Below are 144,179 nucleotides of genomic sequence, written 5' to 3'. Positions count from 1 at the left end.
ACTCAATCTCTACCATGGTTGATCTAATCCAACCATTTGATTCAAGCCAATTTAATATAATGAATCTAATTCATTAAATTAAATTGATTTAATAAGTCATAATCTAAATTAGACTCATTAAATACATGAATCAACTTGAGTCGAACTCAAGTTAGCCCAATTAGGATTACTCTTAATCAAATTTGATTTATCAAATAAATCTAATCCTCTTGGTTCATCATATGAACCTAATCTCCATCTATTTGTCCTAAGTGTGTGACCCTATATGTTCTTGTAACGTTGGCAATGCCCTAAACCCATTTAGGAGCATAAGTAATGAGCGGTATCTAGCAACACATCATTACTACCCAAGTTACAAGAATGTCGAGATCCGACATCACCTTGTGACTACCAATTGTGACTCCTCACAAAATAATGACAAGTGTCCTTCTATCCTAGACATCTAGATTGATCAATATGAGGCATAGACCGTGTCATCCTCTAATCAATCTAAATCTTGAACTCCAAATAGACTCACTCGATCAAATGAGCTCAACATCTAATGTTGACTCATTTGGGCATGACCATGCACTTAGTGGTCTCACTCTATCAAGAATACCGATGTCGCTCCCGTCATATGGGAGGGATAGATCTCATCTACATCACTCACATCCCTCTACATAATTCGTTATATACCCAGTAATCGCCTTTATAGTCCACCCAGTTACGGGTGACGTTTGACGAAACCAAAGCACATAACTCCTTATGTAGGGATCCATGGTGACTTCAGGTCTAAGGACTAATAGTCATACTAATAGCCACATGAGAAAGTATATGACACTCATATAACGATCCATGATACTTTCTTATGGCGGGTCATTCAGTATACATTCTCTAATGCATACCCATGTGTTAGCTTGATATCTCTATATCCATGACTTGTGAGATCAAGTCATCGAGCTGACCTACATGCTAGTCTTATTGTATTAACATTGTCCCTGAATGCTAATACTCGACTAGGAATGATTTAGAGTAGTGTTCCCTATATCATCTAACCATCGATTCAACTAATCGATTGATATAGGTATGAACCTTCTACTCAAGGTCGCTATTATACTTAGTCTATTTGGCACTAATATAAATAAGTATAATAACCAAACAAATGTCTTTATTAATATAAAAGAATATGATATACATGAGTCCATACAATCATCAAATGATTGGCTCTAGGGCTCTAACTAACAATCTCCCACTAGCACTAGTGCCAATCAGTATAGGCTCTAAGGCCTAAAGACATAGTGTGACCATCATGCTTCCTCCGTGCCAAAGCCTTGGTCAAGGGATCTGCAATGTTAGCCTCTGTAGGTACTCTGCAAATCTTCACATCTCCTCTATCGATAATCTCTCGAATGAGATGGAAGCACCGTAGTATGTGCTTGGTCCGCTGGTGTGAGCGAGGTTCCTTCGCCTGTGCTATAGCTCCATTGTTGTCACAATAGAGCTCAACTGGGTCAGCGATGCTAGGAACCACCCCAAGTTCAGTGATGAACTTGCGGATCCAAGCGCCTCGCCTCCGATGCAAGAATATACTCATTGTAGAATCACCATCGATCCCGCTTGAACTCTTCCGGTGACAGACCACCATTAATGCAAAATACGAACCACGATTGCGATCGGTAATCATCCCGATCGGTCCGGAAGATGGCATCACCCTTTACAGTTAGCTCATCATTGCCTCCATATATCAAGAAATATTCTTTAGTCCTTCGTAAGTACTTAAGAATATTATTGACCGCTATCCAGTGACTTTCAACTGGATCAGACTGGTATCTACTCGTCATGCTCAAAGCATACTAGACATCAGGTCGAGTACATAGCATGGCGTACATGATCGATCATATGGCTGAGGCATAAGAGATCTGATCCATGCGGTCTCTCTCCTCTCTAGAAGAGGGACTTTGAGTCTTCGAAAGACTCACGCCATGTGACATCGGCAGAAATCCCTTCTTGGAGTTCTGCATGGCAAACCGAAGGAGTACCTTGTCAATGTATGTACTCTGACTTAGGCCAAGCAATCTCTTAGATCTATCTCTATAGATCTGTATCCCTAGAATGCGGGATGCCTCACCTAAGTCCTTCATTGTGAAGCAACTCCCTAGCCAGGTCTTGATAGACTGAAGCATAGGGATGTCTTTCCCAATGAGTAGTATGTCATCCACATACAATATGAGGAAGACAACTATGTCCCCTACAACCTTCTTGTAGACACAAGGTTCATCTTCGTTCTTGATGAAACCAAACTATTTGATTGCATCATCGAATCGAAGATTCCAGCTCCGAGAAGCTTGCTTTAGTCCATAAATGGACCTATGCAGCTTGCATACTCTACTAGTATGCTGTGGATCTACAAAACCCTCAGGTTGTGTCATGTACACATCCTCGAGTAGGTTTCCATTCAGAAGCGCGGTTTTGACATCCATCTGCCATATCTCATAGTCATGGTAGGCTGCAATAGCAAGCATGATTCGAATGGACTTAAACATCGCTACTGGAGAAAAGGTTTCATCATAGTCAATACCATGAATCTGCTTGAAACCTTTAGCTACCAAGCGACCATTATAAATAAGTCCATCCATGTCAGTCTTTCTCTTAAAGACCCACTTACACCCAATGGGTTTTACCCCTTCAGGTGGATTAACCAAAGTCTATACTTGGTTGGTGTACATGGATTCCATTTCGGATCTCATGGCTTCAAGCCATTTCTCGAAATCTGGTCTCATCACAGCTTCCTGATGGGTGGTAGGCTCATCCTCTATGAGCATAACGTCATCATGGTCAGACAAGAGAAATGAGTATCTCTCAGGCTGACGACGTACCCTATCAGACCTGCGAAGAGGTATGTCTACTTGAACCGGTTGTTGTTCCTCAACTCCTTGTGGAACAACATCATCCACAACACTTTGTGGTTCCAGTTCAATTTCCATCGAGGCATTAGTGCTATTGTTCGCATCTTGAACTTCTTCAAGATCGAACGCGCTCCCACTAGTCTTTCTAGAAACAAAGTCCCTTTCTAGAAAGACCCCAGTCTTTGCCACAACTACCTTGTGCTGACTGGGAATGTAGAAGTAATATCCCTTAGTTTCCTTGGGATATCCGATGAAATAGCACTTGTCGGATTTGGGTCCTAATTTGTCTGAGACTTGACGTCGTACGTAAGCCTCACAACCCCACATTCGCATGAAATACACTGGCATCTCCCAAACCATATCCTATATGGTGTCTTTATCACGGTCTTTGATGGAACTCGGTTGAGTATGAAAAGCTGTGTCTAGAGCATATCCCCATAGATATGTCGGAAGATCTATGTGACTCATCATAGATCGTACCATATCTAATAAGGTACGATTCCTTCTTTCGGATACACCATTCCACCGTGGTGTTCCGGAGGAGTGAGTTGAGATAAAATCCCACACTCAACTAAGTAGTCACGAAACTCATGGCTTAAGTATTCACCACCTCGATCTGATCAAGTACCTTAATACTCTTGCCAAGTCGGTTCACTTTATTCTTGAATTCTTTGAACTTTTCAAAGGATTCGGACTTATGTCATTAAGTACACATAACCGTATCTAAATCATCGATAAATGTGATGAAGTACCTATAACCGCCTCTAGCAGAACATTGAAAGGGCCACATACATCACTATGTATGAGTCCTAACAATCGATTGCTCTCTCGCTATGCCCACTAAAGGGCGTCTTGGTCATCTTGCCTCGTAGGCATGACTCGCATATCTCATATGATTCAAAATCAAATGAGTCCAGCAAACCATCCTTATGGAGCTGGGATAAGCGCTTGTCATTTATATGACCTAAGCGACAGTGCTAGAGGTAGGTTTGGTTCATGTCATTTGACTTGAACCTCTTGGTACTAATGTTATAGATAGGGCTCTCAAGGTCTAGAATATAGAGTCCGTTTATTAGTGGTGCACTACAATAGAACATATCTTTTAAATAAACAGAACAACATTTGTCTTTTATTATAAAAGAGTATCCTTTCTTGTCTAAACAAGAAACTGAAACTATGTTCTTAGTAAGGGCAGGCACATAACAACAATCATCTAAATCTAGTACAAGCCCAGAGGGCAGAGATAGCTGATAAGTTCCTACAGCAACAGCAGCAACCCGTGCTCCATTGCCTACTCGTAGGTCCACCTCGCCCTTTGCCAATGCTCTGCTATTTCTCAGCACATCAGTACAAATGTGAGAAGCACATCCAGTATCTAATACCCATGATGTAGAAATAGATAGATTGACTTCTATAACATATATACCTGAAGTGGAAGTCTCACTTCGCTTCTTCTTAAGATCCTCCAAGTATACCTTGCAGTTCCTCTTCCAGTGCCCGGTCTGACCGCAGTGGAAGCAGGTAGCATCCTTGGCGACTCCTCCTTTAGGCTTCAGTGCCTTGCCTTTGCCCTTGGTTTGGGACTTTCCCTTACCTTTGGGCTTGCCCTTGCCCTTGTGCTTCTGGACCATCAGAATGGGCTTAACCTTCTTAAGGTTAATCTCAGCAGTTCGTAACATACTAAGTAGCTCGGGCAGTGGCTTGTCAATCTCGTTCATGTTATAGTTGAGAACGAATTGACTATAGCTATCCGGCAAGGACTGCAAGATCAAGTCAGTGGCCAGCTCTTGGCCAAGTGGGAACCCCAGTCTTTGTAGGTTCTCTATGTACCCAATCATCTTGAGTACATAAGGACCTACAGGAGCCCCGTCTGACATCTTGCACTGAAACAGTGCCTTCGAGATCTCAAATCTCTCATGCCTCGCTTGTCCCTGATATAGTTGGCGAAGATGCTCAACCATATCGAAAGCGCCCATCAACTCATGTTGCTTCTGAAGCTCTGAGTTCATGGTCGCGAGCATTAGACAGGACACATCTAATGCGTCGTCTTGATGCTTCTTGTAAGCATCTTTGTCGGCTCGCGGGGCATTGGCAGGAGGAGCCTCCGGAATGGGCTGCTCCAGAACGTACAGCTTACGCTCCTGGGTGAGAACTATTCTCAAGTTCTTGTACCAGTCCAGGAAATTCGCTCCGTTGAGCTTGTCCTTCTCAAGGGCAGATCGCAGGGAGAAGGAATTCGTGTTCGACGTCATGGTTATCTACAACAGAAAATTTGCAGAAATAAATATCATATTCCTTAAAAATCTTTTAATTAGGCCTTTAATTAAAAGATGCTCCCACTGAATACTATAATTCATGTGGGACAAGATCCACATCATACTAACCCTTGAGTTAGCTTTGGCTAATACGCCCAAGGCTTAGTATGATCGGTAGGTAACGATTACCAATTACATCTCTATGCAACTCTTGTTTATAGAATCAATATCCGCATTTATATTAAAACTCGAGCCAGCTTTCAGACCGATAAGGATGATTACCGATCGCAGTCAGGGTTCGTATTTTGCATTAATGGTGGTGCTGTCAGCTGGAAGAGTTCGAAGCAGGATACAGTAGCTGATTCTACAACAGAAGCCAAGTATATTGCTGCATCAGAGGCAGCAAAGGAGGCAGTTTGGATCCGCAAGTTCATCACTGAACTTGGGGTGGTTCCTAGCATCGCTGACCCAGTTGAGCTCTATTGTGACAACAATGGAGCTATAGCACAGGCGAAGGAACCTCGCTCACACCAGCGGACCAAGCACATACTACGGCGCTTCCATCTCATTCGAGAGATTATCGATAGAGGAGATGTGAAGATTTGCAGAGTACCTACAGAGGCTAACATTGCAGATCCCTTGACCAAGGCTTTGGCACAGAGGAAGCATGATGGTCACACTAGGTCTTTAGGCCTTAGAGCCTATACTGATTGGCACTAGTGCTAGTGGGAGATTGTTAGTTAGAGCCCTAGAGCCAATCATTTGATGATTGTATGGACTTATTGTATCATATTCTTGTATATTAATAAAGGTATTTGTTTGGTTATTATACTTATTTATATTAGTGCCAAATAGACTAAGTATAATAGCGTCATTGAGTAGAAGGTTCATACCTATATCAATCGATTAGTTGAATCGATAGTGAGATGATATAGGGAACACTACTCTAAATCATTCCTAGTCGAGTATTAGCATTCAGGGATAATGTTAATACAATAAGACTAGCATGTAGGTCAGCTCGATGACTTGATCTCACAAGTCATGGATATAGAGATATCAAGCTGACACATGGGTATGCATTAGAGAATGTATACTGAATGACCCGCCATGAGAAAGTATCATGGATCGTTATATGAGTGTCATATACTTTCTCATGTGGCTATTAGTATAACTATTAGTCCTTAGACCTGAAGTCACCATGGATCCCTACATAAGGAGTTATGTGCTTTGGTTTCGTCAAACGTCACCCGTAACTGGGTGGACTATAAAGGAGATTACTGGGTATATAACGAATTATGTAGAGGGATGTGAGTGATGTAGATGGGATCTATCCCTCCCATATGACGGGAGCGACATCGGTATTCTTGATAGAGTGAGACCACTAAGTGCATGGCCATGCCCAAATGAGTCAACATTAGATGTTGAGCTCATTTGATCGAGTGAGTCTACTTGGAGTTCAAGATTTAGATGGATTAGAGGATGACACGGTCTATACCTCATATTGATCAATCTAGATGTCTAGGATAGAAGGACACTTGTCATTATTTTGTGAGGAGTCACAATTGGTAGTTACAAGGTGATGTCGGATCTCGACATTCTTGTAACTTAGGTAGTAATGATGTGTTGCTAGATACCGCTCATTACTTATGCTCCTAAATGAGTTTAGGGCATTGCCAACGTTACAAGAAACCATTAAGAGAGTGGCTTTGTAACTTCCATGAGGTGGCACCCATGATGATGTGGAACATCATTATTGGTCCACCTAATGCCAACTCACCAATGAGGTGGCAAAAGGTCAAGTCAAAATTGACCTTTGGTCTTCCTTCTCTAGTCAAGTCAAACTTGACTCAATCTCTACCATGGTTGATCTAATCCAACCATTTGATTCAAGCCAATTTAATATAATGAATCTAATTCATTAAATTAAATTGATTTAATAAGTCATAATCTAAATTAGACTCATTAAATACATGAATCAACTTGAGTCGAACTCAAGTTAGCCCAATTAGGATTACTCTTAATCCAACCCAACAGTCGTAGATCCGTGCAAAGATTCGTAAACAAAATTTTTTCGAAAAACTTTTTCTTGTACGAGTTTGTAAAACTTTAGATCTACACTAGATGAAAGTTATACCTTCGAAGCGAAGCCCTTCGCTTATCCCGCTCGTCCAAGGGGTTGCCGGATCTCTAGACCGTCAAGCGCCGGTCCTCTAGAAGTATCCACACGGACACGTAGGTGGAGAAAACCTCACACAAAGGTGTGCTAGCACCTTGGTGAGATTCGGCCAAGCAAGGAGGAGAGGGAGAGGGAGAGCTTGAGAGGAAGAAGGAGGAAGATTCACCACACTTGAATGAAAATGAATTCACACCAAGAAACAAAGTGGCCGGCCACTTCTCAAAAACTCACAAAATTAATTGCATTAATTGCAATTAATATGAAACCATTAAGAGAGTGACTTTGTAACTTCCATGAGGTGGCACCCATGATGATGTGGAACATCATTATTGGTCCACCTAATGCCAATTCACCAATGAGGTGGCAAAAGGTCAAGTCAAAATTGACCTTTGGTCTTCCTTCTCTAGTCAAGTCAAACTTGACTCAATCTCTACCATGGTTGATCTAATCCAACCATTTGATTCAAGCCAATTTATTATAATGAATCTAATTCATTAAATTAAATTGATTTAATAAGTCATAATCTAAATTAGACCCATTAAATACATGAATCAACTTGAGTCGAACTCAAGTTAGCCCAATTAGGATTACTCTTAATCAAATTTGATTTATCAAATAAATCTAATCCTCTTGGTTCATCATATGAACCTAATCTCCATCTATTTGTCCTAAGTGTGTGACCCTATAGGTTCTTGTAACGTTGGCAATGCCCTAAACCCATTTAGGAGCATAAGTAATGAGCGGTATCTAGCAACACATCATTACTACCCATGTTACAAGAATGTCGAGATCCGACATCACCTTGTGACTACCAATTGTGACTCCTCACAAAATAATCACAAGTGTCATTCTATCCTAGACATCTAGATTGATCAATATGAGGCATAGACCGTGTCATCCTTTAATCAATCTAAATCTTGAACTCTAAGTAGACTCACTCGATCAAATGAGCTCAACATCTAATGTTGACTCATTTGGGCATGACCATGCACTTAGTGGTCTCACTCTATCAAGAATACCGATGTCGCTCCCGTCATATGGGAGGGATAGATCCCATCTACATCACTCACATCCCTCTACATAATTCGTTATATACCCAGTAATCGCCTTTATAGTCTACCCAGTTACGGGTGACGTTTGACGAAACCAAAGCACATAACTCCTTATGTAGGGATCCATGGTGACTTCAGGTCTAAGGACTAATAGTCATACTAATAGCCACATGAGAAAGTATATGACACTCATATAACGATCCTTGATACTTTCTCATGGCGGGTCATTCAGTATACATTCTCTAATGCATACCCATGTGTTAGCTTGATATCTCTATATCCATGACTTGTGAGATCAAGTCATCGAGCTGACCTACATGCTAGTCTTATTGTATTAACATTGTCCCTGAATGCTAATACTCGACTAGGAATGATTTAGAGTAGTGTTCCCTATATCATCTCACTATCGATTCAACTAATCGATTGATATAGGTATGAACCTTCTACTCAAGGACGCTATTATACTTAGTCTATTTGGATCTAATATAAATAAGTATAATAACCAAACAAATGCCTTTATTAATATAAAAGAATATGATATACATGAGTCCATACAATCATCAAATGATTGGCTCTAGGACTCTAACTAACACAGAGCTGGAGTGGGAATGGAAGACATGTTGACTGGTTTGGCGGACGGACTGGTAGCACTTAGGTCTGGTGCTGTATACCTTTGGCGAAATCTGTGAGTCAAGGTTTGGTCGTCTGAGTCTGAATTTTCAGAAGAAGGTTGAGGTCGCTGAGCCGAAGGAGGCGCAGCAGGTCTGCTGGTGGGATCAATAGCGAGACTCGCCTGTCAGGCCGCCCGAGATGCCGCTCGGAAAGAAGGACTGGCAGGGGGAATGTCCATTGACCCTGAAGGAGGTCGAGGGGATGGTCGGACAGAAGGTTCCGGAAATGTTCGTGGGGCAGACAAGGGAGTTGATTGAGGGACTGACTGAGGAGTGGCGGTGGTAGTTGTTCCTAACTGGGTAGGGACAGAATGGGGGAGAGGTCTCCTATCCAATATGATTTTGCTTCTCTGCATTATTTCTTGTTCGCTAAAGGGGTGAGGCTGGACGTCTGATGCGTGGAGCAGGGTGTTAGCTGCATGGGGAAACCAGAGTTATAGTCACCACACCAAACAATAGTGAAGTAATTCAAGGTCAGGCAAAACTCACCCAGAGAGCAAGGCAGCTCGGTAGAAGAGATACAGCTCAGTCTAAAGAAGGACAACACGTCCTCAGATAGCAGTCTTGTCAAATCCAGTCGCCAGCATCTTAGCTGAGTCAGAGCGTCTGTGAAGAGGGGGTCATTACTGAAATCCCCCACATAAGGCATTACGGAGGGTTCGCTGCCATCGAGTAGGCCACTCCACCGCAGAAGGAAATTTAAGGAAAAGATACTTATCCTTCAAAGCAGGTTCAGATGAGGGAATAAGACAAAAGAAGGTAGTCCGGGTGCGAGCCTGGAAGCAAAACAAGCCCTCATTGTGCTGACGAGGGGTGAAGAAATAGTGGAATAGACGAGTAGATCAGGATATGTCGCAAACTTCACATAAGACCACAAAGCCGCACAGAATCCTTATAGAATTGGGAGTTAGCTGGCCCAGAGAAATTCTGAAATAATGGCTTACGTCGGAGAACAGAGGATGAATGGGAAAACGAAGCCCCGCCATGAATTGCTCCTTGTAGAAGGTGACGTAGCCTATTGGAGGGGAAGGGGCCTGGTGCAGTATGTTGGGAATGATGATATGCATGTCATCGGAGATTTCATAGGTGAAGCGAAGATCATCCAGATCCACGCCAACAAAGGTAGAGACCCCAAGGGGGTAAACGATATTAGGAAAGACCATAGGAAAGACTAAGAGGAAGCCGGGAACAAGAAGATGAGGCAGAGGGCACAAGGAAGCGAGGGATAGGAGAGAGCAGAGAGCGATAACAGAGGAAGCAGTTGAAAAAGTTCCTTGGGGATAGCGGAGGCGACCTATTTATAGCCGATATTCTCGAGGGTATAATGGTCAAAGTGTCATCCAACGGCTCACAGTAAAAGCAGTTTAGGATATCTAAGCAAAAGGAGTCGAACGATCAGCACAAAAAATGAAGCAGGAGGAGAGGGTTCGAAGAGAGTACATGGCGCGACGTACGAGAGTCATCATGAGTTACCTCGGGAAAGAGCGATATTGTGTTACGAGTGTTACGAAGTGTGGGAAGTCTTCGCGAGCTTTTTCCCTCTATGTATTTCGCCCTGGCCTGCTAAGTTTAAGGGGCAAACCTAGTTCGAGAGCCAGCTCGGGACACTAAGCGAGCAGAGTTCCAGGGCAGGGGCACTAGTCAGAACATCATCGAAATCAAAACAGATCCCAGGTCGAGGAACAATCAGATCTAGGGTCAGGGAACACGCAACCAAGAATTCTCAAGATCGAGATGATCGTCGAGGAATTTCCTAAGTTTACACAATTTCATATAATAATAGATCGATGCATTTCCTAAGTTTTAACACCTTCGAACACAAGTAGGTCTGGAATATTTAGGCATTAAAAGTTTTACATCAGGGCTGCGGGCCTGGTGGGGGTACATCACACGGGGGAGGAACAGGAAGAGCCAGAAAATCGTCATATGCAATAAAGGACGGGAAGACTTCATCAGGAAGTTCTTGCATTAGGTGATCCCTGTCCAGGAAGTCATCTGAGGGGGCAGAGCGAAGAAGTCCTTGCTCAAACAACTAGCGCACAACACCCACGCCCCCGTAGTAGAGCATCCTGTCGGTGAAATCACATATCTTCTTCTGGAAGAGTGGAGACTTGACATAAGAAATTCGATAGGCTCTGAGGCGATCATTTTCGCCTGATCTGTACTCCACCTGTTCTACCTTCACTTTATCTGCAGCAGCCAGAGCCAGTGCATTCTCCTTCTTAAGGGTAGAAGCCTCCGCCTAGACTTTGAGAAGATCTTCCTGAAAAGACTTGATAGTTGCTTGGTCCAGATCGCGTTGAGCCTGGAGAGCTTTTTCCCGGTCAGCACTAGCGGCCAGGTCTGCTCGGGCAACTCCTAGGTCTTTCTGCAAGGCTTTCTTAGACTCCTGGAGTGCCTTCAGATCCGCCGAGCAGGCGGCCAGCTCTGACTCCTTCTCCTCCAGCTCGGTCACCAACTGGCGACGACGCTGCCCCTCCGAGTTCAGTTTTGAGTCGCTGGTCTTCAGGGCCATTTGCAGTTCTTTTATCTTTTCAGAAGACTCCTAAGCCAGATCCCGGGCAGACTGAGCGGACTCCCCGACCGCGTGCAGATAAGAATCCAGAGGGTCAAGCGGATCGCGGGGAGTAAGTGGCAACTCCAGCTCTCTCAGACGAGCCTTCAGTGACTCGTTTTCTCGTAGTAGGTCAGCGGCAAACTGGGTCAAGCTCAGGCCACTGGAGCAGGCCTGCCCGGTAAAATGGAGAGGGTCAGAAATAATGTCAAAGTTGGGCCAAGAAAAGGAAAACTCACCGATATAGTATGTTGGTAAACCAGATCCAGACTTTCCCACTGAGAGCCTCCCCAGAACTATACGTTGGTTGATCGCTAAAAGGTGGCTAGGGCACCGTGTAGTTGAATTTTGCCGCAGACAGAGATGACACCAGCCTCTGCTGAAGCCCCTACTGGGTCTGGTTCGGCCATGGAGGGCAGGCGCCAGGAAGCTGTGAAATCCTGTTCACTCCTTTGAGACTGAGTCCTGGTGCGAGCAGCAGATGGGGAGGGGGCGGCCGGAAGAGTAGAAGGGGTCGCAGAGTTCTCGGGCTGGTCTCCAGTAGAAGGACCAGCCTGCTCAGGAGCTAAGACTCGGACAGGAGTAGGGGCCGGGACTTCCGCCACCCACGGAGACTCCTAAGCAGGGATTTTAGCTGTTTGCACCCGGACTTTGGGGACCTTGGAGGAACGTTGCCCGAGTGAAAGAAGCGAAGGGGAAGATTGGACGGCCAGAATGACTCTTTTGCGTTTTCGCTGGAGGCGCAGGCGTTTATCTGGAGGCGAAGAAAGAGATCGCTCCTCCGTGATGGGCTCTAGGGCTGCAGAGCTAGCTTCCGGGAGGACAGCTTCCAGAAGAAGTTGGCTAGAGGACTCTGCTGGCTCCGATGCTGTTTCCTGGGAGGAAGTAGTCGAGGGAACAGCAAGACCTCTCGCGATTTCTTCGCCCACAACCTTCAAAACATTACTGGGCATTCTGCTGGATTCACGCGAATAGGCTCGGAACATGGCAACCTCTGCAAAGCAAGAAGGAGATACCTCAGTTAGCGAAGACTAGCAGAAGGAAAAGCGAAGTCTCACTGAATGGAGCTCCTATATCTGCGGGGATCGGGCTGAGTCCAAAAAAAATGCAAAAAGCCCTCTCGCAATATTATAGACAGGAGAAGGCGGACTCCCTTTATTTTCTCTGAAGCTGTGTGGCAACCTGGTTGATGTTGGTGCTCTAGTAACTCAAAAGGGGTAGGAATATTGGAGCACCATTGGGTCGACCAAGTCACCAACCCAGGCAGCCTGATAAAGAAGAGAGACTTCCAACCCTTATTGGAGGAAGGTATGTCAGAGAAGAATTTACACCTGACCCTGGATTCCACCATGAATACGCCAGACTCTGATCATTTCAAAGAATAGAAGTGGTGAAAGAGTTGTGCGGTTAAGGGAATCTGGTATACCTTACAGAGGAAGACCATGCCAGAGATAGCACGAATAACATTGGGAGCAAACTGTGAAAGTGGAATACGAAAATATTGACTCAAGGAAGAAAAAATTGGATGAAGAGGAAAGTAGAGACCTCCTAAAAGTTGGTCCTTAAAGAAAGTTACAAAGACTTGGGGAGGAGAAGAAGGGCGTTCATTCGGTCGGGGAGCTCGCAGTTGATAGTCTTCGGTAAGGTGCAAGTTATTACGGATCTGGAATAAGTCGCTATCATCCAAGTCAAAAATATAATACGAATACCAGAGTGCTTCATTATCTTCAGCCATGAGGGAACTGAGGAAGATGAAGAGAAGAAGCGTTCACGAGAAATAAACATAGAAGGAAGACTTAGCAGGAAGAGCAAAAAGAAGCGGAAGAGTCGAAAGCAGCATGAGTGAAGCGGAAGAGTCGAAAGCAGCACGAGTGATGTGAAGAAGACGGTGGACAACCTTGGTTTATAAAGCCAAAACCTTTAGGAAACATCGAAAGGAGGGAAGGTATAATAATTTGAGTCATCGGATCTAGGGTCCCATGCCAAAAGGTGCTGATCAACCACAGTAGCGAGAAAGGTTAGTGGGACACGCGTCACTCTCTTATGAAAGGTATTAAAAAGGTATTAATGATGAACGTGACAAGTAAATCATGTAAAGAGATTTTCGTATGACATCATTCCGGCGCAAGAAGGACATACGTCAGAGGGAAAGATGGTCATGCTGTTATCTCGGGAAAAACAAAGAGCCATACGTCAAGGTTATACAATCACCTCGGGAAAGAGAAAGGAAATTGAAGAAAAGCAAGAATTCAAATTTGGCGCTCCCTGAGATTTAAAATAAACAAATAACTGAGTTGATTAAAGTTTGTATGAGATATTTGCAGAACATATCCTAAGTCGCGCACAATTGGTTGGACACCCAAGATGCGACACCCGGGCAGAAATTTTGGGGATAATCCCCAAGCCATTCCTCAAATATCATAGCCAATTGCTGGATCATCCCTAAAGAGCTTCTTACCCGACCTTCTCGGGTCGGGTCCCAAACTCTCACCTCAGTGCAAGTTATAAGTGAGCATACTCTCACGTCCAACGACCGTCCAGATCGGTGTCCCAGACTCTCACCTCAGTGCGAGTTATAAGTGAACATGCTCTCACGCCTAATGACCGTCTAGGTTGGTGTCCCAGACTCTCGCCTCAGTGCGAGTTATAAGTGAGCATGCTCTCACGCTCAACGACCATCCAGGTCGGTGTCCCAGACTCCTGCCTCAGTGTGAGTTATAAATGAGCATGCTCTCACGTCCAACGACCGTCCAAGTCGGGGTCCCAGACTCTCGCCTCAGTGCGAGTTATAAGTGAGCATGCTCTCACGCCCAACGACCGTTCAGGTCGGTGTTCAACGACCTCTCCAAGTCGGGTCATAGACTCTCGCCCCAGTGCGAGTTATAAGTGAGCTTGCTCTCATGACCAACGACTTTCTCGGTCAGTATTTCCTACTCTTGCCTTAATATGAAGCCGCAAGGCATACTTTCATGCTCAACAGATCTGCAGTCATGCCTCTATTGTCGATATGAGATGCAAACAGGCGAGTTCGTATGAACCATGACTTCTCACCCCTTATGGTAAGAAAAAGGTATGGAAATTAGATGGTCCTTTCTAAATTATCTTTTCTAGCAAATTCTCTTGAGAACAGGCGCATGGAACATGATAATAGGAAAGACAAAGTCATAACTTAATAAACAAATGATGCAGAGAACAAGGTTTATTTAATAAGAGTTGGGCAACATTTATCAAGGGTTCACACTATTACAAGAACAAGACGCCTGGTTCCTCCTCATCAGATGAGCCTGCGCTTGGGCTAGCTCTTCCTTGATACATTGGATATTGCTTTGCAGACGGGCAATGGTTTCATCTTTTATCCGACCTTCCTCTTGTAGAAGGGCTACAGTGTTCTCGTGTTTCAACTTCAGGTAGGCAATGAAATGGACCTGACTCCTCATGTCTACATGTGCCTTATACTTTAGGGCTACCTCAACTCGAGTCTTGGACTTAGCTGCCAGCCAGAGTTCTTCCATTTCACGAGTAAGGGATGCTTGAAGATCTCTGCTTTGAGTCATCTCCAGTAAGGCCTTATCTTTCTGGGCCAGTAATTCAGTCAGATGAGTAATCTGTTGATGCAAAGAAGAGAGTTTGCTAGATCCGTTGTAAGTTCCATGAAGGTTTGAGTATGAGAAGATAGTTGATTCTCTATTGAGGAGGGGTGGCTCTATTTAAAGAGACGTGTATAGGGCATTCTCCTTGGGAAAGGTGAACACCTTTAGGAAATCAAGGCTCATTTAAGGAGGCACTACATTTCCCCAGATATGCTAGTGGGTGCAATAACTCAAAACTCCTGGGAAGAGATGAGACACTCTGGCGCATGATGAGATTCCCAAGGACTCGGGAAAAATAAAAGGGCTTAAAGTCTCAATAAGGGGAACTAGTGAACTAGGACTTGGGTCTAGTCAGTCGGACTGGAGTCTCCTTCAACTAGACTTGAGGGAGAGGCTTGTGATACGGTGCATGATAGTGGGGTCAGATAGCGGACGTGGTCGGAAGTCAAGACCACGGGGCGGTTAGCAGTCAAGCCCACGAGGCAGTCAAAAGTCAAGCTCACATGACGGTCAAAAGTCAAAAGTCCAGCCTACGTGGTGGTCAAAAGTCCAGCCTACGTGGAGGTCAAAAGTCCGACCTACGTGGAGTTTAGAGGGCCAGGTTATGGGATGGTCCTGGTCGGGCACAAGTGGCATTACAAAGTTAGGCCTATGTGTCGAGTCGGAACTCGGAAGCCAAGGATTACAGGGCAAGATTTATAAACTCGTGGTGCACGATACACGAGCCAAAGCGTATAGGTCAGGATATGCAAGCCAAGGATTACAGGACATAACTTATAGACTTGCGGAACAGGATAGCCGGACCAAAGCGTACAGGTCGGGATCTATAGGATAAGACTCGCCGAGCAAGATAAGCGGACCAAAGACGTACAGGTTGGGAGACATGGTTAGGATGGACAGGTTAGGATAGGCGACTTAAGGTTTCTAGGTCAGGAACTAGCAGGATAAGATAGGTAAAACAGGACATAGATCAAGACGAACAAGGCAGGACGTACAGATATGGATTTGGGGGACAATAAACACAAGCCGAGGATTGGGCCAGAGAATGCAGGTCTGGGCTCTCAGGTCAAGATTTACAGGTACAAAGAAATAGTCTAAGGTTAACAGACCAGAGCAAACAGGCATTACACGACAATCAAGCCAGAGAATCGTAACAATCCGTCAGAGAATAATCAGCACATGTCAGGGAATATGCTAACGGTCTGTGGCTCGTTGCCTCCTGATCCATTCTCAGACCTATAGAAAGATGTCACATGTCATTCATTGCCAGACAAAGCTTGACACCCGACATTCCCTGACACTCGTCAGATTCCAGAAGCATCCATTGTCGTATAAAAAGGGAGGCTTTGTCTCTACGCAGGTACACTCACTCGTCATTTTCACTCTCGTCTTTTACTTTTCGTCCTTTCACTATACTTCTGGGGAAAAAGTACCTGACTTGAGCGTCGGAGGGCCTGACCCGGGGACTTTTTCCTGGTTCTTGGTCTCTAACACAGAGGGGTCTTGTCTGAGTGTGCGTAGGGCCCTCGCGTCATCATCCTCGTCATCACCCCCCATCATCCGCCCGTGTAAGTCCTTCTAGCAGGTGCCAGATTGACCAGGCTTCGCAACGACTTTCCGTCAACCGCGGGTACAGCGCAGCCAGCCTTCATCCGACTCAACTTCCGGATGGAATCAATAATATTGAACACAAAATGAAATTACCTACTTAGTTTTTGACTCAACAAAAAATACATATTTAGTTATCATTAATGGAGAACAACAATCAGAGATCGCTCGTTACACTACCTCTGAGGGAGTGTTTGGAACATCCAATAATTGCTCTACAACAACGTGAACTTTTGGATCATCTTGCTCAAAGTATAAATTGTAAGCCAATAAGTGTAAAATAATAGCAAAGACCAATCTACAATAGAAAGGAAAGCAATGACAATAGGTAAACAACCAAAATTCGTACCACTAATCTCATACCTTTGCTAAATGTTTCGCAAGAGCTTCATTGAAGATCACAACACCTTCCCTCACAATATTCTAAAACCTTTAGCTACACCAGCAAGACCAAAGGCTACACCACGATGCTCTCCATATCTATCACTTTTCATCATTCGATCTATGAGTCTAGACACAAGTGTCTCGCAATCTTTCTAATAAATAATAATGCAGAGGAAGATTAGAAAATGAAAGTACACGTCGAACAAGAAAAATAAGGATAAGAATTACCGAGCAATTATAAAAATATTACCAACAAAGTGGCGAAATACATCTTAAATAGAAAAAAAACAATAAGAAACAAAGGATTTAATATTTCAAAGGGAAAAATAATAATATTGCACAAAATTACCTACTTAGCTTTTGACTTGACAAAAAATTCTTGTTTAGATGCCATTAATGGAGATAAACAATCTGAGAGTGCAGTCTTTGGGGGAGTGTTTAGAATATCCAATGATTGCTCTTCAACAATGTGGACTTTTGGATCATCTTGCTCAAAGTATAAATTGTAAGCCAATAAAAGTAATGTATTAGAAAATACCAATCTACAATAGATAGGAAAGCAATCACAATAGGTAAACCACCAAAATTCCTATCATTAATCTCATACCTTTGCTAAATGTTTTGCAAGAGATCAAGTGACAACACCTTCCCTCACAATATCATACTTAGTCTTCATCAGATGCCTAATGGCAAAGAAGCAACACATAGTTAGTGGCTCTTGATGACAAACATTCGTATTATTAGGTTTAAAATAAAGAGATCGTGAATTTAACAAATGATCAATTAGTTAAAATGAGAGCACCAAAGGTTATTATTGTACAGCCTTGGCAATAGACTTAGTCAATCAAGGGTAAGCTACATAAACATTACATATCTCATCTAATGATTTAGATTTCTGGCAAGTGAACAATTAATAACTGATGCAAAAGCTATAAGCATAGTTTTTGTGTACATTAAATTGCAAGGAAAAAAGATTCACTCACGTTCTCTGGATCATGCAAAGCAATTCAAATAGCTGTTGTGATCAAAGCATCAATCCGAAGCACATGGCCAGGGATAGAAGGAATGCATTTTATAGAGGTCAAGCAGGCAAATCGCACATGCAGATCATTAGTATAAACTCCAGAAAGGGCCTAAATTACATAGAAAAATTAGTAACAAAAGGAATTAAAAAAACAATGTATAAGTGAAATTTTAAGTAACAAAAGAACAATTTACTTTGTTGGCCAATCGATCAGCTTGGATACCTAGGCATAACTCATTCAACAATAGCACAATTGGTGACTGATAAGTCTGAAATAACACCAAGGACATGAAAAAGAACCTGGAAAATCCATGAAGAGTCAACAAGAGACAAGAAAATTAGAATATAAAATGGTTGATCATCACTACAAAACCAAGGTATCATACACGACCAAGGATCCATGGCCTAGGGAGTGCAATATATGATCCAAATTCATAGATAGTATGTGAAGTCATCGTGAAGTGCAATCAAATCTTCTTAGGATAAAGTAGAATATGCTCAATTAGGTAGCAGAAATGGAGCAATTAAAAAGAATAACTAGCAACTAGTAAAGTTGGATGATAATTAAATTTAGATAGAAATATAACAGAAATATATAGGTAAATGTATCTACTGACGGTCCAACTTTACATCACATTGACAGACCATTAACTATTTGCTAAAAATACCCAATGAAGGACCTTTGGGAACTTGACCTTCAGTAAACTCCAAGACTACATGTACATCTTTTGCATAAATTAAATACAAAATGACAGCTATCTCGTGTGCCCAGCAAAAAAGAGTTGGGGCTAGACAATGAGCAAGATTTAGCATAGCCTCAAATGCTGCATCTCCAACGATTGAGTGCTGTAATGGATCAACGTATTTCACCAACAACACATTGTTTGAGGATGAGAAATAAAATGACCAAACTAATAAATCTCTATTGCAACAATGTTTAATAAGTATCCAAAAAAGGCAAAATCTCTATTGACCAATAATTCAATTGATAGATTATGAAAAAAGTAACACTTTCACAGCACCTATAAGTAATCTTGAAATAGGAAGGGAAACAAATATATACAATGGCTTATCATTGTAGGTAGTTGTCTATGAGTAAATATTAGATTAGTAATAACCATCTGACCAAGAGTTCTAAGCATAACTGAGAGATTTTTCTGAATAAGCTCCTATGACGAATAGTTGTTTCCTCCTTCAGCAACAATTCCCTCACTTCCTCTGGGCAGTCTTTGTCTTCTCCACATAAACTATAAAAACATACATTTTAGAATTCAACATTTGTCGCAAAACAATCATGAAAAGGATTTACTATTCTTCTTACTACCCTTTCTTGCACCCAACATAAGGAGTAACACAGCTAAGCCATCTTAGAATGGAAGAAATGCCTTCACAATCATCTGATACAGTGGATGGACAACTATGTTCGTTGCTATTTTCTTAGGTCCACCTAACTTTATGTGACAGTTGTAGACATCACGTCCAAGAAGCTTGTTCAATGTGGAGTGTTGGACCCCGTGCTTGTTTTGATGTGATCAACCAAGTTAATTAGATCCTGCTTGTTATTTGATCCTTGTGTCTAAGTGTGCAGGAGCTTAGGAGCGCAGGAAGTCGAGCGGAAGATGGGTGAGAAGAACATGCGTGACGTTCGAGGGGCGTAAAGCTGGGACGGAAGCTTGCTCGAGGAGAAGGTCGGAAATTGGATTCGGGTGAGCCATATTTCTGTTGGCCGGAATCACCAAAAAGAACGGAACTTCGGAAGTTGGAGCAAAGAAGCAAGTGTGCTGGAAATACTGCTCAAGGCGCCTTCATCATAGCTTGAAGGCGCCTTCACCTTGAAGGCGCCTTCAAGACTTGATGAAGGCGCCTTCATCTGGTCAAAAGTAACCATTTGAGCGCGGATAAAGTTTTATCCGGTGACTTGGTTAGAGGCGCCCTGAACCTTGTTCGAGGCGCCTTGGACCCTTGGGATAGACTTTTCAGGAGCTATATAAAGGCCCCTGGAGCTAGGAAATATTAAGAAATTGAAGCATCCAACTCTGTATTCATTCCTATCAATAGTTCTGAGCTGTTAGTGTGTAAAAGACTTCTCCGCCTTCAGAGAAGGAGACTCTCTTACTGCGCTTTTTATCCCCTTGGATTAACAATCTTCTTGGTTTTAACCAAGTCAATTCCTGGTCTTTTCTTTCTAAGTCTTTTTGTTTTATCATTTTATTACTATTGCATTATTTGAGTTGAAATCGTTGAGGAGGGTATACTTTATATTTTTAGGCAATTCACCCCCCTCTTGCCGGCCCCACTGCACCAACAAGTGGTATCAGAGCCAAACCGCCTCAGAAGTACTAACTGCCAACTGAAGCACGAAGATCAAGACGATGGTCGGAACAAGGATTCATCCCCTGAAGTTCGACGGAGACTTCGCGACGTGAAAACGCCGGATGGAGGTATTCTTTAAAAACGGATTTTGATATTCTTCTAACTATGAAATATGAATTTGAAGTTCCTAAGAACAAAGAAGAGCACCAATGGACGAAGAAGGAACAAGCAGACTTTGTTGCCAACGGAAAGGCTGAGTTCCACCTGCTCAGCGTTCTGCCGTCTCAGGAGGTAAGTCAGATCGGAAGCTACGACTCCGCGAAAGATCTCTGGGATAAATTCCTAGAGCTTCACGAAGGTACCTCCGAAGTGAAGCTTGCAAGACGCGACATCCTCCAGACTCAGCTTACGAACCTCCGGATGAACAATGGTAAGAAGGTAGCGCAACTCCAAGCAAGGATTAAGGAGCTAATAACTCAACTAAACAGCCTTGGAGAAGAAGTAACGAACCGGGGCTCGATCCGGTACGCACTCAACGCCTTCCCCAGAACTCCAGAATGGGCATCCTTAGTAGATGCATACTACATCTCTAAAGACTTCGAGGTAAGTACTTTAGAAAATTTGTTTTCTACTTTTGAACTTCAAGAATCTCGAGTTGCAGAGCCCAATGGAGTAGAGAAGACTAGTTAGAACATTGCTTTAAAGGCAAGAATATACGGTTATGACTCTGAAGCCTCGATCGACGAATCCGAAGCGGCTCTATTGGAAAGACGTTTTAATAAATATTTTAATACTAATAAATTCAAATCGCAGACAAACAGGTTTTAGCGAAATAAAAGAACGGTTCGTTGCTACAATTGCAACGAAGAAGGGCACATCAAAGATGGCTGTCCAAAATTGAAGAAAAAAGAAAAAGTAAAGGAAAAGCGACAATCTTCCTCCAAACAGAAGAACCTGAAGGCCACATGGTCAGACTCATCCTTCGAATCAGATGTCGAAGAATTCTCGGGGTTAGCGCTAATGGCTAACCATCAGCTGGAAGAAGAGTCAAGCTCAGAAATGAGCATAGATGAAGGGGGAGGAACATCAGAAGAAGAAAGCTGTGATGAAGGGGGAGCTACGGATATACAGGTAAGTGAGGTACGTAATCTAACTCCTAAGTAGTCCTTTCAATTTATTAAATCTCTTTCTAAAGATTTACTTAAATTAGAAAATGAGAACGCTGATTTAAATAAATTGCTAGATAATTTAAAATCAGAAAATGATCATTTGAAAATGTAAATTGAAAAATTGAAATCTACTGCGTGTGCATATGTGTTTCAAAAATCAAAATTAAGAATCTTTGGTAAATTAAACTGGTATATTAGAAAGCATCAGGGTCAACTTAGAAAAATTCCTAAAACTTATGTACCCCCCAGATTTTTTATTAATCCTGTAGGAAGGAACCTCTATAGGGTTCTAAAATCTGTGCTAAATTAAAATTGTTTTAAATTAAGGCTTTAAGAAGAGAAATTAAACAGATAATTTCTTTTGAGGCTTTGTGTAAGGAAGTGGTTATTATTCCAATAACCAAAAAGGCCTAGTGCCTTGTCATGACCTGGAAGCCAAAATATTAAAATGAAAATTTTAATTAACTTCTTAGTAAAATATTAGTTAATGCTTATTTTTTTTTAAAAATCTTTAGAACTATTTTTGCCAAAGATAAAACGCCTTTTAAAGTTAAAATTTTTTTATGGTTTAACTTAATTATTTTTTTCAAAAACAAGAAAAATCTTAGAATTTTCTATAGAAAATATTTTTAAAAAATCTTTTTCAAATCTCTTCTTACTTAACTTAAACTTTATTTTGAAATATTTTGAACCTCATTTTTGCTGTGATCAAAGGAGGAGAGATATGTACAAGTTAAGGGGAAGTTAGAAATATTTTTCAAATCTGTTTGAATTTTTATAAAATGATATTCTTTTCAAAATTGGTATCATATAGAACTATATATCATGTTGCAATTTATTTTAATTGCAAATTTATGCTTAAAAATGTTAGTTTAGTAATTTCTTCAAAATTACTACTTGTATGTTTTTTCCCTAACTTGAACTTGAATTAATGTACATTAAAAAGGAGGAGATTATTAGACCCCGTGGTTGTTTTGATGTGATCAACCAAGTTAGTTAGGTCCTGCTTGTTATTTGATCTCTGTGTCTAAGTGTGTAGGAGCTTAGGAGCGCAGGAAGTTGAGCGGAAGACGCAGCTAGCGAGAAGGACGACACGGGAAGGGAGCCGACGGGCTCGGTGCGTCCGAAGGACGAGAAAGCCGCGGAAGAGTACACCGGTGGACGAAAAGAACGCGCGCGATGTTCGAGGGGCGTAAAGTCGGGACGGAAGCCTGCTCGAGGAGAAGGCCAGAAATTGGGTTCGGGTGAGCCCTATTTTGATTGGCTGGAATCACCCAAAAGAACGGAACTTCGGAAGTTGAAGCAAAGAAGCAAGTGTGCTGGAAATACTGCTCAAGGCGCCTTCATCATAGCTTGAAGGCGCCTTCAAGGTGAAGGCGTCTTCAAGACTTGATGAAGGCGCCTTCATCTGGTCAAAAGTGGCCGTTTGAGTGCGGATAAAGTTTTATCTGCTGACTTGGTTAGAGGCGCCTTGAACCTTTTTGGAGGCACCTTGGACCCTCGGGATAGACTTTCCAGGAGCTATATAAAGGCCCCTGGAGATAGGAAATATTAAGAAATTGAAGCATCCAACTCTGTATTCATTCCTAATAATAGTTCTGAGATGTTAGTGTGTAAAAGACTTCTCCGCCTTCATAGAAGAAGACTCTCTTATTGTGCTTTTCATTGCCTTGGATTAACAACTTTCTTGGTTGTAACCAAATCAATTCCTGGTCTTTTCTTTCTAAGTCTTTTTGTTTTATCATTTTATTACTATTGCACTATTTAAGTTGAAATCGTTGAGGAGGATATACTTTATATTTTCAAATAATTCACACCCCTCTTACCGGTCCCGCTATACCAACATGGAATACTCAGATAATTAGCTGATCAAGACGTTGAATGCACCTCATGCCAAGACGAGCGAGATACTCTATCGCCAACAGTTCTTCCACTCACATAGTGAGTGAATATCTAATTATATGCTTTTGCATAAACACCGATATGGCACCACTTGTCATCTACTTTCCCTACAATTGTGTCAGTGATCCATCATTCATCTTGTCTCACCATTTTCTAGTTTGAGTTCATGAGTGATTAAAGAATAACTAATAAGATTGTAATCTTCTGGACTCAAATAAAAGTACTGAAAGCCACGTTCTGGGCTTACCTCATCAGACCACCCATCCTTAAAGCAAGATTTTGTTTCTTCAGCTGCTCCAATCCTAGCACCAAAATTTGCAGCCAAATAAATTAGAGGGAGTTTTTTATCACATGCTAAATTGGTCATTGCATGGAAGAATGCATCTTCCTTTGGGCCAAATGAACCAACTCTGAAAGTGAAATCGTTTGCCACAGACTATGAGGTGGATCTTCCTTCCATTAGGGAATTCTAGTATAGACATCTCCATTAACCAGGTTATCATACCATATCATTGAGACTAGAGGACCAGCTCACAGTGACAAAAGGAGAATTCCAATCTCCATGATTGTTGGTAAATGCCAACTCTGTCACTTTAATGAGATTTATATTATTGTTCACCCTAATGTTACTTGATGTGTATGATTCCCACAAGTGTCTAAGTGTTGTCTTGAATTCCTGAATAAATGGTAAACACATCTTTACAAAGATATAACAGGGATGTAAATTTAACATATGATTCTGCATAAGCTACTTTCTTATGAGAATTTGAAGGGAAACTTACCAATGGGAAATCATAGCAGTAAGTTGTGTTATTCTTCCTGCATTAAAACGTCTTTTATCAATGGGCTTTAGTGCTGGATATTAAGCTTTTAATGGGATGCCATGGATGATAGGACCGCGCACATACATGCTAGAATGGTAAACCATTTCATGAGATTTTGTATCTTCTACTTCTTGATAAATCTAAATTGGAAGTATTTAACCGCAGATAGAATGATGATGAAGACTGAACATAATCAATCATAGGATAAAAAATAAACAAAAAAACTCATTAAATGCTTCACGCTACTTCTCCCCCTAAAGTTAATTTATAAACCGCAAATGATGAAACACTCAATAGTGACTTACATAGACAATGGCATTGGTCACCACAATTCTCCAAGTACCACTAGTGGGTCCTACAGAATTAAGCCATAGCTTCACTTCCGACTCTCAAACAATCGGACAATGCATTCAAACACCAACTAATTCATGAATTTTGACAGCCATTTCATTTAAGATCATAAGTATGCTAGTTTCATCCATTATTCTGCTGGATAGAAAGGAAAGATTGCATGTTAGCCCACAAAAAAGCTTAGCATTATTATAGAAGGAGAACAAAAAAGTAACAAAATTTAGATGTAGAACTTACCTTGAAGGTGGTAAAAGATCATGAAAACATTTGCTCCCTAAAAATGTAAATATATATGTGAGAGTAATCAGATCTGATAGTTGCATTGCGGATCTGTAACTCTAACTCTTCTAAAGTAGTCATTAATGACCTCAATATGCTTGTAGAAATTAAAGGACAAATAAGGTTAGGCATTATATATTTCTATGTCAAGGGATGGGCTTGATCCAGAGCTAGCATTTGTCCTTGGTTGTCTCAAGATCGTTTGGAGAAACATCCACTTGGTATTAGCATTATCTACAACAGTGTAAAGATGACATTGGTGATCCCTTTATGTGGTATACTTTCAGAAGCCTTTCATCTTTTCCTAAGGTGCATAAACAATAACAAGTTAAGCTCAATCCAAAGGAGAAGATGAGAAAAGCCTATGAACAATTCAGAATATAGTGACAAACCAATTCTAGGAATGTAGAAAGAGGATCTTCATCATATAATAGAGCTAACAACACCAACTCCTGAATCCAAAAGATCAGAGGTCAATTTATTATCTCTCAAAATCTACGCCAGTTTATCTATCCTTTCCTAGGCCAGATCTTCTTCATCACCACTAAGAAAAAGAAACTATTAATATTCAAAGGACGACCTATTATAACTTTTCAATTTGCAACTGCAAAGATGTGTACATGTCCTGTAAAGTACTCATCTGGTTTTTAATGCCAATCAAAGCGATATGAATCATATTGCCTTTGCTAGCATGAGGAGAAAGCTCATTTGTGATTTCAGTTCCTGAATCCACAGAACGAGATGTCTCTTTCAACGCGATGCTAGTTTGCTGATGTTAGAAGCTGAAGAGATTTAATGATAACCATCACCCCATCTCTTCTCTCTATGTTCTTGGTAAAATTCCCATGATGCTATCCGAATGGTGCTATTTCATTCGGATACTGTCCTTGATGATATAGGGCCGCAAAAGATGTCCCCAGTCAGAAAAAGACCGAGTCTTTTCATGCTTATGAAGTTTTACATGGTATACTTTACGTATATATGCCTCGACTACCCTTCTTTGGAGGGTAGGATCAGAATGATCAAAGAGAGCTATATAAGTGCATCACAGACAAGATCTTCTATCCTCTCATCAATAGCCATCTTCCTCTTAGGCGTTGAAAGGTGTTCTCCTTCATTAAACATTTCTAGTTTAAAAAGATTTCATATGTTGGTTGTCCATAACTCTCTTAGTTTGCTCACGAAGTTGGCAGGCTTTCAGTGCCAACTGAAGCAATCAAATATGTCGATCCCATTCAGAAGCTGAGTCGGACAGAGGCTGGCCGCGTTGTCCTCGCTGTTGACGGAAAGTCGCAGAGATGCCTGGTTGATCTGGTACCTCCTGGAAAGGTTCCCACGGGTGGATGACGGGGGGTGATGACTAGGACAATGAGGTGAGGGTTTTGCACACACTTAGACAATCATCCAGGTCGTTAGAGACCAAGAACCAGGAAAAAAGTCCCCGGGTCAGGTCCTTCGATGCTCAAGTCAGGTACTTTTTTCCCAGAAGCATAGTGAAAAGACAAAAAATAAAGGACAAAATGTGAAAAGATGAGTGAGCGGACCTGCGTAAAGACAAAACCTCCCTTTTTATATGGCAGTGGGTACTTATGGAGTCTGACGAATCTCAGGGAATGTCGAGTGTCAGGATTTGTCTGGCGGTGAATGACACATGTCATCTTTCTATAGGTCTAAGGAGGGATCGACGGGCAATGAGTCCTAGACCGTTAGCATATCCCTAACATACGGTGATTATTCTCTGACGGGTTGTTACGATTCCCTGGCTTGATTGTTGTATAGTGTACGCTCGGCCCGGTCTGTTAACCTTAGACTAGGTCCTCGTACCTAAAAATCTTGACCTGTAGGCACAGACCTGCATTCCTTGGCAAATTCCTTGGCTTGTGTTTGTTGTCCCATAAATCCAGATCTGTACGTCCAGACCGACATTTGTCATTCGGTCCCTTCCGGTAGATCTAGACCTGCGCCTACTGGTCTGCCAATCGAGGCCTTCGCTTGTCGTTCCTCAAGTCTCGTCCCGTATGCACAACCCTGCTCCGTATTTTATCCTGTACGTCCTGAATCGTATGTCTTGGCCCTCATTTCCTGTTCTGCCTGTCTCGTCCTGTAAATCTTGACCTGTAAGCCTTAGTTCGCATATCCTGACCTGTATGATTTGGTCTGTATATCTCGATCTATACATTCTGGTCTGTATATCCTGTTCTGCATGTTTGTAAGTCCTGACCTATATCCCGTAAGTCCTGAATTGTATGTCTTGGCCCTCATTTCCTGTTCTACCTATCTCGTCCTGTAAATCCTGACCTGTAAACCTTAGTCTGCATATCCCGACCTATACGACCTGGTCCATATATCCCGACCTGTACGTCTTGGTCTGTATATCCTGTTCTGCATGTCTGTAAGTCCTGACCTGTATCTCGTAAGTCCTGAATCGTATATCTTGGCTCACATTTCCTGTTCTTCCTGTCTTGTCCTGTAAATTCTAAACTGTAAGCCTTAGTCCGTATATCCCGACCTGTACGACCTGGTACGTATATCCCGACCTGTACGTCCTGGTCCGTATATCCTATTCCGCATGTCTGTAAGTCCTGACATGTATCCCGTAAGTCTTAGTCCGCATATCTTGACCTGTACGACCTGGTCCATATATCCCGACCTGTACATCCTGGTCCATATATCCTGTTCTGCATGTCTGTAAGTCCTGACCTATATCCCGTAAGTCCTGAATCATACATCTTACCTACTCGCCCTGTAGGCCTAACCCCTGAATGTCACTTATGTCTAACTTGGACCGTCCTGTAATCTGGACTTCTGACCACCACGTAGGCCAAATCTTTGACCACCACATAGGCCGGACCTTTGACCATTACGTAGGCTTGACTTCTGTCCGTCACGTGGGCTTGACTTCTGACCGTCTCGTGAGCTTGACTTCTGACCACCCTGTGGGCTTGACTTCCGACCATGTCAGCTATCCAACCCTACTATCATGCACCGTATCATAAGCCTCCCCCTCAAGTCTAGTCGAATGAGGCTCCAATTCAACTGACTAGACCTAAGTCCCATTCTTACCTGACTTTGCCTTTGTGTCTCTTGAACTGCTAACCCTTTTCCCAATATCTCACTCAGAATTCATCACCCTTTCTAGGTGACACTTTATTGCATGTGCGTCCACTCCACAATCCTCGATCCTGCTATTTTTTCATAAATGACACACTTTCCAAAACATCCTCACATGTTCCGAAGTTCACTCTTCACATTCCCCTCCTTTAAAAAAAGGGGTCGCGTGTACTGCTGCTTTCACTTTCCTCAGGCTACCTTCCTCTTTATTCATGGAATTAGACGAGGTATCCTCTCTGCGCCATCAACTCACCCATTTGACCCAGTTGCTAACTCACAAAGATGAGGCCCTGCTCGAAATGACACAGAGTAGGGACCTTCAGTCCTCTCTCCGTCGGGAAATGGAAGAGCTCTGGCTGGCGGCTAAATCCAGGACTCGAGCTGAGGCAGCTCTAAAGCATAAGGCTTATGCGGACTTGAAGAGTCAGACCCATTTCATTACCTACCTGAAGCTGAAACACGAGGACACTGTAGCCCTCCTGCAAGAGGAAAGTCGGATAAAAGATGAAACCATTGTCCATCTGCAAAGCAGCATCCAATGTATTAAGGAAGAACTGGCTCAAGCGTAGGCTCATCTAGCAAAGAGGGACCAAGCATCCTGATATTGTAATAAAGTGGCCTCTTGAAAGATGTTCCTCAACTCTTATTAAATAAACAATGTTCTCCGCATTATCTGCCTATTAGGGTGTGAGCCTGTATTTCCTTGTCTTTCCTATTATCATGTTCCATGGACGCATGCCCCCCAAGGAAATTTTCTAGAAAGGATAATTTTTACTTACCAAACCTATTTTTTACCATAAGGGTTGGGAAGTCGTGGCTCATACGGGCATGCTTGTTTGTATCTCACATCTGCAGTAGAAGTATGACCTACAGACCTGTTGAACCTGAGAGTATGTCCCCTTGTGGCTCGCCCTGACACGAGAGTGGGGGATGCCAACCGGGCAGGTTGTTGGGCGTGAGAGCATGCCCACTTATAACTCGCACTGGGGCGAGAGTTTGGGACACCAACCTGAAAGGTCGTTGTGCGTGAGAGCATGTTCACTTATAACTCGTACTGGAGCGAGAGTCTGGGACACTGACCTGAAAGGTCGTTGGGCATGAGAGCATGCTCACTTATAACTCGCACTAGGGCGAGAGTCTGAGACACCGACCTGGAAAGGTCGTTAGGTCTGAGAGAATGCTCACTTATAACTTGCATTGGGACGAGAGTCTAGGACACTAACCTAGAAGGTCGTTGTGCGTGAGAGTATGCTCACTTATAACTTGCACTTGGGAAAGAGTCTGGGACACCGACCTAGAAGGTCATTGGGTGTGAGAGCATGCTCACTTATAACTCGCACTGGGGTGATAGTCTGGGACACCGACCTGGAAAGGTCGTTGGGCGTGAGAGCATGCTCACTTATAACTCGCACTGGAGCGAGAGTCTGGAACACCGACCTGAAAGGTCGTTGGGCGTGAGAGCATGCTCATTTATAACTCGCACTGGGGCGAGAGTCTGGGACACTGACCTGGAAAGGTCGTTGGGCGTGAAAGCATGCTCACTTATAACTCGCACTGGGCGAGAGTCTGGGACACTGACCTGAAAAGGTCGTTGGGCGTGAGAGCATGCTCACTTATAACTCGCACTAAGACGAGAGTCTGGGACACTGACCTGGAAAGGTCGTTGGGCACGAGAGCATGCTCACTTATAACTCGTACTGGGGCGAGAGTCTGGGACACCAACTTGGAAAGGTCGTTAAGAAACACTTTGGGGCTGGTCCAGGAATTGAACTGATGTTTGAGGGCTGGTCCGGGGGTTATTCCCGAAATTCCCGCTCTGGTGCCGTGTTTTAGGTGTCCAGCCGATTGTGCGCTACTTGGGATATTTCCTGCAAATATCTCATACAAACTTTAATCAGTCAAGCTATTTGTTTATTTTAAATCTTATTGAGCGCCAAATTCAAATTCATGCTCCTCTTCATTTTCCTTCCTCTTTCCCGAGGTGGCCGCATAACCCTGACGTATTATTTACCTTCGCTTTTCCCCAGGTAACCGCATAACCGTCTTTCCCCCTGACGTATAGCCTTCCTGCGCCGGAATACTGCCGTACAAAAATCTCCTTCCATGATTTTCTTGTCACATCCATCATTAATACCTTTCATAGGGGAATGACACGTGCCCCACGAACCTTTCCCACCACGGTGACTGATCAGCGCCTTTTGGCACGCGACCCTAGATCCAACGACTCAAGCTATCATACCTCCCCCCTCCTTTCGATGCTTCCTAGGGGTTTGGCTTTATAAACTCTAAAGGTTGTCCGCCATCATCTTCTCACCCTTTTGGCTGCTTTCGACTCTTCCATTTTTTCTCGGCTCTTCTCGTTAAGTCATTCCTCTGCATTTGTTTCTTGTGAGCACTTCTTCTTTTTCTCTTCATCCTCCCCCGTGTCCTCATGGCTAAAGGTAAGGAGATGTTTGGTATTCATATTATATTTCAGACTTAGATGATAGCAACTTGTCCCAGATCCATGCTAGTCTGCACCTTACTGAAGACTATCAACTACGAGCTCCCAAACCAAATGAACACCCTTCTTCCCCTCCCCAAAGCTTTGTAACTTTTTTCAAGGATCAACTCTTGGGAGGTCTTCGCTTTCCTCTTCACTCAATTTTCTCTTCCTTGAGTCAATATTTTCGTATCCCACTTTCCCAGTTTGCTCCCAATATTTTTCGTGCTATCTGTGGCATGGTTATCCTCTGTAAGGTGTACCAAATTCCTTTAACCGCCCAACTTTTTCACCACTTATATTCTCTCAAACGATCCGAGCCTGGTGTGCTCATGGTGCAATCCCGGGTCGGGTGTAAATTCTATGGCGCTCCAACCTTCCTTCACCCTTTGAACTGCCCGAACACAGGCATCAACCTATTTGCCCTACAGCCTTAGAGAAACTAAAGGGAGTCCACCTTCTCCTATCCGTAATATTACGAGAAGGTTTTTTACATCTTTTTGGACTCAGCCCGATCTCCGCGGCTATAGGAGCTCCATTTGGTAAGACTTTGCTTTTCCTTCCGCTCGTCTTCACTAACTGAGGTATTACCTTCCTGCATTGCAGAGGCTGCTATGTTTCGGGCCTACTCAGTCGACTCAGCCAAGATGCCCAGCAATATTTTGAAGGTCGTGGGCGAGGAAATTGCAAGAGGCCTCGTCGTTCCCTCAACCACTCCCTCAAATGAAACAACGGAGGAGCCAGCAGAGTCCTTCGGCCAACTTCTTCTAGAAGCTGCCCTTCCCGAGGCTGGCTCCGTAACTCTGGAACTCATCGAGGAAGAGCAGACTCTTTCTCCGCCTCCAGATAAGCGCCTTCGCCTCCAGCATAAGTGTAAAAGAGTCACACCATCAATTCAGTCCTCCCCTTCGCTTCCTCCTCCCGGGCAGACTTCCTCCAAAGTGCTAAAGGTCCGAGTTAAAACAACTAAAACCCCCATCCAGGAGTCTCCTCTCGTGGCGGAAATCCCCGTACCTACTCCCGTCCGGGTCTTAGCCCCCGAGCAGGTTAACCCTTCTGTCGGAGACCAGCCCGGGAGTTCTGCGACCCCTTCCACCTCTCTTGTCGCCTCCTCCCCTTCAGCTGCTCGCACCATAGTACGGTCCAGCAAGAGTAAATACGATTTCACGACTTCTTGGAGCCTACCCTCTGTGACTGGGCTGGATTCGGCAGGGGATTCAATAATGTGGGTGGCACTTCTCCCATCCACGACCAGGTTCAACTTCATGGAGCCTTAGACACCTCCTAGAGGTCGACTAATGAACAGTTCTGGGGAGGCTCCCAGTGGGAAGGGCTGGATCTGGTTTCTCAACATATTATATCGGTGAGTCTTCCTTTTCCTGGCCTAACTATCTGACATTATTTCTGACTTCCTCTTTTTGCCGAGCAGGCATGCTCCAGTGGCTTGAGCTTGACCCAGTTCACCGCGGATCTGCTACGAGAAAATGAGTCACTGAAGGCTCATGTTCGAGAATTGGAGTTGCCACTAACTCCTCGCGATCAGCTCGACTCTGTGACTTCGGACAACCCTCTGGATTCCTATCTTCAAATAGTCGAGGAGTCCGCTCAGTCTGCCAGAAATCTGGCTCAGGCATCCTCCGAAAAGATAAAAGAACTACAAGCGACCCTGAAGACCAGCGAATCTAAATTAACCTCAAAAGGGCAGCGTCGCCGCCAACTCGCGACTGAGCTGGATGAGAAAGAGTTAGAGCTGGCCACTTTCTTTGCAGGTCTAAAGGTGCTCCGGGAGTCTAATAAATTTTTGCAGAAAGACCTGGGAGTGGACCAAGCAGACCTAGCCGCTAGTATCGATCGAGAAAAGGCTCTCAAGACCTAGTGGGACATTGACCAAGCTATCATTAAGTCCCTCCAAGCGGATCTTCTCAAGGTCCAGGCGGATGCCTCCATCCTTAAACAGGAGAAGGCGCTGGCTCTTGTAGGTGCGAACAAGATCAAGGTTGAGCTAGTGGAGTACCGGTAAGGCGAAATTGATCGCCTCAGAGCCTATAGAATCTCATACGTTAAGTCTCCACTCTTCTAGAAGAAGATAGGTGATCTAATTAATTTGATGATCTGCTATGGGGGCGTAGGCGTCGTACGTCAGTTGTTTGAACAAGGCCTTTTTCGCTCTGCCCCCTCGGATGATTTTTTGGACAGGGCTTGGCTTGAGCAAGAACTTCCCGACGAAGCCTTCCCTTCCTTCATTGCCGATGACGACTTCTCAGCTGTTTTTGTACCTCCCCCAAGTGCTGTACCTCCTCAGCCTTGATGTAAAAATTTCCATATGCAAACATTTCATATATGTTTTTATCTGAAGTTACTTAAGCTTAGGAAATCTATCGGCAACTCCCTCTATCTTGAGATTTCTTTATTTTACTTGTTTCCCGACCCCGGATCTGTTTTGATCATGATGACATTCCAACTAGTGCCCCTGCCCTGGGCTTCTGATCGCTTAGTGCCCCGAGCTAGTTCCCTAACCGAGTTCGCCCTTCGAACTTAACAAGTAAAGGCGAAAGACGGAGAGAGAGAGAAAGCATGCGAAGATCTCAAACGATTCGTTCTACAGTGGCATTCTTTCCCGAGGTAATCCTGCCTCATGATGACCCTCGTACGTCGCGCCATATACTTTCTCCAACCCCCTTCCCCTAGCTTCGTTTTCTATGATGATCCTACGACCCCTTTTGCTTGGATATCCTAAACCGCTTTTATTGTAAGCCGTTGGATGGTGGTTTGACCATAATACCCTCATGCATGAATATCGGCTATAAATAGGACGCCTCCTCTATACCATGGGACTTTTTCGCCTACTTTTTCCTTTTTCTCTCACTTTATGCTTGCTCCCTGCCCCTTCTGGCCTTTCGCTTCCTCTTGCCTTCTGCTTCATCCTCTTGCCCTCTACCTTGTACCTGAATCCATCCTATGGCTTTCCCTACTATCGTTTACCCTACTGGGGTTTCTTCTTTCGTTGGCGTGGATCTGGATGATCTTCGTTTCTTCTACGAAATCTCGGAAGACATGCATATCATTATCCCTAACTTGTTGTACCGGGCCTCCTCTCCTCCAGAAGGATATGCCACTTTTTATAAGGAATAATTCGTTGAAGGCTTCGTTTCCCCATTCACCCCTATTCTCTGACGTAAGCCACTACTTCAGGATTTCTCTAGGCCAACTTACTCCCAATTCTATAAGGATCCTGTGTGGATTCGTGGTTCTGTGTGAAGTTTGTGACATATTCTGGTCTGCTCGCTTGTTCCACTATTTCTTTACTCCTCGCCAGCAAAGTGAGGGCTTGTTTCGTTTCCAGGCCCACACCCGCACTACTTTCTTTTGTCCTATTTCCTCCTCCGAACCTAATTGGAAGGATAAATATGTTTTCCTTAAGTTTCCCTCCGCTATGGAATGACCCACTAGGTGGCAACGAGTGCTTCCTGTAGCACCTTATGTGGGGGACTTTAGTACTGATCCCCTCTTCACAGAAGCTCTGGCTCAACTGAGATGCTGGAGACTAGACTTACGAGACTGCTATTCGAGGACGTGCTATCCTTTTTCCAGCTAAGCCGCATTTCTTCTGCCGAGCTACCTCGCTCCCTGGGTGAGTTTTACCTGACCTTGAATTACTCTACCCTAGTTTTTTGGTATTGTTACTACAACTCTAGTTTCCCTGTGCAGCCAACACCCTGCTCCGCGCCTCAGACGTCCAACCTCTTCCCTTTAGCGACCAGGAAATAATGCGTAGAGGCAGAATCATATTAGAAAGAAGACCTCTTCCACATTCTGCCCCTACCCGATTAAGAGCGGCTACAGTTGCAATTCCTCGGTCGACCCCTCAAACAACTCCCTTGTCTGCCCTCGAGCGGCTCCTGAACCTGCTTTCCAACCAACTCCCCGACCACCCTCCAGGTCGGTTATACCTCCTGCCAGTCCCTCTTTCCGGGAGGCTTCCCGTGCAGCCCAGCAGGCGCGTTCTGCTGTTGATCCCACAAGTCGAAATGTTGCTCCTCTTTCTGCTCATCGATCCTGACCTTCACCTGAAGATTCAGATTCAGATGATCAACCCTTGATATGTCGATTCCGGCACAAAGTTATTGACCATGTATCTACTGATCCTCCTGCTGCTCAACCTTCCTCCTTATCTCCGACGACCGCCTCAAGATCGAGATTCCCGGGTACCTATGTACCTCCTTCAGAGATCCCAGAGAGAACTCTTCGAGGGATGCCCCCAATCATTTCTGAAGAAGTCTGAAGCGAATCTCACCTGCCCCCATATGTCCTGCTTCGACACCTGTATTTGCTCCATATGTTCTTGCCCGCAATCCGGTGACTGGAGGTGAAGCCGGACCTTCTAGCTCACGACACCCAACCTACTCATATTTCAGAGCTACTTTACCTTCAGAGCAACACTTGCAGCGTCAAGCAGATGCCCCTACCAGCCGCATCACTTTGAGAGGACTATTATCCGACAGCTGGCAAGAACATATGGAGCAAATACATTCTTTTCCCGTACCAGCCCAGTTGGACCTAATCACGGAAGGAGCTATAGCTGTAAGCTTCCTTTATTATTTTCTGCCCTTATTCCTATCATCCCTTATACCTGTCTCTCTATAGAACCTTGCCGAATCCTTGGCCAGGAGTCAAACCCTGTTCGCCCTATATCAAAAGAATAAAGCTATGAAGGACAGGGTAGCTGAGGTGGAACTCCAATTAAATGACCCGGCGGCAGCTAACCACATCCTGAGGGCTGAGATAGAGACCCTGAAGAGAGCGAATGCCCTCCATAGACAATCCCTGAGAGAAGCAGATCAGGAAATCAAGGGTCTTCAGGCAGAAAAGAGCCAAATCGGGCTTCTTCATCAGCAGACTATGGATCAATTGAATAAGGAGCTGCAATCCAAGGAGGCATTATTACAGGAGCAGAGCAGAACTCTGGAATCTCAAGTAGCAGAATTGCACGCGATGCAGGCTGAATTAGCCCAAGCCCGCTCTGCTTCTTCTGGAGTCACCACAGCTCTGGAAATATATCGGGTAGGAGAAAATGAATACTGTAGGTTGAGCCGAGAGGCCTACCTCCATTCCAGAGAGTTTGGCATCCAGGTAGGGGACCGCTTCGTGACCTCCATAGCTTATAGTGCGGCAGGGGCCTTGCGGCAACTATATGAACAAGGATACCTTAATTTCGCTCCCCCCGAAGACCTCTTAGATCACCGTCGTATTTTGAAAAAAATACCTGACGAAGTCGTCTCCGCCTCTAAGTAATTTGTGTTTGTAAACTATGTAAACTGAACAATTCTATGCTTAATTTTCCATCCCATTTCTTGTTATCCGCCTTCTGGGCATGAATCCAAAATAAGTCTGATGCTTTACAAAAGAGTAAGAACATAACGATCTTGACCGGACAAACATTCTTACTGACTGGTTGGGCAAATATTCCCGACCTGACTTATCCTACCTCCATCAGACCCACACTTATCGGGTTTAGACTTTGTAAAAAATAAAGTTATATATGTGCGATAAGGCGTAGATAGTTAGCACTCCAAGGTCGGTCTAGCTTCTTACCCCGACTGTCCTGTAGGTAATATGCACCTGACACTAATTTTTTAACAACTTTATAAGGCTCATCCCACTGGGGTGCTAGTTTGACTACATCCCCGACAGACTTTGTTCGCATTCAGACTAGTTCCGCTTCTCCAATGAAACGAGGAACCACCATTCTATCATAATTCTGCCTCATCCTTTGTCGGTAAGCTGCTAGCCTCGTTGTCGTCCACTCGCGAGTTTCACTAATAAGATCCATCGTATAGCGTTCTCCTAGTTGAAGACACTCCGATCTCTATAGGTACTACCGCCTCATTGCCATAAACTAAATGAAATGGAGTGAGGCTTGTGCTCTCCCTAGGCATTGTGCGGTAGGTCTAGAGAACACTTTGCAGTTCTTCCACCCAATCTCCTCCAACGTGATTCAACTTAACTTTCAATCCCCGCACAATTTCTCGATTAATAACTTCTGTCTGACTATTACTTTGCGAATATGCCACGAATGTGAAGGCTTGTATAATGTCGAACCCTTGACACCAAGCTTGGATCTTCCGACCCTGAAACTGTCTTCCGTTATCCGATACCACTTTGTGGGGTATGTCGAATCTGCACATAATGTTTTTCCACAAAAACTTAATAACTGCTCCCTCTGTAATTCTGGCCAGGGCTTCGGCTTCTACCCATTTGGAAAAGTAGTCCACTACCACAAGCAGAAATCGCTTTTGACCGAGTGTCATAGGAAATGGTCCTACAATATCCATACCCTACTGATCGAAGGGACAAGAAATCATAGATGTCCTCAGCATCGAGGTGGGTGTATATGTCAAATTCTAATGTTTTTGGCAAGATAAGCAAGTGTTCACCAACAGCTGAGCATTCTTCTGTAAGGTAGGCCAGAAATAGTCAGCCAGCAACACCCTGTGAGCTAATGTTCTTCCTCCAGCGTGACTGCCGCAACACCCTCGATGTATTTCTTGTAAGGCATGCTCCGCCTCTTCCATGCGTAAACACTTGAGTAAAGGCCTGGAAAATGTCCGCTTATATAACTGATCTCCTATCATGGTGTAGGTGTGAGCTTTTTCCTCACCAGTCGTGCTTCCTCCAGGTTGGTTGGCAGGATACCTTGCTGAACATAACTAATCATTGGGGCTCTCCAATCAATAACCTCCTCCACGTTATTCTGAAGATCTATCTGTTCTATGAGAAACGTCTGCGCTATTGACCTGTCCAAGACCCATGTGGTCAGAGAACTGGCCATTGTGGCTAACTCGTCAGCTCGGCCATTCTCTGTTCTGGGAATCTTGCTCACCGTGACCTCCTTGAACTCTTCTTTCATTTTCTTATAAGCCTCTCGGTATACCTGCAGCTTATCACTATTGACCTCAAAGTTGTCTGCTACCTGCTGGGTTACTAATTGAGAATCCGAGTAGACGATTACTCGGGCAGCTCCCACATGTCGGGCTGCTTGCAGCCCTGCCAATAAAGTCTCATACTATGCCTCGTTCTTAGTGGCTCTGAAGTTCAACTGCACGGCTAGCTGCAAGATGTCTTCTTGGGGGGATATCAGAAGAACTCCGACGCCACTTCCCTGCTGTGTGGCCGATCCATCTACATATACCTTCCAAATTTCTTCGGAATCAGTTTGATGAATCTCGGTCAAGAAATCAGCCAAGGCTTGCGCTTTAATAGTCGTGCGAGGTTGATAAACTATATTATACTCTCCCAATTCTGTCACCCACTTGATAAGCCGGCCAGCAACCTCTACATTGGTAAGGGCTTTACCCATGGTGTTATTGGTCAAGACAGTGATGGGATGTGCCAGAAAATAAGGCCTTAGACACCGGGCCATGAACACCAGTCCGTAAACCAACTTTTCCAGAGCTGTGTATCTAGACTCAACCCCCTTTAGTAGATGACTAAAAAAGTACACTGGTCGCTGTACATTGTCTTGTTCTTTTACCAGCACTACCCTCACGACCTCAGGGGTGGCTGACAGGTAGACCCAGAGCGGCTCTCTTGTAATAGGCTTGAATAAAGAAGGTAAAGTCTCCAAATATTTTTTTAGCTCTTCAAAATCCCGCGTGCATTCCTAGTCCCATTGGAATTTGGAAGCTTTCCTGAGCACTTTAAAGAAGGGTGCCGCTTTGTCTGCTGATCGGGTGATAAATCTGGACAAGGTTGTTATCCTGCCCACCAACTTCTGAGCCTCCTTCAGGTTTTAGGGAACCTTCATGTCCCGGAGTGCTTGGACCTTCTCAGGGTTGGCTTCAATTCCCCGCTTCACCACCAAGTATCCCAAGAATTTTCCTCCTTTGGCTCCGAACAGACACTTCAAGGGATTTAATTTTAACCCATACCGTCGGAGGGTGTCGCAGGTCTCCTCCACGTCGGCTATCAGGTTTGTGGCTAAAGGGGATTTAATGAGTATATCGTCTACATAGACTTCCACGTTACGCTCGGCCTGCTCCCGGAAAATTTTATCCATCATCCTTTGGTACGTAGCTCCAGCATTCCTGAGTACGAAAGGCATGATAGTGTAGAAGAAAGTACCATCAGCCGTAAAAAAACTGACCTTCTCCTGATCCTCTAGGGCTAGGGGGATCTGATGGTACCCCTGATAAGCATCCAGCATACAAATCCTCTCACAGTCGATAGTTGAATCTACCGGCTGGTCAATTCTGGGAAGAGGATAACAATCTTTAGGACTGGCATGATTGAGATCCCGGAAGTCTATGCAAACTTTCCACTTATTGTTGGATTTCGCCACCAAGATCACATTAGAGAGCCAGGACGGGAATTGTACTTCTCTAACGTGGCCCGCTTTCTTGAGCTGATTCACTTCAGCTCGAATAATTTTATTTTGATCGGTCGAGAAATTTTTCTTCTTCTGCTTGACTGACCGGGAGTCAGGCAAGAGATGTAACTTGTGCTCTGCTATTTCGGGCCTAACCCCTGGTAATTCTGCCGCAGACCAGGCGAAGACATCCCTATTGCGGGTCAGGCACTAGATTAATTCTTCTTTAAACTCGGGCGAAAGGTCACTGACTATACGAGTGAGACTCTCTGGGCGCTCAAGATATAGCTGGACTTCCTCCCAGGGGATGGTCTCTTCCGGCATAGGCATAGGTTCTTCTTGAATGGCATGCACGGTCCCGTCCTGAGTCCTTTGCGCCTTGCGAGCCTCTACTTTGACCATGTCAATATAACATTGTCGAGAAACTCATTGTTCTCCTTTAACTTCCCCGACCTGCTCTCCCATAGGGAACTTGATTTTCTAGTGGAAGGTAAAGACAGCAGCTCAGAATTCATGCAGAGCTGGCCGACCCAAAATGACGTTGTAAGAAGAGGGAGAATCTACCACAATGAAGGTGCTCCTCCTGGTTCTTACTAATGGTTCGCTTACTAAAGATATGGCTAACTTGATCTGGCCAATGGGTTTTACCTCGTTACTAGTAAAACCATATCAAGAAGTAGCCACCGGCTGGAGCTCGCTGGCGTCGATCTGCATTTCTTCAAAAGCAGTCCTAAACAATACGTTGACAGAGCTCCCAGTGTCAACGAAGACCCTGGCCACGCGACTATTGGTTATGATGGCTTTGATGATGAGGGCATCATCATAAGGCAGCTCCAGTCCCTCCAAGGCTTGTGGTCTGAAGCTGATGACAGGGCCAGCAGCCTGCTCCTGGCTGCATCCAACAGCGTGAATCTCCAACCGGCGTTCAGGGGATTTGCGCGCCCTGCCCGAATCTCCATCAATAGACCCTCCATAGATCATGCCTATGTCTCGGATGGCCACATTGCCCCTATTCTTAGCTTCGCGAGCTTCTCCTTGCTCCCCGGCGCGCCCTTGTTGCTGCACGCCAGACCCCCCCTGATATGCCCTGGGTTTGCTTGCCTGTCCCATTGCCTCGTGCCGCTCCTCCATCATTCTTTGGACCTGAGGAGCTAGCTCGGGGGTGGCAAGCCCAGCTCAGCAGCACGACGAGAATCTTGGGCGAATTGAAAACAATTGCTGGTGGCATGCGTGTGTGACCGATGATAAGTGCAATAGCGCGACCCCCAAGGCCCAGGTCGGGGTGGGGGGCATGGACTGCAGCTACACGCGAGATCGGTCGAACATCCTGACCGGGGTGGAAGGTAGGTCGGGCATCCCGAGAGCGCGGGAGAGGTTGAGCAGGCGGTTGGGGTACTCTTGTCTCCGACTTATTGGCAGAGGAGGGCGGTTTGTCTGCCTTCCTTCGAGCCGCCTGCACTTCCTCCACATTGATATAGCTAGCGACTTTCTCTAGCATCTCATCAAAATTCCTTATGGGATTTGTGATAAGATCCCTAAAGAATTCTCCCTCTGTCAAACCATGAGAAAAGACACTCATGAGTATTTCTGATGTGGCTGCGAGGACGTCCTGAGCCACTTGATTGAAACGTTTGATATAGCTTCTTAACGGTTCCGAGGACCCCTGCTTGAGAGTGCAGTGGTCAGTCTTTTGATATTTCCTGCTGCTGGCGAAGTGGTGTAGGAATGCAGTCTTGAAATCTAAGAAACAAGTGATGGACCTGTGCGACAGTCCATCTAACCACTTCTAGGCAGAGCTCGATCGGGTATTCAAGAATACCTAGCATTTAACGGCATCACTATACTGATGTAGCAGGGCCGCAATTCTAAACTTGCGGAGGTGATTTTCAGGATCTTTGCTGTCATCATATTCCTCAATAGCTGGGGGTCTGTATCCTTTTGGCAACTTTTCCTCCAATATTTTGGAGGAGAAGGGTACTTTTTCTTCTGCCTCCACCTGACGTTCTTCGCGGAGGATGGTAGCCTTTCCCCCTTTTTAAATCCTTAGGCACAGAACTTTCTGCCATAGAAACTTGTGGTTGCTCCTTGTGGCTTTAGCATCCCGACTCTGGCTGATAATAACCTTGGTCGGGCTCCCTGTAGAAGGCCGGGGGAAATTCCATGGGCAGCTTCCTCTTAGAACCTCGATCCGAGGCATGGGTCGACTCTTTGGAAGCTTCCGGCAACTTTCGCGGTCGGGAGGCGGTAGTTTTCTTTTCGGAGGTCGCCCGATTCTTGGCTTCTTTGAATAGTTCATATTCTCCAGCTGTCATGGTTATGTTGATTCTACCAGAATCCTCCATCTTCACATTCCGGAACAGGTAGATGTGTTCCCACAGACGACGTCAAATTTGATCCCGTCCGGAAGCTAAGTCGAACATAGGTTGGCCGCGTTGTCCTCGCTGTTGAGGGAAAGTCGCGGAGACGCCTGGTTGATTTACTACCTCCTAGAAAGGTTCCCACGGGTGGATGACGAGGGGTGATGACTGGGACGATGAGGCAAGGGTTCTACACACACTCAGACAAGCACCCAGGTCGTTAGAGACCAAGTACTAGGAAAAAAGTCCCCGGGTCAAGCCCTCCGACGCTCAAGTCAGGTACTTTTTTCCCCAGAAGCACAGTGAAAAGACGAAAAGTAAAGGACGAAATGTGAAAAGATGATTGAGCATACCTGCGTAGAGACAAAGCCTCCTTTTTTTTATGGCAATGGGTACTTCTGAAGTCTGACGAGTGTTAGAGAATGTCGGGTGTCAGGATTTGTCTGGGGGTGAATGACACATGACATCTTTCTATAGGTCTAAGGAGGGATCGGTGGGCAATGAGCCCTAGACCGTTATCATATTTCTTGACATGCAGTGATTATTCTCTGACGGGTTGTTACGATTCCCTACCTTGATTGTTGTATAGTGTATGCTCGGCCCGGTCTGTTAACCTTAGACTGGGTCCTCGTACCTGCAAATATTGACCTGTAGACACAGACCAGCATTCTCTGGCGCATTCCTTGGCTTGTGTTTGTTGTCCCGTAAATCCAGATCTGTACGTCCAGACCGACATATGTCATTCGGTCCCTCCCGGTAGATCCAGACCTGCGCCTACCGGCCTACCAATCGAGGACTTCGCTTGTCGTTCCTCAAGTCTCGTCCCGTATGCACAACCCTGCTCTGTATTTTATCCTGTACGTCCTGAATCGTATGTCTTGGCCCTCATTTCCTCTTCTGCCTGTCTCGTCCTATAAATCCTGACCTGTAAGCCTTAGTCTGCATATCTCGACCTGTACGACCTGGTCCGTATATCCCGACCTGTACGTCCTGGTCCGTATATCATGTTCTGCATGTCTGTAATCCTGACCTGTATCCCGTAAGTCCTGAATCTTGGCCCTCATTTCCTGTTCTGTCTGTCTCGTCCTATAAATCCTGACCTGTAAACCTTAGTCTGCATATCCCGACCTGTACAACTTGGTCCGTATATCCCGACCTGTACGTCCTGGTCCGTATATCCTGTTCTGCATGTTTGTAAGTCCTGACCTGTATCCCATAAGTCCTGAATCGTATGTCTTGGCTCACATTTCCTGTTCTGCCTGTCTCGTTCTGTAAATCCTGAACCATAAGCCTTAGTCCGCATATCCCGACGTGTACGACCTAGTCCGTATATCCCGACCTGTACGTCCTGGTCTGTATATCCTGCTCTGCATGCTTATAAGTCCGAACCTGTATCCCGTAAGTCTTAGTCCGCATATCCCGACCTTTATGACCTGGTCCGTATATCCCGACCTGTACATCCTAGTCCGTATATCTTGTTCTGCATGTCTGTAAGTCTTGATCTGTATCCCATAAGTCCTGAATCATACATCTTACCTACTCGCCTTGTAGGCCTAACCCCTGATGTCACTTATGTCTAACCTGGACCGTCCTGTAATCTGAACTTCTGACCACTACGTAGGTCGGACCTTTGACCACCACGTAGGCTGGACCTTCTGACGGTCACGTGGGCTTGACTTCTGACCGCCACGTGGGCTTGACTTCTGACCGCCTCATGGGCTTGACTTCTGACCGCATTGTGGGCTTGACTTCTGACCACATCAACTATTCGACTCTACTATCATGCACCGTATTATATGTCAAGCACGTTAAATAAGGATGCCCTTTCAAATAGAGCAACTCATATTACTCAAGACATAAACATTAAGAATAACTTGTATGATTAAGAGCAGAGAAAAGAATTAGCAGATCATGGTAGGGAGCAAGGTTGGGATAAACCAATGCTTCCATGAGTCGAAGTATCAACTTGTTTTTATTTTTCACACCCTTAAAGTAGCAGATAATGCACGCCGTTCAAATATTAAAACTTTTATAGTACTTCAGAAGCAGTAATGTGATTCAAACCTGTCTACCACCCGGAGAAGATCCTTCTTGTGTTAAAGCCGGAGTTGTTCTATGACGTCAGTCTGTACAAAAAAAGAATTGAACAATTTCATCGAAAAGTTAACATAAGGGTTGCACGGCAAAAATTTTGATGTCATGAACCACAAATGTAAATAAGTCAATTTGAGAATATTGTACCAAATGGTAACTGTTTGTTCATTTTACCATATAATAACTTATAATTAGATTTTGTTAATGAAATATTTGCTACTTGGTAATTTTTAACCGAATGGAATTTTATCATCTGATATCTAATTAACCGAATTTTATCACTGAACAATTCCTTGACAGAAAGATACTATTTGAAAAGAGATCGCACAATACTCATATGACTTCACAAGACCCATCAGAGGCTTCACAAGCCTCTCCTATGCAGCATCTTCCTTCTCAGTGCAGGATGAGAGATGAGACGGCAAGAAGAATACTAGAGAAATTCAACTTTGTTTCTAAAATATCAACAAATTAAGTGAAAATTTAACTTTGGCCACCTAACCTCTAGAACGTTCTTCAATCACTTGGCAGGGAATTTCATATTTGTCCCAAAAGTTGCTTCATCATATTCCTTATATCTCATCTCCAATTAAATTTACACAATACAATATGCAGTGGGTCAACCATTTCACAGGTTTGGTAGCATAAAGAATGGATAATGGGACTGCTTCAGATATCACTAAGCTACAATTTACCAATTGAGACATGCTTTCTTGGCATTGAAGGAATGGGAGCTCTGGATTATCCAAACAAACCAGATGATCTTGGACAACCTAATCATATTTGAGTTATAGCATACACCCCACTGGGATATCCTACAGACTGAATGTAGAATTACTCTTCTTAATAAAAGTGAAATGAAACATAAGGGGGGGGAAATTGCCAATGGTGTCTCATAGTTTAGGTTAGTAGGACTATGTTTAGCTACTTGAAAGGGCACAACAAATTATGGATCAGTGAGAATAGACCTAATTGACCAACTAGGAAATAGTAAAAGTTAAAATCAAGATAAGTGAAACCGATTTTTAAAAAACTTGAATGAGGATGAAAACTAAGGAACTGAGTCATGAGAATTATCACTCCACCCAAATCGACTAGATTGACAAAAAAAAGTTCCAAAAAGAAAATCTAACTAATCCAATGCCCAATTTACAGGTGGTACTAACAAAACATTTTTGGAAAAAATCAGGCCCCCAAAAATGCATATTTGTTACTTTATATTTCCCTAGTTATATAGCAAAAATTATAAACTCAATTAGACTTATGAAACATGAAATGAATTAAAAAATTGGATATCTCCTATGCTAGATTCAACTGGTAACACACCTCATGAAGAAAATAGGTTCCAATTTTTAGAACAGGCAGCATACAACTTAGAAGAGCAAGATATTAATAAAAAAAAAATCCTGATGTTATGTTAGTATCCTGCAAGAACAGTTGGTGCAACATTTAAACTTGCAACACATTTTTGGTGAACTTTGCTAGAAACTGCAGTTGGAGGACCCAGTTTAGAAAAAAGTGCCATGAAATGGCTCAGCTCTTCTAATAGCAGATGGATCATCCAAATCAAGCTTTGCTATGAGATCACCAGCCTACAACAAGAGGTTGGTTGTCCTTTTAACAAGGATGAAGATCAATCATTAATGAAGAGGGAATCTCCCTAATCCAAGACTAGGTGCATTGCCTGGCCCTTAAACATCACAAAATGAATTACTCCAAAAGCTGGCAATAGCAATGACATGCTTCATAATCAGCATACGGTGTTGTCAGTCTCAACCTGGGTAAGAAACCAAGTAATGAAGTAATTTGCATGGTGTCTCGGCCACCAATTTAGAAGGATCATGGTCATTCTGAAAAAGAGAGAACATAGATGAGAAGTTAAATCGATACCTCCAAATAAAGGTGATAACGTGGCCAATATCATGCATCAAAATTATACGATAGGAAAAAGTGAAACACTAGAAGAAATTCAAAATATCGATGTTTTGTAGCCACTTACAATCTACTACTTGCTGGAACTAACTAATAACATATAGATACAAATCTTTTTAGTTTTCAAATATTACACTTTTAGTTTCATCAAGTCTACAAGAGTTATAAAAATATGCAATATAAACAACAATATATATTCGTTATGCTCAATAGACATAATAAACCAAACAAGATCTAACAAAGAGATTACAATATAAAAATTATCAAAAATAAAAATTTGAGAAGGAAACATTCATAATCTTGAATGTTAAAATGGAACCTTGAGCGATTTGTGAACGACACTTCACCTTGGTAGACGCTTGATATGCCTGATAAGTTGTAAAAGCAATCCATATCAAACAAAGAATGGTCACATTGAAGGATCCAACTACAGTAAACAAAATACAAACAGGATGCATGTTCCATGTTGTGGAGGATACAACAGAATCTATGTCAAGATGATTCAACTTAGAACATTGCATGAATTTAATGAAGATACATACTGTAGAAGATTTCTTACATTCTTGATCACAATCCTCAACATCAACTTTAGACTACCACATTTATATTTATTAACTTAACCCATCAATCACCAAGAGACTGACTTCAGTAGTTTGATAGGATTAAAAGAAATATTAAGCAAATGTTCAACATAACGACACCAAACAACCTAAGATTTATTATTTGGTTTAATCTCATTTTCCCTCTTAATGTGATGGGAACAAAAAACTTTATGGAGGAGATAATGAATATGATTGATAGGATAAAGAGGATAATATAGAGTTATACCTTGCAGAAATAATTGAACAATTGACTTGCATATGGTAAAACCTTATCTCCAACATGATTAATTAGTGCAGATATCAAATTCAACACTTGTACCTAAAAGATGTTAGCAAGATGATGTAAAGAATCTCATAAAAGAGGGAGAAAACAAAACAAACATGGATCTCCATAATTGTAAAACACAAAGTTTACATGACAAAAATAACTAATTAAGTTAAAAGATACTCTTACACTTAATGCATGAACCTCCGAATGCCAATAAAAATAGTGTTCGAAGAGGAATTTGATTTCCATTCTAAGAAAGAAGGATTCAAATGCATTGGGTTAGAAGCAGATTATAATCTAGTTAATTACCAAAAAAGCAAAGAAATGAAGTTATTCAATGAGTAAATTATTAGAATTCTTACTAGTGCTCAACATTTGTAGCTTTACAATTCAATCCAAAATACTGTCACTAAAGTTGAACTATTATGAAATTCAATTGTCCTAATGTGGATCTCCTATCTATGGAATAACCCATCTTAATTAATTAGAGGAAGGACAAAGATTATGAATCAATCAATGACTTCAATTCTTCAAAAACATTATTAAGAAACAAAAGAATAGAGTAATATTTAAAACATCAAAGCAAAAGATCCATTTTGTCATTTTTTTTCTACAAAACAAATATAATATTTTTATTATGTTGACTGTATAACTTTTCAATTTGAATTTGTATGTTTCCAAATTTGTATGTTATGGAATAGATCAAAGTCTTCTTATATTCCTATATCTATATTGAATAGAACAAAATATGTAGATGACCACACAAAGGTCGAACAAACCTTTTTCAAGAATCCTTAACAGATGTTTCCTAATAGTCATTCATTGAACCCAAAGAATTGACTAATCACACTTGCAAGAATTAAGATATGATAATAGTGATATAATTCAATTTTCTAACTAATTGTTATACTTCTTTGGAAAGCCATTTTAACATTAGGAAGACACATGATTTGCGTATACTCGGGAGTAAAGCATAATCAACCAACAACAACAAGTCTTATTTCACTAGATAATGTCGACTAAAAGCATTATCAACCAACATAAACAAAATAAACATGCATTTGTTCCTCATAAAAGTTGGTAGAAAGATCAAGTGTTGACACTTTCTTGGAAAAATAAAAAGGCAAAAAGACATTTTAGATAAATTGCAAGGGCAAAATAGAAGAATTAAAGCAATGAAATAATAATTTGCAAATATTCTAACAGGTAAACTCTTTGAAAAAGGCCTAAAAACTGAAAGATAAACCTTTAAGTCAAATTCTTCAACTTCTTTCATCAACTTCAAGCAAAAACTTAAGCATGTTGGTAGATGCTCAGAAAAATCATGTTCAAAAAAGTTCTTTAAAAAATAGTGAACTAAAAATAAATGGAGCAATAATAGTTCGTTAGAACATAAATCCTATTAATAGAAAGTTGATAAGAATGCATATAACATAATGTTTTTTAGATATTTTAAGGGTATAAAATGAGAAGTAATGATTGAATTGACATGTCCTTTAGAAAGAATAATACTAGCACCTTGAGCAATATAATTAAAGCGTGATGGATAAGCTTCCTGGTGACACCTTTAATTTGTTACAAAGTAATAATCATAATAGAATGAATAAGCATATATGCAAAGAAAGTGTTAATCTATAACAAACATAAAGAGACATGAACAAAGAAAAGCATTTTTAACATTTATAAGCATTATAACTGAAAGAAGAAGAATAGGAGCAACAATTTTTACTCTTGATATTGCACTCATGACAATGCAAAATATATCATAGCAAAGATGATAAGAAACATGCAGTTCATAAAGATTTGATGAGGTATATTTATATTACTATATGCTTCCCTATCATGACAAGACCAATTCATATTCAATGGAATCTATTTATACTTGCACAAGATCATCAATTTGTCACATTTGGCAATCCTTAAACGTATGAATCATATTTTATTTGTTTGAAAGCATGGAATATGCAAGCTTTTACAACAACGACAAGTAAGATCCAAAAAAAAATCCTTTCTCTTTTATTATTATTATAGTTTATTGATTGTCTATTCTTCTCTTCTTCTAAAATAACTATGCAAGATCATGTTACCTACACCCCAAGGCCACAACAAACACTAGTTAACCATTCTGCACTCTCAATTTCAATTTATCCTTCTTAATCCCCACACACTTGTGTTTCAGACCACATTCAAAATACATATTAGCTAATGTCGAGGGCATGGATCCAATCTAGTGGCCAAATTTATTAGAATAAAGTTAAGAAAGGCTTGGTTCTTTAAGTTATCAATATTAGACATGCATATTCTTATATCATGTGCTTTCGCATCATCTGGTTGATCCATCATTTCTATGATTGACAACCACAATTAGCATGGTAATGAAAAAAGAAAAAAAAACAATTCAAAGTAATAAAAAAATTAGTTTATTTTGCACAATTCAATTCCCCATGTCAATAGATAAAAGAACAAAAATTCATATATGAAATAAATAATTAAAAAGTAATTGATTGTATAATTGATAAAAGGAAATTTCAATTCAAAAATGATCACCTCCTTTCATAGCTACAATGAAGCAACCCTACCAGATGGGAGTGTAGTGGATTTACAGCTGCATTTTGAATCTACATTGAAATTTTGCACGAGATGTCGACAACTAGGACATCATGTGGTGCACTGCAATGCCTCCTGGAATTCTCAAACAATGAATACGATTGGTGGGAACCATGAAGACTTGGATAGTCCTGCTGATGAGGCCAGTGATGAGAACATGAGTCCTGTGATAGTGGGAACAACCAGACAAAATAGTCAGCCACCAGCTGCACATCAGCAAACATACAATGACTGCAACATCAACTTTAACTACCATCGGAAGATGTTGGAGAGAATGGCCTACTGACCCTGGTGTGTACAGATGGTTGGAACCAAAAAGACATGTGCCCACCTAGGGACAGTAACGATTTTGAGTTGTCCCAACCTCTGGTAGTATCAAATGAGGAAATATAGCAACTTAAAAATATGATTCTAAGAAAGGTTCCACCTATACTCAAGGCATTCCCAATGTAAGGGAACATTTAAATAAACCTAGAGCTGATCCTAAAGGGCATTCTGATACAATTACAGCTACTGCAGGACGCCTAGTGATTGATACAATCTCTAGCATGTAGGAAAAAGAATTTGAGAAAAGTAATCAAAAATACAATAGTTCAATGGATGGAACCCAATTGCAAAAGTTACAGTTGCATTGGCAATACCGCCTGAACACACGCATGGGCTAACATTTCAATGACTGCGTTCACTATTTGGTGTAGCTCATGTGTCAAAAAAAAAAAAAAAATAGAAAGCATGGTTATTAACTCATCGGCAATGCGACTGTAATAACTTTTTGTTCTGAGCATAATTATCTTTCCATGTTCCAGTTTGGAAAACATTCTCTAAATGGAACATATCAACCTATCAAAAAGTATAAGCAGCTAAGTAAATGCATCGTATTCAATTTCAAAGCCTTGCACCTTCAAAAATATAAGCAATGAAAAAATAGAAAAGTCATACACATCTAGTGAAGTATGTAAGAAAATAGCATTATCCCATTCTCAAGAACAAAAGTCACTTGAGCATTAACCATTATACCTGGAACCAATAGGTCAATCGAGAGTCCTTTAAGATCTTTAACCTGTGATAGAATATCAAGTCAATCAATAATTAGATTAAATATTAAAAACATAGACAAAGAACTAAAACAAGCAACACATTTTGCGACCACATCAGGATCAGAATCATTATAGAGAACAAATCGAGCTTTATCAAAGCATTTAACACAACACTGTATAAATTGTCTAACAGTAAGCACATTGGAAGAAGAAAAGTCCTGAGTAGTATTTCTTTATGAATCAACAAAATCATAGTTAGAAAAAATGAAAGAAATAATCAACGGCAGAAGGTAGAAAGTATGGAATAAAAAAACAAGATTGTGGAGACACCGTCAAGTAATTCCTTACAATTTTGATCCTTGATATGAATCAAACTAATTGTTAAATCATAAGCATTAGTCCAAACTAGAAATCAAATATGCATGCTCGAGTGATCAATCCGAAACATCACAAAGTACTAAGCTTAGATAGTCAAGGTTTTTAAGTAGAAACAGTTGAGAGGCAAGCAATCTAGGTAAAAGAATTGGAACAACGACAACCCAGACTTAGGATTAATTGAAACCAAGATTTCAATGATGATAAAGGAAATCATCATATGGAACTTTAAGTGCATCAAAATAATACATTCAAAAACACATAAAGGATGACTAAATGATTTTGTCCATGCTCCTTTCATACAAGTTGCTAGGAAGAAAAGAGTTTACTCCCATGTGATTGTTGGCTTTGGTTTCCTGATTTACTCCCTACCAATGGTGTGGGACAATCATGGGGGGCCGCCAAGGTGGCATATTTCACCTTTTGCAGACTTGCAGAATAGGAAGAAAAGAGCTTACTTAATATTGTTAATAGTCCTCTCAAAACAAAGCCCATAAAACATAATAATCTTCCTTGAGGAAGAAAAAAAAAACAAACTGAAAGTTCAATAATTGACAAGAAGACAAGACTAAAGGTTACCTGGTGCAGTGATCTCAATGGGCGTGCTCAAAAACAGACAAGAAGAAAAGACTAAAGGTTACCTGGTGCAGTAATCTCAATGGGCTCGATCCCATGACCATTAAGATAATAAGAAGAAAAATGCATTAAATGCCTGAATGTTAACGATCCACCGCTAAGAATAAGAATGTCATAATACTTGAATACGATCTCTCCCGACCAATTGGAGGAGTTCAATCATTATATTAGGAGGATAAGAAGAAAATCAAGAATACTAGAAGTCCAATAATGTTCTGACCGAGGAATGGAGTTCGATCCTTTAGTTGGGAGGATGATAACGAGAAAACCAAAAATACCAGAAGTTCAATAATATTCTAATATAGCATATCAATATTGTCCAGGCTGAGGAGATCAATCCCTATATGAGGAGGATAATAACAAGAAATTCATGAATACTAGAACTCCAATAATGTCCAGACAAGAGAAAGAAGTTTGATCCCTTGGCCGGGATGATGATAACCAGAAAATCAAGACTAGCAGGAGTCCAATAATGTCCCCACCAGGAAAATGAGTTTGATCCCTAGGTCGAGAGTATGATAACTAGAAAACCAAGAATACCAGAAGTCCAATAATACCCCAACCGGGTCGAACAATAAGGAATAATATTGAAAATACTGATAAGACTAGGAGATGAGTCACGTCCGAGGATAAAATACTAATAAGATGAGAAAACCAATCTGCTAGGGATATTTGTGTAAAGAGACTAGCCCAAGGGCTGTTATAGAATAATATAGCTTGGGATATGTCAATGATATCAAAAAGTTCACTAGACAATATCTAGAAGTATAATAGGATATGAATTCCAATCCCTCCCAGAGATAGTAAGTGAAAAACCCAAAAAGATCTAAAAAAACTAATATTGCTGAGGTCTATTAGCAAGATCAGAGAATCAATCCCCTAGGAGAATATTAATAAGATATGGATAAGATTATAAAATTAATCCCGCTCGGGATGTAGATCAATACAATCAGGAAAAACAATCTCGCTGGGGAATATTAATAAGATCAAAAAAATCAATCCCGATAGGGAATAACATAGAAGTTCAATAAGATGAGAAATCCAATCCTGCTTGGAGATATTATAAGATACTATAGTTTGGAGGCTGTTGTTCTCATATAAATAAAGATTTTGCTATAGGCAATTATTAGTAGAGACTCCTATACTTCAACCAATATGGAATATTATAGGTTAATGAATTACCTGTTGTTGTAGGAGAGCACTAACACAGTAATATGTTTGCACCAAAAAAACAAGCATGCAATAAACTTGTAAATAAAAGAGTAAGGTCGAGAAATTGTTATCTCCGGTTGAAGCGTCGACGTACCGACTGTCTTTAGAGAATTTATTGCCGCCCACGGTGTAGAGGCTCTCCGGTAAAATTCTCCCAAGATCCGACAACCACTCGCGTCGTCCGTAGGTGCACTCCAAGACAAACGTCGCACTTGGACTCAACCTCAGATCGCGGAACCAAGCCTCAGGATAAAAACGTACGCACACAGAGAGGGAAGAAATAGAAGAGCGGACTATTCGAGAGATATCGAACGAGGAATAGAGGCGCAACATTTATTCACTTCGAAGTAGTAAGAACTGCTTCGCCAGCGAACAAAAGCGTCGATTCCCTCACACGCGGGATACTGCTTCGCCAGTGAACCAAAGCATCTGTTCCCTCACACGCGAGACAGAACCAAACCAAACCAAGGACTGGCAAAAACAAACTAGGCCGCCTGCAAGCGTGAGGCCCACGAGCTGGGGATTTGCAACCCCTACGCGCGATGATCGCGTGCGTCGTGCACGATTTATGGATTTCAGGCTCGAACCCCCCGAATCCACCTGATTTGGGCTCGGCCCGCGCATGCGAGTAGGTCCCCTTAACTTTGCTAAGCAAGGATGGAAGGGATCCATATATAAGGTCTTCCAACCTTCTTAGCTTAGCAATGTGGGACTAAATGCATTCACATATGCATTACCATAACAACTAAAAACAAGAAAAATACTTTGAATTAAAAACACAAAACTCAACAATCCCCCACTAATTCAAATTATTTTGGTCGAAAACAAAGACTTGTCCTGAGGCTTGGTTGTAATGAGCTTTTTGTGAAAATACCTTCCGATTTGAATTTTCACCTAAGTACACCAATCTTATTCACATAGATTTGAAGTAAACTCAGTCTTGAGTTTAAACATTTTATATGTGAAAATTAATTGGTAACAACTCATCACGGGTGACGGTTGAATCCTTCTAGGTTGGTGCATTACGACCATGCCACCGAATTTTGTTTCATAAGTGCTAAGGAGAGTTGCCTAGACCTCCCACACTGCGGCCCCACAGTTACACTTACATAGGTGAGTTTTCCAAGGATGTACTGCGAGCATCCTGTCTTTAAGACCTTGAACTCATTAAGAGCTCCTAAACTCATCCTTATTAGCAGTCAAGCATCTATCCAGGGAAGAGACTATGAGATTACATCTCAATCAATTTGAGGCTTACGGTTCACCCTTATAACTTGTTTATACCACATTGAACCTACTTCTTGGGATCTCCAATCAGATAGGTTGGGTTGCCGCTATAGATGAAACCAGGATAGGCCTCAGTCCCATTCCCTTACTGGATCTCTTGATTTTCTCATAATCAAGTCCTTTAGTGAGTGGATCAGCAGTATTGTTCTTTGAACTTACAAAGTCCAATGTCACCACTCCAAGAGACACTAACTCACAAATAGATTTTAATCTTATTCGTACATGTCTCTTCTATTTCTGGTTATACTTGGAGTTTCTAATGTGAGCTATTGTTGTTTGATTATCACAGTGTACTGAAATAGAAGGTATTGACTTCATCATCAAGGGAATTTCAGAAAGAAGACCCTTAAGCCAATCAGCTTTAGTTACTGTGGTATCCAAAGCACACAATTCTGCCTCAGATGTAGAACGGGTTATAATCGTCTGTTTAACAGACCTCCAAGTGTAAAGACATAACCAGTAACGCCTTTACACTCAGCAGTGTCAGCTATCCAACTAGCATCACTATATCCCTCCAGGACTGCAGGGAATCTCCCATACCACAAGCCCAAGGATATAGTGCCTTTTAGGTATCTGAGTACTCTGACTAATGCATCCCAATGCGTTCTGTCCGGATAGCTGGTAAACCTGCTCAATTTCGTTATAGCAAAAGAAATATCTAGTCTAAAACAATTTGCTAAATACATTAGACTACCTATTATTTGTGAGTATCTTAATTGAGACACTGTCACACCACTCTTATTCTTCTGGAGAGTTTTTGAAGGATCATAGGGTGTGACGACAAATTTAACTTGGCTATAACCATATTTCTCTACTACTCTCTCAACATAGAGTGATTGAGAAATTTCTATTCCTTCAATTGAACGAGTCAACTTCAGCCCTAAAATTATGTCAGCACAACTCATATCCTTCATATCAAACATACCACTCAAGAGGGCCTTAGTCTCATTAATAATAGAAAGGTTAGAACCAAAAAGTAGGATATCATCTACATATAAATATAAGATAATACAATTATCACCTTTCATTTTAGCATACACACATTTATCAGAGTCATTCATTTCAAAGCCAAACGATAGCATAGCTCTATCAAATTTTTCGTGCCACTGCTTTGGGGCTTGCTTCAAACCATAAAGAGATTTTACTAACCTACAGACTTTATTCTCATTTCCAGAAACTACATGTCCCTCAGGCTGATCCATATATATCTCTTCTTCAAAATCTCTATTAAGGAATGTCGTTTTGACATCCATTTGATGGACCTCAAGATGATATATGAATGTCAATGCTATTAACACTCGGATTGTAGTAATTCTAGTAACAGGAGAATAAGTGTCAAAATAGTCAATCCCTTCTTTCTGTTTGAATCCCTTAGCAACTAGGCGAGCTTTGAATTTGTCTACTGACCCATCATGTTTTAGTTTTCTCTTAAACACCCATTTACATCCTATAGTGGTACACCCAGGAGGTAAATCTACCAACTCCCAAGTGGCATTAGAGATAATAGAGTCCATTTCACTTTTAATGGCCTCTTTCCAGTGCTTAGCTTCAGGAGAAGCCATAGCATCTCTATATGTCACAGGGTCACCTTCTATATTATAGGTGATAAGTTCTGTATACTCACTAAATTTATCTAGTCTAGAGTGACTTGAGGAAGGTGTACCTACCACGGATAATGGTACCTCTACGACAGCAGGCTTATCTCTAGTAGGAATATCAGATATAGACTGAGGTGTTCTCGTCTTCATAGGAAATATATCCTCAAAAAATGTAGCATCGTGAAGTTCTACAATAGTATTTGCATCTATTCCAGGAATTTCATATTTAATAATCAGAAACCTATATGCAATACTATTTTGAGCATAAACCAAGAAGATACCATCTACGGTATTTGGACCAAGTTTTTTCTTTCTGTGTTCAAGTACAAGTACCTTTGCAAGGCACCCCCACACTTTAAGATATTTCAAACTTGTCCTTCGGCCTTTCCAAAGCTCATATGAGCTTTTATCCCTAGACTTCATGGGAACTCTATTTAACACATGACATGCAGTATATAAAGCCTCCCCCCACATGAAGTTGGGTAACCCAGAACTGCCTAACATGGAATTAATCATATCTTCAAGGGTTTGATTTTTTCGTTCTGCGATACCATTGGATTGAGGACTATATGGAGCAGTTACCTCGTGAATTATACCTGCATCTTGACAAAATTTTTGAAACAGGTTCGAGGTAAACTCTCCACCCCTATCAGACCTTAACCTCTTAATAGATTTATTTGTTTGATTCTCAACTTCAGATTTAAAAATCATAAATTTATCTAAAACTTCATCCTTAGTTTTCAGCAAATAAACATAACAATAACGAGAGTGATCATCAATGAAGGTAATGAAATACCGTTTATGGTCTCTCGTTATTACACAGTTAAACTCACAACAGTCAGTATGAATCAGTTCTAAAATATCAGAATTTCTATCAACTGATTTGAAAGATTTACAGGGTTGTTTATATTGCACACAAACTTCACATTTTTTCTTATAATTTATAGCATGCTTAGGAATCATCTCTAGATTCATCATCCTTTTTACGGTATTAAAATTGACATGTCCAAATCTGTCATGCCATATATCATAAGACTCAATGTTGTATGAACAACCAATATCAGTAGATTTATTTAAAGTAGCATTTTTTACATTGAGTTTAAATAAACCTTCATTAAGGTAACATTTTCCAACAAATGTTCCTAAATGTAATATTACAACTTTATTACATTTAAAGTTCAGCTCATAACTAGCGCGGACTAACTTTGACCCGCTAATCAAATTCCGATGGACCGCTGGAATATGATGCACCTCATGCAGTGACAAGACTTTTCCAGAGGTGAACCTCAGGTCAACTTGCCCTATCCCAAACACCCTGGCTGCAGAATGGTTCCCCATGGTCACGGAAGTGCCTTCAATTACCTGATAAGTAAGGAAGGCAGAGCGATCAGCATAACAGTGTACATTAGCACCTGTATCAACTAACCATTCATTAGGTTGATAGATCAAGTTTAGTTCGGGTTTGAAGGTAATAAACCTATTGTTGGTGCCGTCACTAGCCATCACAACATTTGCTTGTGCCTTGGTGTTGGACATATTGCTCTGGTTTTTCTTCTTGTCCTTTTGCTTAGGGCAGAATTTGACATAATGTCCAACTTGTCCACATGCCCAGCACGACTTGGTTCCGTTTTTCTTTTGAACTTTTGGTTTGGGTTTTATCTTTTTCTTCATTTTCTGATTTTTAAATTTTTTCTTATCAGATGAGACTACTTACTATGTTTGCCTTTGGAATAAAATGCATAGGCATTCTTTTATCATCATCTTTATATTGCTTTCAATGTTCTTCTTCGATATTTAAGACAATTATCAAATCTTCTAGAGAGATTTTACCTCTCCTATGTTTAAGAGTCATGCCAAAATCTTTCCAACTTGGAGGCAAGTTTTTGATGATAGACAAGACCTAAAATTTTTCGCGTAATGGCATATCTCCTTCAACAAGACCATGAATTTGAACTTGGAATTCATGTGTCTGCTCAACCACAGATTTACCTTCAACCATTTTGAAGTTTAGGAATTTTGCCACATTATACTTTTCTAAATCAGAATTTTCAGAGTTGTATTTTTTATCCAAAGATTTCCACAGCTCTTTAGCCGAAGCCGTTGAGCAGTATACATCAAATAGTGCGTCTGAGAGGGCAGACAGGATCCTCCCATGGCAGAGATAATCCCTTTGCTTAAACCTCTGTAAGGCAGCAGCACTATAGATAGGTTCCTCTTCATCAGGTGAAGGAGGATCTGTTTCTATAACGGAGAATAGCCCTATTGTAGTAAGCCAAAAATTCATCCGTTGTTGCCAACGCCTGAAGTTTTGCACGAAAAATCTCTCGGGTCTAGCGCTAACCTCATCAGAACCCGTTATCCTATCATTCATCATGTCTATTGATGCTGGTAATAAATTATCTAAAATTTTTTGTAAAATACTGGAAAAATGACGAATAATGATAAGGGAATTTTTCGGAATTTTTGGAAATTTTTCGGAGCTCGTATGATGAGTTTCACGAGGACCAATTATGGGTCATGGGGAAGCCTATTTAGGCTATCCATTTAAGTGAGGAAATGTTTTATTTATAAAGACATTTTCTTTTCTTTTTTCTTATTTCCTTCCCACCGAATCCATGCGCCAAGCCGAGTTTTTTCTCCCGATCATCTGCCCTAACCGCCGCAGAATTCCTCATCTCTTCCCCCTTCTTCCTTACTCCTCTGCCCATTACCCTCGCTGTGGAGACTGCCATGGCCGACGCTCTTCTTTCCTTTGTGATGCCACCAAAACCAACAACCGACGCCACTGCCGCTGCCCTCTCCAGCCACTCCTTCCATGTGCCCTAGATCCACCACCGACCACAGGAACCCCGGAGCCGATCGCTCCTCTTCTCGCCGACACTCAAGTTGTTGCGTGCCCTAGCCTCTCCACCGTCGCATACTTTCCTTTCCTCTCTTCCCCTCTGCCCTAGCCTCCAGGCCGTGCCCTAGTTCCTGGTGCCGCCCCTCTTCAGAGCCGCTGGCCATAGAGCTCCAACGCCAACAGCAGGTGCATCCGACAGAGGGGTTGAAGGTGAAGGCTTAAGGTTTGGGTTTTCAAATTTGGTACTCTAATTCTTGTCTTGCCGTGAGCAGCACTTGGGTTGGGTGGAAGGTTATGCTAACTACGAATTATGGTTTCTAATTATAGATTCATTGCGACGGTGGTGTATTTGGTTTCAGCGACTGCCCTTATTCCGACAGGAACCACCTGTTGTGGACCAACAGAAGAGACTTTGGTGTTGAGGTAAGGAATAGGGTTTTGATTTTAGTTATAGATCATGATGTAATCTAGATTATATGATTACGTTGTTGTGAGGGATTATAATTGTTGCAAGTTCTAATTTGTATGAATTAGTTATGTAATGATTGAGGAGTTGATGATTCAATTAAGGTTTAAAATTGGATTTGGATTTAGGTTAGCTTCTCGGGAATTTGATTTATCTAATTAATTAATATGTAATTAGCTAAATCTGTATATCATGTTGTTACAGGACTGTGATTCGAGACGGGCGTCTCGACATCGGATTGGTTCGATTCGATCTATATCGGAGGCGGATACCTTGACTTATCTTTTTGATATGTCTTGTTGATAGGTCTAGTAGGTTATAGTCTTTAGTAATAATTATGTTCGTCTTTGTTTCGGTACGTCACTACCGAATACTCGTTACATGCTTGTTTGCTCATCGATTATGTATTTTATGCTAGTATCCATATGGTTATATATATACTCAGTGAGGTAGTGACATACCATGCTTGTTATGTTCAGGACCTAGGTTTTTGATATCCTATCTGACCTGTGTACTTTAGATCTTCGTATTTGACCATCGATATTACGGTACTCATTTTATATATTTGGATATGGTTATGTTGATCAGTTTATTGCTAAGCTTAGTGTGCGTCGTGATTGCGTGTTCTTGCGATTCTTGGCTCCATATGATTGAAACATAGGATTCGTATCTTTGTACACGCTCGTGGGTTAGTGGTATATCAGACAGATGTGTGGCGGTTCTGTATTTTAGCCGTTGATGCGAGGACTCGGCGTGGTAGCCGTGACATTTCGCTCTGTTTGGCTCGGCATTTAGTGTAGTAGCGTGGTGGCCGTGACGGTGGACTCTGTTGGCTTCGTTGGTCGGTGACTCGGTGGTGGCCGGTGAGATACCTCCCGTCGTCGTGTCTTGGGAGATAAAGCATTGAGCTCCCCGTTTATGATTTGGGTCGGGAGGATAGGAGTACTCCGACGACGTCCGTCGCTCGACACTCATCGGTATGGTGATGGTAGAGTGCAGTTATCCTACCCAGCGGTCTCTCGTTGTGTGTGAGATAGGTAGCGTCGGGGGGTGACGGGGAGCATCGTTGGCATCATCATTGCGTTTTCATTCTTGCTTATGTTTACTGCATATATCTGCGTTTGGATGGATCGTATGTTTGGCGTGCATCTGAGTTTATGACACTTATCGGCGACTAATTATTACGATAGGTGGCCTGGTGAGTCTGATTACTCTTGACCTTTTATTATCATTACCTTCTTTTGTTCGAGGTACTCGTAGTTATTCTTATTGTTATAGTTTACTATCGTATCGACTAGGTATCTGTTGAGTTGTTGAACTCACCCCCGTGGACACTATCTTTTTCAGGTACCAGGTTATTTATGGAGTCGCTTGGAGTATCCTGCTTGTCGGTCCCCACGTCACATCAGAAGACCTGTCTTTGCCTTTGTTTAGTGTTATTTTTGGTATATGTATTTGTGTACTTAGCTTTGTGTTCTGGTTTTGTGTCCGGAGTGTTGTTTTGTGGTGTGGTGTAAGCCTAGCCGGCTAGCATGTCTTGTAATTTGGTTTTCTATCGTTTTTCTGCTGTGTTTTGGATTTTTGTGTTCTAGCCGAGTGGGCTGATGATATAAACTACGTGGATGATTTTGTGTGATATTTCTATTACTGTTATTGTTCCGGCCGTGTTGGCCGAGGTATATGTGACCCTGAGGGCTTTGTATAAATGCTTCAGATTGTCACCCGTACAGGGGAGGTGCTGCCGAAATGTCTTCGGACAGGGACTCCCCTAGGGCGTGACAATTTAGTGGTATCAGAGCAGGTATACGATACTTGCTATGTGTTCTGAATTTTTGAGATTTATCTGATATCAATTTATTTGGTATCAAAGATCGACTTGCGAGTCTTATTTTCCTTGTATTTCGGATTTCGTGTTTTGATCTTCTCAATGTGACTTTTCGGGTTTTGGGACCTGGCAACAGCAGGACATCTCCAAGCTATAGGAGGTATGATGGTATATGTTATCCTACCTTTTTGATTAGTTTATGCCCTGTTCACTATTACAGTCTATGACATGTATTAGTCTTCTTTATTAGTACCTATCTAGTTGATATAGCATATATTTTTTTGTGTTAGGTAAATCATTGATTATGGTAGACTTTGATAGAGATTAAGGGTTACAGTTTCTAGTGATTTTTCATATCATACACCAGTAGTTTTTAGTTTCTGTTATTACTAGTTGGTTAGCAGATGGAGGCACATACCTGCCTCTGCTATTATTAGCTGTGTAGTGGATAATATTTATATCTTCATGTTGACCTAGACAGTAGTATATCATGTTATCTTTGTTAATTTCATCTGTAGATAATTGATTTACTCTTGTTAAATCGGTCAGTAGAAGATAGATTGACGTTTGTTGACTTGGGTAGTCGTGATCGATTCACCTTAGATGCTTGTAGAGACTTTATTTATTCTTGATTAGTTAGTAGATGACCGATTAGTTATGTTGATCTGATCAGTAGGGGATTGACCTACTTTACTTTTAGATGTTTGAATCTTGGGTTATTCGTGCTTAGTTGGATATCTTGAGCACATCGAGTACCTAGCTCATACTGACGTGGGAAAGGATTGAATTAGCCATATACTATTGACGATTTGGTCAGTATGGGTACTTTAATTTTAGACTGTATGTACCTAATTGGATAACTTAGAAGGTGGTATAGGGTTTGTGTGGTAGATTGGATTAAATATGCTGATTATGCATAACTATGAAGTATACAGTTGATTATTATATGATGAAGGAGTTCTATGATGAATTGTTCATTTGTGGATAGTATGGGTATTCCCATCTAGATATGGTTATTGTAGGTTCCTTATGGATTATAGCTATTTAGTTAGCTATATGTGCCTGATTGACATATTGGAGGTATCTTATCGATTTAAATCTGTGTCGTGGTATGTGCACATGGGTGTGAGTGTCATGTTGGAAGTATCTTGTCGACTACATCGGTGTTGTGATATGTACATATGTGTTTGGTGTGGTATCTGAGGTATCTTGTTGATTATGTGTGATTTGTGAATGCACCTAGGTTTTAGTATGCCTTATTGGAAGTACATGTTGATTATACTCTTGGCATATGTGTATATTTATCATGTGAGTGTTGTTTGAGGGGTATTGTTGATTTTACCTACGATGATATATGCACACGGGTTCGGCATACATTGTTGGAGGTATGACGGTGATTTACACCTATATTGTGAGTGTGTTGGGTGTGCACTAATTAGAGGATTATGTTGATCATACCTATGTTGTGTGTGCACGTGTGTCAGGTGTATGGTTGGTAGCATCATGATGATTCTACTTATGTGGAATGTAGAATGTTAAATGTCTATATTATGACATTGGTTATATTACCCTGTCAACTAATTCTCCTATTAGTGGGTGACCGACTCACTAGGATGATGATGGAGTTGACTATGGATTTGATTTGCTTACTGGGTGGTTATACCCTAGGTTACCCACAGTGATCTGTGGTAGAGAGATCTCGTGCAGTCTCTAGCTGGATAGTTAGGTGCCTTGGGCAATTATGTATTGGTTGTGGTGGAGCGTTGCTCCCACATATGTTATGGATCGTTTGTGGTGGAGCGTAGCTCCCACATATTATTGTTTGTTGTGGTGGAGCGTTGCTCCCACATATTTCGGGTTTCTTGTAGCGGAGCATTGCTCCCATATTTTTTTTGTAGATTCATATTTCGGATTACCCACATATGGAAGATTTCTTGTGGTAGAGCGTTGCTCCCACATATGTGGTATTTCGTGTGATGGAGCGTTGCTCTCACACTGGAGGATCTATTTTTGGTGATTTGTGTTGTTGGTGATTATATTTCAGATTTATTGTCAGGGATCTTATGGTTAGGAATATCTGTGATACAGACATTATGTGTCTTGGTTTTACCATTAGGGTTTGCGGTGCCCTAGATGTTATCATGATGATTCTGGTATTTCGAGGATGGTTGGATCGGTTTTCATTGTCTTCGTTGATGATGTTGTGATCTATTTCGGATCTGCGGTGAGTCACGTACACCATCTTCGCATAGTCTAGAGATGTTTCGACGGAAACGTCTATATGTGAAGATCAGTAGTGCGTATTTTGGTTATCTTTTGTGAGATGTTCGAGACACACGGTCACCAGTAGGAGTGTACCGTGGTTCCACAAGAAATAGAGGTTGTTACCGTTGGGAGTAGACGAAGTCTATAGAGGAGGCTCGCAACTTTCTTTGTTTGGCTCGATATTTCCGGAGATACGTTGAGGGTTTCTCTCGGATTGCTATGCCACTTACACGCTTGACCAGGAAATGCGTGAAGTTCTCTTGGACTGAGGATTGCGGAACCAGCTTCCAAGAGCTAAAGCGGAGACTGGTGTCGGCTCCGATTTTGGTTTTACCTTCTGGAGAGGACGGATATGTCCTCTACAGCGACGCATCTATTCAGGGTTTGAGCGCTATTCTGATGCAGCACGATAGAGTAGTCTTCTATGCTTCTCGGCAGTTGAAGGAACATGAGGAGAACTACCCAGTACATAACTTGTCGTTGATCGTCATTATTTTTGCCTTGATGATTTGGCGGCATTATCTATACGACATTACATTTGAGATTCTCACTGACCATAAGAGTCTCAAATATCTGTCTACTTAGAAGGAGCTTAATCTCCGACAGAGGAGATGGATAGAGTTCCTGAAAGATTATGATTGTACCATTAGCTATCACCCTGGGAGAGCTAATGTGTTGCGCATGCGCTTAGCAGGAAGTCCGGAGGGACTTTAGCTTGCCACCGAGTTGTGGTCACAGACTTGATTCAAGGTTTCTCCGAGTTGGACCTTGAGGGATAAGGACAGAAAGAGCAGGGTATTTTGGTTACCATGGTTACTCAATCGTCGATCAGGAAGAGGATACATGAGCCCTAGGCTGCTGATCAGTATTTGTAGTTTATTTGCAGCCAGATAGTTTCCGGGCAGCAGACCGAGTTCACACAAGACGAGGAGGGTATTATATACATCCGAGACAAATTATGCGTACCTCAGTCTCATCCGGTCTTACAGGAGCTACTTTGGGAAGCTCATTGCTCTCGATTTGCGATCTACCCAGACGTGATCCGCATGTATCGAGATTTGAGGCGTTCCTACTGGTGGAACGGTATGAAGAAAAGACATCGCGGAATTTGTAGCTAGATGTCTTGTCTGTCAGCAGGTGAAGGCTGAGCACTAGAGACCTGTCAGATTATTTCGGCGGATTTCCTACTCTTGAGTGGAAATGGGAACCCATTACCATGGACTTTGTGGTGGGTTTGCCGAGGACACGACGAGGTTATGACGCGATTTGGGTAATCGTTGATCAATTAACCAAATCCGTACACTCATTAGCGATCCGGAAGATTGATTTCCTGGATCGATTGGTAGATCTATTTTGCCGGGAGATCATCAGATCACGTGATGTTCCATTGACTATTATTTCGGTTAGAGGCCCTCGGTTCACGTCTCATTTTTGACAGAGTCTGCAGCAGGCCTTGGGCACGCAGCTCTGTTTTAGTACAACTTTCCATCCGCAGACAGATAGATAGTTAGAGTGGACCATTCAGACTCTAGAGGACTTGCTGAGGTCTTGTGTATTGGATTTTGGAGGCAGTTGGGGGGGACCACTTGCCATTGGTAGAGTTCGTCTACAACAACGGTATGCATTCGGCTATCCAAAGGCCACCATTGAAGCGTTGTATGGTAGACCTTGTCGGACACCCACCCTCTGGATGAGGTTGGGGAGGCCCAGATGTTGGGACCTCATAGAGCTCAGTAGGAGGCAGAGTTGGTCCGTACTATCAGATGAAGGATGTCAGAGGCACAGGATTGCCAGAAGAGTTATGCTGACCGAAGTCGGAGACTCTTAAAGTTCTTCTTTTGCGACCATGTATTTCTGCGAGTTCACCCACGAAAGGGGTGAAGAGATTGACCTCAAAGGTAAGCCAGCTCCGCGATACATTGGACCTTTCCAGATTTTGGAGAGGATTAGAGCGGTAGCTTACTAGCTAGCACTACCACTGTCCTTGGTAGGCGTGTACGATGTGTTCTACGTGTTTATGTTGAGGAGATACGTACCCGACCCGACGCATGTGCTGACAGATATCTCAGTTCTAGTTTAGCCTAACGTCACTTATGAGGAGATTCCGGTACGGATTCTGGACCGGAAGAAGCGTCAGTTGCGGAACAAGACAATCCGATTGGTTAAAGTCGGATGACAGTATCATTTAGACGAGAAGGTTATTAGGGAGCTCGAGGATATTATCTGAGCTCGATATCCCCATTTTTCACTTGAGGTATTTGATTTGATTTACAGTTCAACATTTATATTCTTTACCTGTTAGTATTTGCTGATGGTAGATAATGAAATTTGGGGACCAAATTTTTATTAGTAGGGAAGAATTTAAAATACCGGAAAAATGACGAATAATGATAAGGGATTTTTTTGGGATTTTTGGAAATTTTTCGGGAATTTTTCGGAGCTCGTATGACGAGTTTCACGAGGACCAATTATGGGTCATGGGGAAGCCGATTTAGGCTATCCATTTAAGTGAGGAAATGTTTTATTTATAAAGACATTTTCTTTTCTTTTTTCTTATTTCCTTCCTCCCCGCCGAATCCATGCGCCAAGCCGAGTTTTTTCTCCCGATCATCTGCCCTAACCGCCGCAGAATTCCTCATCTCTTCCCCCTTCTTCCTTACTCCTCTGCCCATTACCCTCACTGTGGAGACTGCCATGGCCGACGCTCTTCTTTCCTTTGTGATGCCACCAAAACCAACAACCGACGCCACTGCCGCTGCCCTCTCCGGCCACTCCTTCTGTGTGCCCTAGATCCACCGCCGACCACAGGAACCCCGGAGCCGATCGCTCCTCTTCTCGCCGACACTCAAGTTGTCGCGTGCCCTAGCCTCTCCACAGTCGCATACTTTCCTTTCCTCTCTTCCCCTCTGCCCTAGCCTCCAGGTCGTGCCCTAGTTCCTGGTGCCGCCCCTCTTCAGAGCCGCTGGCCATAGAGCTCCGACGCCAACAGCAGGTGCATCCGTGATGTTCGTAGATTATATACTCTTTTATGCATGTTTTTACGCACATTTACATACTTTGAGCATGCTTGATCTATGCATTTTTATACTTCCAGCTTTCCTTTTGGCATATTTACTCTTTTGGTTCAGAGTTCTGCTTTTTGTGCATTTTCTGTACACAGGAGTCGAAATTGGTGAAGATTATGTGTCCTCGGGCAAGCTTGGAAGTAATTGAAGGGAGAGAGCATTAAGGCCGTGTTCCACACATGGCCGTGTAGTCTTAACAGGAAGGGAAGAGAACATGGCCGTGTGATTTGAAGAAATCAGAGCAGAAGCCTTACATGGCCGTGTGGATCTACACGACCGTGTGAGGTTTCCAGAGACCAAGCAGGTGTTGGCCGTGTGTACCACACGGCCGTGTAGCATTTCCAGAGAGCAGAAGGGCCTAGGCCGTGTACACCACACGGCCGTGCAGCATTGGCAGAGAGGGAACTGGACATGGCCGTGTGAATCTCACACGGCCGTGTCGTGGGGCCGTGTGGCGCCCGATTTCCTCCTCTATTTAAACCTTCCTTCATGAATTGAAAGGGGATCTCTCCCCCTTTGGGAGAAGGTAAGATTTGGTGGTTTCCTCCCATTCTTGTGAGGATTTCTGGGCGATTCTAAGGGAGTTCTTGACGATTTCGACTCCGGAGCGAGGATTGGATCCGAAGACGAGGCTTCTTCATAGATAAGTTTTCTCTTTCCCCCTCTTCTTGGTTTCTTGGATTGGGGATTTAAGAAATGCTTGTAATCTTTATTTCTTCGGATTTTCTTCCTCGATTTATGGAGTAGATCTTGTATTCTAGGATTAATGGAGTATTTGTATGATGGATTGATGTAATTTCTTATGGATTTGTCATTTTCTTGTTTCAATGACATTGTCTTGCTTGTATCAATTAGATCTTGAATGATTAATGGTGATTTGTGCTTAATTCTCATTCTTGATTGATTGTTTGGATTTCTTGTGGACTTTGTAGAGATAAACTCTCACTCGATCATCCGAGGGATCCACGTGACAGGTGCAAGCCCGTGTAAGGACGTTTGAGAGATAATCTTGAAGAGGAAATAGGAATATTCAAGAGAGTAGGATGGATTTTGTGATTAGTTTCTTGTATCTTGATAGATTAATAAGTTGTGGGCTTCTATGTTGATATCCGAGGAAGGCATAGTAATAGGTGCACTTCTGTGTAAGGACAACGTAGGTTCATATCTAATTGATCATATTTAGATACATTTCTCAGTCCTTAGCCGGTTATCTATTGCAAGAGAGAACCGACAACTTTCTACAAGTGTTTGACAATTGAGGGAAAAGAATTGGTGAACCATTTACATTCAAGAAATCTTACAAAGAAACCGAAACTCCTAGAATCTCCCTTTATCATAACCCAAAATACTAAACTCTTGTTTGTTGATCTTTAATATTAGATTTGTTTACCCTTACTTTGCATTTGAAACGATTGGATAGTTGTTTAGCTAATTCGCATTGAGACATTTATAGTGCTTATTCCAGTCCCTGTGGATACGATAATCTTTTATATTACTTGCGACATTTCCGTACACTTGCGGAGCGTAACAAGTTTTTTGGCGCCGTTGCCGGGGACTGCGCTATAACATTAGGAATTATCAATTGAGTTAGACTAAACATAACTTTTCTTTTTTTCTTTTGATTTGCATAGTTATAACTAATTGTTAGAATTATGTTTTCAAAAGTTTTTCCTTTCTTGAATAACATTCCTGACAATTCTTTTTGTTGCAATTCTAATTCTAATTCTAACTTTGCATTCTTGATTTTTAGCATTCTAATTTAACTTTTCTCTGTTTTCTCTTTTGATCTAGTTTCTTTCTTCTTTTCTTTTGTAAACATATCTTGCAATTTTTAGCATATGAATTATTGTAGATATTTTTCTTTTTCCTTTTATCTTTTCTTTCTTGTTTTCATTATGCACTTTCTTTCTTGCAATTTAAATTCTGCATTTGCTTTCTTGCTTTTCATATTGCATTTTATTTCTTGTTTTTTATTCTTGATAATTTTTTTTTTCTTCTTGAATATCCATGAGCACTAACATGTCAAGCAGACCCATGAGAAATTTTTCTACACCCTTTTCTGCAAGATTTTTATCTCCCATTGTGCAACCTCAAATTGAAGCAGAAAGTTTCCAACTAGACCCAGAGATAATTTTCATGATACAAGGTCACAAATTTGGAGGAGAAGTATCAGAAAGTCCTTATCTGTATCTTGAAACATTTTTAGAGATTTGTGATTTGGTGAAATGTGAAGGAGTATCAGCAGATGCAGTTCGATTGTTGACATTTCCTTTCAGTATCAAGGATAAAGCAAGGACTTGACTATATTCTCTCTGTCCTCAAAGCATCACAAGTTGGGAACAATTGGAGAAGCAATTTCTGAATCATTTTTTCCCTCTAAGTAGAACGGTGTATATGAGGAATTGCATAACAAATTTTGCTCAGGCATATGGAGAATCATTATTTGAAGCATGAGATAGATTCAAGAGTCTTCAAAGACAGTGCCCTCATCATGGTTTTGAAAAATGGTTGATTTTGCACATATTCTATGGGGGAATTTCTTTCTCAGACAAGACTTTATTGGATTCATCAGCTGGAGGTTCTTTTATGGACAAAAGTGTAGATGAAGCTTATTCGTTAATTGATCAAGTGACATTGAACCTCCGTGAATGGTCGAACAAAAGTTGGATGAAATTTCTCTCAGATATTCAAGAAGTGAAAGCCATAAATGTAAGAGAGCCTGTCAAACAAAATGAAATTCAACCACCTAAAAATGTTGAAATTCACAAGTCACAAAGTGAGGAGTTCAAACATTTAGGGGCAAAGCTTAATAGTATTGTTTCAAAATGGTTTAAAGAAGATCCCCCTCCTACACAGTCAAGATCCAATGAAAAGTGTGATGATGTTGGGTTGAGAAGTGGCAAAAATCATGAAGAACTTCTGAAGAATGACATGTTTAGAATTGAGGAGAAGAATAATAGAAGATCACAAGAACTCAATTCCATTTCTCTAGGAAGTTCCCAAAGGCCAGAAGTACCTTTCCCTCAACGATTAATCACACCAACATTAGATAAGCAAGTTGGACCTCCTCCAAAAGCTCAAAGGGAATTTGGGAAAAAGGGAGTTCAGTCTTTCCCGGGACCTTCACTAAGGGTTCCTTTTCCACAAAGGTTAGTGGGGGTAAATGAAAATAAAGACTTCGGCAAATCCTGTGACACTAATATGGTTGAGTGTAGATTTTTGAATATATATGAAGATGAAGATTTTTCAGATGAGGATTTTATTGATAATGTAGTGGTAAATAAGTTTTCAGATCTACCTCAAAATTTTATAAGGTGTTATAGTGACATTGAATTTTCAGATGATGAATGTGATGTGGTAGATCAACTTAAAACTGCAAGTGAAGTTATTGATCCTCTTGTTATTGATTCTCTTATTGAGGACATAGATGTTGGTTTATTTTTTGATGTATGTGTTGATGATGATGATATGGAAGAATGTGTAGGGAGCTGTGTTGTGGAAGCAGCATCTCAAGGATCACCACCTTTGTCAAGACAACCCTTAGAGGTTTTAAGAATTGATCATGTTGTGGAACAATGTGTAGGGACTTATACAGAGCTAGTAGAGTCTCAAGAATCACCATCATTGATATCATCAACACCTGAGCTAGAGCCACTACATAATTCTGAAGAAGTCACATCCCATTGTTTAGAACTTTCAGGTACATCTCAACAATGCAAGGTTAGTATTCTTAGTGATCTTTTAGAAAATTTCATAGAGGTACCTATAATTGATTTTGTTGGATGTGATTCATTTTTTGATACATACTCAATTCATACTAATATGATTCTAGTTCCTTCTTATATTACATTCTTGTGGGAGGTTTGTTTTTCTTTTGGGTGTGTAGGTTTTCGAGAGGCCAATAATGGGAAGCTCATACTGAACCGTCTTCGACCACCTGAAACAACTTTAAAGAAGACGAAGATGGAGAGGGCGATACATCACTTTTTAACTCCAATATTGAAAGCTCCCTCCATAATAAGAGCCCTTGGTAGGAGGGTTCTAAAATATCTTACCCCTCCAAGAGCAAGATTTAGATGAATCTAATGAGGTGGTCGAGCTAATGACCTTAAACAAGCGCTTCTTGGGAGGCAACCCAAGTTCAATCTTGTTTTCATTTTACTTTTAGTTTCTTTTTATTTTGTTGATAATAAATCATACCCTCTACTTAATTCTTCTTGTCTATCTTATTTTTGTAGATTTTAAAGTTGTGGAGGATTGTGAACATTGGATAGAGGAGTATCTTAAAAAAAAACATGAATGTCAACCATTTGGAGCTCATCACTTGGTAACTTCTCTTAAAATCTCCTCCACATTGTTTTTAGTTTTCATTGGGACAATGAAAAATTTAAGTCTGGGGGGATGCATTAGATGCATTTGATTTGCTTATGTCTTGCATTTTGTTTTGATTTTTTTGTGACATACATCTTGAGAACATCAAAACTTCACTTATATGCTTTCTTGGATTCAAGTGAAATGTTAGCACGATTATTGTCTTGATTCATGATGTTCGAATGATGCTAGTAGTAAACTTTGTGTAGTTCTTTTTTCTATCTTGGGAAGCATTAATAAGCTAAGAATCTTATGGCGATGAGTTCTAGTTTTGGTTCAACCTTAAGGATTTTATCTTCACTACACTTGTGCTTGATGCTTGAATAGTTGTTGTCATTGAAATAATCATGATTCATCTTGTTTGCTTAGTACTTGGTTTCCATGGTGATTTCTCAACTTTCATTTTGGTTACTAGATGAGGCTCAAATCATTAAAGCTCATTTGGAAAAATCAAAATATCCCAACATGTGTGCTAAAAGTACATTTGTGAATAAGTTTTGCACAATGCAAACACTTATAAAAAAAAGGATATAAAAAACAGTTGTCATGAGTGGAATCTAGCAAGTCACCCCTTTGAGACCGAGTTAGATTACTGGGGAAATGACTGCTTAGCTTCTCTTGAGATTGAGCACACCTTTGAGACCTTGGGTTAGTTGAGAAATATGAACCAAGTGAATGGTGAGTAAGTGTCTATCACTAGTTACTTGTCTTTCACTGGAAACATTAGGAATTCAAATCTGATGACGACTTGACTAGGACATGGATTGAAACTTGAAGGATATTGAGTTACTTTTACACTGTGCACAAGATTCTTATGCTTGAACCATACTTTACTTGTTTTCATGATCATGCTTGTTAATGAAACTTTTTGATAGAATTAGGAAAGTGCACTAGGTTTTATGAATGTGTTGTAGAACATATGAATTTAGACTGCAGCATTTTGCTTGAGGACAAGCAAAGGTTTAAGTCTGGGGGTGTGATGTGCGTAGATTATATAATCTTTTATGTATGTTTTTACGCACATTTACATACTTTGAGCATGCTTGATCTATGCATTTTTATACTTCCAGCTTTCCTTTTAGCATATTTACTCTTTTGGTTCGGAGTTACGCTTTTGTGCATTTTACACATGAGTGAAATTGGTGAAGATTATCGTCCTCGGGCAAGCTTGAAGTAATTGAAGGAGAGAGCATCAGTAGTGTTCCGCATGGTAGTGTAGTCTTGAGGAAGGAAGAGGACATGGCGTGTGAATCCCACAGTAGTGTCTTGATGAAGAAATCAGAGCGAAGCGTTACGTGGCCGTGTGGATCTACACTGGTGTGAGGTTTCGAGGCCAGCGAGATGGTGGCGTAGGGTGTCACTGGCGTGTGGAGTTTCGGAGACCAGCGGTGTTGGTAGTGTGTACCTGCAGTGGTGTAGCATTTCGAGGCGAAGGGCCTGGGCCGTGTACACCTGCAGTAGTGCAACATGGAGAGAGGGCTGGACATGGCCATGTATGAATCTCACACCGTGTCGTGGTAGGAGTGTGGCGCCCGATTTCCTCCTCTATTTAAACCTTCCTTCATGAATTGAAAGGGGATCTCTCCCCCTTTGGGAGAAGGCAAGATTTGGTGATTTCCTCCCATTCTTGGGAGGATTTCTGGGCGATTCTAAGGGAGTTCTTGACGATTTCGACTCCGGAGCGAGGATTGGATCCGAAGACGAGGCTTCTTCATAGATAAGTTTTCTCTTTCCCCCTCTTCTTGGTTTCTTGGATTGGGGATTTAAGAAATGCTTGTAATCTTTATCTCTTCGGGTTTTCTTCCTCGATTTATGGAGTAGATCTTGTATTCTAGGATTAAGGGAGTATTTGTATGATGGATTGATGTAATTTCTTATGGATTTGCCATTTTCTTGTTTCAATGACATTGTCTTGCTTGAATCAATTAGATCTTGAATGATTAATGGTGATTTGTGCTTAATTCTCATTCTTGATTGATTGTTTGGATTTCTTGTGAATTTTGTAGAGATAAACTCTCACTCAATCATCCGAGGGATCCACGTGACAGGTGCAAGCCCGTGTAAGGACGTTTGAGAGATAATCTTGAAGAGGAAATAGGAATATTCAAGAGAGTAGGATGAATTTTGTGATTAGTTTCTTGTATCTTGATAGATTAATAAGTTGTGGGCTTCTATGTTGATATCCGAGGAAGGCATAGTAATAGGTGCGCTTCTGTGTAAGGACAACATAGGTTCACATCTAATTGTAAAATACCGGAAATATGCGAATATTAATAAGGGAATTTTCCGAAATTTTTGGACATTTTTCGGGAATTTTTCGGAGCTCGTATGGACGAGTTCACGGGGATAAAAACGGGGCCTCGAGAAAACCTGTTTGGGCTACCCATTTAAGAGAGGAAAAGATTTATTTATTTATCTTTTTTTTTCCTTTTCTTATTTATTTTCTTATTCTCTTTTTATTTCTTCTCATTCTCGCCGTGCTCTCTTTTCTCCCCGACGCCGCCCGAGCCATCTCCTCCTCTCTGCCCTAACCGCCGGCCGGCGGTTCCTCCTCCCCGAGTGCACAAAACCCCTCGGCCACTTCTTATTCTTGCTTCTTCTCGCCACTGCCGAAGCTTCTTCTTCTTCCTTGACTCTGAATTGGCGCCGACTCCTCCTCCCCTTTGGGCTCGCGACGCCGCCGACCCATCTCCTTTCTTCTTACCACCGGCCAAAGCCCGAGCAGTGCCGATCAAGCCGCCGACCTCCTCTGTGCCGCGACGCTACTGCCTCCTCTTCTCCGAGCCTGATCTCTGCCTATCGACGCTGAGTTGTGCCCTAGCGCCGGCTGCCACCATCACTGTGCCTGCCGACGCCGCTGTCTTTCGACCTCAGCGTCGACCTCCTCCACTTGACCGTGCCCTAGCTCCGAACCAAGTCTTCTTCCTCAGTTTTTCTAGTTGTTATCGCCAGTGTAACTCTAGCCAGTATTCAACAGCCGCTGGGACCAATCGTCGAAGAAGGAACTGTTGATTTGAGGGTAAGCCAGCCTCAATAACCTTGCTCTATTGATTTGTCATCATGCCCTAGTTACTGTGCTTGCTGTTCTGATGGTTGGGAAGTTTCTTTGTGTTGCTGCCACAGAAACACAGGGTTCCCGGCAGCAACTTCGCTGTGACTTAGGCAACAAATTTCCAGCATCAATAGGGGGCTTCAGATTAAGGTAAGGATTAGGTGATTGAATATATGTGTGATGAAGTATAAGTTGACACATAATTAATTGATAATTATTTGATCATTAGGTTTGTGTAGATTTATTTGGTTATCTAGATTTGGATCTTATAATTGTTTATGGGTAATGGATCCTTGATGTAGATTAGTTTGGTTTAAAATGGAACGAGGGTTAAGACAATTAACCCTAGTCAATTGTTAGATTTAATTTAGGGTTAAAGAATTTATTTAGCTATTTATAAGCATTTAGCTAAATAATCGTATATGTATTGGTGACACAGGACTGTGACGCGAGACGAGTATCTCGGAGTCAGATTTGGACTTTTCTTATCGGAGGCGGGTACTTTTGACTTATTGTCTTTGATATGCTTAGTAATTAAATTAACAAGATGCATTAATTGTGTTTCTTACTTGTTTCGGTTAATCACTGCCCAATACATGCTACCTGTTGATTGATTGTTTGTTTACATCTTGTATGGATATGTACCTGATTCCACATGCTTATGGGTAGTGATATAACCATATTTTACCATGTCAGGACCTAGGTGTGATACCTTACATGATCAGATACCTTGATATGATTCATTCGCTTTGGTGCACATTATGATATGTCCAGAGATTGGTTTAGTGTATTACCATGTTTAGTGACATGCACCATTCGCGTGATTGCATCTTGAGTGATTGATTGCTCCTTTATCGAGCACTTTGCGGTTTATCAGCATTCGGTTGCTCGTTGTGGCCTTCAGGTAGCGTGACCGCGGCGTGGTAGCACGTCGGTTTGACTCTTAGGTGCTCCGTTGATCCGCTCGTGGGTAGTGCGGCGTGTAGTACGTTAAATTCCTCTCCGTCATGGTGTCGGGGGATGAGGCATTCGCTCCCATTTATGATTTGGGGTAGAATGCGTATGTACTCGACAAAGATCCGTGCACTCGATCACTCGTCGGGAGTAGTGTTGCGAGTCTTGCGGTTGTTATAGCCTACCTACTCGGTCCCACTGTTGTTGTGAGTCGGTGGTGGCGTCGGGGTGACCATGACATTGGCATCATGATGCATTTATTGTTTGTGTTTGTGTTTATTGCACTTATATGCTGCACATTGCTTGGATACCTTGATTGACATGCATACATGTCTTTTATACCTTTCGGACTGTTTGTCCTTTTACCGGGTCCTGGTTAGTACAGATTCTCTCCTGTCTTCTTCGGTTTGTAGTTACCTTTATCTTTATCAGGAGACTGTACGCATGATTAGTGCTAGGTGTTATTTCTTTACTTTGCATATCAATTGTACCTGTTGAGTGTGGACTCACCCCGCCTCCATTGTTGATATTTTCAGGTTGATGCTGTCAGGAGGGAGTTCCAGTCGCTAGTCCTCACTGCACGTAGTTCTGGTCCTGCAGACCTCCAGGATATGTTTGGTTTTCTTTGGTTTCTTTCCGTTCTAGACTATTTGAACTCGTTATGTTCTGGATTTATTTGCTTATGGACATGATATAGATTTTATTATATTGATGGATTTGAATTTGGTTTTTATTCTACTACATGCCTGTCTGGATGGCAGAAGAGGTGAGTTCGTCGGTTTTGAGCTTTACGAGTGTAGTTGAGTAGGGTGATTTTTGAGTCAGAGTATTATTACTGCATGGTTGTGTCAGCCAGAGGCTGAATATATATATAAACTACGTGGTGATTGATTTTTATTATTGTTATGATTCCAGCCGCTTGTGGCTGAGTATTTAGTGCTTGTAAAAAATTTTTGATTGTCCGCCGTACAGGGGAGATGCTGCCGAAATTTTCTCGGGCAGGGACTCTTCTGGGGGCGTGACAATTTAGTGGTATCAGAGCACAGTTTTACGATCTTTTGTATCGTATTTTGGATTTTCGAGATTTATCTGATACCAATTTATTTGGTATCAGAGAGGGTTATGATACCTGTTTTTGGTTTTCTGGAGATTTGTCGGTTACCTGTTGTTGGTATTATGGATATTTGGGTTAGCCAGGTTTGCGAGTCAAACTGGGCATTATCGGATTTTCGATATGGTTATGTTTCGGATTTCCGTTTCGGATTTATTTGGATTTCCGACGATATGTACGTTCGGAATTTTGAGGTCAAATTGGGGACTGGACAGCGACGGAACATCTCCAGACAGCAAATAGGTATGTTGTTATTTTATGTTTGTTATATTGGTATTGATATCTGTAATTTAATTTAACAGATATGAGACGATCTACTCGTATTGCTGCGAGACGTGGTGCTGGACGACCACGTGCGAGGACCACGGGATCTCTGGATATGCCAGAGATGCCCACTGTTAGTGAGCCTGTCAGTCAGGGACAGACTCAGGATGCAGCGGGAGCATCGGGCTCTCAAATCCCGATAGCTCCTGTAGAGATACCTACTTTGGCCACACCGACGGTATCCACGCCTACCCTGTTTACCGTACCGTCGGTACCGTTGGTGTGCAGACATACGCTCAGACCTCGGATTCGCCACATGGACTAGTGTGCAGACACGGTGACACTGGCCCAGTGCCTCTGATGCACAATATCCGGTACCATTACCTCTAGTACCTCCATTGCCACCACTTTTGTTCCCCGTCGGTACCAAGCGGCTTATGCTCGGTATATCTGACGATCGGGGTTCCTCCTCCGGTTTATTCAGCGGTACCACTGTAGCATCGGCTCCAGTGTTTCCGCCAGACACAGCTCACTGATATTGTCACTGCAGAGCTAGGATTCCAGACTGGCCGAGTCGATGAAGACTCGTTTCACTCTTTTCGCGGAGATCTCGATCCGAGTATGGCTCTGTCGTGGATAGAGACTATGGAGCGACTTTCTTCTATATGGCTTGCTCAAGTGGGAGAAAGCGAGTTGGTGCTTACCATTTCTGGGATGAAGCTAATGCAGTGGGTTACTCGGTTCTATTATTGGTGACGTCATGGACCGAGTTGGAGAGGCTTTTGAGGCCGTTTCTTTCCTTATCTATCGGATGTCTCACGAGATTTTATGAGTCGAGGCGAATAATCGCTCGATGACCGAGTATATCTGAAATTCCTCCGGTTGGCTCGGTTTTGTCGAGTTAGTTGCGGAGGCGAACTCGCGTGATCACGGTTTATATAGGGATTGGATGGTTATCTGCATATACAACTTGCGGATTAGGGATTACATCTTATCGATGCATTGAATCGAGCTTTGATGATAGAGTTAGCTCGGCGGACAGCATATCCGGAAAAAAAGCATCTGGTCGGACATGAGGCGGTCAGCGAGACTCGGCGGCAGGACAACGTCAAGTAGTCGACGATCGGTCGAGTTCTTACGGGGTTTCGTAGGCCTCGAAGTCGGGACGATCTTCCTCGGGGCGTTCCTCGGCGGGATCGGAAGCGATCCACAGCGATATCTGATGTTTAGATGTGGTTCCAGACCCATCACTTGACTGCAGAGCAGTCGGTTTGCTTTATTGCAAGCGCACAGGCCTGACCGAGATTGTCGGTGAAGGCTCGGCGCCGAGGTCCGCGAGAGGGGCAGTCTAGTCGATCGATGTCTCGGCGAGGAGGCGGATTCACACCCTCGCGGCGTCGGCGAGGCGGCTCCCTCCGGCGGCATTTGGCATGCTTGGGCAGAGTACTCCATTGCTTAGCACCCGAGTTTTGTTCGAGATCTTATTATCAGGCTCGAGGCGATGCAGACTCGGTCGGCCACCGCGATCATTCACCATCCTCTCGGTCTTCTCGGCTCATTATCCGGCACCGCCTCGATGGCGAGCTTACCACGGCGGCAAATACCTCCTCCTCCTCATGGGAGGCTGGGCGAGTTCATGCTATTACGGAGAGGATGCTCGGTGGGCGGCGGATCCGTTTTCGTGACGATTTCCATTTATGCATTCTCCGCTGATATTTTGATTGATATTGGTAGTTCGCACTCTTTTATATCCCGTACCTTTATGCGGGAGATTGGTAGATTACCCACTTGCAGATCCCAGCGATTGACTGTCTCCCTACCGTCCGGTGATACTTTAGAGGTCACCCAGGAGATCAGAGGTTGCCCGTTAGACTTTGGCAACATGATACTTACGGTAGATCTTCTAGTATTGGAGATGGTCGAGTTTGATGTCATTCTTGGCATGGATTGGTTGTCGGTGTATCATGCTACCGTTGATTGCCGGACGAGGGTGGTCACCTTCCGGCCTCGAACCAACCCTCGTGGAGTTTCACTGGCATTACGATTCAGGCTCAGAAGCTGCTGTCACATGGCTGTCATGGTTTTCTGTTGTCGTTGATCGATCTGAGGACGAGTAGTTGTGACTCTCAAGCGTTCTGTTGTCGGAATACCGGATGTATTTCGGAGGAGCTGCGAGTTTGCCTCTAGAAGGCCGGTGGAGTTATTTATTGGTGATTAAGGAACCTCACCGACATCAAAGCTCCGTATCGTATGGCACCAAAAGAGTTGAGCAGTGAAGGTTCAACTCGAGGAGCTTTAGGCAGGGGATTTATTCGCCCTAGTGTTTCACCAGGGTTCTCCAGTTCTGTTTGTCAAGAAAAGGATGGTACTATGAGGTTGTGTATCGACTACAGGCGGTGAATGCGATTACCATCGAAATAAATATCCATTAACACGGATTGAGGATTTATTTGATCGGCTCGGAGGTATATCGGTGTATTCTAAGATTGATCTGCGATCCGGATATCATCGGTGAGTAGAGACTCGGATATTCAGAAGACAACATTCCGTACGAGATACGGTCATTATGAGTTTTGGTAATGCCGTTTGGGCTTACCAATCAGCGGTGTTTATGGATTTGATGAACCGCGTCTTTCGGAGTATCTGGATCGGTTTGTTATCGTTTTCATTGATGACATATTGGTCTACTCTCGTTAGGAGGGCGTACCGACGTCTTGCGCGATCTTGGAGATTCTTGACGACATCGGTCGCGAAGTTGAAGTGTGCGTTCGGCTATCCTCGATTGGTTTTACGGGACACGTGGTTTCTAGCAGGTATTTGATTGATCCTCGGAAGATCGATCACGGTTGGGAGCGACGAAAGTCGGTTCGGAGATCCATGATTTTAGGGATTGGCGAATATTACCGGCGTTTTGTCGAGGCTTCTCGCGTATTGCTATGCCACACGTCTTACCGGGAAAGGCGTGAAGTTCGTATGGTCCAGGATTGCGAGAGCTTTCGGGAGTGAGGCGGAGATTAGTGTCGGCTCGGTTTTGGTTTTACCTTACGAGAGGATGGTTGTACTTTACAGCGCTCTCTGAGGTTTGGTATTGATACGATGCGACCGGCGGGGTAGTCTCTTATGTTTCGTCGGTGAAGGGCATGAGAAGAACTACCCATTCATGACTGGAGTTAGCTGCCATCATCTTTGCTCTGAAGCTTTGGCGTCATCATTTATACGGTATCACATTTGAGATTCTCACTGATCATAAGAGTCTCAAATACATTTTCACTCAGAAGGAACTTAATCTCCGACAGAGGAGATGGATGGAGTTCCTGAAGGACTACGATTGTACCATTAGCTACCACCCGGGGAAAGCTAATGTGGTTGCAGATACACTCAGCAGGAAGTCCAGAGGACTTTGGCTTGCCGGACTTGATCACGGACTTGATTCAGAGTTTCGAGTTAGATCTTGAGGAGAGGGGCAGACAGAGCGGGGTATTCGTTACCATGGTTGCTCGATCGTCGATCGGGACGAGGATCCGAGAGGCACAGGCCGGTGATCGGCATTTGCGGTTTATTGGCGGTCAGATAGCTTCCGGGCAGCAGACCGAGTTTATACGAGACGAGGAGGGTATCATATACTTCCGAGGCAGATTATGCGTACCTCAGTCTCATCCGGTCTTACAGGAGCTACTTCAGGAGGCACACCGTTCTCGATTTGCGATCCATCCAGGTGGGACCCGTATGTATCGAGACTTGAGGCGTTCCTATTGGTGGAACGGCATGAAGAAAGACATCGCGGATTTCGTAGCTAGGTGTCTTGTTTGTCAGCAGGTGAATTGGCACGAGACCTGCAGGATTACTTGATGATTCTATTCACGAGTGGAAGTGGGATCACATTACCATGGACTTTGTGGTAGGGTTGCCGAGGACACGGCGAGGTCATGACGCGATTTGGGTAATCGTTGATCGATTAACCAAATCCGCGCCTTTTAGCGATTCGGAGGATCGATCCTGGATCGATTAGCATAGTGTATTGTTGAGAGATTATCAAACTACATGGTGTTCCACCGAGTATCATTTCGGATAGAGATCCACGGTTTACGTCTCGTTTGGCGAGTCTGCGGCGGGCCTTGGGCACTCAGCTCCGTTTCAGTCCAGACAGATGGGCGGTCGGAGCGGACCATTCAGACTTTAGAGGACTGCTGAGGTCATGTGTTATGGATTTCGGAGGCGATTGGGAGGACCATCTGCCGTTGGTAGAGTTTGCCTACAACAACAGCTTCCATTCGCTATCAGATGACACCGTTTGAGGCGTTGTATGGTAGACCTTGTCGAACACCGTCCTTTGGGATGAGGTTGGAGAGGCCAGTTGTTGGGACCTCATGAGTTCAGCGGGATCCGAGTTGGTCCGTCTTATCAGACGGAGGATGTCGAGGCGCGAGATCGCGGAAGAGTTATCTTGATCGGAGGCGAGACCACTAGAGTTCTCTGTGGGCGACCATGTATTTTCTGCGAGTTTCACCCACGAAGGGGTGAAGAGATTTAGCCTCAGAGGTAAGCTAGCTCCGATATATTGGTCCTTTCGAGATATTGGAGAGGATCGGAGCGGTAGCTTACCAATGTCAGCTGTCCACGATGTATTTCATGTATCGATGCTGAGGAGATACGTACCTGATCCGACGCATGTGTTGGCAGATATTCCAGTTCCAGTTCAGCTTGACATTACCTATGAGGAGGTTCCGGTACGGATTCTCGACCGGAAAGAGCGTCAGTTGCGGAACAAGACTATCCGACTGGTTAAAGTCGGATGGCAGCATCATTCGGACGAGGAGGCTACTTGGGAGCTCGAGGATACTATCCGAGCTCGATATCCCAATCTTTTCACTTGAGGTATGTGATTTATTTACCGTTCAGCATTTATACTCTATTATCTGTTACTAGTACTTGCTGATGGTAGATACTGAAATTTGGGAACCAAATTTTTATTAGTGGGGGAGAATGTAAAATACCGGAAATAGGCGAATATTAATAAGGGAATTTTCCGAAATTTTTGGACATTTTTCGGGAATTTTTCGGAGCTCGTATGGACGAGTTCACGGGGATAAAAACGGGGCCTCGAGAAAACCTGTTTGGGCTACCCATTTAAGAGAGGAAAAGATTTATTTATTTATCTTTTTTTTTCCTTTTCTTATTTATTTTCTTATTCTCTTTTTATTTCTTCTCATTCTCGCCGTGCTCTCTTTTCTCCCCGACGCCGCCCGAGCCATCTCCTCCTCTCTGCCCTAACCGCCGGCCGGCGGTTCCTCCTCCCCGAGTGCACAAAACCCCTCGGCCACTTCTTATTCTTGCTTCTTCTCGCCACTGCCGAAGCTTCTTCTTCTTCCTTGACTCTGAATTGGCGCCGACTCCTCCTCCCCTTTGGGCTCGCGACGCCGCCGACCTATCTCCTTTCTTCTTACCACCGGCCAAAGCCCGAGCAGTGCCGATCAAGCCGCCGACCTCCTCTGTGCCGCGACGCTACTGCCTCCTCTTCTCCGAGCCTGATCTCTGCCTATCGACGCTGAGTTGTGCCCTAGCGCCGGCTGCCACCATCACTGTGCCTGCCGACGCCGCTGTCTTTCGACCTCAGCGTCGACCTCCTCCACTTGACCGTGCCCTAGCTCCGAACCAAGTCTTCTTCCTCAGTTTTTCTAGTTGTTATCGCCAGTGTAACTCTAGCCAGTATTCAACAGCCGCTGGGACCAATCGTCGAAGAAGGAACTGTTGATTTGAGGGTAAGCCAACCTCAATAACCTTGCTCTATTGATTTGTCCTCATGCCCTAGTTACTGTGCTTGCTGTTCTGATGGTTGGGAAGTTTCTTTGTGTTGCTGCCACAGAAACACAGGGTTCCCGGCAGCAACTTCGCTGTGACTTAGGCAACAAATTTCCAGCATCAATAGGGGGCTTCAGATTAAGGTAAGGATTAGGTGATTGAATATATGTGTGATGAAGTATAAGTTGACACATAATTAATTGATAATTATTTGATCATTAGGTTTGTGTAGATTTATTTGGTTATCTAGATTTGGATCTTATAATTGTTTATGGGTAATGGATCCTTGATGTAGATTAGTTTGGTTTAAAATGGAACGAGGGTTAAGACAATTAACCCTAGTCAATTGTTAGATTTAATTTAGGGTTAAAGAATTTATTTAGCTATTTATAAGCATTTAGCTAAATAATCGTATATGTATTGGTGACACAGGACTGTGACGCGAGACGAGTATCTCGGAGTCAGATTTGGACTTTTCTTATCGGAGGCGGGTACTTTTGACTTATTGTCTTTGATATGCTTAGTAATTAAATTAACAAGATGCATTAATTGTGTTTCTTACTTGTTTCGGTTAATCACTGCCCAATACATGCTACCTGTTGATTGATTGTTTGTTTACATCTTGTATGGACATGTACCTGATTCCACATGCTTATGGGTAGTGATATAACCATATTTTACCATGTCAGGACCTAGGTGTGATACCTTACATGATCAGATACCTTGATATGATTCATTCGCTTTGGTGCACATTATGATATGTCCAGAGATTGGTTTAGTGTATTACCATGTTTAGTGACATGCACCATTCGCATGATTGCATGCTGAGTGATTGATTGCTCCTTTATTGTCGAGCACTTTGCGGTTTCATCACATTGGTGCTCGTTGTGGCCTTCGCGGGTAGCGTGACCACGGCGTGGTAGCGCGTCGGTTTGACTCTTACGGTGCTCCGTTGATCCGCTCGTGGGTAGTGCGGCGACGTGTACGTTAGAATTCCTCTCCGTCATGGTGTCGGAGATGAGGCATTGCGCTCCCCATTTATGATTTGGGGTAGAATGCGTATGTACAGCATCCCGTGCACTCGATCACTCATCGAGTAGTGTTGCGAGTGCACGGTTGTCTGACCCTACCTCGGTCCCACTTTGTTGTTGTGAGTCGGTGTTGGCGTCGGGGTGACCGTGACATTAGCATCATATCGTGATGCATTTATTGTTGTGTTTGTGTTTTGTTGCACTTATATGCTGCACATTGCTTGGATACCTTGATTGACATGCATACAGGTCTTCTATACCTTTCGGACTGTTTGTCCTTTTACCGGGTCCTGGTTAGTACAGATTCTCTCCTGTCTTCTTCGGTTTGTAGTTACCTTTATCTTTATCAGGAGACTGTACGCATGATTAGTGCTAGGTGTTATTTCTTTACTTTGCATATCAATTGTACCTGTTGAGTGTGGACTCACCCAGCCTCCATTGTTGATATTTTCAGGTTGATGCTGTCAGGAGGGAGTTCCAGTCGCTAGTCCTCACTGCACGTAGTTCTGGTCCTGCAGACCTCCAGGATATGTTTGATTTTCTTTGGTTTCTTTCTGTTCTAGACTATTTGAACTCGTTATGTTCTGGATTTATTTGCTTATGGACATGATATAGATTTTATTATATTGATGGATTTGAATTTGATTTTTATTCTACTACATGCCTGTCTGGATGGCAGAAGAGGTGAGTTCGTCGGTTTTGAGCTTTACGAGTGTAGTTGAGTAGGGTGATTTTTGAGTCAGAGTATTATTACTGCGTGGTTGTGTCAGCCATAGGCTGAATATATATATAAACTACGTGATGATTGATTTTTATTATTGTTATGATTCCAGCCGCCTGTGGCTGAGTATTTAGTGCTTGTAGAAAATTTTTGATTGTCCGCCGTACAGGGGAGATGCTGCCGAAATTTTCTCGGACAGGGACTCTTCTGGGGGCGTGACACTAATTGATCATATTTAGATACATTTCTCAGTCCTTAGCCGGTTATCTATTGCAAGAGAGAACCGGCAACTTTCTACAAGTGTTTGACAATTGAGGGAAAAGAATTGGTGAACCATTTACATTCAAGAAATCTTACAAAGAAATCGAAACTCCTAGAATCTCCCTTTATCATAACCCAAAACACTAAACTCTTGTTTGTTGATCTTTAATATTAGATTTGTTTACCCTTACTTTGCATTTGAAACGATTGGATAGTTGTTTAGCTAATTCGCATTGAGACATTTCTAGTGCTTATTCCAGTCCCTGTGGATACGATAATCTTTTATATTACTTGGGACATTTCCGTATACTTGCGGAGCGTAACAATCCGGCAGAGGGGTTGAAGGTGAAGGCTTAAGGTTTGGGTTTTCAAATTTGGTACTCTGATTCTTGTCTTGCCGTGAGCAGCACTTGGGTTGGGTGGAAGGTTATGCTAACTACGGATTATGGTTTCTAATTATAGATTCATTGCGACGGTGGTGTATTTGGTTTCAGCTGCTGCCCTTATTCCGACAGGAACCACCTGTTGTGGACCAACAGAAGAGACTTTGGTGTTGAGGTAAGGAATAGGGTTTTGATTTTAGTTATAGATCATGATGTAATCTAGATTATATGATTACGTTGTTGTGAGGGATTATAATTGTTGCAAGTTCTAATTTGTATGAATTAGTTATGTAATGATTGAGGAGTTGATGATTCAATTAAGGTTTAAAATTAGATTTGGATTTAGGTTAGCTTCTCGGGAATTTGATTTATCTAATTAATTAATATGTAATTAGCTAAATCTGTATATCGTGTTGTTACAGGACTGTGATTCGAGACGGGCGTCTCGACATCGGATTGGTTCGATTCGATCTATATCGGAGGCGGGTACCTTGACTTATCTTTTTGATATGTCTTGTTGATAGGTCTAGTAGGTTATAGTCTTTAGTAATAATTATGTTCGTCTTTGTTTCGGTACGTCACTACCGAATACTCGTTACATGCTTGTTTGCTCACCTGTTATGTATTTTATGCTAGTATCCATATGGTTATATATATGCTCAGTGAGGTAGTGACATACCATGCTTGTTATGTTCAGGACCTAGGTTTTTGATATCCTATCTGACCTGTGTACTTTAGATCTTTGTATTTGACCATCGATATTACGGTACTCATTTTATATATATGGATATGGTTATGCTGATCAGTTTATTGCTATGCTTAGTGTCATGCATCATGATTGCATGCTGCGTGATTGTCGGCTCCACTATGGTTGAGCACATCGCCAGTTACATGTACTGCACACACCACCACTCATGGGTTAGTGGTATATCAGACTGGTGTGTGGCGGTTCTGCTGTTTGGCTCCGTTGGTCTGAGGACTCAGCGTGGTAGCCGGCAGACAGTTCCGCTCTGTTTGGCTCCGCTGGCATTTAGTGTAGTAGCGTGGTAGCCGACAGACGGTGGACTCTGTTTGGCTCCGTTGGTCAGGTGACTCACCGTGGTAGCCGGCAGAGATACCTCCCCGTCATCGTGTACCGGGAGATGAGAGCATTGAGCTCCCCCATTTATGATTTGGGGTCAGAGGACAGGAGTACTCCGACAGCATCCCGTCCACTCAGACACTCATCATGTATGGTGATGGTAGAGTGTATGGTTGTCACAGCCTTACCCGCTCGGTCTCACCATTGTGTGTGAGATGACTGACTGGCGTCAGGGGTGACCAGGATGCATCATTGGCATCATACGCATTTATGCATTTACTGCTTCTGTTTGCATTTGGATGGATCATATGTTTGACATGCATACAGGATTTATGACACTTCCGGTCTGACGACCTGATTATTCTGATAGGTGGCCCTGGTGAGTACAGTACTCTTCAGCCTTTTCTATTATGCATTACCTTCTTTTGTTCAGGAGACTGTACTCCGTAGTTATTACTATTTGTTATAGTTTACTATACATGTCAACTAGGTATCTGCTGAGTTGTTGAACTCACCCCCGTGGACACTATCTTTTTCAGGTACCAGGTTATTTATGGAGTCGCTTGGAGTATCCTGCTTGCCGGTCCCCACGTCACATCAGAAGACCTGTCTCTGCCTTTGTTTAGTGTTATTTTTTGTATATGTATTTGTGCACTTAGCTTTGTGTTCCGGTTTTGTGTCTGGAGTGTTGTTTTGTGGTGTGGTGTAAGCCTAGCCGGCTAACATGTCTTGTAATTTGGTTTTCTATTGTTTTTCTGCTGTGTTTTGGATTTTTGTGTTCCAGCCGAGTGGGCTGATGATATAAACTGCGTGGATGATTTTGTGTGATATTTCTATTACTGTTATTGTTCCGGCCGTGTTGGCCGAGGTATATGTGGCCTGAGGGCTTTGTATAAATGCTTCAGATTGTCACCCGTATAGGGGAGGTGCTGTCGAAATTTCTTCGAACAGGGACTCCCCCAGGGCGCGACATTTTTGTTGTAGGAGAGCACTAACACAGTAATATGTTTGCACCAAAAAAGCAAGCATGCAGTAAACTTGCAAATAAAAGAGTAAGGTCGAGAAATTGTTATCTCCGGTTGAAGCGTCGGCGTGCCGGCTGTCTTTAGAGAATTTATTGTCGCCCATGGTGCAGAGACTCCGGCAAAATTCTCCCAAGATCCGACAACCACTCCCATCGTCCGTAGGTGCACTCCAAGACGAACGTCGCACTCGGACTCAACCTCAGATTACGGAACCAAGCCTCAGGACAAAAGCGTACGCACACAGAGAGGGAAGAAGGAGAAGAGCAGACTGTTCGAGAGATATCGAACAAGAAACAGAGGCGCAACATTTATTCACTTCGAAGTAGTAAGCACTGCTTCGCCAGTGAACAAAAGCGACGATTCCCTCACACGCGGGATATTTGCTTCGCCAGGGAACCAAAGCGTCGGTTCCCTCACACGCGGGACAAAACCAAACCAAAAAAAGGACTGGCAAAAACAAACCAGGCCGCCTGAGGCCCACGAGCTGGGGATTTGCACCCCCCTGCGCGTGATGATCGCGTGCGTCGCGCCCGGTTTATGGATTTCCCGCTCAAACCTCCCGAAACCACCTAATTTGGGCTCGGCCCGCGCATGCGTGTAGGTCCCCTTAACTTTGCTAAGCAAGGATGGAAGGGATCCATATATAAGGTCTTCCAACCTTCTTAGCTTAGCAATGTGGGACTAAATGCATTCACATATGCATACCATAACAACTAAAAATAAGAAAAATACTTTGAATTAAAAACACAAAACTCAACATTACCCTTTAGACTTCAAAGAAAAGAGATCATTCTCATGTCATTCAAAGTAGCGAAAAAGAAAGAATGAGATTAGATAATGAATTACCTTATCAAATTTCAAGAAAAAGAGAAGAACATTCGCAAATCATCCACATATAAGCTAGTGGAAACAAGAATCCAAACCTATAATGGAAGAGCATATTGTCATTATCAATCTTAGCAGTTATTTACAAGTTGACAAAATTTATTAATTGATCGATATGTCCAAAATAAAATACCTCTTTTCAAAAAGCTTTGAAATTTTCCTAGCAAATCTGGTCATGTATGACTTTGCAAATTGGATATCTCCACCTACAACAAATGGTCAATTACATAATAAAAAATAAAAATTATTGAAAATAATATGAAATTAAAGAAAAACTGCAAGTGAAAATTATAATGAAAATGAAAAACTGGTGAGCAAGTTGTAAAGAAAAATTTGTTCGGAGAAAATATGGTAACAACGAACTAATACTAGAAAATAGGTCAGAAGTATCATAATGAAAATTGAAACAGAGATTGGAATTTTAGTAGAATTTAGTGAAAATTGATCAAAACTCCCAGATATAGGCTGGAATTTTAGTAGAATTTTCAAATTTCTTTATAAATTATGATATCACAATGAAATTCTGACAATTGGAATGATCCAAGGACAAGTGATGATTATAATGTTGATCAAGCTACTTTCCATATTCCTAATTTGACTCTTGTCAAGTTTTTGGCGAGATATATTTCCTGGAGCCTCTAGGTGAACACTTGAAGGAATCAAAAAATAATATGCTTTAAGGTGATAGGTGACTGAAGCATGCTTCTTTCATGTAGTTCCATATATTATGTTAAAGCCAATTCAATATGACAACATAACACTAATGAAACTGAATAATAGATTATAGTAGATTTGGAAGTAAAATGTATAAATAACTTACTGTAAATTACTACTCTAATGAAACTAAATATAAGTAGTCAAAAAAATTCTGAGAATTCAAAGAGACCAAAGAAAAACTATGATAAACAAAATCAACAATACTGACCTTTTGTTAACTAAAAAACATACAAAGCACAACGCTCAGCAGAATACATAGCCACTCCCATTCTTTATACTTTGTGCAATAGTTGGAGCTAAAATCAAAAGACTTGCAATAACTAATGCAAGATTTACCTAATGCAATCATGGAAACAATTAGAAAAATTCAAATTTCAATGTGGCTTCTTTATAGATTTAGGGGAAAGTCAGTCACCCATTTAAAATGCATATGTTTGCATAGGCCTTTATGCAAAAGAGGGCTCTTCTTCTGACCTCACTTAAGTCATCTTGAGAAGCTAAGATAAGTGACTGCACGAGCTGTGAACATACATTTCCTTCCTTTCCAACTTGAAACCAGAATAATCTTTTGATTGTTATGGTTGTCGTTTAACAAATTGGGAACTATTTCCACACACAAAAATAAATGAATGACATTAGAATTGCATAGCAAAAATGGTACATATACCGATGCTAAGATTTGTATCTAGTCATCTTTCAAGGCATCTTTGAGAGAATCAATAAAAGATGGAAAACTTCGGTGCAGTGTGGATGGATTGTGCCAAGAGATAGATTTAGTTAAACCCATAAGTACTTGTAGTCGAACCATTATCTTCTAGGCACTGAGACTAAATAAGATTGCATGACAGTGCCTCAATGCAATGTACAATTATTATTTCATTTCTTCTAGTATGATAACAGGACTTAGGCACTCCATATGGGATGACCAACAAAATTTCAAGCCCAACACACGTGAACAGGAAACAATGATCAAAAGAATCAAAAGTATATGGTAGAAGAAAGTCTTTCCTAATTTAATTGGTTCATTCCAAACAAGTATATGGTAGGAGAAAAATAGCAAAAAAAAAAAAAAAATAGCATTGATAGAAATTCAATTTAACAAATCCATCATACACAATATTGAATCATTTAGCCAAATATTTTCTTAACTACTTAGGTAAGTTATTTTAGATAGATCATATGGTCAGTTTGAAATTTATTCTCAAGAATATTTAAAGCCATGAATTTTGTTTTACAAACTCACTTTGAAATATTTTTTTCTTAATGAACTCCTTCAGTGTTTCATTTGAGAGAGCAATTAACTCGCCTAACCCCAAAGCATCTTGTTCTCTCGCATTTCAACTGATACATTAATTAGCCCCTGAAAAGTCATACAGAACCATAGTTGAATGATTTTGAATCGCAAAAAGCTAAAAATCTCAAAGAAAATAAAACTTAACCATAACAGGCATCCATACACTTTATAATTAGTAAAACAAGAATTCAATTACATAATTCAATTTTCAACATATTGGGGGATGTGGAAAATCTGAAGAAGTCACCTACAAAAATATAGGCAACAGAGGGTGAGTGCTTTAGGAATGCAAAGTCCACCTCAGACCTTTCTGTCACTCCATTTTAATGATAGATGCTTGGCAAGAAATAACTAGTTTCTTCATTGTTTACCTCAAAATCTACAAGAGTTACTTCATGGCAACGAATTCCACTAGACCAAAACTAGGCAACATTCAACTCCATTGCAAAACCACCTTTAACAAGAAAAGTAAATGATTTAATTAAAGGAGATACTCCCCATTTCTTAGGCCTCTCCAAAGGACATATCTATTAAGGAGCATATCAAATAAAGTACAAGTTCACAATATCATAATATGTTAGCAAAGCACATTGTACCTGAATTGTATCAAATCCTGAAGCTCTCATTGATTGTTGCCATAACCCATGTAGCTCCAAGAGGCACCTCAATAAACCTTCTTTCGATATGACCTATCATTTTAAGAGTACAACATAGATACATATGAATCCAAAAAATTGACACTCATTTAGCTGCTCATGAGCTAAAACTAATATAAACTAAACTTACAATCTAGCAATAAAGAAAATGAAAATGGGTGAACAAGTTGTAAAGAAATATTTGTTGGGAGAAAATATGATAACAACGAACTAATACTAAAAAATAGATCAGAAGTATCATATCAGAAGTTCCCAGGTGTAGTAGCCGTGGAGACTCAGAAGTAGAAAGTGCAATCATTGTGAAGTGCATGCAGTCTTCTGGGAAGAAAACAGAATCTGCTCGATTACCTAGCATAAATGAAGTAATTAAAAAGAATATCTAGCAAAAGTAAAGTTGGATGATAACTAAATTTAGATAGAAATAAATTGAAAATTTAAAGGTAAACCAATTTGTTGGAGGTGGTCCAACTTTACATGACACTGACAGACCACTAACTATTTGTTCAAAAATACCCCTACGAAGGGCCTTTGGGAACTTAACCTACCTTCCATACATGGTTGCTTATACCATTGTTGGCAATGCAAGGGTGATGTGAACAAATTATCAACTGGAAATATGAACCATCGAAACAGGAAATAGCTGCAGTTGCAATAAGAAGAAAACATTTCACTAACAATTTAACAGATAGTAGATTTGTGCCTCATACCAACTCTGTGTCATTGACCATGCATGCATCATCTTAGGAAGTTAATTGAGAAAATTAATCAAATAAGAAACTAGTAATTGCATAAGAAGTTTGGAATAAACTCATATAGCACCAAAAGTGAAAAAACAAACACTAGAAACAACTAGGCAATGAAAACAAACCAAAAGGTGTCCATATGCCTAGAAGAGAAACAAAAAGAGCAAATTCTCAATCAAAGAAGTCTAAACCTTGTATGACTCCAACTAGAGTATAAGCATCAAATAGCATGAATATAAGTATTAAACACATCACAATATAAAGCGGCAACATGGGGTTAAGCAGATCTAGGTGTCCATATGCCCCAACCATACAAAGTAAGTCATTTAGGTTTTGGAGGAACTAAGGCAACAACCTACTAGATCACAATTGACCATAAGTTACAAAGAGCACATAGATTTAGTAAGGAACACAAACACTTACACATACTTCAATTGTGAAATTTTCTCAATAACTAAAGACAACCAACGCCTATATTCAAGAAGAAGATTTACCAACAAAATTTCTAAAGAAGAGCCAATTTTACAGGTAGCTTCATAAGCAACCTTCCGAACATTCCAACTGAGTTGATAAATTAGACAAACTAGCAACTACAACAGAAATCAAAAGACACTACTAAGTAAAGAGATTAGAGAGAATAAAATCATCAAAAAATACAAAAGGTGACATACAAGAATTTTGAGACCCTAAAAAAGTTAAACCACTGAATCATTCCCCTAACTAGTTTTCACAAAATATAGAAACTAAAAAATAAACATGAACAACCCTTTTCATAAAACATAACAAATAATGTAAAAAAAAACTTTGAAAATGTTCCACAAGAAGAACCTCAAGTAGAACTACACAAGCATTGAATCTTATCAATGACTTGTTGGACCTGTCCCCATAAACATGTTAAAATTCCTTATCAGGTAAGTGCTAAAATCTAGTGCAGATACAAAAAAACTACAATATCACATATATCAAGCAAATTGTTATATGCAACAAGTATAGAAATCTTAACTTCCAAAAAAAACAAGCTCCCAAATTACAAAAGAACATTAGTGATCTAGATATAAAGCCATTATAGAGTTTAAAACTCCCAACGCAACATGAAAATAGCTTCATGCATCTATCCACTCAATCACAAAAGTAAAACAATTAGATACACCACATTTGTACAATATATTAGATTTGTTGAACAATCAACTCTAGGTAAAATTATTCAACAAAGCAATTGTTTCACTAAGCTAAGTAAAAAAATTATTGTGATTCAAATTCAAAGTTGAATTGATCAATATCTAAAAGGTCATCCAAAATATCTAAAGAAGTCAAGATGTAAATAAAAAGAAATTATGAAAAGGATATTATTTAAAGGTAACTAAGTAATATAAATTATTAATTAAAGAATATTAATCGGTCACAAAAAAAAAAAGGGTCAATTGACAATTTGTTTTGTTGAATAAAATCAACATTTTTGTAAAGAAGCATGATATGAAGAAATATTAAGAATGTCTTCAACTAGCTTAACAAATTGATATTATAATTATTCTTTAAAATACTCAATTTTTCTATTTTACAAAGAACAATATAACTACAAACCAGTGTAAACTTAAGAGGGAAAAAACTTGTAGTAAAAATGCAATTGATTCCATTATTATCCCGCCTATAAAATAGAGCAACAATCAAGTTCAAAAAAACAGCATGAAAAAGTAGAATTCCACAAAAATATATGCAAGACTATAATGGAATTAAAGTGTTTAAACAAGTGGTGAAGATGTTGAGGCAACACAAGCATAGCCCCAACTTTGGCAACTCCTTAAATGGATACTCAAACACCTTAAAAATATTTATAAGAAAAAAAACAAATATTTATAAACATAAACACAATTATAACAACTAAAGACAAGAAAATGTTAAGACAAATAATAATTTTTTTACTTATTGGTTGACACTACTTCAAACTCTGACACAGTCAACTTGCAAGAAAGAAAACACCAAATCAGGTTATTTCTATATAATACCATCCTAATAAATAAAAGAAAATTCCTAAAGTAACACCAAGATAAACTTCTAACTTATAAGAAATTACGACACTTTTTATATTAAGTTGTTGGACCTCATGTTTTTATCCTAATGTATGCACAAGTCACTAGTTTAAAAGACAAAATAATTCATTCCTTATTAAATAAAGACTAACATGTTCTACTTATAAGTGGAAAAAAGGAAGAGGTCTGGATTAACATTCCATTAAAAGAGAAAAAGTGAAAGTTCATGAAATCAAAAGAAGTTTTTAATATTTTGGAAGTGAACTTCTACCAATCAAAAAAGGTACATATCAGATATCTTGCACCATATCTCAAAATAAAAACATTTTACGAATATAACTCTTTATAGAAATAAAAAAGGAGAAAGTATAGGAATAAGAAAGCATGTGTCTCTATTTGATAACTCTCATGAAGAAAACCATATTGATGCCCAAACGAAAGTCAATGCCGCTTCATAATTTCAACAACTTATGTCTTTTGCAAGAATTCAGCAATTGAAGTAGATTCCAGTCCTAGAATATCAGAATTTATGATCAGGTAAAATTAGAATACTCGAAATACCTAAATACTAATTATAATCTGACTGAGCAAAGGAACTCAATCCCCAAGGTCATGAAGATGATAAATATAAGAATGCCTAAAATACCCGAATATCAATTATATTCCAACTGAAGATAATAAGCATAAGAATGCCCAGAATATAGGAATACCAATTATCATCCGAGTGGGGAGAGTAGCTCGATCCCATGGCCAAAAATAAAAAATGCCCAGAATACCTGAATAACAATTATAATTCGGCCTGAATAGAGAAGCTCGATCTCTCGATCAGGAGGATAATGATAAGTAATGATTGTGTTTAGCTACCATTGGTATGTCACTACTTGATACTTATAACATGCCTTTGTTTGTTATTATCTGTTATGCATTTAGACTTATATTCTTTTGTTCTTGCCATGTGTACTTATGATCATATAAGTAGTGACATACATTGCCTTACTATGTACAGGACTAGTTACTAGACATACCTAACATGTGTACCTAGTTTCATGATACTTAGATCCTTGTTGGATTTCTTTACATATTATGGAGGTGTTAGGATTTACATGTTGTAGTGTCATGCATCATCTTGCATGATTGCATGTTGAGCGATTGTCGGCTCCATTGTTATTGAGCACATCGCCAGTTACATGATCTGCACACACAACCACTCATGAATTAGTAGTATATCAGGCAGGGTGTGTGCAGTTTGCTCTGTTGGTCCGCTCATGGGTAGCGATGACTGCAGCGTGTAGCGGGCAGGGATCCCTCCCCTTCACCATGATATAGGGGGAGATGAGAGCTTAAGCTCCCCCACTATGTTTGGGGTAGGAGAATAGTGTACTCCGACAGTATCCTGTCCACTCGGTCACTCAGGAGTAGTGATGACAAAGTGCACAGTTGTCATAGCCCTACCCACTCGGTCTCACCATCGCGTGTGAGATGGCTGACTGGCGTCAGGGGTGACCATGCCATATTTGCATCATATGCATAGATTGCATTTATTGCTTGTGGTTGCTGCATTTTGTATGTTGCATTTTTGGTGGTTGCATATGATTGACATGCATATAGGAGACACTTTATGTCTGGTCTGACGACCCTTATATCCAGATAGGAGGTCCTGGTGAGTACAGTTTCTTCAGCCTTTTCAGTTCACATTTCCTATTATTGTTCAGGAAACTGTATCGCATGATTATTACTAGTAGTTATATTTTACTATGCATGTCCGCTTGATATCCATTGAGTTGTTGAACTCACTACTCCTTATTTTTCCTGTTGTTTTCAGGTTAGCACATAGATATGTCGTGTCGCTCAGAGTATCATGTCTGTCAGTCCCACGTCACATCAGAAGACGGTTTACCTCGCTCTTGATTTCTTTTTTTTATATATATTCCTTATTGATTTAGCTTTGTATTGGTAAACGCCACGTGACTATTTTATCGTTTTGATGTTGTATTTGTGTTTAAGTCGTGCCGGCACGCATTGTGTTGTTTTGGTTTGTATGGACTTTCCTTTTATTTTCCGTTATGTTCTTAGTACAGTCGTATGGGTTGTTATATATATAACTGCGTGGTTGTGGCTATTTTGTTCCAGCCGAGTGGACTGACTATATAACTGCGTAGTTGTGGTTATTTTGTTCCAGCCGAGTGGACTAATTATATAACTGCGTGGTTGTATATATATATATTCCAGCCGTGTGGGCTGATGTATTTTGTTTGTGACGTATTCATGCTTCAGATTATCATCAGTACAGGGGAGATACTCCCAGATTTTTCTCTGGCAAGGACTCCTCTGGGGCGTGACATAATTGGCTGAGTTCATCTCACTAGTTAGTTGCACTGTTTGTTCTTTTGAAGATTTTATTCACTATTATGATATTCAAACTCAAATTATTTTGGGTTTCAAGTTGAACCAGTTTATAATGTAGTATCATTTGAAGTTGTTCTATTTAATTTGAATCTCTTAAATGTTAATACATTGTTTGATCACAGCACTATATAGGAGAAGTTGATACAATAGAGAAAAATCAAAAGGTCGCAACAACAACAATCATGGGCAAGTACCCCAATGACACTAAAGTATCTCACTTTGATCCTGGTGAAATGGGAACTCATAAGAACAATAAATGGTTGAAACCAAGCCAAAAAACATTACTAACTCCCAATCATGGATGGCAACCTGAGGCTAGCTAATGATAACATCAGAATTTAATAATAAATCTTGAAGACATTAATTATGATTCAAGCCAAGAGATTCAAAGGGACACCATTTTCAGCTAAGAATATTCTTAACATAGAAGGAAAAAAAAAAGAATCACACATTATTAACCTAAACCAGTGGTTAAGGTGAGTAAGCTCACTTGAAATTCAATTGCATCCAACAAGTTAGAAGCTTAAGTAAAGAGCGAAAAAGCATACACTGCAGTTGGCAAAATATAGAAACCAAATCACGAAGGTTAAGTCCATTCTCATTTGTCTGTATATTCCTAAAAGAAGAGTTCTTCAGGATACAAAGTGCTAAAGTGCTAAATTATTAGGGTAGAACTACAAGCCAGTTCATCAATCACTAATCCTCTATAGATATAATCCTTGGGCCATAAATATTAGTAGATGTGTGTATATAACATGAAAGGTTCAATACTATCAGATACAAAGTGGCATTTCAAGAGTGCACTTGATTATATTGTCAATATATCAAACTGATACCAGTTTCACATGCTCACATACTCTAATTGGTTAGTTTTTCTAGTTTATCTCAATATTATGAGAGAAATAAAGTATATGGTCATCTCCATTGTTTTTGTTAAGCCGTATTTGTAAATAAATTTTATATAAGAAATCAATACATGATAATATAATCACTTAGACAACTCTTTATTAGAAAACAAAATCACTTGGGGAATTAATTAAAGGATCATGCAAGGAACATTTAAATCAAAGCCTCTAGGTGAGATGCCTAAGGCAAAAGTACTCAACCAAAATAACAAAAGAACAAATGGTATAAGAAAAATTGATGACCGAATCTAAATTAGTTAGTCTAGGTGTTGAATATTTGGATTGTATTAACTTAACTATTATAATGTTGAATCATCCACCACCTGTGATAGAAAAATACTTATATGGCAACAACAAAAAGCATTATAGCGCACCGGCATGGTATTTTTACTAATATTTAATTGAAAGCATAACTTTGAACAGAGAAACTCTAATAGGACTTGGCATTCAAACAAACAATTGGTCAAATAGGAAAGCAACTGCTTGTAAAACTAGAAAAGAAGGGAAAGCAACAAAGTCATAAATGGAAAACAAAATAACCGGTTACTTTGCTTAAGTTGTTGCTGCAAAACAAGAGTTTGTGATAGTTAGAAAACTAGAACCCGAGATCAAGGAGAACATTTAAAGGCAATCAAAGTTTTGATATACAGGAAAATATTTTAAAGAAGCTAACCTACTTTGTTGAAGCCTACCTGCCCAGCCTTATTTCATTGAGCTCACTCATTGAAGGAGTTCTTTTCACAGCATGCTCCTGCAATATAAGTTTGTTTTAACTATCACTCACCTTGAGTAATGGAGAAGCCGATGGAAGATAGAAGCAAAGGCTTGAAGTCTTTTCTTCCATGTTTCTCAATTCAAAAAACCAACAAAAACTTGTTTCCTGTAGCTATTTTAAAACTAGCATTTTGTACCAGGGCATAGATCTTTTGTAGGATGCATGACAAGAATGAAAAGTAATCGGCAAACAGAAGATAGAAGGTTTATATCAAGGAAATATAAATGGTTGTTCCATACACAAAGGCACAGCACCACACATCGCTTTGGAAATTTTTTCACAGCGGAAGCTATTTAAGTAATGACATCAATGACTTTTTGTTGAACCTATCCCATAAACAAACACATTAAAATCCCTTATCAGATAAGTGTAGAAATCAATAACTATTTTTTTATAATTTTTACTATGGCATGCCACGATATGTTTTTCTCATTCCATCTAGGTATAGTACATAAAAATAGAATAACAATCTCACATCTAGATCCTAAAGATTCTTAATTTTTTCTTCAAAAAGGCCAATAGCTAGAAAAGACATATCTTGGTCAGTGTTATTCCGACACACATTAGTGTTATAATGATTGATTTAATAACATGTTCTGAATCATGATAAGTAATGAAATCTTGTAGGTTGTACTACTTTGGAATTGATATATGGTGTTATAATACAATGAAACATGCTACACATAAGGACAACATAGATTTATCACTTATGTTCCTATACGAAAGAATGTCACATAGGTAAACTAGACAACTAAACATAATAATGACAAGAAAGAGGGGTTCATTACTTTCTAGTTGTCCTTCCAAACACTATTTATTTGAGAGATAGTTTCCACCTTTACACATGATCACAATCTTCCTTCAATTTCCTTTAAACTCATTTTGCTAGGCTATTATCAATCAAAGAAATTAAGAACTAGATAAGATAGAAAAGAGTATTAGCAAAAAACCCTACCCAAAAGATCTATAGAATAATTGTTCTACATTAGCTTGTTTTCCTACTTTGAATATGATTCCATGTAAAAGATAACAAGAGGTCTTTAATTCAAAAAAAAAAAAAAAGAACTGGAGTTTTGCTAAGACAAATTACCTCAACATCTTCAATCTCAACAAAAACCTTCGATTATCCCACCCCATTTTTCATTTTCACACACGGCTTTGTAATAGACTTTTGTTGGTAGGGAGCTAAAAAGATATCCAATCAAATTGAAATTCATTAGTTGGATATGAAAATCACATTACAAATAATATCTGCGCTAACCAATGCTTGGGCAGGTTTCTTCCCAATAAGCATTCTAGCAGCAAACCGCCTTATGAATGAGCTATCAGCCCTCTATAAAAGGTCAAGGAACAAACCATAGAAACCTACGTAGTGACTAATGAATTATGAGTTATCTATTGCAATCATTTTATTTTGTTGAAACTCCAACAAAAAGCATGACAAATGTAAAATACCGGAAAATAGAGAATAATAATAGGGGAATTTTTCGGAATTTTTGAAAATTTTTCGAGAATTTTTCGGAGCTCGTACGAACGAGTTAACGGGGATAAAAACGGGGTCGGGAAAAGCTTGTTTAGGCTACCCCATTTAAGCTAGGAAATATTTATATTTATATTTCCTTTTTCTTTTATTTTCTTTATTTTCTTCGTTTCTTTTCTTTCTCTGCCGAACTCTCGCGCCCGAAGCCCTCTCCCCTTGCCTAACCGGCGCCGAGCGGTTTCCTCGCGATTAAAGTCGTGATCGAGGGTTTGTTCCCTTCTCTTCTCCTCTGCTCTGCCGCCCCCAATCGCCCTGTGCCCTAGCCGAGCCATCCTCCGCCCGATTCTCCTCTTCATCTTCCCACGCGTCGGCGACGCACAAGCCACCGCCGGTAGGCCGCCTCCCTTGTGGGAGATTTTCTCCTTGGTGTCGGCCCTTTCTTCTCCTCCTCGTTGCGTCGCTGCCCTCATGCACAAGAGACCATCTCCTCTTCCGACCAGCCGCGTGCCCTAGATCTTTGCCGCCGGCCGAGCCTTCTTCCCGCACGAAACCAGCCGATCGCCGGCCTCTTCCTTTGTGCTCATGCCTAGCTAGTCACCGACGCCCGTCACCCCTTGTCGTGGAGATCCCAGCGCCGCCGCGGTTACCACTTCCCTAGTTCATTATTGCCGGGCAGAGCCCCCTTCTGATCTGCCCTAGATCTGTCGAAGCCCTCCAAGCCGTGCCTTAGACCTCTCTATCGGGTCACCTTCTTCGTCATCAGATGCCGGCAGGAAGAAAGCTACCGGCACAAGTTTAGGGTAAACATTGATTTAGTCTTATTTAGTTGAGGAATTCACTGTGAATTTAGGCATTTAAACTATGCTAGGTGCCTGATTTTAGGAATGTTGATCTGTTGGGCAGCAACTTGACCTAATGTCACCACCCAGCATTTGATCGGATCTGCTGCCATCGTTGAAAAGAGGAAAATTAGGTAAAGATCCTTGTTGACTTTAATAATTGATGTGTGAATTAGGTTTATGTGTATGTGTTGATTTAAAGTTTTACCCTAATTAGGGTTAGAGATTTTATTTATCTATTTATGAGAATTATAGCTAAATAAAGTATATTTAAATTGGTAACACAGGACTGTGACTCGAAACGATTATCTCGACGTCAGATTTGGATCAGATTGGACTTTCTTATTGGAGGCGGGTACTTCTGACTTTATGTCGTTTGATATGCATAGTAGCGAATTTAACAAATTGCAATAATTATGTTTCTTATCTGTTTCGGTTAGTCACTACCCGATACTTGTTACATGCTTGGTTGATACTTGTTTTGCATCTCATGTTATTTCTTACCTGCTTATACATGCTTATAGGGGGTAGTGATATACCATGCTTCACCATGTTCAGGACCTAGGTTTTATACCTTATCTTATCTGTGTACCTTTGATTTGATTCATTGACCTAAGGTGCAACTTCTATTTATATATGGTTTAGCTCAGGATATTTCCATGATTAGTGTCATGCACCATTCGCATGATTGCATGTTGTGCGATAGTCCGCTCTATTATTGTTGAGCACATCACCAGTTACATGGATCTGCACACACCACCACTCATGGGTTTGTGGTCGATTCAGGCAGAGTGTGTTGCAGCAGGGACTTTGTTTGGCTCCGTTGGTCCACTCATAGGTAGTGTGACACAGCGTGGTAGCCGGCAGAGATTCCTCCCCGCGTGTCTGGGAGATGAGAGCGTTCGCCCCCATTTATGATTTGGGGTAGGAGGATAGGTGTACTCGACGATCCCGTCCACTCGGTCACCATCGTCGGGAGCGATGTGACGAGTGCGGTTGTCGCTCTACCCAGTCTCACCGTGTGAGATGGTTGGTAGCGTCGGGGGTGAGCCGTCGTTAGCGTCATACGCATTGATGCATTTATTTCTTGTGATTGTGTTTGCTGCATTTATTTGCTGCATTTTGGTTGGATGGCCATGCTTGACATGCATACCGGATTTCTATACCTCTCGGACTGTTTATCCTTGTACCAGGTCTCGGTTAGTACAGTTTTCTCCTGTTTACTACAGTTGCATTTTATCCTTCTTATATCAGGAGACTATACGCATGATTAGTGCTAGATGTTGTTTCTCTACTATGTATATCAGTTGTTACCCACTGAGGAGTTGACTCACCCCGTGGATATTTACTATTTTCAGGTTGATGCTGTCAGGAGAGAGTTCCAGTTGCTAGTCCCCTGCAGCCCACGAGGATGTTTATTTATCTTTTGGCTTTATGTACTAGACTAAGTTTGGACTTGTTTTGTTTTGATACTTGGAGCTTGCATGGATTGTACTTGTCGATGGGTTTTTAATTGGATTTGTTTTACTATATGCATGCCTAAACGGCAGAAGAGGTAAGTTGATTTGATCGTCGGATTTGTGTTTTATGAGTGTAGTGGAGTAGGATATCGGTTTTGAGCTTTATGAGTGTAGTTGAGTAGGGTGGATTTTGAGTCTTATTATCATTGCTTATTAAACTGCATGGATGTCTATGTGTTGTGGTTTGTTTATTATTGTTATTTATTCCAGGCGCATGTGGCTGAGGTATATGGTGATGTAGTAAAGTTTCAGATTGTCTGTCGTACAGGGGAGATGCTGCCGAAATTTCTTCGGACAGGGACTGCTCCGGGGCGTGACAACAAAAGTAGTAATGGTTGTACATGTAAACATAAATACAAAGCCAAAATGACAAAGAATTATAGCATTACTAAAATAGCTTAATGTGTGAATAAAAAATATGTCAACTTTGGAGCTTCACCTAACTTAGTCAATAGCAAATAAGAAACAAGTTATATCATTGTATTCAATAAAAAGATAATTAACAATCTTGTCTCGTCTGGAGAGAGGAACTCGATCCTTCGGTCGGAAGGGTAAAACCAATAATATTATGCTCATGACAAGAATGTCAAAAGTCTCATCCTTGTCCCACCGAGGAGATAAGTTCGATCCCTCAACACGGAAGGATAACAAGAAGGCTAAGATACTTGAAATTGTATTGAAACCATAAAGAAGTCTAATCCTATCCTAACTGGGAGAGGCACTCGATTGTTCGGTCAAGAGGGTAATAAGAAAACCAATATTACCATGCTCATGCCACGAATGATAGAAGTCTGATCCTATTCCAACCAAGGAGAGAGAAGTACGATCCCTTGACCGGGAGGATAATAAGAAGACCAAGAAAACCTTAAAAATGTCCTAAATACCGCGAAGAGGTCTCATCCTGTCACAACCGGGGAGAGAAACTTAATCCTTCGGTTAGAATGGTAATAAGAAGACCAATAATACCATGCTCATGCCAAGAATGCTAGAATCCATATCCTATTTCGACCGAGGAGAGGTCTTTGATCCTTCAGTCGAAAGGGGGAGGGTAATAATAAGAATATTGAAAAATCCAAAAGAAAACCGAGAATATCCAGCTACCTGTTCAATCGTGACCAAAAAGAGGGTAATACGAAGAAGGCCAAGAATACGGTGAGAATGTCCTGAATACCATAAAGAAGTTCCATCGTGTCCTAATCTGAGAGATGAACTCAATCCATTAGTCGGGATGGTAATAAGAAGACCTATTACCATGCTGATGTCATGAATGCCAGAAGTCCCATCCTGTTTTGACTAGGGAGAGAAGCTTGATCCTTTGGCCAGAAGGATAATAACAAGACGGCCAAGAATACCCAGAAAATGTCTTAAATACAACAAAGAAGTCCCAATAATACCATGCTTGTGCCAAAAATGGCAGAAGTTCCATCCTATTCTAACAGGGGAGAGGAGCATTATCCCTCGGGCGAGAGGATAATAACAAGAAGGCAAAGAATACCCTGAAAATGACCTGACTACCACAAATAAGTCTCATCCTGTCTGAGCCGGGGAGAGGAACTCGATCCATTGATCGGGAGGGTAATAAGAAGACCAATAATACAGTGCTCGTGCCATGAATGCCAAAAGTTTCATCCAGTTCTGATCGAGGAGAGAAGCCTAATCCTTTGGCCGAAGGATAATAACAAGAAGGCCAAGAATACCCGAATACCACAAAGAAGTCTCATCCTAGCCTGACCGAGGAGGGTAACATGATCCTTCAGTCATGAGGGTAATAAGAAGACAAATAATACCATGCTCATGCCAAGAATGCTAGAAGTCCCATCCTATTTCGTCTAAGGAGAAGAAGCTCGATTCTCGACCGGGAGGATAATAACAAGAAGGCCAAGAATATCTGAAAATGTCTTGAATACCACAAAGAAGTCCCATCCTATCCCAACCGGGGAGAGGAACTCGATACTTCGGTCGGGAGGGTAATAAGAAGACCAATAATGCCATGTTCATGCCAAGAATGTCAAAAAGAACCATTGAATTCAAACCGGAGAGAAGAGCTTGATCCCACAATTGGGCACAATAATAAGAATGTCCAACCTTGATAGGGAAAATCCCTCCGAGGCAAGGGGGAGTAGCGACCCAAGACTAGGGCAAGACCTACCCGACCAAGGGAAGTAGTGACCCAAGGTCATGAAGATTGTACTAAGAATAGGGTAAATCCCACCCCGACCAAAGGGAGTAGCTACCCAAGGTCGTGAGAATTGTACTAGAATAAGGGCAAGTCTCGTCCCTTCCAATTACTTGATTTGGCAACATAAAGTAGCTAAGCTTTAGGTCCAGACCATAAACCAATCTTCACCTCTAATAAGAGAATATCATATAGGAAGCTAACAATTTAAACGAAACCAATCATGAACAAAAATTATTGTGATGTTGAAAGAAAAAAAGTCAGTCACAAAAATAAAAGAAAAACGCAAAAGGGTTGGTCACCTTACACCAAAAATGTCTGAATTATAACCTTATCTTGTTTTCTTAACTAATTAAGAAATATATAAAAAAATCAATGTTAGTTCAATCTTTCTCGAAGGAAAGAAAATATTATTCTAAAGCATGACCGCGAGCAAGGTTTATAGACTTGGTATAATCAACTTATGCTATGATCATGGTAGCAAATTTAATCATTTACTAAATATTATAGCATTTTCTTTGATGAAGCAATAGTTATAGTAAAAATAATCCATATTTTGAATTATAACATGATTATTGATGTTTTTTTTTCCAGAGCTAATAGGAAAACATGTTGGCAACGACAGTAACGTTACAGGTTGGAAATATAAAAGAAGAATCCAGTAGCTAGGAAAGTAATGTAGCCAAATAGAAATAGTCCTAGAAATATTTCACGTGATGAAATAATAACTAAAGGGTGAGTGCTAGATAAGGCCTCGCAATACGAGCAATGAAGATCTTGCCTAAACTTTCAACATAAAACAATGATTACATACATTTCAGTTTATATATATATAATTCTTGTCCTTCTCAATTAGGTTTTTCTTTCATAATCATGTCAAAATAATACCAATAAACTAGAGAATAGCTCACTGCCAAAAGAGAATTAATCAATGTCAAAGTTTTAAATTAAAGGTAGAGCATGAAAAGAAGAAACATCAAATCAAAAGTATATGGTCTGTTTCAAATATCCGGAGGTTCTGTTGCATTCATATGGAGGTTGGATGAGGAAGAAAAGGATTTAGGACATTGCAGCAAGCTGCACAAGAAAGAGAGCCTCTACTTTTCGACTTGATCATTATTCAAGAGGTGAATAAGCTCATTCATTTCATAGAATTGCGATCCTACGTAAAATCGATTTAGGGTCAAGATCGGATACTCGAATCGTACGATCGTACCAAAAATCCTTAAAATTTTATCATACATGATTAATAATTAGAAAAAATACCTAAAAACTCATTTACATATAAATAGATAACTAATTTGCATATATATGCAATCATTTACCCTCAACACCTCAGATTACATTACTATATGTACAAATTTAAATTAACTAGTAATTTAACTACCATTATCGCATAGTAATAATATTTATATTTTCATATAGAATATAAAATTTCTATTAAGACAATAATAATAACACATTCAACGTCAAAAATATTTCCTTGGTTTATAAGATGATCCAATTTAAAGGCCAACAAAGCACTTAACGTATATAACAGAAGTTATTGAATCTTTTGATTTAAATATGAACGCCGGAAATAATCTTCTAAACACTAGTTGATGCCACATAATACTAGACCAAAAACTGATCATTTTGGAAAAAAAGATATGACAAAATATTATTGATAAAAAACTAACTCAAAAATGATTAAACATATGTTTAAATAATTTTAAACCCTATCAAAATGAAAAAAATAATAATAAAAAAAAATCTTCTAGCCTTCCGAAAAGGATTTAAATTATATTTTTTGGGTTTGAAATAGGTTGGTTAAGGATAGACTTTAAAATTTATTAAAGATCTCTGAACGAATTTTGATTTGATATATTATAGACCTCGTGGTTCAATTCGAGTCAAAAGTTATGACCTCTCAAAGCTTCCACCAATCCTACTCCGATTCTGCTCCTATCCTGTTACGATTCTACCGATTTTGTTCCGATCCTGCTATGATTCTACTGCAAAAATCAATTCTGGATGATCCTGGATGGATTTTGGATTTCCGGATCGTAGGATCGTATGATCCTACGATCCGAATCGTGATTTTGCAAACTATGAGCTCATTACAACCCATAAGTGCTTCAGCAAATTAAAACAAAAGAATTTCCACATTGTTTATCATGAGTCAATGCCACAAAGCATTAAGAACAGAACAGATTGGATGTATCTCAAGAAAGAGACAAAACATGTAACGCCCCGGCCCGGGCGTCCCTACCCAGACCGAACCGGGAACGCTACCCATAATTGTCCATCGGTTTGATGACTAGCTCCACAGACCACCGGAGGTCCTTTCAGCGTGCTTTGTCCTCACTCGCACGCACCCTGGAAAACTTCCCAGGAGGTCACCCATCCTCAGATTTCTCCAAGCCAAGCACGCTTAACTTTGGAGTTCTTTGAGTTTGGGCTTCCGAAAAGGAAGGTGCACCTTGGTGATATGGATAATACCATCTAACCTTTTAAGCCATACTTAATCAGAATCTCAGAACCGGGGTATTACAATCGCCCCCACTTAAAGACACAACGTCCTCGTTGTGTAACCACAAATCACACCACAGATAAATCCCAAAATCTCCCTCGCTAGGTGGTGCCCTGGGTGCTCCTACCACAGGCGCACTCACGGTCGCAAGGTTGCTCTGATACCATCTGTAACGCCCCGGCCCGGGCGTCCCTACCCAGACCGAACCGGGAACGCTACCCATAATTGTCCATCGGTTTGATGACTAGCTCCACAGACCACCGGAGGTCCTTTCAGCGTGCTTTGTCCTCACTCGCACGCACCCTGGAAAACTTCCCAGGAGGTCACCCATCCTCAGATTTCTCCAAGCCAAGCACGCTTAACTTTGGAGTTCTTTGAGTTTGGGCTTCCGAAAAGGAAGGTGCACCTTGGTGATATGGATAATACCATCTAACCTTTTAAGCCATACTTAATCAGAATCTCAGAACCGGGGTATTACAATAAAAAAATATATATATGTTAAAGCCGGGTTTTGAACCCAAGACCTCGGACCCGAACCAGGTTCTAATCGGATGCAGCCAACCAGCTGAGCTACCCGAACCAGGTTCTGATTTCCTGGATCGATTGGTAGATCTGTTTTGCCGGGAGATCATCAGATCACATGGTGTCCCGTTGACTATTATTTCGGATAGAGGCCCCTGTTTCACGTCTCGTTTCTGGCAGAGTCTACAGCAGCCTTTAGGCATGAGCTCATACAGATCTTTTCCGTCCGCATGGACGGATGAGCGGACCATTCGGACTTTAGAGGACTTGTTGAGGTCGTATGATTTCGGAGGCGGTTGGGAGGACCACTTGCATCGTAGAGTTCGCTACTGGTTTCGTATTGGCTATCCGACACCGTTGAAGGTAAACTGCTTGACACCCACTCCGGGATGAGGTTAGGAGGCTCATTGGGACCTTACAGAGAGGCAAAGTCGTCCGTATTATCGACGGAGGATGCCAGAGTCGCAGGATCGCCGAAGGGTTATGTTGATCGAGACCAGAGTTCTTTATTGGCGACCATGATTTACAGTTCCACCCACGAAAAGGGGTGAAGAAATTGGCCTCGAGGTAAGCTACGATACATCGACATTTCCATATCTGGAGAGGATTGGAGCGATAAGCAAGCACTACCACCGTCCTTCAGAGGCGTGCTTAGGTATTCCACGATCTACGCTGAGTAGATACGCACCCGCCGACGTTCTCGACAGATATATCAGTTCCCGTTCGGCCTGACGTCACTTATGAGGAGGTTCCGGTACGGATTTTGGACCGGAAAAGAGCGTCAGTTACGGAACAAGACTATCCGGCTGGTTAACGTCGGATGACAGTATCATTTGGACGAGGAGGTTACTTGGAAGCTCGAGAATACTATCCGAGCTTGATACCCCATTTTTTTCATTAGAGATATGTGATTTTTATTTACCGTTCGGTATTTATACTCGTTGCCTGTTGTTAGTACTTGCTGATGGTAGATAAACAAAATTTGGGGACCAAATTTTTATAAGTGGGGGAGAATGTAAAATACCGAAAATAGGCGAATATTAATAAGGGAATTTTCCGGAATTTTTGGAAATTTTTCGGGAATTTTTCGGAGCTCGTACGGACGAGTTAACGGGGATAAAAATGGGGCCCGGAAAAGCCTGTTTGGGTTATCCTATTTTAATGAGGAAATGTTTGATTTTCTTTAAATATTTCTTTTTAATTTTATTTGCTTTTCTTCTTTTTCTTTTACTTCCTCCCCGTGCCCCAAATCTTCTTCTCCCCTCACGCACAAACCGCCGGTCGAATTCCCATCTCCCTCGCGCGCACGCCCATGCTTCTTCTTCTCTCTTCCTCTCTTCTCCCGAGCGCCGACAACCGGCCATTTCCCTCTGCCCTAGCTTGCACTCGACTCTTCTCTTCGTCTTCTTCATCGGGTCGACCACCACAACCGACGCCGCAGTGCCCTAGATCTGCAGCGCGCCGACCACCGACTTGTTCGTTGCTTGAGCAGCCAACTATCACCGGAGATTCTCCTCACTGTGCCCTAGTTCTTCCTCTGCGCGCCATTGCCGATCGCCTCCTCTTGGCCTTGACCAAGCCAGCGCCGAGACTCTTCATCACCGGCACAGCCACAGCAGGCTCCACCTTTACGAGCCCTAGCACTGACCTTCACCACGACTTGATATTGACCCAGGGTGGCTGTGATTTTTGCTGGCAGCCAGATCAAGCATAGCCTACAATCCTAATTCAGTGGGCTCGTCGATTTGCCGTGAGCCATCGCCGGAAAGGGTTAGGTATTGTTAGATCAGGTACAACTTTAAATTGATCGGAGTTCTGGGTGATTGATCTATACTTAGCTGGCTGTTAATTTTAGTTTGATTTGGAATATAGTAACTATATTTGGAGAATTTTAGTTGGATGACAGCAGCTCCATTTGGTTTCGGCTACACTTTCCGACAGCAATTAATGAAGGGCTACGTGTAGAGATTGAGGTGAGTTTTATTCAGCTTTCGGGTTGATGTAGAGTGATGATATTCAGTAGTTGATTGTTCTGATTTGATTGAGGAGTTAGATGTTCCAAATTAAGATTTATAATTGGATTTGGATTTAGGTTAGCTTCTCGGAGATTGGATTTAGCTAATTAATTTATATGTAATTAGCTAAATCGCTATACCATGTAATACAGGACTTTGACGCGAGACGAGCATCTTGACATCGGATTGGACCGGATACGATCCTCTTATCGGAGGTTGGATATCGTAGTACTTTATAGCTACAAGCAATGAACATGTTTGTCTTTGGTATGTCACTGTTTGATATCCATAGCATGTTAGGTTTATCGCCTGTGACGTATCCGTGCTTATATCATGTGATTTATTGCCATGAGTACTGTATTACCATGAGTATCTTAGTTTCTAGAATAAGTGACATACCATGTTTTACTGAGATTAGGACTAGGTTCTGGACTTTTGGTTTTAGTCATGTGTATCGAGATTATCTGATACTTAGATTTTATGCCATGACTGTACCTAGACCTTGATTCTTGATATGTGCATATTGTTGGTACATATGTTATGGAAGGAGATATGTTTAGGATCTAGGTTGCTATACCATAGAGGACCTGTATGTCCTAGATCCGTGGATTGCCCTACTGATACTGTGGTACCCATATTATATATATATGGATTTTTCTACCGATCGGGATATACCATACTTGTTATGTTGACGTATGTTTGATATTCTATCCGACCGTGTACTCTAGATTTTGTATGTGACCATCGCTTTTACATTACCCATTTTGTATTTATGGATATGGTTATGTTGATCGGTTTTTTTATTATGCGTGACACGATCGTGATTGCATCGCGATTATCGGCTCCACTATGGTTGAGCCCATCGCCTATACGTATCGCACACACCCCCTCATGGTTTAGTGGTATATCGTGCAGTGTGGCGGTTCATTGTTGACTATTGGTCATATGACCAGCTGTAGTCGGCCCGCTCTGTTTGCTCACCGGCATTTAGTGTAGCAGACGGTGGACTCGTTTCGCTCTGGTCGGTGACTCATGGCCAACAGAGATACCTCCCCGTCATCGTGTACCGGGAGAGCATTGAGCTCCCCGTTTATGATTTGGGGTCGCGGGAGAGTACTCGACAAGATCCGTCCACTCGGTCACTCATCGCGAGTAGTGACGACAGAGTGCACGGTTGTACCCACCCGGTCTCACCGTTTGTATGTGAGATGACGTCGACCGGGGTGACCAGACGCATCGATCATATGCATCGATGTATTTATATTCTTATGATTGTGTTTCTTTGCGTTTGCGCGTTTTGGTTGGATCGATACTGACTGCATACTGATTATTGACACTTCGGTTTGTGACCCTTTTGCGGATAGGAGTTCCGGTGAGCCTCGTTACCTTTCGGTTTACATATTCCCTATATATGATTAGGAAGTCGTATTCCATGTTTATTCTTAGATATATCTTACTACTCATGTCCATTGGTATTCACTGAGTTGTTGAACTCACCCCGCTGACACTATCTTTCGTACCAAAGGTCGCTGAGTATTCTCTTTGGTCCCCACGTCACATCAGAGGACTTATCGGTTTCACGTATGTTTTGTTTGTTTTATGTATCAGTTTGTTTAGCTCTGTACTCTGGTTTTATTTTTGGAGGGTTGATGTTGTTATGTGGTGTTTTGTATTTGTTATTGGTTGTGTAAGCCTAGCCGGCTAGCAGTTTTGTGTTTTGGTTTTGGTGTTTGTTTTCTTTTATTGTTATTATTCCAGCCGCATGTGGCTGAGGTATATAGTGCTTGTAGAAAAGTTTCAGATTGTCCGCCGTACAGGGGAGATGCTGCCGAAATTTCTTCGGACAGAGACTCCTCTGGGGCGTGACAAAACATAATGCCTATATGTTGATAGGGTGAATGCCCTAAATTATAGCAAAATAGTCATTTCTAGAAGGTCAAGCCTAAGCGAAGAAGGAAGAAATTGTAGATATAATGTACCTAGGAATCAACTATTGTAAAATCAATTTTGCCAAATCTAGTAAATTTTGTTTTTTTTTCTTGGAACCTTGCTGGGATAATGTCATCCAACATATATATTTTTATGCTTGAAAATTGTAATAGCAAGATAAAAATAGCTATTTTGTGTAAGCACTATTGTATTTTGTACTTCTTTGTTCATTGATGAACGTTTCCACCAAGTACACAATACAAATCCATGATTTTGTATTGCTTCTTTGTTCTCCACAAGAAACTCAAATCATAGTAGTTTCCTAGTTTAGGCTGGCACTTGGTTAGTTGGAAATAAATTAGCAGTACATAACCTATCTGTATCTAGCAGAAAAATATGGTAACCTATCTGTATCTAGCAGAAAAATATGGTCACTTACAGTACTCCAAAGTAACAAATCCACTGAGAGTCAAGGCTAGACTTAGGACTGGCGCTCTTCATGTGGGAAAATGTGCAAGCATTAGAGAAGATATAGGAAAAGAAACATCTATTAAAAGCAGAATATTAAACACTTATCAATTGCATGAAAAAGATAGCATCACTTTCAAGTGATAAGGTTGTCACCTGGTTGAAAGAATAGCGCATAATAATGAAATTAAATTGTCTACAAGTGGACGGATAATATCGGAAGGATCACTTGGTAAAACAAAGAAACTGAAAGTCGCCTGTAATAAATAACTAAAATAAGGACAAAGCCAAAGGACAGGTGAAAATATAAAACCTCTTAAGCAAGCTACCTTTAGAATGCGGTTTCTAGCTTCAATCATGGTTCCACTAAAACCCAAGTTTTACATGCACACAAAGCAAGAGTCTGCAAAATATTGACACATAAATCTCCTCATGAACAAGAGCAAAGACATCTTTATCATCCCCAATAATGGAAACTTCAGTCTGATGAGGAAAAAACATAAATCACCTGAGTTTGCAGATGCTCAATGCTTGAATACCAACTCATTCTCATCTCACCCATCAATCTCAGGACATAATCGAGCATTTGATCTCTTTATTTTAAAGGGAATGAGATGCTCATTTTAGAAGAATTGATGACAACACGACCTTTACAGGAAGTGATAGAGTTATCAACATTTTACAATGCTCAAATAAGTTTATTTGTTAACAGGAAGAAAAGGCTTCAACATGTCCACACTGAGCATATGAACCTCTCCTCCAAAGTGAAAGCAAAAAAATAAAATCACAAAAGAAAAGAAGTAATATTTGGCAGCAATGTATTGGTAGAAGACAAAAATAGAAAAGTTTGCACAAATTAATCTAGCATGTATTGAAATGTTTTCAACTGAAAAACTGATGTTTGGTATATGTATTAGTTAACATAAGAAGGCAAAAATACCAAATTTTTTAGTTGGTTATCATACTGGAGGGGTATAACCCAACCCAAACAAACCAGGAATACATTTTAGCAAAATTCGCTCTAGTGTTGACAAATCCTAGTTTTCAAAAGACTACATAAGAACATAAAATACTAGGCTCTCTTAGCTGAGACTATTGGTTGTTTTTCAATGCACCTTCCTGTCAATGCTTCAAATATTTACAAAACAAAAAAAAAAGAGAACTTCAAGATCTGACACCACCAAGTTCTGGCATTTACATCAATAGAATCCATTTTCTCTAAATAAAGACTAAAGAATTTCATTAGACTCATCCTCTTATGCATAGATATTTGACGTGCTCAAGAGTGTCAAGATTCTTATTAAGACATTATAGGCTAAACTACTTAATATGATTTTCAAGTTAGAGCAATGTAAATTTCAAATTTAGGCCTAGGAATGAATGATAATGATTAAGCATTCCAAACTTGAGGTTTAAAACTAAGCACAAGTTCCAATTAATATATTTGAAAGAATCAAACCATTATTTTGTTTTTTCCCTCTAGTCGTACTTATTATCCAAAATCATGTGAATACTCTTAGAAATAGAAGTCTCTAATTTATTTAAATATATTGTGTAATGAAAATTAACAACAATTTAAATGTGTTCTCTAATATTTCAGTCAGTCTATCATTGCGAACTAAAATTATGAATGTCTCAATCATTTGTTTTCTTTGTTTGCAAATATGGATCATGTGTAGGTGCAGATCAATGAGACCGGAAAACTAAGGGGGTTGAACAACACTTCAACCTACAAATAATTTTTGCCTTTTCTTGCATTTTATAAGGCCAAAAAAACTCAATAGTGATTTGCATGATTGTATGTTTGTTCATATTAAAGTAAGCACATCAAAATAATAATAATCATAGAAGAATGCAATGCTAACAAGAGACCTTTACATGCTTAGAACCCTAATCCTACTAACAATCTATCCATAAGTTAAGTTGATCATGTCAGCAATCCAACTGTGAAAATCTCCTTGGATAAAGTGGAGAAACCACAAGTACAAAGACCTTGTAGAAGAAGCCTTTTGATAGCACTAAGTTGCATTTATCTTGACCAAACAAAGCTAGAAATCAAATATGACTTTTCATACATTATTCTAAGAAGAAACATGCTCGTTGTTTATATAAAGAGGCCTCTACAACTAACCAACAATCCTTTTTGAACTTATCTTGACAATTGAAATCTGAAGGGGAGCCTTGGCGCAACGGTAAAGTTATTGTTATGCGACCATTAGTTCGAAGAAGAAACATGCTCTTGTTTGTAAAAGAGGACTCTGCAGCTAACCAATGAATACTTTTTGAACTTATCTTGACAATTGAAATCTATTTCAATTGACTCAAATTCAAATAAAAAGCCATGCATCTCTTATTGACAGTTTAAAAATCAACTAACTAAAGTTTCAATTGACTCAAATTCTCTTTAGTCAATTGGATTCCTTATTTAGTCAACTCAAGTATAATAGAGCGCATTTTATTCACGAACAAATAGTCTGTAGACAGCTCAACAGTTGATTGAACACTAGTGGACTCAATCTGCTAAGAGATTCCACTTTTGCTCGCTCACACCTCCGTAACCCTATGTAAAAAAGCTTTGGGATCGAGCTTGGACATCGACTACAACAAGAAACTCATGTTACTAGATCGAAGGTTCTCTACAAGTCAAATTTACTCACATCATTCTTGGATAATGTTGCCCAAATCACGTGAACCCCAAAATTACAATTTAACATATTTCTAAGATCATTGCCTTAAGGACTTCGCTAGCTTCCATATCTTCCACATGTCCAAAGGCTAACCCTTCCTACAATTGACCAAATGCCTCACCGTTTCAATCCATTGTATGCAACCCTAACTTCACCCTATGTGATACATCTCCATTGACGTTGACCACTTGAGGCACAATTGCACCAACATCATGTTATGAGAAATAATATGAATAGAGCACTCACTTTCTAGACATATAGGGTATGACATATAAATACATAGGTTATAATTTCCTTATATAGTACCATTTTTCAATGTCTGCTATATTCCTAGTTGGCAAATACTCTTCCCCCACTACAAGCCATTTCTTTCATAGGATTTTTGTTGCCCAACTACACTATCAACCACCCTTCTGCCAAAACCATATGCGTTCTTACTGTGACCAAGGTCTTCCTTCCCTCACGAAACCATCTTCTCCAACAAACAACCCTTCACAGCTCTATGTAATAAAAAAAAGTACCAAGGAGCCAAAGTTTCTACCTCTGCCTACTACCCCAAGAAATAGGAGAGGATTCCTCTGCCTCTTTTCTTGGAGAATTGAATAGTTTGTCACAGAATGCAACAGAATGATACTCCTTGGAGATATAAAGACAATTATTGGAACAATAATTCTATGGTACTTGGTATTTCAAATTTATTAAGTAACCAAACATAGGAGTACTTATTCCACAGAAAATCAAAGGGAATAAAATAGTAATTACCACATAACTATTTTAGAAATCATGTAGCATTATAGTATTGAAATATGAAAACAATAATTAAAAAAATAAGTATGCAACCTCCCAATATAAAAACACTTAAAAGAAAGAAGACAATTTAGAGTCATAGTTGAGCTCATATCTCAAGAAAAATAGCAAACTCTTAGTAACACCACAATGAATTTTTAAAAAAGTAATAAGGGATCAGATCAGGGATCATACCACTAGTGTAGCTTGAATGACTTGTTGAAGGAGCATATCTAGCATCATATCCATACATTAGTGCTAAAGTTGCATATGTATCGCCCACATCCTCTAAAACTATCATAAAAGTAGGACAAAAACCTAGAAGAAATTTTAGAGAAATGAGTTGCATATGTATTGCTAGGATTTTCACCGAGTAATTATTACAAAACTTAACAAAATAAATAAATAATACAATGTGAACCTCAAAACCAATTGAGGTTAACTGTGTCTTGTTGATGTTAAACAAAAAGGGGCAATAAATATTTAAGAGTAAAAAAAATAATATTTCTTAGAATCATGGTTTTCACTATTTTATGTACCAACTGATAGTTGCGTAGGGATCAAGACAATATTAATATAATAGGTAAAATTATAAACCACATTGCACGTAGAACTGTAAAACCAAGAAATATTAGTCCTTAGTGGAATCATATCTACCAAGCAATGTCTTAATAGATTAAGAATTTTGTTCCAAAAACAGACTAATATGCCAAAATGTCGAGGCAAGAATACTATTCATAGATTGAGTATTTCTATCAAATATACTTGAAAAAACAACCTAGAAGAATAACCCTTGTTTAAATTGTGAGTGTTGTCTCACATGTATCAGGAGATACACCCAATTCTAATTCTACTTCAACACAAGGCACAACATGCCAATAAAACACGGCATAGTGGAGGAATAGGAAATATTTTGTATAACATTATTTTTTTTAAAAAAAAAAGTATAATTACATGTATTCACAGACCCAAAATGAAAACCTTACATAACTGATTTTATCTCAAACTTTGTCATAAGTAGTAATGCATTAATAAGTTAGATCGAAGATACGATCTATGTCTAACTTATTGAGCGAATTAGAGAAACTCTCATAAACAAAAACACAAATTGGCATGAAGATGTCGAAAAGAAAACATCACACACAAATGAAAAAATAATTATATAGTTGATGGACACATAGCAAATAGTGTTTCCAAATTCCTATCGGCAAAGTTTTAGAAATTGCTAATGGTGCACATAGACAATTCCTTCACTCAGACCAATCAATAGAAAACTATTTCTTCAATGTCAAATCAACACATTGATAAAGAGAGGATTAAAGAAAGGATTAAAGGAAGGACATTAGCACCAAATAATAAAGAGAAAAAGAAAGCATTCATGTCCCTGGCAAAAAGATAGATAGAAATCACAGCTTAACCTTAAGTAGACCTTAGCCCGATGAGAACAAGATGTCTTCTTGGATTAAGTCTCATACTCTAGGTTTAGTTTTCCACTAGTTGCAGACATATAACATGGAAATATCATAGAATAGTATAAACACCTAAGTGGCAAATTACTCAATGATATATATTTAGAAATTGTGATTTACTTTTTGAAGAATTTGATGGTGAAATTTTAAGAATAATAATCACAACAATTGCAGCAAAAATAAGGAGTTTGGGACGACAAGATTATAATATTGATATCATGTGGAAATTATGGCAAATAAAATCATGAATATGGCAAGCTTAAGTCATTGAGTCTAACGGTACATGCATAATATATACAGATTCAATGGTAGTTTTGAATTCTTTCAAAATGCCCATTAAGGTAAAAGATGGTTTTCAAGATTAGAATGTTGAGCAATTAGGAAATATGAAATAAATGAAAAGAAAAGAAAAATATCATTATGGATATGTGAAGTTACATGAAAAGATAATAAAATAAAAAATATTATCTATGAAAAATTAGATATAACTTCAGTAGATTATAAAATGATGACAAAGAAATTTTAGTTATGGGAAACGTGTCAAGATACAGGGTGGCAAATAAATTTTAATTAATTTGATTATTTAAAAAAATGTTAATTAACTAGAATAAGTTATGTCTAAGGATATATACTCTTATGTCTTTCATAAAACTCCGCCCATGATGACCGGTCATGGCCGGTCCTAAGCCCGGATAAAGGAGGATGGTTGCGTTAGGTTGCCAGCTAGCGTCAAAGTATGGCAAATATTCAATGAATGAATCCATTAAACTATTGTGCTAATGCTAGGTTGTTCCCCGGATAATTGGTGTGAGAACTTTTGCCTATTTAACACTACACCCAAGTTCTCATGGAGATGTAGCGGTAAATCAATGGAGGTAGTAGATATGATGATTAGGAGAAAAATTAGTATTTTGTATATACAAGAGACAAAATGGATAGGCGAGAAGGCAAAGATGATAGAGAACTCGGGTTTTAAGTTATGGTACACTGGAAAGAGTAAAGCAAGAAATGGAGTGGGTATCATTGTAGATAATTTGTTAAAGGATGAAGTTGTAGGAGTAGTTAGAAAAGGGGATAGAATTATAACCCTTAAGATAATAGTGGGGAAAGAAACTATAAACATAATTAGCGTATACAAGTTGTAGGAGTAGTTAGAAAAGGGGATAGAATTATAGCCCTTAAGATAATAGTGGCGAAAGAAACTATGAACATAATTAGCGTATATACACCACAAGTAGGATTAGATGAAGCTACCAAATCAAGGTTTTGGGAGGACTTAGATGAAATATTACAAAATATTCCACCAAGTGAAATGATTTTAATAGGAGGTGATCTAAATGTGCATGTCGGAGTGAAAAATGAGGAATATAAGAGAGTACATGGGAGTTATGAGTTTGGAACGAGGAATGAGGAAGGGAAAACTATATTAGATTTTGCGATAGCATATGACCTTATATTAGCTAATACGTTTTTTAAGAAAAGAGAAGAACACTTAGTCACATTCAAAAGTGAGAATAATAAATCGCAAATTGACTTTCTAGATTTGTAAAGATTACAAAGTCATCCCTGGAGAAAGCTTAACTACCCAACATAGGGTAGTAGTGTTGGATATACGCCTCAAACATAGTATCAATAGAAAGAAAATATATACAATTCCTATAATTAAGTGGTGAAAGTTAAAGGATAGGAAACAAAATATATTTAAGGAGAAGATAGAAGTACAAGCATTAGGTGAGATATACGATGACTCTAATACAACATGGGATAAGATGGTATCAAAGTTGAAAAAAGCTAAGAGTGTACTCGGTGAGTCAAAAGGACATGCACCATTAAGTAAAGAATCTTGGTGGTGGAATGAGAAAGTACAAGAGAAAGTGAAGGAAAAACGAATAGCTTATAAGGAATTATATATTTGTAAGAATGAGGAAAACTTAAAAAAATATACAATAGCCAAGAAAGAAACTAAGAAAGTAGTGAGTGAAGCAAAAAAATGAAATTTTTGAACGGTTATATCAAAAATTGGATACAAAAGAAGGGGAAAGAGATATTTATAGAATAGCTAAAGTGAGAGAAAGGAAAACAAGAGATCTTAGCCAAAAAAAATGTATTAAAGATGAATGTAATAGGGTATTAGTAAATGATGGAGAAATAAAAGAGCGGTGGAAGAGGTATTTTCATCAACTTTTTAATGAAGGTTTAGGTGACCAACTTAACTTAGGTAATTTAATTAGGTCAAATGAGCATAGAAATTTTAATTTTTATCGTAGAATTCAAACTTGAGAACAAACTTTAAATGAGATGCACAATGGAAAAGCCGTTGGACGGATGATATTCCGATAGAGGTATGGAAGTGCTTAGGAAAACAAGGTAATGAATGACTTACAAAATTATTTAACATGATATCGAAAACAATGTCCGATCAATGGAGGATAAGTACTCTAGTTCCTTATATAGAACAAGGGACACAATTGTGCAAACTATAGGGGTATTAAACTAATGAGTCATATGAAACTTTGGGAAAAAGTAATAGAAAAGAGATTAAGGAATGAGGTGATGAAAATCAATTTGGGTTCACGCTTGGAAGGTCGATAGAAGTTATACATCTCCTTAGACAATTAATTGAAAATATCGGAGCAAAACAAGATCATGGTATTCATGACTTGAAAAAGCATGATGAGTCCCAAGAGAAATTATATGGAGAATTTTAGAAAGAGAGGTGTTAGCGTAACATATATTGAACTAATTAAGGATATGTATGAGGATGTAAAGACATCAAGGATCAACCCTAAGTCCCTATGTTTTACACTAATTATGGATGAACTCATCACACATTCAAGACACAGTATCGCAGTGTATGTTGTTCGTAGATGATATTATTTTGATAGATGAGACACGTGACGGAGTAAATGCTAAGCTAGAGTCTTGGAGGGAAACACTAGAAGGGAAATGTTTTAAGCTTAGATTAGATTATTAAGAAAGAAATATAGAGAAATGTTTTAAGCCTAGAAATTCGTATATGGAATTTAAATTTAGCAATATTAGAGTAATGAAACAATTGTTAAGATAGGAGAGGACGAGTTGCGAGAGATTTAAATATTTAGGATCATTTTACAAAAATGATGGAGGGATGGAGAGACGCCTTCACATGAATCTGGCAGGATGGGTGAAATGGAGGGGCGGTGTTTTATGCGTAAAGTACCTCTTAAACTTAAAGGAAAGTTCTATAAAACCGCAGTTAGACCTGCTATATTATATGGAGCTGAATGTAAGATGAGAGTTGCAGAGATAAGGATGTTAAGGTGGATGTGTGGACACGAAGATGGACAAAATAAGGAATGAGAGCATTAGAGAGAGATCTATCGAGGACAAACTCCGGAGACACGTTTAAGATAGATACAACCAATAAATACTCTAGTTAGGCGATGTGAAACTATGATAAACATATATATCAAACGAGGAAGAGGAAAAAAAAAGACTTTGGTTAGCAACAATAAAACAAGATAAAATTTATTTAAATATAGATGATGATATAATAGGAGATAGAGCTCAATGGCGTAAAAGGATTCATACAGGCGCCTCATTGTTGTTGTTGTTGTTGTTGTATGTCATTGCAGAGATATGCTGACATTAGGGATTGTTCTATACATTCAAAATTAATTGTGATGAAGATTCTTGCTTTGTACGTTAATTTGTTTGCCTGTGTATCATGGAGATAACTAGCCATCAGTTTTTCCTTGTGTGACAATAACATTAGTGCTTCCTAAGATCATAAGCTATCTGCCGTGATATGACTATTACAATGGATCCGGTTGATATTTGCTATTTGGATTTTGGTTTTTGTCTTAGAGTATTGCGTGTTTGGTTTAAATCTCGGCAAAGTCAAGGTAAATGCCTCTCATATATGCTAGTCACTATTCCAAAGGCTAGTAGCCGCCCGTGATTTACCTCCTTCGTGTTGGCTCTGTGACGGGTTGGCGGGAGCATTGGGGGCGAGCGTATTCGCCTTTTGCCACCACATTGACTATCATGTCATCCCAAGTCTCTAGATGTATTGGGTGTATCCGTATTTATTGAAGCTTTTATTTTCGTGCTTATCTTAATTATTGGTTCAGTTTATGCATGGCGAAAAAGAGCATTGGAATGATCTTAACTAAATATTCATACAATCAAAATAAAAAGGAAGGAAAAGATTACATTGAGACTAGATAAGAATTAATTGAGTTTACCTTACTTGACAAAATAACTACCAATTCAGTTATTTCAACTAATTGAAGAGTTTGAATTTCATACTTTCCAGTCAAAATTTACCAAATCCTTCAACAAATTAGGTGTTTTGCATTAACATCCTCACAAGGAAGTGAATCATATCTAGATTCGGAAAAAGAGAATCCAATACTCTCACTAATTTCTTGGGATTTGTTGCAACACACCCTGACAATTGTCAAGTAAGTAACCATAGTGATGAATTAAATAAATCCAACAAAAAGATAATGTTGCATAATTCATATTTTACCTCATATGCATTCTTTTCACACTTAGCATCCAAAGGACTCAAAAGAGTAAGCTTGACATCGGAGGAAACCTTTAATGTCTCAGAAAGCAAAACTTAAGATTCTCATCGTCATAACAATTATTATTTGAAAAGTCAAAAAAATTGAGCCTACAAATTTATGTAAGACTCCAATAAGTCTAACAGTACGCTTTCCTGATTGTAGATTACAGCCCAAACTCTTTGCAAAAATTAATTAAATTCTATAACCAACACTTACTCTGAAGAGAGGATTTTGTGAGAATTACAAGCGGTAAAAAGAATCAATAGCACGACTCAACCCAAGTCGACCCGAAAAAAATCAGGTTCAGATTAGGCATTTTCGGGTTCGTGTCGGGTTCAGGTTGAAGGGTTGCAAATTTTTAGGTTGGGTCGGATCGAATTCGGATTGATCCAAATATAGACTTTTTAGGGTTAAATCAAATTTTATTTTAAAAATTAAGGCATTTTTATGTATATTAATATCAATATTTGTATGATAATAATGAAGTATTGAGATAAAAGTGAAGAATTATAGGAACAATAGTAAAAAAAGTCATTTTGAATAGAATTTTCGAATTATTCAGGTCGGGTTCGGGTTGGTCGAGTTCGGGTTTAGGGGTTTTGGATTGAATTCGGGTTTGAGTCGCGCTCGGATTAAGTTAAAAAAAATTCAACCTGACCCAACCCGATCTAATCCACCCGAATTGACACCCTTAAAATGATTCCAATAGCACCTTTAACTTTATATGCATAATTCCAAAGTCTTCAATTACAGATACAATCCATGAAATGCCTTCACTAGAAACCTTGGGATTCTTATGATGCTCTTTTATAATTTTGTAGAGCTTGAACATCAACCTGCACTTGTAAGAGTATATACAACAACAACAACAACCAAGCCTTTTCTCACTAGGTGGGGTCGGCTGTATGAATCCTTTTACGCCATTGAGCTCTATCTCCTATTATATCATCATCTATATTTAAATATATTTTATCTTGTTTTATTGTTGCTAACCAAGTCTTTTTTGGTCTTCCTCTTTCTCGTTTGATATGTATATTTATCATAGTTTCACATCGCCTAACTGGAGCATTTATTGGTCGTCTAAGTACATGTCTGTACCATCTTAAACGTGTCTCTCGGAGTTTTCCTCATTTTTTATTTTGTTCATCTCGTATGTCCACACATCCACCTTAACATCCTCATCTCTGCAACTCTCATCTTCTGCTCGTGTGCTCGAGTCATAGCCCAACATTTAGCTACATATAACATAGCAGGTCTAACTGCGGTTTTATAGAACTTACATTTAAGTTTAAGAGGTACTTTACTGTCACATAAAACACTCGACGCTCCCCTCCATTTCACCCATCCTGCTTGTATTCTATGTAAGACATCTCTCTCAATCCCTCCATCATTTTGTAAAATTGATCCTAAATATTTAAATCGCTCGGTTCCAGGCAACTCGTCCTCTCCTATCTTAACAATTGTTTCATTACTTCTAATATTGCTAAACTTAAATTTCATATATTCTGTTTTTAATCTACTAAGCATAAAATCTTTCCCTTCTAGTGTTTCCCTCAAAGATTCTAGCTTAGCATTTACTCCTTCACGTGTCTCATCTACCAAAATAATATCATCTGCAAACAACATGCACCACGGTACTGTGTCTTGAATGTGCGCAGTGAGTTCATCCATAATTAGTGTAAAAAGATAGGGACTTAGAATGATCCTTGATGCTTCAATTACTCCCCCTGAAGTCTTTACTCTGATCGTTACATCCTCATACATATCCTTAATTAGTTCAATATATGTTACGCTAACACCTCTCTTTTCAAAAATTCTCCATATAATTTCTCTTGGGACTCTATCATAAGCTTTTTCTAAGTTAATGAATACCATGTGTAGATCTTATTTTTGCTCCCGATATTTTTCAATTAATTGTCTAAGAAGATGTATAGCTTCTATTGTCGACCTTCCAGACATGAACTCAAATTGATTTTTTGTCACTGTGGTCTCCTTCCTTAATCTTTTTTCTATTACTTTTTCCCAAAGTTTCATAGTATGACTCATTAGTTTAATACCTCTTCCTTATTCTTATATAAGGGAACTAGAGTACTTATCCTCCATTGATCAGGCATTTTTTTCGTTTTCAATATCATATTAAATAATTTTGTAAGTCATTCAATACCTTGTTTCCCTAAGAACTTCCATACCTCTATCGGAATATCATCTTGTCTAACGACTTTTCCATTGTGCATCTCATTTAAAGTTTGTTTTACTTCTAAAGTTTGAATTCTATGATAAAAATTAAAATTTCTATGCTCATTCGACCTAATTAAATTACCCAAGTTAAGTTGGTCTCCTAAACCTTCATTAAAAATTGATGAAAATACTATTCCACCGCTCTTTTATTTCTCCATCGCTTACTAATACCCTATTACATTCATCTTTAATACATTTTATTTAACTAAGATCTCTTGTTTTTCTTTCTCTCACTTTAGCTATTCTATAAATGTCTCTTTCCCTTCTTTTGATCCAATTTTTGATATAACCGCTCAAAAGTTTCATTTTTTGCTTCATTCACTAGCTATTGTATATTTTTTTAAGTTTTCCTCATTCTTATAAATATATAATCGCTTATAAGCTATTCGTTTTTCCTTCACTTTCTCTTGTACTTTCTCATTCCACCACCAAGATCCTTTGACTCACCGAGGACACTCTTAGCTACTATTTTTAACTTTGATACCATCTTATCCCATGTTGTATTAGAGTCATCATATATTTCACCTAATGCTTGTACCTCTATCTTCTCCTTAAATATATGTTGCTTCCCATCCTTTAACTTCCACCACTTAATTCTAGGAATTGTATATATTTTCTTTCTATTGATACTATGTTGGATAGTTAGCTTTCTCCAGGGATGACTTTGCAATCTTTACAAATCTTTCTATCCTTCTTCCTAACCATAAGAAAGTCAATTTGCGATTTATTATTCCCACTTTTGAATGTGACTAAGTGTTCTTCTCTTTTCTTAAAAAATGTATTAGCTAATATAAGGTCATATGTTATCGCAAAATCTAATATAGTTTTCCCTTCCTCATTCCTCGTTCCAAACCCATAGCTCCCATGTACTCTCTCATATTCCTCATTTTTCACTCCGACATGCCCATTTAGATCACCTCCTATTAAAATCCTTTCATTTGGTGAAATATTTTGTAATATTTCATCTAAGTCCTCCCAAAACCAAGTTTCTTTCGCCATTATTATCTTAAGGGTTATAATTCTATCCCCTTTTCTAACTATTCCTACAACTTCATCCTTTAACAAACTATCTACAATAATATCCACTCCATTTCTTGCTTTACTCTTTCCAGTGTATCATAACTTAAAACCCAAGTTCTCTATCATCTTTACTTTCTCGCATGTCCATTTTGTCTCTTGTACACACAAAATATTAATTTTTCTCCTAATCATCATATTTACTACCTCCATTGATTTACTAGTGAAAGTTCCTATGTTCCATGTTCCAAATAGATTATTAGTTTTCCTATCATATTTGTTCTTATCTAACTTATGGTGTGAGAACTCTTGCCTATTTAACAATACACTCAAGTTCTCATGGAGATGTAGCAGGCCTTGCTGAGACGTTACAGTTGGACCCTGTAACGCGTTCCTTTCGGGGAACAACCTAGCATTAGCACAATAGTTTAATGGATTCATTCATGAAATATTTGTTATAGTTTGACGCTGGCTGGCAACCTAACGCAACCCTCCTCCTTTATCCGGGCTTGGGACCGACCATGACCGGTCATCATGGGCGGAGTTTAATAGAGTAAGGAATTTCATTAGTTTTTACAAATTTTTTTTTTTTTGTAAGAGTATATACAAATAAAAAAAATTGTAAAAACTAATCAATTCCTTACTCTATTAAAAATGAGAAAAAACAATAAGTATCATTGTAGTTAGATTTGAATTTTAAGGATATTTAATGTAAGGGGATGTTTCTTGTTGACATGCATAAGCGAAAGGGCCACCGATATTAAAATATGAAATCAAGCAATGAAAACCAAATCAAAATCTGAACATATTGATCTCAGATCTTGAAGATTCTCAATTTCCTCTTTAAAAAATAAAAAGCTGCAAAAAACATATCTTGTCAATGTTATAATGATTGATTGTATGAATATTGAACCATTACAAGTAATAAAAATCTTATAGGTTACAAATAATTGATATATGTAATAGAATGACATGTTACAAATAACTAGATTTATCACTTATATTCCTATATGAAAAAGCACACCAAATAGACTAGCCAACTAAACATAATAATGACAAGAAAGAGGGATTCATTACCTTCTAGCCGACCCTTCTAAACACTACTCTTTATTTGAGAGACAGTTTCTATCTTAATGACAAGAAAGAGGGATTCATTACCTTCTAGCCGACCCTTCTAAACACTACTCTTTATTTGAGAGACAGTTTCTATCTTTACGCATGATCCCAACAATCTTCCTTCAATTTCCTCTAAACTCATTTCACAATCAAAGAAATTAAGAACCAAATCAAAAAATAGAGTATTATAAAATACCTTTATTATTGAATATTTATAATTTAATTCCATGTAAAAGAAAACAAGAGGTCTTTAATTCCAAAAAAAAATATTATTAGAGTTTTAATTATCTCGACATCTTCAATCTCAACAAAATCCTTCGATTGTTCCACCCCATCTATTGTTTTCACTTGCGGTTTTGCAATAGCACTTTTCTTAGTAGGGAGCTAAAAAGATGTTCAATCAAATTGAATTCCATTAGTTGAATATGAAAAGCACATTACAAATAATATCTGCGCTCACCAATGCTTGGGCAAGTTTCTTCCCACTAAGCATGGTAGTAGCAAGCAGTCGTATGAATGAGCTATCAAAGTGCCCATAAAATGCCATATCAAGAAAGAAAACTTAGAAACCTATATAATGACTAATGAGTTATGAGTTATCTATTGCAATCATTTTATGTTGTTGAAACTCCAACAAACAAAAGTAGAGGACAAAATTAGTTAGTTGTATAAGAAAAGGGAGAAGCATTCATACAACATCCAAAGGAGAGAGAATGAAAACCAAAATCTGACCTTCAAATTTAAAAAAAAACAAAAGAAAAAAGAAGAAGCTTGTCAATAACAACTTTTACCTAGAAAGACAAATCTTACCTTCTTGAGTTTCAAGAAACAAGAGCATCATTCTCTAGTCATCCATAAATGAGCATACATATAGTGCCCATATATTTTAGTCCAACCTTCGAAACATAAAAAAAACTCACGATGAACACTTCATGAAAACATACTAATTATAGCATTTCAAATGATTCAAGGGGAAAAAGAAACAAAACCAACCTTGGACATTCTGGCTATTAATCTTGAGCAACTTGGAACAATTTTTAGAACTCAAAAACAAAAAACTCTCTAAAGACTTCACATAGTTGAAATATCAACAAAAGAATATCAAGCCAAAACTATAAAGTGGAAGAAAACAAAAGGACAAAAGAGGTAACATAACATGTGTCATAAATTGACAAGACTTGATATCAAGGGCACGAGCATGGATCCAATCTAGTGGCTAAATTTTTAGCATAAAGTTAAGAAAGACTTGGTTCTTTAAGTTTTCATTGATAACCACAATTTAGCAAGGTAATGAAAAAAGAACAAAAATTCGAGGTAATAAAAAAATCAGTTTATTTTGCACAATTCAATTCCAATGACAATAGATAAAAGAAAAAAAATCCTATATGGAAAAAAATTTAAAACATAATTGATTGTATAATAGATAAAAGAAAATTCCAATTAAAAAATAATCACCTCCTTTCATAGCAATAAGTAATTGATCTATTGGCCACAATGAAGCAACCCTACGGGATGGGAGTGAAGTGGATTTACAACTGCATTTTGAATCTACATTGAAGCTTTGCACCGGATGCCAGCAACTAGGACACCATGTAGCGCACTGTAATGCCTCCCAGAATCCCCAAACAATGAATTCAATTGTTGGGAACCATGAAGACTTGGATAGTGCTGCTAATGAGGCCAGTGATGAGACAACACAAGTCCTGTGATAGAGGGAACAGCCCGACAGAATAGTCAACCACCTACACATCAGCAAACAGACAATGACTGTAACATCAACGTTTCACTACCACTGATATTAGAAGATCTTGAGGAGAATGACCCACCGACCCTGGTGTGCACAGATGGTCTGAACCAGAAGGACATGTGCCCACTTGGGGGACAGTAACGATTTAAAGCTGTCCCAACCTCTGACAGTCTCAAATGAGGAAGCTACCTGAAAATTCGATTCTAAGAAAGGTTCATATACTCACTCAAGGGAAGTCATCACAACGGAAGGAAACTTTTAAATAAAGCAAGAGCTGATCCTACAAGGCATTCTGATACAATTGCAGCAACTGCAGGACGCCTAGTGACTGATAAAATCTCTGACATGCAAGAAAAAGAATTTGAGAAATAGTTTCAGCAATTATAAATGCAGGAGTTTCAGCACACGCAGGGGCTACCATTTCAACGACTGCATCACTATTTGGTGTAGCTCATCTGTCAAAAAAAAAAAAGAATTAGAAAGCATGGTAACTAACTCATCGATAATGAGAATGTGTTTGTTCTGAGCATACTTATCTTTCCATATTCCAGTTATAGATTATAAGTCACTAGGTGAATGTATCTTATTCAATTCCAAAGCCTTAGCAATGAAAAAATTAAAAAGCCATACATATCTAGTGAAGTATGTATAAGAAATGATAGCATTATCCCATTCTCAAGAACTGAAGTCACTTGAGCATTAACCAACATGTCGGAACCAATAGGTCAATTGAGAGACTTTTAAGATCTTTAACCTACGATAGAAAATCAAGACAAACAATAATTGGATTAAATATTAAAACATAGACAAATGAAAGACTAAAACAAACAACACATTTTGCGACCACATCAGGATCAGAATCATCATAGAGAACAGCTCGAGCTTTATCAAAGCTTTTAACATAACACTATATAAATTGTCTCACAGTATGCATATTGGAAGAAGAAAAGTGGAGAGCAATATTTCCTCATGAATCAATAAAATCACAGTCAGAAAAATGAAATAAATAATAGTGACAGAAGATAGAAAAAACTACACATGGAACAAAAAAATCGAAAGTTACTTTCCTAGAGAAAATAGGCAAATGAAAACTTCTCGCCAAGAATGACCAACCATAAAAGTACATATCTGAAATACTTATCAGATATCATCAAACAGCACATTGTTGACAAGATCAAAAAACCATTTAAAGTTCAAATAGTAATCAAACAACCGATAGGCCAAAACATAGAACAAAAAATAAAACTAGAACCATAGAATTAATTTACCTTATATATATGTTCATATAATTATTTATCATGGCTAAGATACTGCAACAATGACATATCAATAAATCTTTAGACAATAATGGTATATCACAATTTGTTCGTTACATCCACTCATAAGATTAACATATATCAAGTAATTATTATTAGAAAAGGCAAAATTTTGGTACCACAATAGACAAGAAATTCCTTTCAAACATAATCCTAATATCAATCAAACTAATTGTTAAATCATAAGCATCTTTCAAATCGCAAATCAAATATGAGTGCTCGAGTGATCAATACAAAACATCACAAAGTACTAAGATTTCAATGATGATAAAGGAAATCATCATATGGAATGTGCATCAAAATAGTACATTCAAAAAAATAAAAAGATGACTAAATGATTTTGTCCATGTGCCCTTCATACATGTTGCTAGGTAGAAAAGAACTTAATATAGTCAATAGTCCTCTCAATACATACCCCATCAAACATAATAATCTTCCTTGAGGAAGAAAAAAAACATGTCAGTAACTTAGTAACTTAGGAACAAGGAGAAGACAAACTGAAAGTTCAAAAAAAGACTAAGACATGAAAAAAGATTATGCTGCTTAATTATATGTATTCAGAAAGATATATATATTTAGAAAGCAGCAAAACTGGAACCATGGAACCATCTTGTCGTGCTTTACTTAAACCAAGTGCATCAATTTTGATAAGCTTATTAGAAATTATTAATGAAGGGGAGCCTTAGCACAATGGTAAAGTTGTTGCTTTGTGACCAAGGGTCACAGATTCGAATCCTAGAAATAGCCTTTTGCAAAAAGCAGGGTAAGGTTGCATACAATGGATTCCCCGGGCCCTGCATAGCGGGAGCTTCGTACACCAGGTTGCCCTTTTTTTTATTAGAAATTATTAATGAAAAGAGTGATAAACACTCAGAAAAAAAAGATACAATACCAAAAGTATGACAATATATCAAGAAATTATAAAATCTTAAGTAATAATCTGATGTGAAAGAACATACATATAAAATAGACGTGATGTTCGGGTAACAGCTGATCGACGTGATGTTGAAATGCACCATACATCATTAGGATATCTAGAACACCTACATCACAAATGCTGACAGAATTTAAGCAACAAAAAATTTAACTAGTTAGAAGGAACATATTTACTTTCTACAAACTTGAACACAGCATAAGTGAACCTACTTAATTGCCATCGAATTCATACCATTATTGAAAGCAATGATTGTTAATCCGGGAACATAAATTTATTAACGAATTATAAAGAGAATAAAGTACAAAAAATTATAGGATTCAACAACCTAAAAATAATTATAACAATTAGTTTGGTAGAATATATATTAGCTACTACCATGGAGTAAAAAAATCAAAAGGCCTCTTTTCCAATCCTGCCCCAACCGGTGAGAGGAACCAGATCCTTGGTTATGAGGAAAATAATAAAAATGTTAAGATTAACAAAATATCAATTTCATTAGGATTGAGATGCTTTCCTACGGCTAAGAATAATAATAAGAATGTCCAGAATACCAAAATATCCATTTCCTTTGGACTAAGGAGAATAATAATAATAATAATAATAATAATAATAATATCTGTATGTACCAGAATTATAATCCAACTGAGAAAAAGAGCTTGATCCCACGGTCATTAAGATAATAAGAAGAAGAATGCCTGAATACCAACGATTTGCTGTTAAGAATAAGAATGCCAGAATACCCATCTCGACCGATGGGAAGAGCTCAATCACTATATCAGGAGGATAATAACAAGAAAGCTAAATAATCTCCCAATCGAATAAAGGAGTTTGATCCCTGGTAGGAGGATCTAATAATGTCCTAATAGAGCATATCAATAGTCTCAGTCGGAGAGAGGAGCTCAATCACAATAACAGGAGGAATAACTAGAAAGCCAAGAATACCAGAAGTCCAATAATGTCCCGACCGAGGAAAGGAATTCGATCTCTTGGTCGGGAGGAGGACAACTAGAAAACCAAGAATACCATAAGTCCAATAATGTCCCAGCCGGGGAGAGGAGCTCAATCACTATAACAGGAGGATAATAACGAGAAAACCAAGAATACCAGAAGTCCAATAATGTCCCAGTCGGATAGAGGAGCTCAATCACAATAACAGGAGGAATAACTAGAAAGCCAAGAATACCAGAAGTCCAATAATGTCCCGACCGAGGAAAGGAATTCGATCTCTTGGTCGGGAGGAGGACAACTAGAAAACCAAGAATACCATAAGTCCAATAATGTCCCAACCAGGGAGAGGAGCTCAATCACTAACAGGAGGATAATAATCAGAAAGCCAAGAATACCTGAAGTCCAATAATGTCCCAACCGAGGAAAGGAATTCGATCCCTTGGTCGGGAGGATGACAACTAAAAATCAAGAATACCAGAAGTCCAATAATGTCCCAATAGAGAATATAAATAATGTCCCAGCCGGGGAGAGGAGCTCAATCACTATAACAGGAGGATAATAACGAGAAAACCAAGAATACCAGAAGTCTAATAATGTCCCGACCGAGGAAAGGAGTTTGATCCCTTAGTCGGGAGAATGATAACCAGAAAGCCAAGAATATCAGAAGTCCAATAATGTCCCGACCGAGGAAAGGAATTTGATCCCTTGGTCGGGAGGATGACAACTAGAAAACCAAGAATACCAAAAGTCCATAATGTCCCAATAGAGTATATCAATAATGTCCCGGTCGAAGAGGGCTCAATCACTATAATAGGAGGACAATAATGTCCCAACCGAGGAAAGGAGTTTGATCTCTTAGTCGGAAAGATGATAACAAGAAAGCCAAGAATACCATAAGCCAAGAATACGAGTCACATCTGGGATAGAATACTAATGAGATTAGAAAACCAATCCACTAGGGGATATTTGTGAAAAAAGACTAGCCCAGGCCCGGGTATATGTCGAAGATATAAGAAAACCAAGATCACCTAACAATATCGAAAAGTCTATCTAATAGGATAATAATTCCAATCCCTCCCGGAGATGGTAAGTGAAAAAACCAAAAGATCTGAAAAACTAATGTTGTTGAGGGTTATTAGTAAGATCAGAAAACCAATCCCCTAGAAGAATATTAATAAGATATGGATAAGATTATAAAATTAATCCTACTCGGGGTACAGACCAATACAATCAGAAAAACCAATCCCGCAAGGGAATATTAATAAGATCAGAAAAGCAATCCCGATAGTGAATAACTAGAAAACCAAGAATATCAGAAGAGTCCAATAATGTCCCAATAGAGCATACCAATACGTCCCGACCAGGAGAGGAGCTCAATCACTATATCGGGAGGATGATAACCAGAAAACCAAGAATACCAGAAGTCCAAAAATGTCACGACCAAGTAGATAAATTAGGTATAATATTAAAAATTCCGATAAGACTAAAAGACAAGTCACATCTGGGATAGAATACTAATGAGATTAGAAAACCAATCCACTAGGGGATATTTGTGAAAAAAGACTAGCCCAGGACGGGGTATATGTCGAAGATATAAGAAAACCAAGATCACCTAACAATATCGAGAAGTCTAATAGGATAATAATTCCAATCCCTCCCGGAGATAGTAAGTGAAAAAACTAATAAGATCTGAAAAACTAATGTTGTTGAGGGTTATTAGTAAGATCAGAAAACCAATCCCCTAGGAGAATATTAATAAGATATGGATAAGATTATAAAATTAATCCTACTCGGGGTGCAGACCAATACAATCAGAAAAACCAATCCCGCAAGGGAATATTAATAAGATCAGAAAAGCAATCCCGATAGGGAATAACTTAGAAGTCAAATAAGATAAGAAATTCAATCCGCATTATAAGATACTATACCTTGGAGGTTGTTATTCTCAAATAAATAGAGATTCTGCTATAGACAATTATTAGTAGAGACTCCTATACTTCAACCAACATGGAATATTATAGGTTAACATGGTTTTTGGCTTAATTAAATTGGTTCATTAATATATAATCTATATCCCCTGTACAACAACAATCAAGCCTTATTGGCAGGGTCGGCTAATCAAAATCCTCTATGGAACTAAATATTCCCCTCTTACATGTAAATGATAGAATTCAGATGTAAACAGCTCAAAATACATATAATAATAAATAATGCAATTAATACTAACCAATACCATTTTTCAACATGAATTCTCGCTAAGTCTATTGATCCATGCTAGCCATATATAACAATGCAATACATACACTTAATTTGCAAATCAATTAAGCCCATTGCTAAAATTAAGATAGCACCACTAATTCTCCTTCACAATCAATAGCAGAAAAATTAATAAATTCCGAATGTATACATCGAGCATCATGTGTCTACATTTGTCACCATTTAAAAGTTCAAATAGATGTGATTGATTGAACGTATAATCAAAAATAAATCAACATATATCCATTTCAAAATGAACAACCGACGAGGACTAACAAAAACCTATATTGTATTAGTAAACTTTTAACAAAGCACAAGCCTGATCATATAGCTGATAAAAAAATGACTCTGATCAAAGCTTAATCAAAATAGCCAAGAGTGAACTTAATTGATTCCTGATCATATAGCTGATAAAAAATTGTTTCATTGAAATTAGCACAAGCCTGTTCCTTGTTAGATTGATCCTCATAATCATTCTGAATTTCTAAACTCACTTTCTATATTTCATACCAATAAAGACCAGAAACATATGAGACCAAAAGAAGGTGAAATCACAATTAATTAAGCTAAAGAACCAACTATAGAAATGTCAAAGCAACTATTATAAAATCAATCAGAAACGAGAGCAAAAAAAACCTGGATGTAAATGGCAGCTCTATGCTCCTTGATGTGCATATATTTCTGTAGGCCAAGGAAACCATGAATACTAAATTGGAGTACGACAACAACTGAATGAATATACATGAAGCCATCCCCGAACTGCAAAAAATTCTGGCCAACCTAAGAAAAACAAAGAAATGTCATGCAATTTGATATCTCAATAAAATTATGCTATGCACATAAGGGATCAATATATACATAATGAATTGCAACCCAAGAGAATAAAGTAGAAAAAATTATATAATCAAAAAGTGGAACTCATGTTATCACATTAATTCACTTCTATCCAATGAAATTTAAAAATTATATCCGCAACATGGATCGAGTACTTCATTAGTGACTACCACAATGCTCGTACTCTACAAAGAAGTTTGTAAATATTCCTTGGACCTGGAAAAAAATAATAATTAGCTTTTAAAAAAGCCAATTTCTTCAAAACCCTTCAGATTAAAAAAAAAAAGTAAACATTTGATGCCCACAAAAGCTTCCACAATGCTATTTAGACTTAGAACTATGCATTTTATAGAAAAAGAATTTCTGCAAAGTACCTATTGTAATTGCAGCAATTGCAACAACTCTAGTGACAAAAAACTCCGTGAATAACGAAAATTTTGAAGTGGTTCTAAATTATCTTTGCAACATTTTCCAAAACCCCATTTCTCCGTGCATCTAAACTGCAATCTAACCACCTCTACGAATGATTTTAGGCTCCCAAAGCAGGAAAAGACAAATACTTCTTGAAAGCTCATAAAGATATATGGCCTCAGATTTAACAACCGTAAAGACATCAACACAATTGTTACATGTTTTTACTTACAGTGGCTTCGGACAAATCTTGCAAAACATGAAAGAGGACGAGTTAAAAGAAAATTAACTAAGAACTTTACCTACTAGTTACATGTGATTAACTTTCAGGATAAAGATTATTTTTTAGAAAAGATAATCACATGATGGCTGAGTGCAACAATGAAACCAATAGCGGTGTCAATGGGATGATGTTAAATACGTAGGCACAAGAACAATTCAAAGTGAAGGACTAACTTCCAAGAGAATGTGAAGGACATAAAGTATCCTCCAATGCTATAAGAATAGGCAAAAGTAGTATTACGATACTGAAGCACTTATTGCACCTATTTAGTTAGGGAAAAGTATGAACATAGATCATGATCTAGAAAAAAAAAATAAGATTTTTGACATGTCAAACCCTCAAAATCACAAGAAGGTTGGATAATGAAATGGAATAAAGTTCTCTCGGTTCACTATTAGCAGCACGAAATGACTCATCTGCAATGTGTAGCCAAAAACTGATCATGTACGGTCAATTCCAACTACAAACAGCAAATAACTTTAAAGTGTATACTTTCAAAGTGTGTGATACACAACTAATAACATAAAAAGAGAATTGAAAGTAATAGCCTACAAAAAATTAACAGAGATGGACTAAAAGGGAAATTGTCCATAAGGAGCATGATACTCAGTTGAAGACAAGGAAATTCTTTTATAAAAAACTGAAATGCCCATCTAAATTTACCTACATAAAAGAGTTGACAAGGAACATATCTGGACAACATTATTGCAAAAGAAAAACTTCAATATTATGCTGAAGATAAACGACCATGCTTAACCTTGATTTATTGTGTATTACCAAGATCTTCCTAGCACTCTGGATGTCAGTCAAGCTACAAAGGTTGTTTTCCTTGCAACATTTTGTAGAAAAAGGAACTTTTCTTGACAAATAAAATAAAATGTAACTCTGGAAAATCAAAATTACTCAACAGAGTCATGCCATGGAAATTCCAATACCAAGAATATGTAAAGACTCAAAACATCAAAGAATTGCAAGCATCCATAGCAGTAAAGAGGAAGAAAAAGGAGAGGAGTGAAGAAGTAACCCAAGATCTTGCACATAACTAGGTCTCATATGGGTCTTCAACTATCCATAGAAAGGAACAAGGAAAATGAAGTTGGTTTCAATTTGTCTAATTGAAATAAAAATGAAAGGAATGCATCCAAAAGTCAATACCTTGCTATACAACTCAGGCTTCTATCAAAGAAACAGAATTATCTGGACCAGACCATTGAATGATTCATTTACCACCCTTCCTTTCGTGGAGAGAAAGAAAGTACAATGGTATTTTGTTGCTTTATATATTTATCTCTTTGAAGATATAGAAATCCTAAAATTCCTTTCTAATATGACAAACTAACATTATCGGATATGATGAAAGTAAAGGGACTATTCATGGAGGCAGAGCATGGACCTATCACAAACAACCTCAAAGAGCTGAATTGCACCTAAGTTGCCTTAGACAACTTAGGCTAAGATTCTCGGTTCCATTAAATTAATAGGATGTCATAAGATCAAATGGAAAAGAAATCTTGGAAGGGGAAAATAAAATGTTTAAGTGTGCATACAAATTACTTACTACAAAAAATATTTTCAAGAAACTAAATGTCGAAGAATGTTATTAAGCTAACCCACATGTGTGTTGATTCAGACTAGAACTTTAAATTATACCTAACACTCTAATAAAATTTCTTATGACAACTGAACATCACAAACTGAGAAAGGAAATTTTTTCCCTTTTTCTTCAAGAGCAGCTTATACCTTAGAGATCATCTTGGTGTTCTGAGTAATCAAAGTTTAACACCATCATGTTGTGGTAAGTTATATAAAAGGTATTATCTGTGAATGTATCTAGAAACCAAAAAAAATAAAAACTCTACTAAAGTAAATTTAACACACATTATTAAGAGCCTTCCACAATAACTTTAAATGGAATCATCTGGGTATAAAAGGTATTATCTGTGAATGTATCTAGAAACCAAAAAAAATAAAAACTCTACTAAAGTAAATTTAACACACATTATTAAGAGCCTTCCACAATAACTTTAAATGGAATCATCTGGGTATATATAACTTAACCCACCCACTCACACTAGGGATTATCACCAAGTTACGGCTCTCTAAAAAGGTTTTTTTTTATACAATTCAAATATTTAGATTTGGAAAATTCAACAAGAAATATTCACATAATGTATTGTCACTGAGTCTTTGCTCTCATTACCAAACATATAGCAAAATTGATAAGACAAGCTGTCTTGATTGAAGGATTCCTCACCAGTCTTTGTTGTACCACATAATGTGAGCAACAACGAAGCAGTGAGTAAAAATGCAGTTAAGAGAAATCCAGGCATTATAGATCCAAAAAAATTACCACAGCACAAAAGATACCTGCAATAACCAAACCCATACGTCCTAAGTCAAAGAAACAAACACAAGCATAAGTTGGGAACCTAGTAAAATTACATCAACTTGTGTGACAGAAGTTACATTAACTCGCAGAAAATAACATGAATTTCAAAGGTAAAGAAGCAATAGAACAAACGTTACATAAACTGGCAGAAAATAACATGAATTTCAAAGGTAAAGTGAATGTTTGCACAAATGGCTCTACTACCCAGTACAAACCAAGAAAAGGAAACAAAACCAAAACGAAATCGGACAAAGAAATTATGAGAATTCACTACAATAAGCAGCCAATCACAATACTAGGGCATCGAACAAAAATGCCCAAATCCCACAACACGAAGCAAGATTTCTGGCATCGGAAAAAAAACAGGGAGCAGGAAGCGGGATTGGATACCTTGCCCCCGGTGCCCATCACAGCTCGCGTCGCTGAAGCTCCTCTTCACGCAACGAGTCGAGCGGAAGGGAGGAAACCCGAAAATTGGAAAATGGGCCGGCAGAAGGGGAGAAGGCGAGGAAGCGGGGTGGACGGAGTAGAAACCGAGGAGAAAACCCGACGCAAGGAGAAGCCCGACTCAACCTCTTCTTTCCCCTTCGACTCCGTGTGGCGAGGAAAGGGGCGATGTGGGAGATGGAGGGGCCTGCCTCTCACGCAACGGCATTATAGCACGCTAACGGTCATATGCTTTATTATTAATTGTCATGTAAAAAAATTAAGAAATTTGTTGATTTTAAAACAAAATAAAGATAAATTGATTGATGATTATAATTAGATATTAATTATGAAAATTTAAATAAATAAATTTTAACTTGATAATAATTATATATTAAATTATTTTTAAAAATATTAAATAATTAATCACATATAAATATTTTTTAATTTTAAAAATTATATATTTATCAAATTAAATATTTAAATAAAATATATAAAGTCAACCAGATTGTCTAATGTTGTAAATTAGGAAGCAGCTGTATAGATTCGAAATCAGAATATATGGTCAATATACGGTCTAGTAGCAGAGTATCATATTTTAAAAATCAAACACACTGGAGTTGCATACTTTGTGGCAGGCTTGTGTTCATGATTTTTTTTATCTTGGAATGGATGAGTAATTGAGGTTGTTCAGTCTTTATATGAGATACCGCAGTAAATGTTGATCCTCACTTACATTGTTGTTGTACTTGTAACAAGAATGGCGTATCAGGAATATTGCTCTTTTAGTCTTTGTAGCTCCTGGAATTTGCTTAGATTCTAGAATACTCTGTCGGTATTAATTGTTGTGCCCTAGATGCTTTCCTGTCACCAATTCTGATTGCATTGATAATTGCTTCTGTTCAAATTCAAGACTATCTGAAGTTATTGTACTTCTAGATTGCTTTAATTCATGATTTGCTGCAACAATGATTTGTAGCACTGTCTCACTCACACTGAGCTAAATCCCTGCGTTGAATTTCTGCTGCTTTGAGCTCTGAAATTTTGAACTAGAGCCTGCTTGTTTTCTAGATTGAGATGTTGTTGAACTTATCCAAACCATAAAATTATATTGTTATATTTCTCTAAGACTTTTCGTCAGCTTGGAGCTTAGATATTTTCATGACTAGATATTTTATGTCATGAAGCCTCATTTAATGTATCGAATTTCTCTTAAAACATCAACTACTAAAACTGATTGCAAGTATTGATTGATATGTGCCTACGTAGGTTGGCTCAGTGGTACTTCCAGGTGGTGTTATTGCAATAGATTATAGAATCGATTCCTAATGTGTGAAATACATCACACGTCACTTGATCCCATGTAAATGATCATTGTACTAGGCGAAATCCTCATGATTTACCTCCCTTCCAAATAGCATGGGGTAGTCCGGAAAGGACACACGGTGTAAGGATTATCATCTTTTTCTACAGTTAGTATTGATTGATATGCACTCCAAATTTTGGGGTGCAATCCGAGCTACCGTAGAGCAAGAATTAAGTAATCTTCTCTGATGCGGTGTTGAGGAGGGACCCCACCCTGCTACCACGGTGGAGGTCAAAGGAGGTCAAAGTCAAGACGGTCAACGCGTATAGGGCATTGACTGGTCGAGCGAAGCATTCTCTGATTGGGAGAAAGGATCTGATCCACCGTCGCCGTCGACACGGGGAGCAGTCAAAGATCCAACGCTTAAGGGAGAACGACGTGCAGAAGCCGAGCCAAGCGACTACCCCGCTCGATCGAGCAACAAACTCAACATCAACCCAGCAAGTAGACAGTGAGCTTCCGGCCGAGTGGCAATCCCGCTCGCCCCAATGACAAATCATGACAGAGGATTTCCGCCCGAGCGGCTATCCCACTCGACCCAACAGCAGACAATACATGGGTAGAGGATTTCCGACCGAGCGCCTATCCCACTCGGCCCGACGGTAGACAGTACACGGGCAGAGGTTTCCGACCGAGTGGCTATCCCACTCGGCCCGACAATAGACAAAACACGGGCAGAGGATTTTCGACCGAGTGGCTATCCCGCTCGGCCCGACAGTAGACAATACACAGGCAATGGACTTCCGGCCGAGCGGCTATCCTGCTTGGCACGACAGCAGATAGCACGTAGACAGTGGAGTTCCTGTCGAGCCACTATTCCGCTCGGCCAAGCAATAGACACAACAGGATATCTTTAGACATCCTTTTGGAAGCTTATGTCGCTGACAGGCGGCATGGTCAGACAGAGGATCGTACGGCGGAAGCTTCCACTATCACTTCAGAGATATGTTCGGCCCGTTAAGGTACTGTGTTAGGGACACTTTACTGACATGTCTTTTCAGAAAAAACTTTGAAATGCGTACTTGCTTTAGGAAATGTGCACGCACGCTACCGGAGCTTTATATAAAGGGGGGTCCGAGCATCGATGGTGGTATGTGTTGTGTGCAATTTCTACTATTGCGCTAACAGTTTTCTTATTGCACCACTCTTTGCTTCACCGGAGACTGACTTGAGCGTTGGAAGGTCATCGTCGGGGACTCTTCCCTGGCTTAGCACTGACGCTGCTTGTGTTGCAGGCGGGAGGGAAGTCCACAGGAGGTCAGCAGGAGCGTCACATCCCCAGCATCCATCTCATCGTCTTTCAGACAGAATCATATTTAGCGGTGTCACCTGCATCCGAACCGAGAGGATAGAAGACGATGGATGACTAACCACCGTGACGCACACTCAAGAGGAGCTGGAGATGCTTGTGTAAGCCCGAGCAGCAAAAATGATCAAGCAACAACAACAACAAGCATTGCAACATCGGCAGCCGATAGGTGAGTGGGGCAAGAAGACCGAGCAGAGCAACTCTCCATATGGGGGCAAAACAGAAGGTCGACCAACACATAGGGCGAAGCGCCGCCTGCGCCGATTCTCTTCCACCGAGCTTTGTTCCAGACCCCCTCGGAGATAGCCCAAGCACATCAGGAGCGGGGATCATCTTCGAGCGATGCTCCCATTCGGGATGCATGGAACTAAAAAAAGAATATTACGACAATTTGACAATAAAATCGGTCACAAAAAAAATGGTCAATTGACAATTTGTTTTGTTGAATAAAATCAACATTTTTGTAAAGAAGCATGCTATGAAAAAATATTAAGAATGTCTTCAACTAACTTAACAAATTGATATTATAATTATTCTTTAAAATACTTAATTTTTCTATTTTACAAAGAGCAATATAACTACAAACCAGTGTAAACTTAAGAGGGAAAAAACTTGTAGTAAAAATGCAATTGATTCCATTATTATCCCGCCTATAAAATAGAGCAACAATCAAGTACAAAAAAACAACATGAAAAAGTAGAATTCCTCAAAAATATATGCAAGACTATAATGAAATTAAAGTGTTTAAACAAGTGGTGAAGATGTTGAGGCAACACAAGCATAGCCCCAACTTTGGCAACTCCTTAAATGGATACTCAAACACCTTAAAAATATTTATAAGAAAAAAAACAAATATTTATAAACATAGACACAATTACAACAACTAAAGACAAGAAAATGTTAAGACAAATAATGATTTTTTTACTTATTGGTTGACACTACTTCAAACTCTAGACACAGTCAACCTGCAAGAAAGAAAACACCAAATCAGGTTATTTCTATATAATATCATCCTAATAAATAAAAGAAAATTCCTAAAGTAACACCAAGATAAACTTCTAACTTATAAGAAATTATGACACTTTTTATATTAAGTTGTTGGCCCTATGTTTTTATCCTAATGTATGCACAAGTCACTAGTTTAAAAGACAAAATAATTCATTCCTTATTAAATAAAGACTAACATGTTCTGCTTATAAGTGGAAAAAAGGAAGAGGTCTGGATTAACATTCCATTAAAAGAGAAAAAGTGAAAGTTCATGAAATCATAAGAAGTTTTTTCTATTTTGGAAGTGAACTTCTACCAATCAAAAAAGGTACATATCAGATATCTTGCACCATATCTCAAAATAAAAACATTTTACGAATATAACTCTTTATAGAAATAAAAAAGGAAAAAGTATAGGAATAAGAAAGCATGTATCTCTATTTGATAACTCTCATGAAGAAAACCATATTGATGCCCAAACGAAAGCCGATGCCGCTTCATAATTTCAACAACTTATGTCTTTTGCAAGAATTCAGCAACTGAAGTATATTCCAGTCCTAGAATATCATAATTTATGATCAGGTAAAATTAGAATGCTGGAAATACCTAAATACTAATTATAATCTGACTGAGCAAAGGAGCTCAATCCCCAAGGTCATGAAGATAATAAATATAAGAATGCCTAAAATACCCGAATATCAATTATATTCCAACTGAAGATAATAAGCATAAGAATGCCTAGAATATAGGAATACTAATTATCATTTGAGTGGGGAGAGTAGCTCGATCCCATGGCCAAAAATAAAAAATACCCAGAATACCTGAATAACAATTATAATTCGGCCTGAAAAGAGAAGCTCGATCTGTCGATCAGGAGGATAATGATAAGAATATGAAGAAATCCAAAGAAGATCGAGAATATCCAGATGCCTATTCCACCCTAACGGCGGAGAGGGGATTTAGGAAGACTAAAGAAGCCAATAGAATGCCACGAATGCCACAAACAATAGAAATTCCCTTCTTTCTTGATCGAGAAGAGAAAAGGAACTTGATTCTACAGTCGACAGAATAATAAGAAGATCAAGAATACCTTGAGAAAGTTATAGAAGTCATATTTGTCCCAATCGGGGAGAGGAAATCGGAGGGCAATAAGGAAAAGGCAAGAATACCCAGAGAATACCATGAATACCAAAAGTTCTAGAATTCCCATCATAATCCAACCAGGGAGAGGAGTTCAATCCTACGGTCAGGAGGATAATAATAATAAGAATAATAAGATCTAGGATGCCATAAGAATGCCAAGACTGCCATGAATATCCGAACTTCATTCATGTCCAAGAGAGGAACTCGATCCTTCGGTCAGGAAAGTAATAAGAAGACCATAAATACCATAAGTAGTATCTATCCCGAACGGGGAGCGAAACTTGATCCTTTGGTCGATAGGGTAATAAGGAAAAGAATACCAGAAGTGCTAGAAGTCCCATCAATTTCGATCGGAGGAGGAGTTTGATCCTTCGGTCTAGAGGACTAAGAGCATCATAGTCAACTATGAATACCAAACAATTATACTACCAAGCTTTATTTTTTCCATCAATAGTAGTTGAGAAGATAAATTGCATGAAGAGAAAAAGTGGACTCGTGTGATAGTTAAGCTAATTAAGAAAATTTGACTATGACAATAAATAAAATGAAAAAAAGAAACAAGAAAAAACATCAAAGATCAAAACATTAGATACCAACATCCTACCATTTAGACTTCAAAGAAAAGAGAACATTCTCATGTCATTCAAAGTGAAAACTAGATTGATGAAAAAGAAAGAATGAGATTAGATAATGAATTACCTTATCAAATTTCAAGAAAAAGAGAAGAACATTCGCCAATCATCCACATATAAGCAAGTGGAAACAAGAATCCAAACTAAGAATGAAAGAGCATGTTGTCATTATAAATCTTAGCAGTTATTTACAAGTTGACAAAGTTTACTAATTGACTGTCCAAAATAAAATATCTATTTTCAAAAAGCTTTGAAATTATCCTATCATCTAATCTAGTCATGTATGACTTTGCATATTGGATGTCTCCACCTACAACAAATGATTGATTGCATAATTAAAAATAAAAATTATTGAAAACAATATGAAATTAAAGATAAACTCCAAGTGATAGTTATAATGAAAATGAAAAATTAGTGAACAAGTTATAAAGAAAAATCTATTGGGAGAAAATATGGTAACAACGAACAAATAGTAGAAAATAGGTGAGAAGTATCATATCAGAAGTTCCCAAGTGTAGTAGCCGTGGATAGGAAGTGTTGCCATCATGAAGTGCATGCAGTAAGTCTTCTTGGGAGAAAACAGAATATGCTCGATTACCTAGCAGAAATGAAGCAATTAAAAAGAATAGCTAGCAACCAGTAAAATTGGATGATAACTAAATTTAGACAGAAATATATTGAAATATAAAGGTAAACGAACTAATAGATACCCCTCAAGAGCAAATGTATTCTTCCAGTACTGTAATATCTCCTTATAATCCACCACAAGAAGCCACTATGGGTCTCCCAGGGTACCCCCCAGCATCAACATTACAACCTATTCTTGGTCCATCACAACCAATTCATGAACAAAGAGCTGCACATGTGAAGTTCAAAAGGGATACAGCAAATGAAATCTGGACTTTAGCCTCAACACAACAACAGACTGGTGCTATATTTGTTATACAAGAAAATTTAGGAAGATTTCATGACGTATTTCCTAGATGGGAATCTATTACAAAAAAACTATGTAGCCAGCCAAGGTTTTACTGACTCTCATGATAAAATAAAATTTATGGAAAATTTACTAGGAGAAATAGAAAAATTAATATGGATCCAATGGAGAATGTTTTATCCCATGGAGTATGAAGCCCTCATCAATATCTCTGAAGGACGAGAAGGCACACAGAATATTCTCTCCCAAATGCGACGGGTATTTTCTTCAGAAGGCCCTACCTCAGGATCCACTATAATCCAAGATCAAGCATACAGAGACCTAAAAAAATTATCTTGTGATAATATCAAAAATATTATCCAGTATCTTAATGACTATATGAGGCTAGCATCCAAAGCATGTCGATTATATATGGGACCAGAGCTCTCTGAAAAATTATGGCTCAAAATGTCTGGTGACTTAGGCAACAAAATAAAAAGAGCCTTTGATGAAAAATATATAGGCCTCACTATCGGCGTCTTTCCCAGAATACTATTTGTATATAAATTCCTGAAACAAGAATGTAAAGATGTAGCCTTTAAGCGTTCGCTTAAAGATCTTTCTTTCTGTAGTCAAATCTCAATACCTGGCTACTATATTACTGAGAAGAAGAAGATGGGAATCAGAAAATCAAAAACTTATAAAGGTAAACCTCATGGTACTCATGCTCTAATTGAAAAGAAGAAGCATCTGGTGGGAAATAAAAAGTGTAAATGCTACCTATGTGGGCAAGAAGGTCATTTTGCAAGAGAATGCCCAAATGAAAAAAGAAATATAAAAAAGGTCGCTATTTTCGAGCAAATTGATTTACTAGAAGATTGCGAAATACTTTCTGTACAAGAAGGTGAAGCACAAAGTAATGTTATTTACAACATCTCAAAAGGGGAAGATGACTATGAAGACCTACATAAATCCATCCAAATTAAACCCTACATTTAAATGAGCAAATTTATATGCTAAGGGAAATTGATGGTGGTTATCGCCCTCAGGTCAAAGTAACAGATAAGCAAATGTAGTGCCCCCATCAATAACACCATAATGAGGTAATATTCCCTCCTCAAACCTTCCAAATGCACTTGTTGTAAAAGAGATAATACAAAGGGCTCTGACATACACTGCCCATAATGCCTCATAATTGCTTGCAATTTATGCGGACCTTATTATTTCAAAGAAGAGGTACCAGTAGCTCCTGCTACACCCGCCCCCTTCTTCCCTAAAAACTTAATTCACGAGCAACAGTATTATATATCCTAGTGTCAAGGAGAAATGGAGATGCTCCAAAAAGAGGTAAATTATTACAAATCTTTATATGAAGGACTTTTTGAAGAAAAATTAAGCACAGATTTTAAGACAATGGAAAAAGGAAAAGAGCCTTTTATTCCTAAAGAAGAAGAGGAAGAAGCTGCCAATATGTTGTATGAAGAAACAGCTAGCAGAATAACGACGGCCCAGGACGTCCAAAACCCCAGGTTAGTCAAAAATATGTTATATAACCTAAAGGTTGAGATCGATATTCCTGGAATTCCTAAATTTTCCTTGAAAGTTATACTTGATACTGGCGCAACAACTTGTTGCGTTGATAAAAATTCTGTTCCAAAGGAAGCACTCGAAGAAAATACTTTTATTGTTCATTTTAGCGGAATCAATTCTCACCAATCCACTAAATTAAAGCTGAAGTAAGGAAAGATGATTATTAGGGATAACATATTCAGAATCCCTTATACATATAGTTTCCCAATGGTCTTAGGAGACAAGATCCAGATGATACTTGGTTGCAACTTTATACGAGCAATGCATGGAGGAGTCCGCATAAAAGGAAATACGGTAGCATTCTATAAACAACTAACAACAATTAATACGTTACCAATTGTATGTGCAACCATAGAAGAACTTGAGCTAGAGGAAGAGGAATACATTCAAATTAAAGAAATGGTCTATTACTCCTCTGAGCAGATAACTCAGCAATTCCATGAACAGTTTAAATCCTTATTATCAAAGTTAAGAAGCCAAGGTTATATTGGAGATAACCCCCTCCTTCATTGGTCAAAAAACAAGATATTATGCCATATTGATGTCAAAAATCCTAATTTTATCATTGAAGATCAACCTCTGGAACATCTCACACCTCAACAGAAAGGTGCATTCACGAAGCATATTACAACTCTATTAAATCTCAAGGTTATAAGACCAAGTAAGAGTCAACATCGAATCACAGCTATTATTGTGAATTCAGGAACAACTATAGATCCTAAGACATGCAAAGAAGTCAAAGGAAAGGAAAGAATGGTTTTTAATTATAAACGCTTGAATGACCTGACAAATAAAGACCAATACAACCTGCCAGGAATCAATACTATTCTTCAAAAGGTTAGTAACAACAAAATTTATTCAAAATTTGATTTAAAAAGCGATTTTGACCAACAAAATTTTGGGTCCCAGATAGCCTCTTTGAATGGTTAGCAATGCCATTCGGACTCAAAAACGCCCCAGCAATATTCCAACGAAAGATCGACAACTATTTTAAGGGAACAGGAAATTTTATTGCAGTCTATATTGATGATATCCTAGTATTTTCTAAAAATGAGGAGGATCAGGTCGAACACTTAAAAAAGATGCTTCAGATATATCAAGAAAATGGGTTAATCCTTAGCCCAACAAAGATGAAGATAACTGTTTCTGAAATTGAATTTCTAGGTGCTATAATTGGCAATCAAAGAATCAAGCTGCAACCCCACATTATTAAAAAACATAGTTGACTTCAAAGATGAGGATTTAATGACCAAACATGGGCTTCGATCATGGCTTGAGCTTCTCAATTATGCTCGCAATTATATTCCAAATTTAGGAAGGCTTTTGAGCCCACTTTATGCAAAGACCAGCCCCACAGGAGATAAGCGTATGAATACTCAGGGCTGGCATTTAATTAAGCAAATCAAAAATCTTGTTCAACAATTGCTAGATCTCACAGTAC

The 144,179-nt window shown here is 39.7% G+C and overlaps 1 non-coding gene and 2 pseudogenes across 1 annotated transcript; all 3 read right to left on the bottom strand.

Moving 5' to 3' along the window:
- Positions 1-23,634: 23,634 nt before the first annotated feature.
- On the bottom strand, positions 23,635-25,081 carry LOC122050515 (annotated as a pseudogene).
- Positions 25,082-25,460: 379 nt separating this feature from the next.
- On the bottom strand, positions 25,461-135,011 carry LOC122050514 (annotated as a pseudogene).
- LOC122054333 lies at positions 67,856-67,961 on the bottom strand. Its single transcript, XR_006132659.1, has one exon. It is a non-coding gene; the product is annotated as a small nucleolar RNA R71 (small nucleolar RNA).
- Positions 135,012-144,179: the final 9,168 nt, after the last annotated feature.

This window comes from Zingiber officinale, chromosome 3A (genome assembly GCF_018446385.1).
Source record: "Zingiber officinale cultivar Zhangliang chromosome 3A, Zo_v1.1, whole genome shotgun sequence".
Lineage (NCBI taxonomy): Eukaryota > Viridiplantae > Streptophyta > Magnoliopsida > Zingiberales > Zingiberaceae > Zingiber > Zingiber officinale.
This window is presented reverse-complemented; position numbering and strand designations above follow the sequence as displayed.